The sequence below is a fragment of the Sebastes umbrosus genome, chromosome 20, assembly GCF_015220745.1.
Source record: "Sebastes umbrosus isolate fSebUmb1 chromosome 20, fSebUmb1.pri, whole genome shotgun sequence".
Taxonomy (NCBI): domain Eukaryota; kingdom Metazoa; phylum Chordata; class Actinopteri; order Perciformes; family Sebastidae; genus Sebastes; species Sebastes umbrosus.
In genome coordinates this window covers 4243151-4378797 of record NC_051288.1, presented here as the reverse complement: position 1 = coordinate 4378797, position 135647 = coordinate 4243151, and the positions used below count along the sequence as shown (strand labels likewise).

At 40.0% G+C, this 135647-nt stretch overlaps 2 protein-coding genes across 3 annotated transcripts; both read left to right on the top strand.

Moving 5' to 3' along the window:
• Window positions 1-34687: 34687 nt before the first annotated feature.
• pemt (phosphatidylethanolamine N-methyltransferase) lies at window positions 34688-111458 on the top strand. The gene is made up of 7 exons (XM_037755341.1): window positions 34688-35122; window positions 39219-39326; window positions 76347-76462; window positions 87591-87736; window positions 94732-94843; window positions 106658-106732; window positions 110503-111458. Exons 1-7 carry the CDS (start codon window positions 35018-35020, stop codon window positions 110555-110557), a joined length of 717 nt encoding a protein of 238 aa, XP_037611269.1. The 5' UTR covers window positions 34688-35017; the 3' UTR covers window positions 110558-111458.
• A 10028-nt stretch (window positions 111459-121486) lies between these two features.
• On the top strand, window positions 121487-123487 carry LOC119479574 (dexamethasone-induced Ras-related protein 1-like). Of its 2 annotated transcripts, none has more exons than XM_037755340.1 (2): window positions 121487-121925; window positions 122477-123487. In XM_037755340.1, exons 1-2 carry the CDS (start codon window positions 121655-121657, stop codon window positions 122875-122877), a joined length of 672 nt encoding a protein of 223 aa, XP_037611268.1. In that variant the 5' UTR covers window positions 121487-121654; the 3' UTR covers window positions 122878-123487. The 2 variants fall into 2 exon arrangements, with proteins under 2 accessions (XP_037611268.1, XP_037611267.1); XM_037755339.1 differs by having other exon boundaries at window positions 121513-121925; window positions 122403-123487.
• Window positions 123488-135647: the final 12160 nt, after the last annotated feature.

Sequence of the window (135647 nt, the reverse complement as noted above, 5' to 3'; positions counted from 1 at the left end):
GACACGTTAAATGTTAATAAACTTTGAATAAACAAGCGATAATGCTCTGTGCAGCAGCGGGGACGGGGTTTAAGGGCTCTGCAGACTGAGTCGAGCATGTCGTCAGCAGCGGGCATTTACAGGCTCCGGCTCATTGACTGCAGTTCACTTTTGCTGCTTGATGCTGGATATACTAACGTTACAACCAAACTCTTATTATAGTAAGCTAAATTGAACCTAAAACGAAAATAAGCAGTGAAAAATATTCTTAGTAAACCTAAACTAAATAAAAACTATATCCTTTAAGAAAAACTAAACTGAAACAACATTATCTGGTTAAAAACTAATACAAATAAAATAAAAATGAACGGAAATTCATTTCAGTTTAATTTTTTTTTAGCTCTAATATATCACTACCGAAAAAAGGAGACAGCATGAATTTCCAGCAACTCTTGTGACAATGAAACAGACTTGACCTTCCAGGAGATGGCGCTATGCCGCAATTGTTTCACTAAAGTCGCGCAAAGATTAAACATTAAACATTATGGCCATTCCCATACACAGTTCTCCAACCATGTATTTCTTATGTGTATGTCGCTACGTACTTCCGAGACATTATACCTGGCCCTAACAAAAAAAAACTTGTCATTTCAGAGAGAGAGCGTTCCTATTGGCTGTTCATTCAACGGAGTTACTGTTACTGTAACCGTACCGTTTTAGGAAAAATAACTTTTTCTAATCATATTTGCTCCAATTCTACGCACTGCAATTTTAATCTAGTAGGTTGGGTTAACTCACACAACATATTTTAATCATGCTTTCTGCATGCTCGAAACTTTCGACTTCTATGCTCCCAATATGAACCCCTTACTGGGTCAGAAAGTGCCACTTTGTGTCTGCTTTGGAACAGACGGCAAATATTATGACAGCAGCTGTGTAAAAAATATAACTGCTGAAGCTGCAAAACAGCTTGAATTTCAGACTTGGCAGATGGTTGATTGTTAAGGTAATATATCAGGTGCCGCCACCCCCCTTAAACTGACCGTAAAACAACACCAGATCTGGTGGAAATTCTGGCCAATTCTAAAACGAATAGTCTCATTCGACTCATTTTAGGGATAAAGTCTGGCATATAGAGAGACAGACAAAAGGCGTCCATGAGTTTGTGTCACTGTGACTAAATCCCACCCAAAACCCTACTAGGACATCTCATGTGAGTAGGAGATTGACTCTTTGTATGAAGTTGTACAGAGCACAGACACACACTCACACTCACACACACAGTGTGGATGTCACTGTGCTCTCCAGTAACCTGAGTCAGTGAGGGATTACCCTGTGAGAACACAGTAAACCTGTTAACCTAGAAAACAACACTGCAGTGATTCATGTATCCATCACTTGGCTGAATATAAAGCACATTTTTCCCTGTAGAGTTTCCAGCAGTCTCGTTTTGTCTCGTTTTGAAAGATCGACGAGTACGGAACACTCAAACAAGGAAGCGATCCCTTCCCTCCATCCGTTTGCTGTCAGTCTGCATCTGCTGCACTTTTGAATATAAAGAATACCAACCTGGCTGGCTCATCGTCCCAGACGGTAGACAGGGTTTATTTTTTTAAATTGTGGAACAAGCTGATCTTCTTTAAACCATCAACCAACTACATACCAAATACATACATAATAATAATTCTACCATAAACCTGCAGTAGGCCATGAGGGGCCGTACAAAGACATTATTCATTCTTGCACTCACACACACATACATTCTCCTGTCACATACATATACTGTATTTCCGCTTGCATATGTTATCCTTGTTTTAATTTCTTTAACGCATTAACGCAACTTGCGATTTTTAGGTTGTAGCGGGCTCAGTTTTAAAGCTAGAAGATATACTGGCATCATATGAAACTATAAAACCTAAAGAATCCATTGGTACCAGCCATGTCATACTAGCTTATCGTGAATGAGGTTAAATAACGCTCCAAACTTACGCTAAATTTTGTCGAGGAAAAACTGGCATGGCTATTTTCAAAGGGGTCCCTTGACCTCTGACCTCAAGATATGTGAATGACATACCCACTTTATGATAGTCACATGCCGTTTGGGGGCAAGTCATAGTCAAGTCAGCACACTGACACACTGACAGCTGTTGTTGCCTGTTGGGCTGCAGTTTGCCATGTTATGATTTGAGCATATTTTTCATGCTAAATGCAGTACCTGTGAGGGTTTCTGGACAATATGTGTCATTGTTTTGTGTTGTTAATTGATTTACTATAATAACTATATAAATACATTTGCATAAAGCAAGCGTATTTGCACACTCCCATGTTGATAAGAGTATTAAATACTTGACAAATCTCACTTTAAGGTACATTTTGAACAAATAAAAAAATTGCGATTTATTGCGATTAACTATGAACAATCATGATTAATCGCGATTAAATACCTTAATCTACGGACAGCCCTAATTATACTACATTTCTGCCAATAGAGCCCCCTAAATGTTACACACTGTTCCTTTAAATCACTTTAATTTGTGTCTTTCCTTCTGATCTGACTGTAAATTATGTCACTGGCATACAATCACTGAGTCAGAAATCCTTCTGAATAAGCAAAACCTGATTCCCAAAGCAGTCTCTGACAAAACAGCATGACTTAACTCCTTAAAGCCAAACATCACAGTCCTCAGCGGAGTCGTCGCTATGGCCACCGCTTCCATGACGACGGGGGTATATATCGCTAAAGCAGCACGGTGCGAGCTCATTAAGGATGCAGACTAAAAATGTGAGCATGAGCTACTTACAATTCATGTTATGTCAAACTGTGTGCATCTGCACTGACCTCTTTCTCTTTCTGACTCGCTCTTTCCGTTGAACACTGTACCTCGTTTATAGCTCTCGGAAGTATGGTAGGAAGTGATGGGGAGGATATGGGGGGCGGCTAACTAACTAACTAACTCTCCCTCTCTGTGCTCATTATCTCTCTATTTCTGCATCAACCATTTCTTGCAACAGACTGTCAGTTCCAGATGTCTTTTCCTCTCATGGACAAATCATGAATAATGCTTTTCCAATCATGTACTTGCATACAAATGAGGCTACTCTTTTCTCATCATCTGTAATGAGTTGCCTGTGTTAATGTCATACAGACTGACTGATCCTATAGCTTGACTGCATGGGGAATGGACGGATGTGACCTTTCCTGTATAGGTCTAATGTCCTCATGCCCTGTAAGAACCTCCACATGCTGTAATTCCCTCTATTATGGCTCAGTCAGCCAAGATTGACTCTCTGGGGATCACACGGTAACAGAAGCAAACACTGCTTATGAGCTGGATCCTTAATCCCACTACTGTACGTGCTGTTCTCTCTTTCTGTGATGGTGAGACAAGACAACATCACATCCACCTGCACACCAGAATGTTGTGGCTTAATGTTTCTCTGCTTGTTTAGTGTAAATGCACAAACTCTCTTCCTCTAGTGTTGCATTCTATTTTATAGAGAGGCATAGGGGACCTTATTTTGGAAAAAATATGTACAGTAGTCAACGGAGAGAGACAAATAATTTTTTGATCCCGTTTGAATTGCGGCATGAATCACACATATGATGTTTGTCAATTTAAAACATAATTTTGCAAGTCAAGAAAAGTCTCAGTTTGTCATCATTTAGTTTTGTGTGAAGCTGCTCAGTGAACTACATCTCTTGTCTCGCACAATATACATCACTTAGCTATGTTCCACGCACAAATGTAGTTGTCCATGAGGGGAAAATGGCGGCAGAGGGTAGAGCAGGTCGTCCACCAATCGGAAGTTCGGTGGTTCGATCCCCGGCTCCTCCGGTCACATGTCGATGTTAACCCCAAAAGTTGGCACCTTGCATGGCCATTGCCTCTGCAATCAGTGTATGAATGTGTGTGTGTGAATGCTGACATGCAGTGTAAAGCGCATTGAGTGGTCGGAAGACTAGAAAAGCGCTGTATAAATGCAAGTCCATCTTACCTGATGTGTTTTATCCAGCGACTCCTGGTCGTTTTATCAGCCGGGAAGAGAAAGAACGAGCGAGACCCGTTGCTGGTGTGAGTACATCCCAGTATGAAACACATAATAATCATAGCTTCAGAGAGAGAGAGACGTCTCTACGCGAGTTTTGGGTGTGTCGTCTTTCTAATGACGTGTTTTCACAGTCTGATACTTCAACAGTTTAACAACAAACTGAGACTTTCTTGACTTGCAAAATTATTTTTTTAAATCGACAAACATCACGTGTGATTCATGGAGGAATTCAAACGGGATCAAAAAAATATTTGTCTCTCGCTGTTGACTGTCATTTATATTTTTTCTGAAATAAGGTCGGGACTTTGCCTCTCTATTCTTTTCTGCTCTAATCTATCTATCTATCTATCTATCTATCTATCTCTGTGTAACTACATGACATTGAACTTTCTCTAACCATAACCAAGTATTTTGTAGTTTGCTAAACTTATTGACTTAAAGCGAGCCTATGTAACTTTTTCCGAAACGTGTCCAGTGTTGACACAACTGGTCATGACAGGATAAGGACATATTGAATTTGCTTTTATTTCCCCATGATTTTCACGACTCAGTTGCTTTAAAGATGCCATCATTAGGTGATCTGAATGAGCTAAGATGTAGTTTAACTGCAGCACAAGTAGAGAAGAGTCATAAAGTAATGTCAGTGACACAGCAGTGCTAACATTAGTTACCATAAACTACGGCTCATACCATACAAGTATGGCTGCAGCAGCAAAAGCCCTGGGTTATTTTGTCCTATATGTATGTTTGAGAACTTGAGGCATCAAGCTGCTGTATTTTTGCCAATATAACATAAATTTTTCCTGATAAAGTTTCAGGCCTTCAAAACTCTCTTTTGAAGCCTGCATTGTGTATCAGAACAAAAACTCCCCTGCTTGTCCACCTCCTCACTTTTTCAACTGCTCAGTGACGGCAGCACCACAAAAGAGCTCTTGAGAAAAGCAGGTGACAAAGCAGTATTTTTGAGGAAGAAATGTCAATGAAATAAAGGAAAAGCCAATGAAAGAATAGTCACTGATTATAAGAGTTTCCGGGGGCATTTGCTAGGCCTACAACCTATACAGCAAGACAAAGACGACAGTGCAATAACAAGAAAATGACAAGTGTAGTATTGATTCTGGATCTTCAACTACCAGAATGAAGACGTCAAACTGAGCGAGCACGTGCTAGAAACCAAGCTATCATAGCCGCGTTGATGCCAAGAGATAGAAATACACGTGCACACAGATCATCACAGACAGTATTATTGCATCCCACCCACACACGACATAAATATCCAAACAAATAATATTCACAACAAAATACACCCACACAGTGAATGAGTTCATTATTTTCCCCCGATTAATATGGTTGATGAAGGAAAACAGACTAATAGAGATGTGATTTTTTAAATATTGTATATGAGAAATAACTTCTGGTGACCAATTGCAGCACTGAATACAAGAAAGCAGAAAGTGCAAAACCTATAATGGTGTTTCTGTTTGTGAAGTAAGACATTCGTGCCGAACCGTCACGGTACGGGGGTCACGATCCAGTAGATTGATGCACTTAATGCGGAACCAAAGTCACAAGCACCAGTTCCGCCCAGAAACTTTTAGCCGTACACTGTTGGTAACGTGCTGAGGCTAGCACAACAAGCTGACTGGTGTGTGTGTCAGTAACACTATGGTGAGTGCAAATGAAACGCCGGAGCTGGAAGACTCGCCTGCGGTGTGCCAGCGTTGCTCCACCTTTTGAAGGGTGTGTGAATGCAAACACATGGAACATGCATGTTCCTTATTTTTATGATGAAAATGCTATCTCAGTCCCCAGCAAGAGGATTGTGTCTGTCTTTGACACTTGCACTACTGTTGCTCAAAATAAATGAAAAGAAACAGATCTGTATGCATTTGGTTTTTGTCCCGCCGTACCAAACTTGCACCAAACCGTGACTCCTAAACCCGGGTATGAACCGAACTGTGACTCCTGTGTATACTGCTACGCCCAGTAGCATTAACTCATCCGCCGCCTAACATGACTGCTGTTAAAATGAGGAAGTTTGTGACCCGGCTGCCATGTTGAAAACGGTCGAGCCGTAACCAAAGCAGCGTCCACTGGCCAGAGCAAACTTTCTCATTTCACAGCTTAACAGTACACTAATTTTCTATAAACCTTTGAGGTGAGAAATAAGCATTACAGTTACAGAATCTAGTTTGAAAGTTTGATTGGAGATTGCAAGTTTCGCAAGCAGTGATTGAGAGCTGCTGTGGAGACTCGGCTCTGATTGTTTTTTTCCTTTTGTGCACTATGAAATCTTGCAAAAATGCCGTTAGGAGCACAGGACGACACGGAGGAGCATGCTTTTTTTTTCGTTATCTGTTTCGTGCACTCCTCTCAGGATATAGTGAATAAGAATAACTTTTCATCATCATATTTGCTCAAAGTTTACCGACTGCATTTTTAAGGGAGAGACACAAGACGACCAGACGAGGGTAAGACACAGAGACAACAGGCCATGGCCGAGCCAGAGGACTGTTTGTCTCATAAAGACAGAAATAGATATCATTAGATTCCCTTCCTGTCTGTGCCAATGTTTGTTTTCCCTCCTTGCTCGTGCCTGCAGTAAATTATTTCATTGGAAAAGTACATTAATCCAGAAATGGAAATGCAATCATATGGAACATGGAGAAATGAACGAATCCCCGGTTCTCCAAAAATTAATCATAAATGCCCAATAAAATCTGTAATACTTTGATCAGCTTATTTTAAATCATCTCTGATGTTTAATTATTGCTCATGGCATTGCTTTTCAAAGGTTTATGGGACATTTTTGTCAAGTGGATAATTTACAATAGTGTATAAGCTACTTAAGATATAGTATGCATGGAGAGCAAGGACATAACCGTCAATTGAATATGCTCATTTCTCATTGAAATAGCAAACCTTGCTCCACTTTAAGTTCTTTCTCTGTTGGCTCTCTTCAGTGTCACACTATAAAGCATGAACAATCTGTAGAAGTGACGGTCGTATCCTGTGACTCATATGGATTCATTTATTCATAAAGAATTCCGTCGTCATGGGTTAAGGTTAAGGTTGCTGTTATTGTACCTTGGCATAGGTAGAAAAAAAGAGTGCATCAACTGGAAGTGACCTAAATTAAACACAGCCACAATGTTTTGTGGCCAACAAGCTTAAGTGAGGTGTGTGGGGTCTTTCTTTACTCTTGCCCTTCAGCTGTGCATACAGTATGTGGTATAATCAATCAGTATCAGCTGGCTAGATGAAAGCTGCTGGTTTCCTGTATTTATGATCAAGGCCGGCTCTAGCCTGAGGTGAAATTCGGATTTCAGGGATTCGTCTCGGTGAAAGATCTTGTGACCCCCCTGTCGCTACCGGCCAGTCATGACAGCAAGTTGTGTAGTGTGAAAAGTACAGCGATCTGACTCTGAAAGTCGTGTAGTGTGAACTTGGCTTCAGTCTACTGTCTGTGACTATATAGTTCTCATTGTTCCATGTGACTAGATCAATAGTATGTTTGGCATGGCTTGTCTGGGATCTTCTGGCTTATCATGGGCTTCTTATTGTTGGAAGGCCCGTGTACCAGACAGTTGGGGGCTTTTTCTAACCATCTCCTCAATCTGCTTGTTCATCCCGGGCCAAAATAGGATGTCACAGGCTCTCTGTTTGCACTTTTCCATGCCCATGTGACATGCATGTATTCGGGACAACATCTCTGCATGCAATGAGGTACGGGATGATGATTTTCTCACACTTGAATATGGTGTCATTCATCTGCGAAAGTTTATCTCAATGGTTCCAGTATATTCGACACATTCTCCTCTCCTCAGGCCACCCTTCCTTGATTGTCTTTCTCAGTAACATGAGCTTCTTCTGGTTTAGTGTCACTGATGGGCAAGATGCTAAGTACAGTGTGTACGTACCTGCTTGTCCATAACTCCTCTGAAGCTGTCATCCTCGTCAGACAGTGACTTCTTGGAGAGAGACAGGAATGTCCTTGCCTGGTCTGTGGACGATAGTGAAGTCATACCTCTGTAGCCTTGGCGGTGCTGCTGTGAGTGGTTTTCACATAATGGACTCAAGTGGCTTGTGGTCGCTTTCTACAATGACATGACATGTCGTTTGAAAATCGTTTTAACTCTGACACCATATCTTGTTTTGTACACTGTGTACAAGTATTACTCCAGATGACAACGTGTTATAGCTCAAAGTATTTATTCAACTCTCTGAGACCCACAACAGACGTGTTTTTGTCTTTGTTAGGGGGGTACAGGCGGTCTTTAAAGGGAGATAGCAGGTCAACAGTAGATGTCACATAGAAGTGGTGTACATCATCTGAAAGATGGGCACCATTGAATTAATTTAAGATGCAGCTCAGAACTGTGTGTCAAGTTGTTCTCGTCATAAATGATGAATGAATGAATTAAAATACATTGTTAAAGTGTATAAGGATTTAGAACATTATGATAAAAGTATATGATGGTCATCCCCATGCTCTATTATGTCTCATAAGTTGTTGCAGCAATTTAGAAAAAGCCATGCTGTGATTTGTTATCAAAATGTTTTGACATTTGGAGATTTCTGCAAGAATTGCATTTTTTTGGCGAGTGGATGGCGAGCACTTCTGTTCTGGAAACTGATCAGAAAACCCCCTTATTGTCAATCTAGCTAGGAAAGCCATCCATCCTCTGAATGCTCTAGGTCTCTAGTTTGTGGCTGTAAAGTTTCATGAGGTTGTGATTATCCTAGAGGTCACCACAGGTCATTTTATACAGTGAGGTGAAGATTAAAAAAATGGTCTCACTACATTGAAATGGCTTCTATGGGGACTAACATCATCACACATAAATACAGTTGGGCTCATTGGATCCACAAGAGTCTCAGCTTTACAGTGATACCCAATTTATGTAATTCCAAGACTGTTTAGGGACGCCAGTATGCAGAAATATTCAAACACACCATTTTAGAATAGGCGAAAATAACACATTTATACTGCATGAAAAAACTGCATGTGATTATCATAAAGTGGGCATGTCTGTAAAGGGGAGACTCGTGGTACCCATAGAACCTATTTCCATTCACATATCTTAAGGTCAGAGGTCAAGGGACCCATGAAACAAGGGCCATGCAAGTTTTTCCCCGCCAAAATGTTGCCTAACTTTGTAGCTTTATTTAGCCTCCTTCCCGACATGTTAGTATGACACACTGAGGCTACGCAGACCATCTCTCTATCTGCCTGTACTATGCACCAATCACAATCAAGCATTGTTAATCAGCATCCAATAGGGATGTTTTGATATTCTCTCATAGTTCTAACATTGCTGTTGAACAAGTCTTACCAATATATTCTATGTGAATATACCATGCAGTGGGACAGAGAGACTTTTATTCTGCATTGAGCATGAATGAGCAGATGGTGGAGGGCTTTGCGGTGCCCCAAGAAGACTGGTGAGAACAACAACACACACACACAAAAGCATCAACGTTGCTAAGCAATGTAGCGTTGTTCCGTTCTTGGTCTGATTATGTCTCAAACTCATCAAAAGCAGACAGTTAACGAGGTCAGAGACAGAAATGTTATGCATAAATGTTATAAAACACTTTATTTTGAGCTCCGGTTTATTGCATTTCCGCGCCTCCGTCTTATCTAACATATCAGATTACAGTTTCCTGTATTGTAGCAATATTTACACCTCTTTATCAAGTGAAGTGGCCTGGAATACATTCACACTTATACATAAGCATATACAGGTGCATATAAGAAAGAGTTAGTTAATATGCACTGCGGATAATATTCAGTTTTGTTTGGTGATATACAGTGTAATGTACGAAACGTTTCCTCTGTTACTTCATGGTGCTACAGTTATTTTGTGAATGTTGTATTTTGATTACAGTGGGGACAGTTGCAGAAAAAGTGGGACCTAATCATGACTAACGTGGTATAGATGTGGTATTTCTTTCTTTTTCCCTGTTGCCTGGAAAGTCTCTTGTATCATCTGCACTCACCCTATGTTTACGTTCCACAAAACTCTTTTTTATGGAATATCTTGGACCCTGTCAGAGCTCAAGAGAAACCTCAAAGTCATAATGCATAATCACTCTCCCTCAATAACTGTCGACCATCTTTCTTGCCCAGATCACTCCTCCCTTACTGTACCTCTCCGAATATGCTAATCACAAATGGTGTGCGTCAGTCTCCTTAAGGATCCTATAAGATAAATATTATTCACAGTGTCACAAAGGATGAACAGGACGGCCTTAGCATAGTTTTTGAAAACCATGAATTGAGGGCACTGCATAGAGATTCGTTTGTTTAACCCGATCTTATGGAAATAGCACGACATGGCGAGGACATTTACACGTGTCATGAGAATGTATTTTAGCCTTTTTCTGTGTCATTTCCAACCTTTAATTGTTTATTTTCACTTACTTGAGCTGCAAAATCTGCTGCTCATTTGCATTTTTTTCTCATTTGTCTCTGGGAATAATGTTTGGAATACAGGGGATTTAAAAAAAAAAATTATTGTTACAAAATCTAGTGAAGATTGGATATCAGACATACCATTTACTGTGCAAACACTCAGGAGTTCACTAGTTTAAATGTTATCTGTTTATTTTACTTACTTACATACATAAACAGCTGATCATTTGCATTTTCCCCTTCACTTCTGAACTGTGTGACAAGTTGTTTTCGTCATAAATCAGAATGAAAGAATTAAAATAAATTGTTAAAGTGTATACAAATTTAGAGCATTATGATAGAAGTATCTGATGGTCACCCCCATGCTCTATTATGTCTCATAAGTTGTTGCAGTAATTTAAAAAAAGCCATGCTGTGATCTTTTATCAAAACTTTTTGACATTTGGAGATTTGTAAGAATTGCATTTTTTGGCGAGCGGATGGCGAGCACTTCTGTTCTGGAAACGGCTCAGAAACCCCCTTATTGTCAATCTAGCTAAGAAAGCCATCCATCTTCTGAATACCGTAGGTCCCTAGTTTGTGGCTGTAAAGTTTCATGAGGCTGTGATTATCCTAGAGGTCACCACAGGTCATTTTATACAGTGAGGTGAAGATTAAAAAAAAAAAAATGGTCTCACTACAATGAAATGTCTCCTATGGGGACTAACATCATCACACATAAATACAGTTGGGCTCATTGGATCCACAAGAGTCTCAGCTTTACAGTGATACCCAATTTATGTAATTCCAAGACTGTTTAGGGACCCCAGTATGCAGAAATATTCAAACACACCATTTTTAGAATAGGCGAAAATAACACATTTATACTGCATGAAAAAAACTGCATGTGATTATCATAAAGTGGGCATGTCTGTAAAGGGGAGACTCGTGGTACCCATAGAACCTATTTCCATTCACATATCTTAAGGTCAGTGGTCAAGGGACCCCTGTGACAAGGGCCATGCAAGTTTTTCCCCGCCAAAATGTTGCCTTACTTTGGAGCTTTATTTAGCCTCCTTCCCGACATGTTAGTATGACACACTGAGGCTGAGCAGACCATCTCTCTATCTGCCTGTACTATGCACCAATCACAATCAAGCATTGTTAATCAGCATCCAATAGGGATGTTTTGATATTCTCTCATAGTTCTAACATTGCTGTTGAACAAGTCTTACCAATATATTCTATGTGAATATACCATGCAGTGGGACAGAGAGACTTTTATTCTGCATTGAGCATGAATGAGCAGATGGTGGAGGGCTTTGCGGTGCCCCAAGAAGACTGGTGAGAACAACAACACACACACACAAAAGCATCAACGTTGCTAAGCAATGTAGCGTTGTTCCGTTCTTGGTCTGATTATGTCTCAAACTCATCAAAAGCAGACAGTTAACGAGGTCAGAGACAGAAATGTTATGCATAAATGTTATAAAACACTTTATTTTGAGCTCCGGTTTATTGCATTTCCGCGCCTCCGTCTTATCTAACATATCAGATTACAGTTTCCTGTATTGTAGCAATATTTACACCTCTTTATCAAGTGAAGTGGCCTGGAATACATTCACACTTATACATAAGCATATACAGGTGCATATAAGAAAGAGTTAGTTAATATGCACTGCGGATAATATTCAGTTTTGTTTGGTGATATACATTGTAATGTACGATTGTGGCTACTGCAAACGTTTCCTCTGTTCCTTCATGGTGCGACAATTATTTTGTGAATGTTGCATTTTGATTACAGTGGGGACAGTTGCAGAAAAAATGGGACCTAATCATGACTAACGCGGTATAGATGTGGTATTTCTTTCTTTTTCCCTGTTGCCTGGAAAGTCTCTTGTATCATCTGCACTCACCCTATGTTTACGTTCCACAAAATCCTTTTTTTATGGAATATCTTGGACCATGTCAGAGCTCAAGAGAAACCTCAGTCATAATGCACAATCACTCTCCCTCAATAACTGTCGACCGTCTTTCTTGCCCAGATCACTCCTCCCTTACTGTACCTCTCCGAATATGCCAATCACAAATGGTGTGCGTCAGTCTCCTTAAGGATCCTATAAGATAAATATTATTCACGGTGTCACAATGGATGAACAGGACGGCCTTTGTTTTGTTGTTTTTGAAAACCATGAATTGAGGGCACTGCGTAGAGATTCGTTTGTTTAACCCGATCTTATGGAAATAGCACGACATGGCAAGGACATTCCACGTGTCATGAGAATGTAATATAGCCTTTTCCTGTGTCATTTCAAACATTTAATTGTTTATTTTCACTTACTTGAGCTGCAAAATCTGCTGCTCATTTGCATTTTTTTCTCATTTGTCTCTGGGAATAATGTTTGGAATAAAGGGGATTTTTAAAAACATTATTGTTACAAAAATCTAGTGAAGATTGGATATCAGACATACCATTTACAAACTCTCAGGAGTTCAGTAGGTTAAATGTTAACTGTTTATTTTACTTACTTACATACATAAACAGCTGATCATTTGCATTTTCCCCCTTACTTTCTATTACTTGAAGCCTTTTCTGAGTTGTACTCATTTTAAAAGAACCCTGGTACTAGACCAGTGGTTCCCAAACAGGGGTCCAGGTCCCCCTTAGGGGTGCGCCAAAGATCACAGAGGGTGCGCCAGCATTTGTCTGCTCTGAGGTTGACAAAATTAGATTTGCACATGTATAACTAAAATAAGAACACACTTGCTTGATAATTTTTTGCTACTTAGTAGGCCAAATTGTGTTTAAACCCATTATTTCTGCACAATTGCAAATGAATATCAGGCTCCACTAATATTATGAGTATTATAATATTAGTATAATTAGATTCCAGTAGTGGCTGCGAAGGATTGTTTCAGACTTGTGTAATCCAAACTTTTCCAATAACTCCAGAGCGTTGTAAAGTCCAAAAGTCAAGATTTGTTGAAAAAAAGATGGATGTAATCATTTCCAAAATTCACAACATGTTTTTATCTAACAAAATAATCTGCTTCAATCCATATTTGTTGCCGTTTAGCCTTTCAAAAACAACATTTTCACTGAGGTCAAAAACTGTTCCGCCCGCCGCACACAGAGAAGAAATTAAGATTTAATAATAAAAAAAAGACTAACTAATTTAATACACTGAATCTCTTTACTCAAATTGAGGATTTTGTTTGAGGATTTGTAATTTCTTTTAGGGTGATGACGTCATGAAAATCTCGGGGGTGGGTCTCAGCTTTTCATAGCCACAAGGAAAATAGGTTGGGAACCACTGCTGTAAGCAGCAGTAAACATAACTTTTGTGAGCGTGGCACATGAACTCTTGGTAAATATTGTAAATCAATGCTCCTTGTTAAAAATGAGCATTGTATCATTCATGTAAAACGTCATGTAAAGTTAAGTGTTAATAGTGTAGTGTGTACAGCTCAACTGACTAGAGTATGTCATGTGTTTGTCTGTTTATATTTCCAGTCAAATTACAAAAAACAAAACAGTGTGATATAATAAATGTAAATTTCTTATAGCTTTAAGTGTATTTAGGGCCTTCTTATCACACAGTGTTTATTGTTTTTCCCTCCTGCAGAAAGAAAACAGATTGATTCACTTGTTGTGTCTCTCTGTCCGACTTCACAGCAGGACAGATATGCTGCGCTGCTGCCTCTGTGGATTATGGTAAGAAACAGTAATTGTTGGCTCTGGTCCAAAGCACATGCAGCTTCAAGATAGTCAGACATTGCAAACATCGACATGATGTATGATGAACAAAATGAGATCCTGGTTGCAAAGGAAATGAGAGATGAGCTCACAGGGTCTGGTTATTGCAAATGTTCGCCTCGGCAATGAAAATAATGAAATTGAAGATGTTACATAAATTCAATAGCCGACACACCATGAGGCACGAATAGAAATGTACTAAACCCAGAAAAAAAAGTTTGGAAATTTGTGTTTGGTGGATTATTTCTCTGTTGTTACAATGCTAATTGGCATTGTATTTTACATCGTTGGAAAGCCTGTTTATTTACCTTCACAATGGTGTCCAACTTTTAAGGATCATGCATTTGTGGGATGAGCAGCACAGCTGATTATGTGGGTAGCACACACGAAAAATTTGCCAAAATGCTCCGTCAATGGTAAACAGTGTATTCTCCTGTTGGTGTTGACTCTTGTTTTGAGTTGTTTGGTGGATTGGATGATTGAACTCTCTATCAGTAACAAGGAACAAACAAGACATATTGGCTATTTTACACTTTATTCACTTAAAACACCGTCAGGAGCCTCAGTATTAGTGGAAGATCCATACGCGGCCACAACAGCCTGGCACCTCCTCCTCATGCTGGTCACCAACCTGGTCACACATTGCTGTGGGATGGCGTTCCATTCCTCAACCAGGATTCGTTGCAGGTCTTTAATGCATTAACACAATCTATCTTTTGGAGGTGTAGAGGGCTCAGTTTTTTTTAAGCTGGCTGGCATCATATGAAACTAAAAAAGCTATCCATTGGTACCAACCATGTCATACTAGCTTGTCGCAAAGGAGGTTAAATAACGCTCCAAACTTACGCTAAATCTTGGCGAGGAAAAACTGGCATTGCCATTTTCAAAGGGGTCCCTTGACCTCTGACCTCAAGATATGTGAATGAAAATGGGTTCTTTGGGTACCCACGAGTCTCCCCTTTACATGCCCACTTTATGATAATCACATGCAGTTTGGGGCAAGTCATAGTCAAGTCAGCACACTGACACACTGACAGCTGTTGTTACCTGTTGGGCTGCAGTTTGCCATGTTATGATTTGAGCTTATATTTTTTATGCTAAATGCAGTACCTGTGAGGGTTTCTGGACAATATTTGTCATTGTTTGGTGTCGTTAATTGATTTCCATTAATGAATATATACATACATTTGCATAAAGGAAGCATATTTGCCCACTACTATGTTGATAAGAGTATTAAATACTTTGCAAATCTCCCTTTAAGATACATTTTGAACAGATAAATTTTTTTTGATTAATTTGCATTTAATCACGATTAAATATTCTAATCGATTGACAGCCCTAATAATTAGTAATTTAAAAATATGATCAGCAGCCTAATTGAATAACATAAAAGTCAAACTGAAATTTGAATTCTCCTCATTTTGTGTGTAAGTAAATGTAAACCATACTGATACTTCAGCTGTTACAAACTGGAGTCAGTCTCTGAGCTCCATGCCTGTGTGTGGGCAGCGGTTCACTGACAGTTGAGACCCAGTCTTGCTACGGTAGGTGACGTGCTTTCAACCTCCGTGGCTTATAAAAAGCACTTTGAAGTGCCTTGTTGTTGCAGGTACCATAAAAATAAACTTGCTTCGCCTCGTCTTACTGACTGGAGCACGTCATAGGCCTGTATAGCCTACAAACGTAGAAACAAGATACTATCTCCCCTTTTTATGCCTCTGCACCGCTGTCTACTGTGGCCGAAGGCATTATGTTTTCAGGTTGTCCGTCTGTCCATCCGTCCATTCATCTGTATCATTCTCATAAACGCAATATCTCAGGAATTGGAGGGAAATTTCTTCAAATTTTCAAACGTTGGACTCAAAGATGAACTAATTAGATTTTGTTGGTCAAAGGTCAAGGTCCCTGTGAATAAACAAAGCACCAAAAATATACCAATTTCTTTAGCAAATAAGACATTTATTTTCACTTTGACTTTACATTTACCATCCATGATTTATGATCAAACAGATTTTGCATAAAATTGAAGCACTTGACGACAGTGATAGCCTCGTTGAATGTACTTTAGAAACTTTGCAATTAATGAGAGTGCATCATTAAGCATCAGAGACGCACCATTCACCTGCAGATGTGGGCGTTCTCACCAACACTGTGATTCACTGTGTTATGCAACAGGAACTCAACAGTGATGGCAGGAGTATCATCCTGTGTCTCTTCAAGGTCTGACGTACAGTAATGTTTGTCTTTACCTTGTGATTCAGACCTCTTTTAAGCCATTGAGACATGATGGGATGTGTCTCATGTCGGGTTATGTAAAAGAATTTTCTTTTCTCTTGCTTCTCCGAATCCTTGTATTTATCTAAGACTCAAATTGTTGTACCTATTGTCCAGTGAGAGTTGATCACCTAGTGGGTGCTCTGCCAGAGCACCACTTCAACTATGTGTCTGATAAGGACGAATAGAGGAACAGTGACAATAAGAAGGTCAAACACTGAAGGTCAAGTGTTGTTGGTAGAGATGATAGATGAGGTGACTGGTGAGGACACAAAGTGGTTCAAATTGAATGCAGCTCAGACCGCTACCAAAGAACGTACTGTATGTTGATAAGAAGTGAAAGCTAATCGGTTGTTTTTTATGCAACATCAGCGCCCAGCAGCAGAGCTACGCTTCTGCCATGTTGGACTGAAAGCGACCATCGGACGCCAGTAAAACGTCCGCCTACAAAGTGCTGTACAAGTACATATTTAATGTCTCAACCGAAATGTCCTCTGTTGAACCATAAAACTATTATAAATATGCATTATATTATAACTATTTACTTACTTACTTATTTATTTATTAAACTGTTTTGCCCGGCCGCTTCCCTGAGGAGCATAAAGTGAGCGATGGACATAAATGGAAGTTAGAAAAATCCAGCCCATAAATTTTGAGAGCAATCTCAAACTTTTTCATGTCCAGGATCCAAAAAATGGATGTCCAATAGACCACAGACCATGGATGTATAAGAGGTTGTGTCCTTTGCTTTTGCCCTGTGTGTTAGTAAATAGCCTATAAATACATTAAATTCTGTTGATGTCATGCTACTAGCACTACTAGCTACTGGCCGATAGCCGGTTGTTTGGGAACAGAGACTTCAATACATCCACTACGGTACAAGCTTTAAATGAGGGCTATTTAAGAGCTCGTACTGGGAAGTTGATTTACCTAAAAAAAATTATCCTCTAAATTACAGATGTCTCTTTATATACTGTACATCCATGACCACAGACTCATTGGTGTTTTCAGTCCAAAATGTCTCTTCTTTTTGTCTCTTTTGCTTCTATACTCTTTGCCGCTTCCTTTCGGAAACCAGCACAGGGAGATGTTGAGCAAAGTTAAATGTGACAAAAAAAATCCACTTAAAATATGTTCCTTTCCTGTAATGACACCTATTCACAACCTATTCACACGGAACTACAATTACCTGGAAACAGTGTGTGAGTTAACAATCCATCCCCCAGCTTCTGTTTCATTCAGGTTTTTACAAAGAATAAACAAAGTCTGTCTCACTCAAATCTGCTGACTAAATCCCAAAGATTATCCCTTGATATGAAAAGTGACACAACATACAGGAGCTCAAATTTTGTATGCTTAAGACTCTTTTGGAAGGATTTCAATGTTCCCTTTGTTAATTTTTTGAAGAGGTATTCACGCTGAGAAGCTGAATCAGTCTTTTGAATTTTAATCCAAAAACTCCCACGCATTTCCTCAAGAGCCAATATCATTTTCCTCCCAGAAAGGTAGCAAAACAGCAAGGGACTATAAAGCCACAGATGACCACTGTGTAGAATATGGTCGGTAATGTGCTGTGGTGGTTGTTACTTTACAATAACACAGACATGGCTAACCCTAACTCTAACCCTCTGCAAACATTGCATTGACATGATTATTTTTTTAATTATAGTCCCATCTGTTTTATACTATAAACTATTGCATTGAGTGAGCCTGTTACTTTAAAGTTGAAATGAAATCAAAAATGCCTTTTTAACCCTTTTAGATCACCTCCCCAGGTGAATTTGTGCACCTATTTAACAATATATGCAAACAAAATTAAAGAAATATATATTTCTTTGTATTTTTATATCAAAATCCTTTTGCCCTTTCTTCCTGTAAAACAAAATATGACACATGTGCTTATGTAAGATAGTACCAACCAATATCATGACATCCATCCATCAATCAATCTGCAACTTTTAGCGACGTGCTAGATTCTAAACTGGCCCACTTTTTAGTGGTCCAATCAAATGCGGAGGATTTTATTTATATCTCTCTCGTAACTGTGCAAAACTCAAATATTCCGTTTCACTGAAATGATAAGACAAATATGCTCTAACACCAGAACTTTAAAGCTACAATCCTTAAGATTTCCATGAAATTGAACCAAGTTTTAGATACAATTTACATTCTGTGACCTCTCTTTACAGAAGTTTCCATTGCTAGTGGCGGAGTCCGTCATTGCTGTGCTGGATTCAGGAAACAATGCAATGTATACAATGTTTGTTATCTCATCTCATTGACATCAGCCTCACTGTTTACTGTTCACTCTCCTACAGCTGGATCAGAGCTCTATTGCTCAAACACAGCTGTGGCGACTAAGAACAGCCAAATGAGCAAGGACTGAAATCCTATTGATTATAACTTTGAAGGACTACTCCACTGAAAATCGATGTTTTGAACAGTCCCCGCTTTTGGGTTTTTCTGAATAATTTGTAGCTGGCTCTTTTACAGAGCATGCCAGTTTGGATTCACATCCATTATAATTAATTCCAACAGTGACCCAGTTGGACAGAGAAAAACTAAAAAATGACCCAAATATCCAGTAAAATGCCTCAACAACCACTTCTGCAGCATAATTCCTCTCTCCACTGTTCATCAGTATGCTCAGTCACATTTTTTGCCCTCAAACTCAAGCTACAAATCTAATATATAATGTTACACAGTTTGCACGTCAAACAGATAAATGCAAGTGCAAGCATGCTACGCTCAGAGCTAGTGATATAGAATAAAAAGTGAGAATGACTGCTTATGGTGGGTGGGAGGGGATGTGGTCGGGTCAAACAAACACATGACTGTCAACCAGGAGACCAGTGTTCGTGTCTCAAAGTGTTTTTGAGGTATTTTGAAGTTAGTGACGTTTGTGACATATTTGTACTCCGGTTGTTTCCTTACATATTTTACTTAGTTTACATATTTATTTTAAGCCCAACCATGATGTTTTTCTTAAACCTAACTAAGTGGTTTTGTTGCTCTAAACCCAACTGTGGCCTTTACCGAAGTTTAGTTGTGTGACACGCAAAAAGAAGCTATTGAGATCAGGTTAATTATATACATTGTGAGCTGACCATGGAATACATGATGAAATGTAAACTAAATTGAATCTTTAATGGACCACAATTACAATGTTACTCTTTGATAAGATAATGTATACTGCATGAGTACAAAACAATTTTAAATGTGAAAAAAAAGAAACAGCCATAACTATGACATGAAATGAAATCCAGCTCTTTGTTCTCCTGTCCAATCGCACTGTGAGTGTTTTGCTACATTCTGTATGTGACTCTTAGTAATAAGTTATACACTGTGCAAGAGCACAATGCAACTCTGTATGGCTCCTTTCCCCTGAAGAAATGTGGCCCTTCAGTCAACAGGAGTGTCTGCCACTCCTCCCGTCATGCACACAACACACATATTCACTAAACCACTACTGACGTAGATAAGCAGCATACATTTTACTTTCAGCAGTCATATGTTTAAAAACTAGTTCCACAGGGAGGAGCAGCACTGTGGTTACAGTTTGTTTGTATGTGGATTCCTGCCCTGGATCAGTCTTGGTTGGACAGAGTTAAAGGTGTGTCTGTGTATGTGTGTGTGTGTGTGTGTGTGTGTGTGTGTGTGTGCGCGTGTGTGTGACCATGGGGTGTTGATTTATGCCCAGTTCATTCTCAGGCACATGGGAGCCAGTGAGTGTATTTTGTAATGTGTGCTAGAAAAAGAGAGGAGGGAGGTATAGCGGGAGGAAGAGACCTGCGTTAGTGAAGTCACTGCTGGGAAAAGAAGTCAGTATTTGAATGTCTCAGTGAAAAAGTCAGCGAGTCAATGTAAAAATCATTAAGTGAGCAACTGAATCAAGAAGTGAGTGAGCAAGAGCCATTGGACTTTTTTTTCCCAAGTTATTGGGCCTCACGCAGCAACATTCTCTTAAATTTCTCTTATATTTTCTCTTAAAAATAAGGAAAGTCAACTCTAGATGTACCAAACGTTCCCCTAAACACTATATAAGGACAGGTATTATAGGTAAGACCCCCTAATGAATATATAAGGGCAGGTATTTGCATAGGTAAAGCCTCTAAACATTATATAAGGGCAGGTATTTCCAAGAAATCAATGGGTACTAACGAAATAAGAACAAATCTTGGCTACGAACAAAAATGAGAGTGAATGTGTTCGTATATTGCTTCCTGCATGAGGGCTATTGAGAGTGTAAAGGGAAATAAAGGCACGATAAGAAGGGAAATGCATATTATATGTGTTTGTGCAGCCAACTCCTCCAGCAAAGAACAGCGGGCCAACTGATCGAACGCCGCCGATCTATGCTCGCTGTGACTCATCCACTTCCTCAGGCTGGCAGCCAAAATTAAAGGCCATTTTGCGAACCAGCCTCCGTCACTGCTGCAGAGGCCTCTCGTTGACAGACTCATAAAATTACTATGATCAAATTAGAAAAAAACTGACTGACGGACTGAAGAGAGTCTCCCACAGAGAGGTGACGCATGTCTCTCGGCGACAAGGAAAAGATGAGGAAGTTGATGCCTCTTCTTCTGTCACTTCTTCATCTTAATGGGAGAATATATTCCATGTTATGTAACTGTAAGGTCTCACTTTTAATATATTCATTGGGAGACTGTAAATGTTAAATGTCAAGGCTTTCTTAAGCTGGTGTCATTATTTTTAAGAGGACTGCAGTGGTAATAACTGCACTCCAGAATCTATTTATAATTCATTTATGGCTGATTCATGCTTTATTAAATATGTAAAAGACTGCTACATTAACTTGACTTGTTTGATGGAAATGCTCATTTCAGCGTCTATGACTGACGCATGCAGGAGTTGTTTTTCCTATATGTTAATGATCCCACATTCTTGTCATTTCCCATCAGTCTGCTGCTACGATCACGCAGCACTCATCAGCTGTATTGATCCACGGTGACAGGGAAACTCTTTGTTTACATACAGAGCTCAATCGCAGCTCGCCTCATTAACGCCGTAATGACGGTGGAGGGAGGGGGTGAGGATGGAGCAGAGGAGAGGAGAGAGTTTATGGAAGGAAAGATGGAAAGAGGTTAGGAGGGGGGGAGGAATCAGGAAGCGAGAGAAGTGAACTTGTGTGATGAATTATAGCCCGGGGTTTTTAGAACGACGGGGAAGGTGGAGGAAATAGATGAAGAAAGGTGTCAGTATGCTTCAAATGAATGAGGTCATAGGTCGTCCCACCACGTCTAAAGTAAAAAATGGTATACCTTTTTCTAAAAGGCCACCATTAGAAGGCGGAGAAAAAAGCCCGCTGTCTTAGAAAAGGACAAGATGTGAAGAATCGTACAAATGGGGATAATGGTATACACTTTCTGACAATGTCCTCTCTATGGTGCTGGACATAACTGACACACAAAAGGTGACAGAGCAGCGTAAAGTGGCCATGATTATTGCTTCTATATTAAAGCTAGGGTTGGTAATGCTGAGAAACTAGCAAGAGTATGCTAGATTTAAAAAAAATTATCCAACTAAAAAATCCAGCCCAGTGTTACCAACTGTTTTCCAAGGAAAGTAGCTAGCAGCACTGACTTCAAAAATTCCTATAACTAGTCAGTCAATATTAGCATAGGTAATGCCACTAAACATTATATAAGGGCAGGTATTAGCATAGGTAGTGCCCCCTAAACATTATATAAGGGCAGGTATTATAGGTAACTACCCCCTAAACACTATATAAAGGCAGGTATTAGCATATGTAACGCACTCTAAACATTATATAAGGACAGGTATTATAGGTAACTACCCCTAAACACTATATAAGGGGAAGGTATTAGCATAGGTAATGCTCCCTAAACACTATTTAAGGCCAGGTATTATAGGTAACGCTCCCTAAACACTATATAAGGGCAGGTATTAGCATAGGTAACGCCCCCTAAACACTATATAAGGGCAGGTATTAGCATAGGTAACGCCCCCTAAACACTATATAAGGGCAGGTATTAGCATAGGTAATGCTCCCTAAACATTATATAAGGGAAGGTATTATCGGTAACGCCCCCTAGACACTATATAAGGCGAAGGTATTAGCATAGGTAACGCTCCTTAAACACTATAAAGGGAATGTTTTAGCATAGGTAACGCTCCCTAAACACTATATAAGGTGAAGTTATTAGCATAGGTAACACCCCCTAAACACAATTTAAATACAGTGAATTTATCAGAGAGAGAAAGAAGCAGTAACATTGTATATTGTTCAATGTAATAGAAAGAAATAATAGTGACAGCAAGCCAAAAATAACTAAAATCAGACATAACATAATACAATTTAATCTATTTACCTTCAAATCTATCTTGGAATAATGTACATCGTTTTTTGGAGAGGCGGACCATTCTGCAATTTCTATTTTTATTACTGTCCTTTGTATATTTTAATCATGTCTTTAATATCTTTTTTTGTTATCATTTTAATGATCATGTCTTGTTTATGGAAATGACTGTTTTGTTGTCGTGTTGATGCGGGTTGCCATGCACCGGTCACTGTGACTCCCATGTGTATTTTCCTGTTGTTTACAGTTTTACGGGAAGAGGTAAACTCTTCAAAATAAATAAATAAATATATTTAGCCGTCACTACATCAATGCGGCAGCAGGTAGTACCTTAATGAAGCGTTTTCTGTTTGTTTACTCGCCAACAGGAAAGAGGACACGTGCACAGCACGTACGTCCGCCCCTCTGCACTAAAACAACAACATCCGTTACTACGCATCATAAACTCGATTTGCGTAACCCAATGACGCCCTGGATTACAAGAAACCCCTGAATACATATACACTATCATTACAATCTTGTTGGCAAATATTACGTTGGCAAATATGACTGTAAATTACAGTCAGTAGTATGCAGGGATCAATGTGTTCTTTGCCTTAATTGGCGTAAGAGCTCTTTGCGTAAATTACGGCTGGGGTGACAACATAGTGGAAAAAATCCGTGGACAGTACCAAATATTGATGAGTTTGGGGATTACACATCATCATCTGTGCTAATTCAGTTAAACTGACGGCAGCAGTGGCCGTTTATAGAGACATAAATGAGGGGATGCTCTCCATTGCTTCCTTTGATGAATTTGCTTTGCTTATCAATATCCTGTCCTGCGTTATTTGATTCTTCATTATTGAGATGTATTACAGTGTGTACAGTACAGTGAACTGCCCAACAGGGACCGGCTCGACCAGCAAAAGCTCATAATGGTGTGAGCTGAGAGGTTCTTTGTTTTTGTAATAGCAGGGGTGAGCAGTAGAAAAGATCCAAAAGGAGACAGAACTCAAGTTGAATCATTTATTTATAAATTATTCAGTAAACGTGGCACCAGGCAGGATGACTAAAAAGATAGAAACAAGGCCTAACAAAAAAATTATAAAAGGTATAAAATTATAGAAAAAACTATGTAAAAGTCAAACAGACACTACACACTAGAATTCAACACAAATACATACAAAGGTATACGACCCACAGCAAAATTGTATCTAAGTGATTTTAATTACATGCAAAACAAAATAACTAACATAAGATATAAAGCATGCAACTCAAAACACAGCAACCCAAAATATACAGTATAACTGCTAGGGCTGTCAATTCAAAATTTAATCGCGATTAATCGCATGATTGTCCTGAGTTAATCGTGATTAATTGCAAATTAGTCACACATTTTTTATCTGTTCAAAATGTGACAAAACATGGGAGTGGGCAAAAATGCTTGCATTATGCAAATGTACAGTGCCGTGAAAAAGTATTTGCCCCCTTTCTGATTTCTTACTTTTTTGCATATTTGTCACACTTAAATGTTTCAGATCATTAAACAAATTTTAATATTAGACAAAGATAACCCAAGTAAACACAAAATGCAGTTTTTAAATGATGATTTCATTTATTAGGGGAAAAAAGATATCCAAACCTGCCTGGCCCTATGTGAAAAAGTAATTGCCCCCTAAACCTAATAACTGGTTGCGCCACCCTTGGCGGCAATAACTGCAATCAAGCGTTTGCGATAACTGACAATGAGTCTTTCACATCGCTTCGGAGGAATTTTGGCCCATTCGTCTTTGCAGAATTGTTTTAATTCAGCCACACTGGAGGGTTTTCAAGCATGAGCGGCCTGTTTAAGGTCATGCCACAGCATCTCAATCGGATTTAAGTCCGGACTTTGACTAGGCCACTCCAAAACCTTCATTTTGGGTTTTTTAACCCAGAGGTGGACTTGCTGGTGTGCTTCGGATCATTGTCCTGCTGCATAACCCAAGTGCGCTTGAGCTTGAGGTCACGAACTGATGGCCGGACATTCTTCTTCAGGATTTTCTGGTAGAAACCAGAATTCATGGTTCCATCAATTATGGCAAGTCATCCAGGTCCTGAAGCAGCAAAGCAGCCCCAGACCATCACACTACCACCACCATGTTTGACTGTTGGTATGATGTTCTTTTTATGAAATGCTGTGTTAGTTTTACGCCAGATGTAACGGGACGCACACCTTCCAAAAAGGTCAACTTTTGTCTCATCAGTCCACAGAATATTTCTCCAAAAGTCTTGGGGATCATCAAGATGGTTTTTGGCAAAAGCGAGATGAGCCTTTGTGTTCTTTTTGGTCAGCAGTGGTTTTCGCCTTGGAACTCTCCCATGGATGCCATTTTTGCCCAGTCTCTTTCTTATTGTTGAATCGTGAACACTGACCTTAATTGAGGCAAGTGAGGCCTGCAGTTCTTTAGATGTTGTTCTGGGTTCTTTTGTGACCTCCTGGATGAGTCGGCGATGCACTCTTGGAGTAATTTTGGTAGGCCGGCCATTCCTGGGAAGGTTCACCACTGTTCCAAGCTTTCTCCATTTGTGGATAATGGCTCTCACTGTGGTTTGCTGGAGTCCCAAAGCCTTAGAAATGGCTTTGTAACCCTTTCCAGACTGATAGATGTCAATGAATTTGTTTCTCATCTGTTCTTGAATATCTTTCGTTCGCGGCATGATGTGCTGCTTTTTGAGATCTTTTAGCCTACTTAACTTTGTCAGACGGGTTCTATTTAACTGTTATCTTGATTGAACAGTGATTGGCTAGTGAAATTGAACTCAGCTTTCTAAAACATGTCGTTGATCACAGTTAATTCATGATTTAACAAGGGGGGGCAATTACTTTTTCACATAGGGCCAGGTAGGTTTGGATAGCTTTTTTCCCTTAATAAATTAAATCATTATTTAAAAACTGCATTTTGAGTTTACTTGGGTTATCTTTGTCTTACATTAAAATTTGTTTAATGATCTGAAACATTTAAGTGTGTCAAATATGCAAAAAAATAAGAAATCAGGAAGGGGGCAAATACTTTTTCACGGCACTGTATGTACATATTTATTACTGGAAATCAACACAACAACACAAAACAATGACAAATATTATCCAGAAACCCTCACATGTACTGCATTTAGCATAAAAAGATATGCTCAAATCATAACATGGCAAACTGCAGCCCAACAGGCAACAACAGCTGTCAGTGTGTCAGTGTGCTGACTTGACTATGACTTGCACCAAACTGCATGTGATTATCATAAAGTGGGCATGTCTGTAAAGGGGAGACTCGTGGGTACCCATAGAACACATTTACATTCACATATCTTCAGGTCATAGGTCAAGAGATTCCGTTGAAAATGACCATGACAGTTTTTCCTCGCCACAATTTTGCGCAAGTTTGGAGCGTTATTTATCCTCCTTCGTGACAAGCTAGTATGACATGGTTGGTACCTTAGGTTTACTCATTAAATCTACTTGGTAATCTTGAGAAACCAGAAAGAGTATGCTAGATTTTAAAAATGATCCAACCGAAAAACCCAGCTTTTACCAACTCTTATCCAATGAAAGTAGCTACATGTAGCAGCACTAGCTCTAAAAGTCGCCAAGTCGGCAACACTGACACTCCCCCAAAATTTTGCGCAAGTTTGGAGTGTTTCAACCTAAAAATCCCAAGTTGCTTTAATGCGTTAAAGAAATTAGTGGCATTAAAACAAAGTTGCACTAACATGTTATTATCACATTAACTCTGAAAGCCCTAGATATAATGTATGCAACTCAAAACACAGCAACCCTCAAATATATAACTGCAATAAAATGATTAAACACAACCATCTCATAGCCTGACAATGGCGCTGGGATAAGAGACCCGAAATAAGATGTAGCGCAGCTCAGATTAGTTTTCATAACTGGTTGCAGATGGAAGGATGGATGGATGGATGATTGAATGGGTTGATGAATGGATGCATGAGTGGATCATTGGTAGCAGGGTAAATGGAGGGATGGATGGATGGATAGGTAGCTTGAAAATTGATTTGTGATGCTAAATATGGCTCATGATTGGAAGGGTTCATTTCCTTTCTACTACACAGTTGGGTTCTGTGCAGAGTGGAAACCTGACATAATTTTTTGTAGGCCAAGCTGATCTGGGGGCAGAAAGAATCTCATGTTCCATGTCAAACATCTGGCAGAGGCAAAGACTCACACTGGCATTTGATAGCCTAAATTGGACTGAAGCCTAAGGGAAACCAACACAGCTGGGTTTGTCACTACGAGGGAACCCTTTTACATTACAAAATAGTTATTTAATCCATGGTTAAAATAAAGGTATTGACCAAAAACAGCTAAAAGAGAGTGAATACTGGACTTACATTCATCAGGTGACTAGAGACATGACTCCAAATAGCATGGTGCTCCATGTCTGCTGGTTGTGTAATTAAGCAGCTGGTTGTTATATCAATTTAAAAGGTGAATGCTGTGTTTGTAACGTCCCCTGCCCCAAGGGGCTCCAAAAAAACAGCAGTTATTGCTTAAAAATAGAAAGTCTGTTCCCACAGCCAGAGTTTAGTACAGCTTCATCTTTTGTTCAGGCTAAAGATATCCAGTGGAAAATTACATTAACACCCTCAGAACATTCTCCTGTCTGCTGCTAGTACTGGCAAGTACAGCATCTTTGTTCTTTGTGGGTCTCTTGAGTTTCATTAACCTGCTGACTGTACGACATAAAGACTAAAATTCACACTGGAGAATGACAAGAAGGAAAAGTCAGAGCACAGATGAGGACATTGCATGTGCTTTCATTAAAGTCCTCAGCACGCACACACTAAACAAATGAGGAAGTCAAGTGAGAACACTGAACCTAATGGATCCTCTGACCATGAATGATTCGGTCATCAGATGATTATGCCACTTTTTTTTGTCGCCTCCTATTCTCATATGCATCCCTCGCTCATTTTCCTGTCCTCTTCACCCACATTGTGACTGTTGAATTAACTGAAATGATCAGCAATCCAAAGCAGTTTTAATATGAACTCACAGCCCAGTCTCACCAAATGGCACATGAATAACACGGTAATTTCTAGGTAATTTCACATGCAATTACAACGCCTTTGTTGCTTTTTGTGTGTCATGTGTACGGCAGTCTGTATTGACTGCAATGCAAATAGAGTGCTACAGGAATGAGTCCTAAAACCTGGAAATGAGTAAGCATTTTAGCACTTCCAAATATTTTATTTTGACAAACTTAGCTTAGAGGTGAGCTGTGAACACAAGATCAACTGTTCCAGTCTTGGAGTGGCTCTAGGCATTGGTTCCTAACCTTGGTAGCTTGTGGCCCTTTAAGGTGAAGCAGTGTTTCCTCACCAATCCTCTTCATAGGTTACAAGTTTTGTGTTTGTAAGTTGCAAGCAATTCATTCATTTGGAGTTGTGTTTCTGGTCACTTGATGAAAGCAAATGCAACATTCACTCCTTTTAGCTCCGATTTTGGTCTCCACCAAACCCCAAAGGAAATATTCTACTTATCCTACTTCCCATTTGATTTATTACCTCAGTAAACATCGTAAACATGAGTTTATGGTCTCCTCCGCTAGTTTCAAGTCTTCATCAATACAGCATGATGTTCATTTAGTAAATTATGGTCCCATTTAGAATCAAATAGACCATAAAGCAGGGTATGTTTAAGGGCGTGGCTACCTTTTGATTTACAGGCAGCTACCACAGCGCTGTCCGGTCTGGGAGCTGTCCGTGTTTTCGTCTTACAACTTTAACCCTTTCACAGTGTATTTTCAGTTCATAAAAAGTTAATTGTAACATTTTGGTCGCCTAAAAATGTCTTATTCAGCGTTCAGTTGTATTTAGCTCCACCCTCTTGTGGCACTTCTGGTTGCAAAGAACCAAGATGGCGACGGCAAAAAACCAAGATGGGGACTGCCAAAATGACAAACTTGAGACTTCAAAACGGCAGTCCACAAACCAATGGGTGACGTCATGGTGACTACGTCCACTTTTTATATAGGCATACAGTCTATGGAAAATATTGATTAATGTAGCTTTACAGACACTGACTGATAAGCATCTAGGTGCAAACAGTTGAAAGCTGACATCGCCATATGATGAATCAGTTGTACCATGAGTTCTTATACGCGTTCCTCATAACTATCGTTAAAATGACTAATATATTTGATAGATAGTATATTGAAAGTATTCCAACATGTAATGCCAGTACATCATTCAGTATGTCAAGATGTTTTTTAAAAGAAAAATATTTATTTATTAAAAGAAAGTTCGGATTGTTTGAAATGTTCTCTGTTCACTTGCAACACTGCATAGCACAGCATTGGCAGTACCGGCTGTGAGGGCTCAACATGTGTGAGAATGTGTATCTGTATGTGCACCATATGAGTGTCGTGACCAATTACCATTCACCTTTCTGTCTCTCACATGCGTTCACATGCGTGTGTTCATGAGAGCTTGTGGTTTTGAATAACTTCAGGCTTATTTTTTCATCTGTCTCTGATGATTCAAGGCTAGGGACAGAGGGATTGTGGGAAAGCAAGCGTATAGAGCCTTCCATTGGTTGTTTTTTCTCTCTGCCTCAGCCTGGGTCTGACTGTAAACAGGACAGGAAGCTGGAGGAAATGATTTCACAATGAGCTGCTGTTTTGATAGACAGCGTTTACGTGTGCTGAACACCATGTGCATTTGCACGTGTGTGTGTGTGTCCTTCTGGCTGTCTGTGTATGTGTAATGTGGGTTTGTGTTTTAATTAGGGGTGTCAGTCGCTTCAAATATTTCATCATGATTAATCGCATGATTATCCATAGGGGAATCCGATTGTCCCACACTTAAAAATAAATAGCGATTGTCTGCATTTCGTTGTACCCATCAAAAGCCAATAGAGGGTTGTTTGACCGCTGCTCTTTGGCCACCATCCGTGCCAATGTCATCATCCAAAATGGCATCTGATAAACATTCTCTCCCTACACCAAACACTTAACGACGAACAAAGTAAAGAATACAGAGATGCAGAATTGAAAGATAGTTTGTGGTAGGTGATTGCAGAACAGCTTGGAATCGGGGATGGTTGCAAAACAGAGGATGTATGAAAGATTAGACGGTAGTGAATGTGCTCTAGGCAGCTAAATGATAGCTTCTTGGTAATGTCGGTCATTCATTAGCCCTGTTTGGGACTAGTGTTATCCATTGCACACATGTAGTTAATTAAGTTTTGTGTCGTATTGTGGATTTTCGGAAACAAATAGAATAATAAAACGCATCGGACTCATTGTGCAAGTTTTCTGTGCGTGACGTTTTTTATCGGATAACGGATAAAAAAGATATATATATATATATATATATATATGGATTTGGTGTGCAAAAGTACGGAGTCGGTAGAAAATGTTTATTAAATTCATGCCCTCAAGTTAGTAACTCGTTCCCTCGACATAGGTAACTCCTTCCTTCGAATTACTTCATAGTGCACTTCTTCCAAACATTCAGGGACCGTCTACAAAGTGCAACGTCGAAAAGAGATGCTATAAAAATATTTCATGACTTCACTATTATACAGTGTAGTACCATATAAATTACTTCACACATCAATGGTCTCCTCATAGTTGTACTACAATACTTAGTTTGGAAAAATATTGCTTTTTGCATAATTTGGGTGAATTTTTAATAGGAAAAATATTCAAAAAAATTCTCCTAAGGGTCTAGGGGGGCTCCGTGCAAAAGCCTTAACACAATGACAGAATGTACTATCTTGGTCATGGGTTGCATACACTTTCTGTAATAAAACATCTAAAAGCAGAAATCCTATCAGATGGGGACCCTGATAAAAAAAATCTCAGATCAAATGGGGATGTAATTTGTGTCCGTTTAGGGGTCCTTGATGTAAAAACGTTTGGAAGCACTGGTGTACAACTAAACAGCTCTTACATCATAGTTAACCCATGATTTGCAAACTCCACCTGGAATGCAGCAATCAAGTTGGATTGAGTAACAGATGTTTACTTGCGACAGCACCTTGACAACAGTGTTTCTATTGCAGAGAGAAAGGTTGGCATGAGAGACCAAGTCTTTTATCACCCTCTGCTTTGTTTAGTCCTCCTTTTTCTATTTCAACAATATACCAATAGTGTGTGCAATTACATTCTATGATGGCCCTCTGTGTGTGTGTGTGTGTGTGTGTGTGTGTGTGTGCGCGTTTGATTGTGTGATTGAAAACACAACACACATGGTCTTCCTGTTTAATCCACGGAAAAGTAAACACAGTCAGCGGGCTGTGTGAATGTTTAACCGTATGTGTAAATGGGTTCGTCTGTGTGTAAACTGAACACACACTGTATGTAACGGGCAGGTGTTGCAAAACATTTGATTAGACGGTATATGTGTGTGTGTGTGTGTGTGTCTTTGTGTAGGTAACTAACAAATGTAATAGTCACCTTTTGATCCTGCCTGGACAAACACACACATAAAGGAGTGATTCAGATCTCTTTTTTAAAAATATGGGTTTGTATTCTTCTTTTTTTTTTTGACCTATCACTATCACCCTAGAGCTGCGTGTACAAATCATTCATTTGTAAAAAAAAAAAAAAAAAACTGTGTCAAAAATTCAGCTCAGAGAGTGATGCAAGCAGTTACTGCTGCTGCGTGATCAACAATGACTTCCTTTGTCAACTGTCATGTAACATACATCCTTATGCTGGTCTTTCTTTCATGTGTCCTTGTTTTCCTATCTCTGCTCGTCCTGCATATTCCATTCATGACATCTAAATGTAATGCGATAGTTATTTTCTTCCAATAGGGAGACTGAGGGAAGAGATGATGTTACTGACGTCAAATGAAGTACATTCATGCCAGCACCTAACCTCCAGTAAAACAGCAAAACTAAGGTGTTTGTTCGGATTAAAGAAACAACATACAACATGTTAATCAGTGCAACGTATCCTCATACAGCGGTTTGTATGATATCTTACGAAAAGTTATTCCTCAATTTTTGTGCGTTTTCCTATGACCGTCCGGCAACACATGGCGCACATGTCAATTTCAACCACAGTCTTTTCAAAATAAACTTCCGTTTAGGAAACAAAACCAAAACTACTTAGTTAGGTATAAGAAAAGATCAACTTGGTAAGGTTTAAGCTGCAAATCTACTTAGTTAGGTTTAGGAAACAATCGACTGGGTTAGGTTTAGGCAACAAACTTAGTTAGGTGTAGGAAAAGGTCGTGGCTAAACTTAAGTACGGAAGTTAAGTGACGAATAAATCAACGTCGACTTCTGGTTTCACACGGGGTACAAACAGCGGTCTCCTGGGTCAAAGTCCGATGTATTTTGACCCACCCATCCACCGAAACCTCCTCCCTGCATGGAGTTTTTGTCGCTCTTTTCACGATTACATGGACTACACGTAAATTGATTTTGTGGGATATATATGAATTACAGTGTATTACTCAGGCTACATATTTACCATACAGATATGAAAGCAGTATTAATCTTCTCCTGAAAAGAAAGCAATGAGGTGTATTTCCCCGAACTTTCTGTTGAATTTCCCTCAGGATCAATAAAAACATCATGGTTGGGCTTAAAATAAGTACGTAAACTAAGTAAAAACTTACATAAACACAACAAATGAAAAAGGAAACATGCATGACGATATTTTCTATGTTGAAGAAATAAAATATATTAAATAAAATTATTTTGTGCCTACTATTTTACGTATATTCTAGCAATGCATGCGGCTATAAAATGCAGCTTTCTCTTAATGTTCTAATGCAAATTCAAACAACTTTCTCTGGTTTGAGGGAGCTACATAACAGTTAAAGTTAAAAATACTTTGGACGGCAATGTCGTCTATTATCCACTAACATGATATCCAGTTTGCCGCCTGCCTGTTTCCATGTGAATGCAGCATAACCACCTGTAGAGCTGAAGGCAACTGCAGAGCTGGTGATAATTATACCCTGTTCACATACTACACTATCCATTGTTAAAGGTATACATACGATATTTATACTTTAAATGTCCCCGAGCGCACATGTCTGACTCTGCAATTACACAACCATTTCCTCCCATCATATTGTCATCCGTTTGCTCTTAGTATTTAATCTTCACAATTGATGTAATACCATTTAAAACAATTTCATACCGATGTACTTTCAGGGACATACAGTATATAAATGTGAATGAAAAGAGTCAAGAGAGGCTTATAGAGAGCAGCCTCTGTCAATGCAAAGGGCTTGGACACAATAATAGAGACGGTGAGTATAGGCTACTGGCTCTGTTTGCAGCGTGAACAACACAATCCCCTATGGTCTACACTAAACAACATACACACTCTGAGGGGTTCAAGTGAGCTTTTTGTGGGAAATGAAAGGGATTGCGGAAAGGATAAAACTTGACTTTTTTAGTGTTCACATTCACATTGAATTCTGTTTGGGTTTATATTCCTTATGTTGTTTGCATCTGGGGTGGCAGGAGCTGAAGCAGCAGGATAAAGTGAGAAGATGAAGGAGCAAAGAGGAAGGGGAGTGTGGAGGAGAGAGTCTCAATTACAGCCGTAATCTTCTCCTGCTGGCTGGATGTCATGCTCGCTTTACATGATCGCGTTCTCGCCTCTGACAGCTCGCGGGCTGATGAACAGACATCGGCTTCACGCGCCTCCTCTATGTCTCCCACCACATGGGGCATCTTCTACTTAACAGATCGACTCCAAACAAACAGCAGGGGGGTCGGAGGAGGAAAGGAGAGAGGAGGGGAGGAGAGGAGTGGAAAAGAAAAAAATGGACCGAAGGGAGAAACACAAAAACAAGATGGTGAAAGAGTAGAAGGGAAATAATAATATAGGAGATAAAGAGAGAAAGTGAAGAAAAGATCAGAAGAGAGGAAAATTGGTGGCAAGATGAAGGGGAGAAGAAAGGATTAAGGTGTCAAAATAGAAGAGGAGAGAAGGATTTGAGCAGAAATAGGAATGAAGAGGACATGTAAACAACGGGAGGAGAACAGAGGATGAACAAGAAGAGGGAAACAGAGAGCAGGGAATAATGGTGATGATGGAGGAAGGACATATTTTTAACAATTGAGACACTCAAGAGAATGAGAAATGAGCAAAGGAAAAGGAATACACTAATGTGAGAAGAGAAGAAAAATAGAGGAGAAAAGGAGGAAAGAAGGAAAAAGAAGAGGAGAATTGAAAGACGAGGAAAAAGAGGAAAGGAGTGAAGAGAAAATGGGAAGAGAAGAGAAAATGAGAAAAAGAGGGACAAGAAGAGAAGAGGAGGGAAAAGAAGAGAAGAAATGTGTAAAGAAGAGAAGAGAGGGAGGAGAAGAGAAGGAAAAATTAGGGAAAAGAGAAGATAAACTAGAATAGATGAAAAGGCAGGGAGAGGACATATTTTAACATGAATTTATTTTATGTCTGTTTTTCATGTTTATGTATTTATATATATATATACATATATATATGTATATATATATATATACACCTGTATGTGTATATATGTGTATGTATATATACAAATATATATATATATACATATGCATTATTAACATTACAGATGTAAACTGACCCTTTTAAAGCATTTAAAAACAACAACTAATTCAGAGTTCATGTCTAGTATTTTATCCCTGTATTAAAAGACCTGTCAATCCTCTTGGGAATTGGTGTTAATGCTGCCCTTTGATTTGATTTACATTTATTTACACTACATAACAGATTGAGTCTCTAGTTTTGTTTTTATGCCAATAAATGTGATGATTGATAAGACGTCTCATAAATATAATGCTGGGAGTTTTCTCCCCCACACATGCCATCTGAAAAGCCTTAATATTGTCAGCCAGCAGATGTCAATGTAGAGCAACAGACTGTTCATTTACTACAAAGGAGGAAGAAAATGCAGGAACAAAACAAATCCCACAGATTATCATCATGTGGAGCAGCAGGTCCAAAAATTGAAGCTTTTAATTCATTTCAGAATATGGGCTGCTGTGGGTGAGAAATACCAGTCAATAGTTTCTATCCAGTACAAGCGAAGTATGAACTACATTTCCCAGAACGCATTGCGCAGGGTTAGAGGATATCAGGACTTGTGTAGTTCTCCTCCAGCCTCTGCGCCCTTCTTTGACTGAAAGATAAGAACTTTGCACTCAATATTGTGCAATAATTGTTATCTTTCACGCACATAGATGAGGGCTGGTGATCTGCCAGAGTCCACTCAGTGTGGATGAGCGACTCAGCCGCCGGTCAGGACAATAATCCGGCTGGAAACAACAAGCACTCTGTGCCGCTGGACTGCTGCGGAGGACTCAACAACCTCGACTATTCAAAGGTAAAACTCAAACGATCAAGTACGAAGCCGATCCGCTTCTCTAACCTTCATATGAATCGGTGTAAGCACACAGACGAGCAGCGAAGGTCCCAGTTTGACCGACTGAACCAGTCTGCCTCTTTGCTGAGCTAGTGACAGCCGGAAAACAGGAGGGACAGTCGCCTTTTTTTCAAAATAAAAGCATGATTTTCTGCAAACCCACAGTAAACAAATGTTGACTCCAAGCAACACAATGCAAACTCAAACAAAGCACAGTATAAAAGTAACTTGCAACTAATTAAATAATAGAATGTATTTTTACAACATAAATACTATTTCTAAACTCTTATTTAAGGTATTATATAAGTATTATATAATAATTATCATATAAGGTCCCATATCGTGCTCATTTTCAGGTTCATACTTGTATTTTGTGTTTCTACTATAACATGTTTACATGCTGTAATGTTCAAAAAAACCTTTATTTTCCTCATACTGTCAGCCTGAAAATGCCTGAATTTAGCCTCTGTCTTAAACGCTCCGTTTTAGGCATTTTGACGGAATTGCAACAGAATTGCGTTGCTAGGCAACAGCTTGGGTCGATGTGTACTTCCTGTCAGCTGATGACATTCATATACACTGCAACCAGGAATAAACTGGGACACATTTAGAATGTTTTATTTTAAATTGTGTTAAGGGTCTAAATATTGCTTATTCGTGACATCACGAATGGGCAGAAATCCTGACTGCTTGTTTCAAACACAGAGTTTCTGAATTCGGACTATGTGTATTTCCCAGTGGATTGAGTGTTTTGATACTTTCACAGTATTTATATAGGACTTGAGCCTGCTTTATAATAAAAAACATGAAAATCTCACTTTTTTATAATATGGGACCTTTAAGTAGCCTGCCATTGGTTTGGTTTTGTGGCAAGAAGGTAACACGCAAATTGCGAAACTCTCGTGAGATGGTTAAGGTTAGGTATTGACCTTGAATAGTTAAGGTAAGACATTAGGCCAGTTCGAGATGAGCCAGGCCTGCGCAGAATCGATCACCGGTGATCGGCGCACAATGCATACAGGTTAGATTTGTGTCTGACTTGCTCTGACGTCATGCACACGTGGGCAACAATAAGCTCACAAGATCGAGGCGGCCACATTTTTTAGAGCCAGGCGCCGCAGTTGCTCTCCCCCGACTGAAAGACCCAAGGCATGATGGGAAGTGCCTGGCTGTCGCCTGATCAAAGAGCTGATTGGCTCTTAGTTTTGACATCAAACACCACGTGTTGAAGAAAGTCCAAACTTTCTGTGTAATTGTAATGTTTAACGCTAGATTGTAGGATATTAGTCTCATGTTGTGCAATGAAAGATCTGTTAACAAATATATCTGGTGTGGTTGATAATAATAATAATGAAGGTTAATTATACAAAACGATCAAAACGAGTGCTCATTACAAAGTGCTTTACCAGGCAGACCTAAAAATGTAATCCAATGCCAGATACACGCACATTTCCACATATATTTACAAACAAATGTAAATAAAGCCAAACCTGGTCTGCAAACTATAAGTAGCCTAGAGATGGGATCTAACAGGATGTCACTTTTCCTGTGACTTTCTGTAAATTCTTTGAAGGCTGCTGAAAATGGCTGGAAACTTGACCGGTGTGCTGCTGCGCCCTGATCTCATCTACTTTCCAGGCGAGGCGCAGTTCATCTCGAACAAGCCTGTAGACTTCGAATGGTGAAGGCTAGGATAGGTCGTCGGGCAGCGAGTCTCGCAAGAGTTTTTACAAGTTTCCGCAATTTGGGGGTTACCATTTAAAAAAAAAAAAAAAAAAAAATACCATATGCCCTACCTATTTTTCAAACCATTCTGTGCATATTGTTTTTTATTTATTCTCATTTATTTCCAGTCAGGTGATGTCATGTTGTTGACAATAACAAACCCGGCCTGCAGTAGTTTACCATGAAAAGTCCCTGTTTCAATCAATCACTTGCAAGCTACTTAAGGTCAAGGTCAGAGCAGTCATTAGTTACGCAACTGGTTAACCCTGACCTGCTGCCTCTGTCAGCCTGTATCACTGGAAACTGATTAGAAAGAAAACAAGATCTGAGATCAGTATCCCTCCACAGTGAACAACAGAAGCAGCTTGTGATGGGCTTGTAATTGGCATACACAATTTCAACAAGACAGGCCCTCAGCACTACCCTCGAGACAAAACCTCTAAGAACAGGAACATTTTTTATGTTGTTGTTTTCAACGCTTTTATCTAGTAGAGTGTGATGGACATCACACTCTATAAGGGCTGCTAACCGGGCTTTAGGCATTATGTCATGTAAGGGATAATGTACAGCGAGACAGCCATTCGCGTCAGGGTCTTGCATCGCTCTGAAGGTTTTTTTTCACAACAATGACCTGCTAGCTGTACATTATGTCGCTTATTACACGGCTACTTACTTAAAGGTCCCATATTGTAAAAAGTGAGATTTTCATGTGTTTTATATCATAAAACAGGTTTAAGTGCTTTACTATTAATACTGTTAAAATATCAAAACGCTCAATATACGGAGAAATATATATAGCCCATATTCGGAAATTGTGCGTTTGAAACAAGCCGTTAGGATCTCTGTCCATTTGTGATGTCACAAATATACAATATATAGATCTTTACACGGTTTTATACGTAAACGTTCTAAATGTGTCCCAGTTTATTTCCTTTTGCAGTGTGTGTGAATTACATCAGCTGACAGGAAGTAAACATGAACCCAAACTGTTGCCTAGCAACGCAGTTCCATTTTAATTCCGTTGAAATGCACTAAAACGGAGCGTTCCAGACAGAGGGTAAATACAGGTATATTCAGGCAGACAGTATGAGGAAAATAAAGTTTTTTTTTAACATTACAGCATGTAAACATGTTCTAGTAGAAACACAAAATACAAGTATGAACCTGAAAATGAGCATAATATGGGACCTTTAAGGAATCAATAATTTGACATAAAAAACAATCCGCCAGAGTGCGACATCAGAACTGCGCCCTTAGCAATGGTCTGTTATACATAGCAACGGTCTGCGATAAAGAAATAACAGACCGTAGAACGCCGTGATTGACCAATCAGTATCGAGTATTCAACAAAGCCACGTAATAAATTCTGCTATCAACTCTTTTCGTTTGTTCATTCTGATGATAACACATTAGCACGAGGAAATCTTAACTTATTATTCAAGTGGACATAGGGCCTGTCAAACTGCGAAGAACTATGGCTGTATTGCCCTTGTGGCCCCTTGTGGCTCTTCATCTCTGGCGTCAGCAAGCATAAGATGGAAAACCATACACAACAGCACTCCAATATGCGTCAGAGAAGGAATACCAATCTATGCTGCCACACCTCATATCAGTCATTAGAATAAATTTTTACGCCAATGTGCCATGCTTAATTTTCAGGAAAGCCCGGGGTCGCCCGTCGTCCGTTTTCCCTCTTCATTCACAATGAAAATATTGTACGAAAGCCTGCTGCTGTGATTTGATACAGCAGTACAAGAATAGTTTTATTACGCAGTAATAGGTGAAGACAGACATTAAGACGAGAACACGAAGGTCAAATTAGAGCAAAAGTTATTTTAGACCAAAACTAACAGACGGTGTGTGTCTTTTCAAGGTGTAAAATAACTTCAAATAATTTAATAAATAGCTGCTTACATGTCAAGAAAATGCAGATGTATCTGCTGAAAATGAGCCTACTTCTCACTTGATTTATTACCTCAGTAAACATTGTAAACATGAGTTTATGGTCTCAATCGCTAGTTTCAAGTCTTATTCAATACACCATGATCCGCGAGTAAACGCACTGACGCACATGCAGCGTTGTCTCGTAGAGTGTTGTCTGGTTGTGGTTCTGACTGTGACAGCAATATTGAATATCACTAATGGAACAAATATTTAAAAAAAAAATCTATTTTGGGGTGCACATTTTGCCACTGATGGCAACCAAGGCCAATAATTGGTTGCCAATTTCTCAAAATGGTTGCCAATGGCAATTTGGCAACACACTGTGTCAAGCCTTGATTTATGTTTTTTACATGTTTGCGTGTATTTTTCACATGGCTGTTTCTTTCAGATGGACTTGACGCTGATGGAAGGACTTCTAAAACACGTCAACTTTCACGACTCCAGCTTTTGTATCGCTGTGATCGCCATCGTTTTCAACCCTCTCTTCTGGAATGTGGTAAGAGATACTGTAGATATTGTAGCCACTAAATATGTCATGTATTAACTCTTGTATTCTTAATCTGTGTAGAAAAAAAACTTTGTCTGGTTAAGCTCACTGAGGTCTGGTGCAACAAAATTGGGAAATCAAGACGTGGAAATCATGACCGTTTGCTGTTTGATTGGCTGAAAAGTCTAAGTTTTCCAGAAACCGTTCTCCTGATTGGATATTTGTTGGATCTAAGCAAATTCTCTATAGCGTAATTGTATTGGTTTGAAGTATATAGGCAGCTTAGTGTGTCTTCACTCTTTTCTACCAAAGTCTGGTGCTTTGTAATTCAATTCAAGTTATTTTTTTTGGAAGCCACAAACAATAGCAAAACTCCTGCTGTTCATGGCTGTGAGTAATCAGCTGGCACCAAGCATAACAAGCTGATCAGCGAGTGAATCACTGAATCACGTTTACATGCATAAAATATTTTGGTTTTTGCCCTTATTCTAAAAAAGACAATATTCCTATGAAGCTGTTTACATGGCTAATGAGAATGAATATTCCACGAATATTCCTGTTTACATGCAGCCGTGCATACTCCGATTAAGGTAACCGGTGGAGGACTTGTTGGACTGTGCGAACACGGCCTCCTCTTTCATTCTTTCAACCACCTTCTTGAAAAGGTTATATCTTATTATTATGATTATATATATGCTATATATCCAAAAAACCTGTTGATATCCAAGTCTTTCATAATGTTTTAAAGTAGGTGTGTTTCTCCTTCTGACCAGAAATGTGGGCTTTTCTTTTGGACACGTGTCTCTGCAAACTGTCAGCTAGATGGTTTATGTACAACGCACAGAGTTGGCCCAAAGCAGGCAAGAGGCTGTGTGTCGCAAACTGCCATAAAAAATGCATATTCCAAATGCTCCTGTAACCTGAATAACATCAGCATATCCCACATGTCTTAATTGGAAAATGCTCCTTTCGAAATGAGGCCTAATTCAGAATAACCAAACACGATATGCTGTTTACATGACCCATATCACATTGGAACATTGTCATATTTGGAATAGTAGTGGAATAATATTATTGTGCATGTTAACATAGTCACTGTTTGTGTTCATAACTCACTTCTTAACTAAAAAAAAGGAGCAGTGGTGCTTTTGGCTTAGTCAGGTGCACACAATTGAGTTATTGGTGGGAAGCCGGTGAGGGATCTTGTCCTTTTTGCTGCTGCATTACTAACTCCCACTGGTTGCTTGGGGCACCTAATGGATAGGGGAAGGTTGAAGAGGAAAGTTTGAAGTTCCACTTGAGTTACTACTTAATCTATGGCTGTCAATTGATACAAATATTTAATCGCAATTAATCGCATGCTTGTCCATAGTTAATCGTGATTAATCGCAAATTAATCGCACATTTTTTATCTGTTGAAATGTACCTTAAAGGGAGATTTGTCAAGTATTTAATACTCTTATTAACAGGGGAGTTGCCAAATATGCTGCTTTATGCAAATGCTTCACAGGTACTGCATTTAGCATAACAAATATGCAAACTGCAGCCCAACAGGCAACAACAGCTGTCAGTGTGTCAGTGTGCTGACTTGACTATGAATTGCCCAAAACTGCATGTGATTATCATAAAGTGGGCATGTCTGTTAAGGGGAGACTCGTGAGTACCCATAGAACCCATTTTCATTCACATTTCCTGAGGTCAGAGGTCAAGGGACCCCTTTGAAAATGGCCATGCAAGTTTTTCCTCGCCAATATTTAGCGTAAGTTTGGAGCGTTATTTACCCTCTTTTATCAACAAACTAGTATGACATGGTTGGTACCAATGGATTCCTTAAATTGTTCTAGTTTCATATGATACCAGTATCATCTAGCTTTAAAACTGAGCCCGCTACAACCTAAAAATCGCAAGTTGCGTTAATGCATTAAAGAAATTAGTGGCATTAAAACTTATTTGCGTAAATGTGTTATTTTCGCATTAACTTTGATAGGCCCCAAAAAACACAACAAAAATGACATTGTACATTTCTTACCCCCCAGACAGTACTCCAGACAAAACTGGGAACATGAGTGTTACAAGCTATAGCTTTGAAAATTGTGTATCTGTCCACAGATACGCCGTCATTGACTGTCGATCAATCTTCGTCAAATCAAGGCAAACTGTCCCGACAGCGTCCCTGAGCCTGATAAAAGGGCCCCTTCTGTCTATCACAGAGGGTAATATTTTACACACGAGATGGTTACATATCACATATCTTATCTTAATTAGTCAGGATCACGATTAGGGCAATCAAGACTGATTACAGTTCATATCTAATAGACTACTCATTACATCATTTTGCATCCCAGTATCAGGCCATAAATAATGTTGCATGTTGATTGCAACTCACTGAAAAAGAAGTCAGCCCTGAAGGATCCCTTTTACACAAAGACGCAGAGAAAGAAAATGTTCTCTTTTATTATCAATCAGATAGGCTTGAGATAAGTGCTATGCAGACTTGACTCACACACTCCAAGTTGCATCTTCCTCAGCTATGGGGGTTTACTGAGTGAATCTTGCCAACACTTCAGCTATGTTTTTGAGCTTGACACAATACTGCAATTAACTTGAAGTAGAAAAAAAAAAAATCCTCTCTACCTGTATTCCTCACCCACGTTCTTTATGTGGCACTTTGCTTTCATACACGGTCAAAGAGCACCATTAATTATAATGTAGTTGTTGCGCATAATTATGAATGTTTAAAGAGTACCTGTTATGCTCATTTTTAGGTTGATAATGGTATTTTGGATTTTCTACGAGAACAGTGGCTCCCAACCTTTTTTCCTTAGGGGACCCCATTTCTATGATTGAGTAAACTGACGAGCCCTGATTATGTGACATATTTTATGCATATTTCATATTATATTCAATGCATAACAATGACAGTACATAACTGTACTGATAAATTGTACAATTAACCAAAATAGTGAACTCAATAATTACAGGAGGTTTGTATAAAGGATGAATTTTGAGCAGAGATGAGTTTTCATGTGTTTAAGAATCTTTAATACAATTCTTTTTATTATACATTTTTCTTAAAAAATTTTTTTTTAACAATAAAACATACTTAATAGACGTCTTTTTTGACAAATTTTGTTATTTCCTAATGCTTGGCCGTTGTTCCATTAGCTCTTTGGTTGTTTTAACTAGGTAGGATGAGGCTGTTTAGCAGATTGGGAAGGCTCTGTGAATATAACTTGTGTTCGAGTCGTCACCGTGCCCTTATGCTGTTTATGTCCTAAATAATAATCCAAACTTTAATAACAACAGTTCATCTAGTTTTGGTCACAGAAATGAATGAAATGCTGATCTGTTGTCTTACACCCCTTAAAATCAAGAAGGCCTCGCGACCCCCTCCGTGAAGCTTTGGCAACCTTTATTGGGGGTCGTGACCCCGAGGTTGGGAACCAGTGAACTAGAACATGTTTACATGCTTTGATGTTCAAAAAAAACACTTTACTTTTCTCATACCGGCTGTGCTGCAGCACCTCTTTTCACCCTCTGTCTGTCTGAAACGCTCTGTTTCAGCTCCTGCCCCACTCTGTTGTGATTGGTCAACCAAACCAAACTCTTCAGACTCCGCTCCAGCTCCGCTCTAACTAACTTCGTTTGAACGCATGCCAAGCTAGGCAGGTATTATGCAAATGTGTTACTTGGTGACATCACCACGTTACGGAAGACAAAGCGGGACTTCAAGCGAGGCGTTTCAGGCAGTTCAGGAGCAGTTTGACTTGAATTTTAGGCTTTGTAACTTTGCAGACCTTTAAAGGTCCCATATCGTGCTAATTTTCAGGATCATACTTGTATTTTGTGTTTCTACTAGAACATGTTTACATGCTGTAATGCTCAAAAAAAACTTTATTTTCCTCATACAGTCTGCCTGAATATACCTGTATTTACCCTCTGTCTTAAACGCTCTGTTTTAGTGCATTTCAACGGAATTGCGACAGAATTGCGTTGCTATGCAGGAGTGTGGGTCCATGTTTACTTCCTGTCAGCTGATGTTATTTACATCCTTTGCAACGGGAAATAAACTGGGACACATTTAGAATGTTTATGTTTAAAACCGTGTAATGGTCTAAATATTGTACATTTGTGACATCACAAATGGACAGAAATCCTAACAGCTTGTTTCAAACGCACAATTTCTGAATACAGGCTGTGTATATTTCTCTGTATATTGAGCGTTTTGATAGTTTAACAGTATTTAAATAGCACTTAAACCTGCTTTATAATATACAAGACATGAAAATCTCACTTTTTACAATATGGGACCTTTAACATGCACAAAAAATAAAATAACACTAAAGGAAAGGGGAAAAGCACAAAAGCATAACAGGCTTTTTTCTAGCAAAAAATGCGACTAAGAAAAAAAGCGAAATATATAACAAAATACAAATTCAAAAGCGATATACTGCAGCTGAATAATTCCATCAGTCTTCTTTTACTTGGTTATGATGTTTAACTACACGTTATAATGATCTCTTGTCATCCAGATTTGATCAAATTGCTATAGGCTTTAGGATCATTTGGCTAAAATTGCCGTAATTTACTCGCTGCTTTTGAAATTAGTTTCACTGCAGGTCCATGCGTTTCACATTAACATTGCCATTTCACTAACCTGTAATGGTGGCTCATTTCATCATTGACTCATCACACCTGCGCAGCGCGGCAGCCCACACGTCCATCATACAGTAGCTTTTTCCCTCACAAAAGAGAAGCCAATTATTTGCATTACAGTAAATGTCGCGGAGATGCTCTCCGCCCCGCATATGATCCCAAATCACCCTTTTTCTTCATTTTGCTGGAAGATAATCTGTAAGTGGCTGTAATGGGGGTTATTGAGGCAAACAGCATTAGGACTGATGGAACTTATTTACACTAGAGAGGCAGGTGAAAAAAGATCTTTTCATCTTATCTGTTTTGAGCTATAACGCCGTATTCTCACAAAGGATGGTGTTTCATTTGGTTTTATTGGACTACCATCTCTAAAAGGGTGAAGAAAGAAACAGTATGTGATTCACGTTTTTGTGCCTAAATCATATTATTTCTGTCACATGGCTCAGACAACCGCTGATATATATAATTTGTACATTTGTCCCTGCACGCCTCGTCCAAGGAACGTGTTTACATTTATGGCGATGACATATGGATGAAAGGTAGCAGTGAAGCACGCTTCTCACCATCATCTGTTGCAGGTCACTCTGTCACCTTGTTTCAAGGCACACTGTGTGCTGCATGTGCCGTGCCGGTCCCGTGCTCCTGATTAGTGCTGGAGGTGTAGCGTGTCAGTGCTCAAAAATATACTGAAATGTTTCAACTTGAATAAAAGGATCACGTTGACTCGGGCTGTTTTTTTTTTCATAGTTTCTTCTGGCTTCCTGGCAAATGTTAAGTCCAAATTCCACTCTCCTTTTAGCTCTGTTTTGGTCTTCATCCAAAATCTTGCCAGTCAGTTCAACTGCAAATTTAATTTAATTTAATATTTTATTCATTTTTATTTGATTCCCATATTTTAATTTGTGCACTATTTTCTGTTTATGTCTAAAGGTCTTTTACACACTGGGGGCATTTTTTTGAATTCACAGGTCGGTAGATATTTTTTCCAACTGTTGTTTTTGTCATGAGTACTTTAACACAGAATGTTCCAACATCCAAAGTCTCTTAATTGCATCCACATTTCCCTCACTTGCATCGAGGAAACAACGCAAGGAGAGAGGAAACAAGGAAATAATGTCTTTAGAGAAATGAAACGTCCTTTCCCTCTAAAGCATCGAGTGAAGCGACAGCTGATCACAGCTGGATCAGCTGTATAGACTTTTGATGTGCCTGAATTGTATTATTACTAATTAAGACGCTGCCTTTTGTTGTTCAGACCTACAATTAACACAGATTTTACCTAGATGGTGAATTGGAAGACTAGTAAAATATAAAACTTTTAATCTGTTATCTGTCTTCACTCCGGTATGAAACTCCAGTGATCAGTCCGGTCTGCTGCAGCGTCCAATCAGTAACTGATATCCAATAAGGGGGCGTGTCGGTCGGTAAAAGACTTCTGTGAATCCTCGCACATGGCTCCTCAGAGATCCCTCCTATCCTCACTCCCACGAGCAGAAATAAGAATTTTGAGACTTGGGATGCACCCTATATTGTACAACAACACGGAGGCTCTGTAGTCCGAACCAAGATGGCAGACTTTGATTACTCCTTTCAACCTTGACAAAGGCAGCGCAGACCAGATGCACTCCTTCTGTTGTTACCTTGCACAATACTTTCCACAATTACTGCATAACTGTTTACCAGAGGGAACTCAAATTCACGCAGAGCATGTTGCTAGAAGGAAGGTAAAATAGCTTACAGTAGTTTAGTCTATACAGCAGTTTACCTCAGACAGACTGCCAGATGCTGCTCTGGGTCAACAGGATCCATGTGGTTGGTTCTCTGCGTGAATCTATTCAAACCTTTCATTGAACAAGTGTTGCAGATGTTGCAAATTTGCATCGCTGCTGGTATGAATGGTTTTGATTCAAAAGTGTCTGGTGCTGTCTAATCTTTTCAGTCTCATTTTCCTCCTCCACTCCCCTCCCTTCCCTTCCCTGATCTTCCCCGAGACTCTGTGAGAGAAGACAGTAGCCAATAGCAGTGTGAGGTGCATGCTGCCCTTTTAGTGGGTGTACTTGTAATACAGTAAGAGATGGTTGGTATGACCGCGGACTCTGCGGACATTGTGACCATAAAAGTCTGAGCTGAAGATGCACGGTGCAGTATGAACCGACCCAGCAGTCTGACCAAGTGATTAAAGTGTGGTACAACATGTATGCAGCTCTTTTAAGAGGCGGCCTTTTATTAGGTCACATTAAGCAGTTCATCGTGTTCCAGGATGGTTTTAGTACACTCATCCAAACCACTACATTTCTTATAAAGGGGATTTAATAACTTGCTTTGAACAGTTCTGCTATCCTACCAAATTAGTTTTGGTCCCGGGACTGGAGTTTTTATGAGCCCAGCTACTGGAATAATGACATTAATAATGTACTTTCTGAAAGTACATGAACATTCGGGTGGGAGTTTCCAGGGATGACCGTCACTGTCTTGCTGATTGGTGAAACACACACACACACACACACACACAGGAACTACTCTACTATTTTTAGTACTTTGATAACATTAAAAGTAAAGTTTGGCTTCGCTGTCGGCTTCCCGATACAGACAGAATGGCAGTGCTGCGAATGAGAGAAAAATAAAGTTGTTTTCAGATTGTTTCACGGCGGTTTACGTTCTGAAGCACAAATAAATAACCATCAAACACTCAACTCTGTGATTTACTGTGGAGACAGATGCTCTTAGTTTCATTTTCCTCCACTGCATTTCATTCATTACATCCAATATGAGTCAGTAAATATATGCAGCAGTATAAATGTTGTCACAGTGAGACAAAACCTAACATTAATTTTTTTTTTCAACTTTTTTTTGTAGATGAAATGTGTATGACTGCCCCTTATATCGTTTTTTTGGCTTCTAAGCTTCAATGAGAAATATTCGAAGCTATTCGAAGCTTCGAGGTGCGGAACGGGTCAGCAGGCTGACTTCTATCTCCTTCTCCATCTCCCCCGTTTCAGTGCCTGAGACAGCGCTGCTGCGGCACTACTGTACACATGCACGCCTTTACGCACAACAAACAGCGATATCTATCTGAGAATAACAAATAATAATAATTAATGTTGAATATGAATAATGAATAATGTAATGGGATTATTCCTTATAGTTTGGGATTTATACTTTATTATTACATACTTATATGAAAAAAAAAAAAAGCGAAGCATTCGAATACCGATTTGGACGTTGATTACCACGCAGCATCCGGGTCAGCTCTAGAAACGGGTGGACACACTGAACTGCAGGCTGCAGAGTGTGTGTACTGCTGCGATCACAACCAGTCCCATGTCATGTTGCTTTTTCATACGTCAGCGGACTAATTTGCCTAAACTTCGCAGGTCTTTAGACCGCTATTGGAAACGCAGACAACAATGGGCTGAAGGAACATTTTATTAACTTAAATTACCTGGAACTTCTTGGCGGAAACGCAGCTTATGAATCTCAATTTAAGAGCCGGTACCAGTGAGAGAGCTAACTACTCATGGAGACTCAAACGTCAGTATCCTCGTCAAGGGGAAGTCTCTCCCTCCTTAGTATCTCACTTACGTGTTTTAAACGCACATGCACTATATGTGCAGTCAAGTAACAGAGGCAGGGACACCGCAGCTGCTCGATAATAATGGAGGTATACTTTGCATGTGCACTGAACACAGTGTTCCTACTGGAGCACAGACACAGCAAGGCCTGTTCCTTGAATCTGTGTTGTGTGTGGGCACAGATCAGGACGTTAACCTTTTATCTTTTATCGCACTGGCACGAGCGCTGTCCGTGAAGGAAACAATGACCTCACACACACACACACAGACAAACGTGACGTCTGCCCAAGATATCAAAAGCTGTGACTTATCAGAAGACCTATAGAAATAAAATCTTTATTTTTTTCTGTTGCGAAGGCAGATCAGTCATATAATAATCTTTAATCTCTTCTTTAATGATTTGGCTTTGATCTGTGACCATTTTGGACTGAAAACGCCAATGAGTCTGTGGTCATGGATGTATAACGAGAACTCAGTAAATCAGAAGATTATTTTTTTTTAGGTAAAACAACTTCCCAGTACCAACAATTACATAGCCCTCATTTAAATAACTATGTCCTAAACGTTGTAAAATTAACTATTAGCTGAATCGGTATAATGACCGTGCATCAGACCCACGGGACTGCACCGTCCTGCACGTTCATATGAGATATCCGGTTCTACCAGCTTCCTGCTAGCTGTATGTGGCTGTAATAATGGATATATTGGCTGTAATTCATCACTTTTATTATCTTCTAATACATCCATGGGCTGTATGCTGTAAGCCTGTACCGTGGTGGATGTATTAACATCTCTGTTCCCAAACAACTGGCTATCAGCCAGTAGCTAGTAGTGCTAGTAGCATTACATAAACAGAATTCAATGTAGTTTTAGCAAAGAATTTACATTGATTGTAGGCTATTAACTAATAAATCCATGGTCTGTGGTCTATTGGACATCTATTTTGGAGCTCCTTGACATGAAAAAGTTTGAGATTACTCTCAAAATTTGTGGGCTGGATTTTCCAAACTTACATTTGTGTCCATCGCTCACTTTATGCTCCTCTGGGAAGCAGCCGGGCACAAAAGTTAAATAAATAAATATAATAATATAAATATAAATATTATATAAATATATAATATTAAATATAATATAAGTAAATAAACTCCTCTTGCGTTACTTTTGGACGGACCAGAGACGGCGTGTCAATATACGCTCGTTACATGCATAGTGTCCTTTCAAAATAAACTTCCATTTCACAGGAAGTTATGTTTAGGCAACACAACCACTTAGGTAGGGTTAGGAAACGGTCATGGTGAACGGTCGTACCTTCACTGATTAGCGACTCACGGGACAGACGATACTGACGAGTCACTTATCTAATATCTGACGTGACAAAATAAGTAAACTTTACTTTTAGTTTCACACGGGACATGAACACCGGTCTCCTGGTTGAAAGTCTGGACCCTAACCCTTCATTTTACGGCTGTAGCAACTGAAATTCAGCCAGCGCAAACCCCAGCACCGGGGCTCGGACCACCCGCAGGATCAGCAAACTTCTGGACAGTCCCAACCCAATTTAACCCCTGCCTACCACCGTCCAAACTAACCCATAGATGGTGTAATTCTCTTGTCTTGATTACCTATTGCATAAAACGCACCATTTCCTATGTGCCAAAGAGATTTCCCACCACTGCCTCATGCACAGCCACATAAGCTGGAGTGGGACAGAATAAGCAGTCAAATGCAGCACTCCTCCTTCAGCCCCGGACTCATTGTCCAGGTTGAAAATAAGTCCTGCTCATACATAAGTGTTTCATAGCGTATGAGTTGTCCTCAGTCATTTTCACTGCACTCCCCTGCAGTTTCCTCCTTCCAGTGTGCCCTGCTGCTCTCACCACCAATGGTTTTGTCGCGGGGAAGTGAATCACATTGTAGTCATTTTCTCTTTTTTCCTGCATGACTAGGTCTTCATGCCCCCCTCTCGCCACTCCCCTATGATCCCCAGGTCTGTTCTCGCCCACATATCCGTTAGTGTCTATCCCTCTCTCTGTCCTTGGTGATGGGCCTGTTCCTCTGCCTTTCTCTCTTAAAATCACAATCAAACAACCTCATTCAGAGCTAACATCCTCTGATCCACATGAACAAACTGTGCTACGTTAATGTTAACCCTAACCCTGACCCCCAGAACAAATCACCAAAGCAATGACGGCTCATCAACGGGATTGGGAATGTGTCCGTTTCACTGAGTATTGAAAACTGCTCTTACAAATGTGACTCAACACAAAGCACATTTTTTGCCTTGGGATGATGGTGTGAATTTGACCGCTGGAGTGTTTCTGCCTCCGCTGAGGTAGAAGGTGGGCACAGATGGGCAGGGAGTCATATGAGGTCACTGGACTCCATGTGCCGAGAAGAATGATGAAGGTGTAAATTGTCCTGCACTAACAGGTGCCAAAAAACCTTTTTGAGCAGACCTTAACTCATCACTTTTGAAGAGAGTCGCCAATATTTCTCAGTGAGCGTGCTCTCATGTGGCTGTGGCTCTTTGGACTGTATATGTTTAGTGACAGTGAAAATTTTCACGGTAAATCTTCCACGATAACAATTTTGATAAAGTTTGTTATTTTATAATCTCTTTTCCTCTACCTACAAAAACACTGGACAAACAGCCAAAATGTTGTAGGCTTGGCCATAGCCTACTCCGTTGTAGCCTACTCTGTCGTAGTCAACTCCACTGAAGCCCACTCCACCGTAGCCCACTCATCGTAGCCCACTCCACCGTAGCCCACTCTGTCGTAGCCCACTCCGTCGTAGCCCACTCCGTCGTAGCCTACTCCATCATAGCCTATTCTGCCGTAGCCTACTCAACCGTAGCCTACTCTGTCGTAGCCTACTCTGTCGTAGCCTACTCCGTCGTAGCCTACTCCATCGTAGCCTATTCTGCCGTAGCCTACTCCATCGTAGCCTACTCCGCCGTGGCCTACTCCGTCATAGCCTATTCTGCCGTAGCCTACTCCATCGTAGCCTACTCCGCCGTCGCCTACTCCGTCATAGCCAATTCTGCCGTAGCCTACTTTATCGTAGCCTACTCCGCTGTAGCCTACTCCGTCATAGCCTATTCTGCCGTAGCCTACTCCATCGTAGCCTATTCTGTCGTAGCCTACTCCATCGTAGCCTACTCCGCCGTCGCCTACTCCGTCATAGCCAATTCTGCCGTAGCCTACTTAATCGTAGCTTACTCCGCTGTAGCCTACTCCGTCATAGCCTATTCTGTTGTAGCCTACTCCATCGTAGCCTACTCCGCCGTTGCCTACTCCATCGTAGCCTACTCCGCCGTTGCCTACTCCGTCATAGCCTATTCTGCCGTAGCCTACTTTATCGTAGCCTACTCCGCTGTAGCCTACTCCGTCATAGCCTATTCTGCCGTAGCCTACTTTATCGTAGCCTACTCCGCTGTAGCCTACTCCGTCATAGCCTATTCTGCCGTAGCCTACTTTATCTTAGCCTACTCCGCTGTAGCCTACTCCGTCATAGCCTATTCTGCCGTAGCCTACGCCATCGTAGCCTATTCTGCCGTAGCCTACTCCATCGTAGCCTATTCTGCCGTAGCCTACTCCATCGTAGCCTACTCCGCCGTCGCCTACTCCGTCATAGCCAATTCTGCCGTAGCCTACTTTATCGTAGCCTACTCCGCAGTAGCCTACTCCGTCATAGCCTATTCTGCCGTAGCCTACTCCATCGTAGCCTATTCTGTCGTAGCCTACTCCATCGTAGCCTACTCCGCCGTCGCCTACTCCGTCATAGCCAATTCTGCCGTAGCCTACTTTATCGTAGCCTACTCCGCTGTAGCCTACTCCGTCATAGCCTATTCTGTCGTAGCCTACTCCATCGTAGCCTACTCCGCCGTTGCCTACTCCATCGTAGCCTACTCCGCCGTTGCCTACTCCGTCATAGCCTATTCTGCCGTAGCCTACTTTATCGTAGCCTACTCCGCTGTAGCCTACTCCGTCATAGCCTATTCTGCCGTAGCCTACTTTATCGTAGCCTACTCCGCTGTAGCCTACTCCGTCATAGCCTATTCTGCCGTAGCCTACTTTATCTTAGCCTACTCCGCTGTAGCCTACTCCGTCATAGCCTATTCTGCCGTAGCCTACGCCATCGTAGCCTATTCTGCCGTAGCCTACTCCATCGTAGCCTATTCTGCCGTAGCCTACTCCGCCTACCAGAGGTAGTTTTCTGCTTCTGTTGTTCTTTTCACTTTCCTCTGCTAACCTAGAAACCATTGTGTGTGTTTGCTCTGCTGTACTTTCTTCCAATTGGCGAAACATATGTGGCCCTTCACTGTATATACACAATGTCCATTTCTTGCTAAATCATTCTATATTGATTATCTAGATTGTAGGCAGATTTATAAACACAATTTTTTAGCTTGAGTTTTTAACTCGCTGTAAAGAGTCTGTTCTGCATGATAACCTTGTGATTAGTTTATCAGGGTGCATCAAATCTTCATTTTGCTTTTGAAACTGATGCGTTTTTAATCTTTATCTCAATGATTACAACATGACTCATCAGCTGGTTACATAATCCTCTGTCTGTGTGCAGAGGATTGCACTGAGATGCTCCGATTATTACCTTTTACTTGATGAATTGCTCTTACAATTTTGCAGTCTTGAAAGTGTTGTGAAAAATGACAGCCTTTTATTGAGTTTAGAGACAGACTGTGCCTGTACTATGTCCTTAATTAAAAGTTCAAAATCATGAATAATTCCCAATTTACTATTAGTCATGTGACAGCTGCAACCCATAGGCACTTTAAACTCATAAACTGCGTTCCATATTAGAAACAGTGAACCATTAACTAAAAGTGTGAATGAGGTTTTTCTTCTCAGGCATTGGGCAGCTCCGTGCACATCACTACATTTTCTAGAACTTCTCTGCTGCTTCTGCACCTTAAAGGTACCCTGTGGAGTTTTTGACCACTAGCAGTGCTATGGAGCAATGTTTTTAGGTTGTCTAGAAGGTAACCCCCAAATTGCCAAAACTTTAAAAACTTGGAAAAACCTTTGCAAGACTCGCTGCCCGACAACCTATCCTAACCTTAACCATTCAAGATCAACCATCTCGTGAGAGTTTTACAATTTGTGCTTTGCCTCCTAGACATGAACATGTTTTTATGAGTATAGGTCCCCATCTGGTAGTAACCTGTGCACAAGGACGCACGGGCATGCAAGTTGACACAATACACATTTCTGCCAATTGTTTCTGATCTACAGGTGTCTTAATACGTCAAGAAAGTAGCATCGTGCCAGCAAAATGAAAGGATGAAACAGACTCTTAGTTAGCAAACATGAGTGTAAACAATGCAAGTTTCGAATTTTCTCCAAAATTTTGCAAGTGTTTTTCTGAGGAAGGAAATGAATTCAACGCATATATTTTGGCCTCGAGGATATACACAGTGTGGCTTGGTGGATATAAACAGACTTTGTTTGCGGGAGTCAACGGAGTACCTTTAACCTTTGTCAATCAACATATTCAATACTGCAACCCTAGTTTACAGCTGGAAGCCAGTACAAAGTAAATACTAGGGCTGTCAAAGTTAACGCGATAATAACACGTTAATGCAAATACATTTTTAATTTTACATCTTAAAAATATGACGGGCCGCCATCGGGCCCAGCCGCTATTCAATCTTTCAGAGGTTATAGTAGCCTTAAGGAATCCATTGGTACCAACCATGTCATATCATCTTGTTGTGAAGGAGGCTAAATAACGCTTCAAACGTACACTACATTTTGGCGAGGAAAAACTGTCATGGCCATTTTCAAAGGAGTCCCTTGACCTCTGACCTCAAGATATCTGAAAGAATCACATGCAGTTTTGGTCAAGTCAGCACACTGACACACTGACAGCTGTTGTTGCTTGTTGGGTTTGAGTTTGCCATTCTATGATTTGAGCATATTGTTTTATGCTAAATGCAGTACCTGTGAGGGTTTCTGGACAATATGTGTTTTTGTTTTGTGTTGTTAATTGATTTCCAATAATAAATATATACATACCTAAATGAGATTAGATCGGGTCTGGGGCTGCATGATATACGTAGATGTCACGCTGACACTGAGGCCGCTGGGAGGAGAGTGGTCAGCCTGTTCCTTTTCGTTTTCTATCACGGCCTTAGGCTGACATCACAGCTGGAATCACGTGGACGTACGTCAGGCTTTAGATAACAGAATGTGGGAACTAACTGTGCAACTACAAGAAAGCTGTGCGAGCCATTTTCTGCTGACCTTCAAAATAAGCCTTGAATAAATTGTTGGAAAAGTGCATTGTTAAGTACAGTTTGAAACAAATAGGTTTTAAGAGACGGACTGCAAAATGGAGAGCATTTGACATGATGTCTTTTCTTGCTTTGACCAGTAATTGCTAACCAGGGATACACTTCTGCAGTTGCCAGGAGGTACTTGGAAAGGTTGCTCAACTGGTTTTAAAAAACAGAAATTACAATTTGATTGAAAAAATATGTCTGCATATAGTCAGCAATAACAACTAAAAACTACATTTTGTGATTACAGACTTTTACACACCGGGGTGACAAATAAACAACACGAAAATGTGAAATACTCGCCTCCAAATATTTTGCATCAAAACTATTCAGGTAGCGATGTGAATATGCAACAGTTGCGACACTTTTTCAATGAAAGGTTTGAATAGATTCGCGCAGTAACATGTGTAAATTTGATTATAAATGTAGTTATAGAAATATTCTGGTTAGTTGTTGTGTCTTTATAGCAGCTATAGTGGCTCACTCTAACAAGCTGCGGCCTTGCTCGGCTCACGATTGGCTCAGGCGGGTGTTTGGGTGGGTGGGACCTTGATACCGCGGCTCCAGCCCCCGATCCCTACTGCTATTATAGAAGTATCAATTATAGCCGCTTTAAAGTATTGCATAAATGATAAAAAAAAAGTTCAAAGTAACGGATAAATGGTTGAAGGAGTTAGCTAAAAGTAATAGCTTCTGCGACTCTAAGCGGTAGCAGCACGATTGCAAACCCGACCAAACCGAACGTAAACATTCACCGCTTAATTTTATGAAGAAATGATTGTAACAATATCCACTTGGTTAGTGTTAACATTAGGACTGTCAATCGATTAAAATATTTAATCGCGATTAATCGCATGATTGTCCATAGTTAATCACGATTGATTGAAAATGTACCTTAAAGGGAGATTTGTCAGATATTTAATACTCTTATCAACACGGCAGTGGGCAAATATGCTTCTTTGTGCAAATGTATGTATATTTGTATTACTGGAAATCAGTTAACAACACAAAACAATGACAGATATTGTCCAGAAACCCTCACAGGTACTGCATTTAGCATAGAAAATATGTTCAAATCATAACATGGTAAACTGCAGCCCAACAGGCAACAACAGCTGTCAGTGTGTCAGTGTGCTGACTTGACTATGTCTTGCCTCCTTCACGACAATCTAGTATGACATGGTTGGTACCGATGGATTCATTAGTTTTTTTCTAGCTTCATATGATCCCACTTCACTCCAGCTTTAACATTGAGCATTCTACAACCTAAAAATTGCAAGTTGCGTCAATGCGTTGAACAAATTAGTGGCGTTAAAACAAATTTGCGTCAACGCATTATTATTGCATTAACTTTGACAGCCCTGATTAAGATACATGCCGTTCAAAATCAATTCAAATGAATATTTTGCTTTCAAGCCCTAATTACCGCTTAGACAACAACCAAGCATTTGCAATTACAGAAATCGTGAGCAGCACCCCATGAAATTACAGGTGAGTCAGCAGGTTACTGACAGCAGACGCCGGCTTACACTCACACAAAAGTATGAATATATAACATCATCGATGTAAGGCTCCATCATTGTGCTGCAGCTCTCAGGGGTCAGGAGTCCTGATTCGGCCTTGGACGGAGCAATAGCGCCTGAATGAGTCATCTGTGTTTAGACGGGCAGAAAAAGGGACTTAATGGAGAGAAGCAGAGCGAAATGGTAAAGCGGTAGGTGTTTCATTTCATCAGGAGTGCCTTTAGAAATTAGAGAGGAGAGAATGGTAAGATGAAATAAAAAAGAAACCCAAGGTCAAAGGGAGTATATAAAGCGTGGAAAGTGCAATGCGAGGTCAATGTGACCTCCGGTGTATCTCTGATTATTTACAAACTAAACTGTAAATGTTGGGAAAAGGAGAAAATAAAAGCAAACTGTGCGGAGGAAGCAGAGGAACCTTGTGCAGCTTATAAAAACTGAGGAGAAACAAACTGAGGGGACACAGGAGCAGAAATGAAAATTACGTCAAGACTCGAGAAGGACAAGGCTAGGAAAAAACGCAATCAGTAGCTGAATAGATATTTTAGTTCAGAGTAAAGGTGAACAATACAAGAGAAAGACATGTGAGAGTAAGAGTGAAAGGAGGTGTGATAAGTTGGTGATAGGATGTGTCATTGGTCTGCCACCTCTCCTTATCATTTTCTGAAATACAACTCATGTTGGGAAAGCCATTATTTCCTGACATGTGGCGGTGATGTCAGTAAATTTGTTTTTTACTTTTCATTTCATTCAACCTTTATTCATACTCGAGAGGTCATTTAGGGGCATTCACAGTGACATCACAGGAAAGAAAAGGAAAACAAAGCAGCAACAATGACTGCTAGAATGTGGTTGGTTGAGTGAAGATACTGGCATCATATGAAAAAAGAAAACCTAATGAATCCATTGGTACCAACCATGTCATACTAGCTTGTCACAAAGGAGGATAAATAACGCTCCAAATTTACCCTAAATTTTAGCGAGGAAAAACTTTCATGGCCATTTTCAAAGGGGTCCCCTTGACCTCTGACCTCAAGATATGTGAATGTAAATGGGTTCTATGGGTACCCACGAGTCTCCCCTTTACAGACATGCCCACTTTATGATAATCACATGCAGTTTGGGGCAAGTCATAGTCAAGTCAGCACACTGACACACTGACGGCCTGTTGGGCTGCAGTTTGCCATGTTATGATTTGAGCATATTTGTTATGCTAAATGCAGTACCTGTGAGGGTTTCTGGACAATATCTGTCATTGTTTTGTGTTGTTAATTGATTTCCAATAATAAATGTATACATACATTTGTATAAAGCAGCATATTTGCCCACTGCCATGTTGATAATGGTATTAAATACTTGACAAATCTCTCTTTAAGATACATTTTGAACAGATGAACAAATGTTTGATTAATTTGCGATTAATCATGTTTAAATATTTTAATCGATTGACAGTCTTAAAAAATAGTAAAAGCCATTCAAACTTTTCGATTAGGAAAAATAATTTGATAGAAACAAAGTACAATATGTACAAAAGCCCTAGAATTTTGCAATTAGGGTAGATAATTTGACAGATTATTAAATGAAAAATGAAATACAGTTATGTAACAACAATTATAGTTACAATTACCTTTACATTTGTACAAGTACAAGTTGGGAGATTTAAGAACAAATGTTGTAAAATGTCCGAAAGGTATAAGTGAATTGATTTTAAGGAGGTGCTGTATTTTGTTCCTATAGTCAGGTGCAATAAAATTAAAAGCAGTTTTTCCAAGTTCAGACCTTCTGTAGCACGTGGAACCTGAAGCAGGAGAGTAGAGCGTGTCTGATAAAACCCGTCTGAGTGAAAGAGCAATTCTGAGAGGTAATATGGTAATTATCCACTGAGAGCTTTATAGATGGAAAGATACCAGTGAGCAATGCGTCTCACTTGGAGAGAAGACCACCCAACCCTATCATCTAAAAATACAATAATGTGTACTATAGACAGTTGAGGCACTTCATTGACCCCTTTTTGCTCTGTGCTCCAATAACAGTTGAGCAAGCTTGGAACCCGGCAGAACCTTGGTTAAATTTCCCCTTTTTTGTTGGGTTAAAACTTAAATATGCTATTTCTGTTCAAAGTAGGGATGCACCGATACCACTTTTTTTCAGGCCGAGTACAAGTACTTACATTTGGGTACCGAGTACCGATACGAGTACTTCTCTGTGCGAAAAGACCCTCGTTAACAGCCAGCTGGAGGGTGTGAGCGACACACGGCAGGCTGGGGAGTCCTGCATAGGAGGCGGTGCGCCGCGACCGGCTCTAGGTCGGCTTGGAAAGGCTCGGGGTTAAAGGGGTTACAGCGCTCCCCACCCAGACCTCGCCACACCGTGACGAGGCTCCCTGTGCGGACTGTCGACCGGGACGGACTGTCCCCAGTGCGCCCCAACCGTGTCGTGCCGTGGCCCGGGTAAAAGGTGCCAGCGGTCTGTGGCGATGTCTGCAACCCACCCGACCCGTCTTGAAACACGGACCAAGGAGTCTAACGCACGCGCGAGTCAGAGGGTGCAAGCAAACCCTGTGTCGCATTGAAAGTGAGGGCCGGCGTGTGACGGCTGAGGTAGGATCCCGGCCCAGTGGGGCCGGGTGCACCACTGGCCCGTCTCACCCGCACCGTTGGGGAGGTGGAGTGTGAGGACCCTAAAGATGGTGACGAGAGGTTAACGTCGCGCTGCTGTAAAGTGGTATCGGTGCCGTTGTATTGGAGCCGTTTTGCGAGTTCGAGTACGAGTACATGAGCACAATATCGGACCCAATACCCGATACTGGCATCGGTATCGGTGCATCCTTAGTTCAAAGTTAACATCACTATGCAAGTCACATTACATTAGTGTCACAATCTTCACAGACACATCATACAGTATATAGTCAAAGTTACTACGAGGAACTTTGATTTGGTGTTGATTTTGGCGGTCCCTGTGGACAAAAGTGAGTAGTGTTTCCAAGCACCAGACTCCCTTTAGAAAACCTCTCATTTTACTGCAGCAGGATCTGGAGTTCTGAGCTGAAGGAGTTTCTAGTGAACCTGCATGAGTTTGCCTGATTCCGTTCCTCTGTTTGTATTATCTCCGCTTTGTGCCGCCCCGAAGTATGTTGAAGTATGTTTCTTGTCGTCAAGCTTGACCGGCAATAAGGGGGGGCGGGACTTAGGATCGGTTCATTTTTAAAACAAAAGAAAAATGATACTTACTCTTAGATTTGTGGTGTAAAAGTGCAGAAAATCATATAGTACATTTCTATTGATGGTATCTTGAGATAGTAACTCTTTTTTGGGCTTTACAGTGTTAAAGTGAATCTTGAGACTTACTTTTCTGACCATATTTACATGCAGGATGAAGATATACAGTATGTAGAGGCTACTGTGGATTTATTTTGAAATGAAACCCTTCAGTTCACATGCTGCCACAGTAGTTTCTGGCAGGATGAAATTCAACAATCAACACTCAGTCAGATTATTTTTATGGTCTGACGCATGAGTGTTGCGCACATGGGGGCATAAAGGGTTTGTCTTAGAACACAAACTTAATGGCAGTTATATTTAGGATAATTAGCGGCAAGACTGTGTCAGCTGAGGACTGTGCATTAAAGTGTCAGAGTTTGAATGCTGCCGCTGTGTGTGTGTGTGTGTGTGTGTGTGTGTGTGTGTGTGTGTGTGTGTGTGTGTGTGTGTGTGTGTGTGTGTGTGTGTGTGTGTGCGTGCGTGCGTGCGTGCGTGCGTGCGTGCGTGCGTGCGTGCGTGCGTGCGTGCGTGCGTGCGTGCGTGCGTGCGTGCGTGCGTGCGTGGATTGGGGGGGAGCCAGCTGTAGCGGTTGTTTAGACCTCGAGTGACAACATTTGTGTAAAGTCAGGCTTTTGGCCAATGCTGAGCTCTTTAAGGTTCGGTTTAGGGTTCAGAAGTGACTGTTATTACTTGACGCTCCTCAGATGTACTGTGTAGTAAGACAATTGAGACTTTATTTGGTGAAGGCACACCCATATAAACCTCTCTAAAATCACACAAACCCCTTTATTGACTTTTAGCGTGAGGTTATGCAGACAAAGAAGTTTTTATTTAATTTCTTACATTAATGCCAGCCAGACAGAATGAAGATCAATGAGTAATTCTTATCAGCCCTTTAATCCATGACAGTTGGCAGCATGCTGACGTCCTTCCTTCACTCTGGTGACTCTTTACAGACATCTGAAGATAACTGGAATCTGTTCCACCTGCAGTCTACGAGCCGTTGCTCACTCTCGAGTCACATTTACGCACACGGCAGATCCACTGGTTAACCCTCTGAGACCCGCGATCCCAACCAACGTTACTGTCATTCAGAGGCTGTAGCAGTCTCAGTTTTAACTAGAGCGAAGGTACAAATATCTTATGAAACTAGAAAACCTAAATTAGGAATCCATCGCTACCGACCATGTCATGCTGTCATGTTGGGGGGGACAGTAAATAACGCCCCAAAGGCTAAATGTTTTGCCAGGAAAAACTGTCATGGTGATATTCAAAGGGGTCCCTTGACCTCTGACCTCAAGGTATGTGAATGAAAATGGGTTCTATGGTTACCCACGAGTCTCCCCTTTACAGACATGCCCACTTTATGATAATCACATGCAGTTTTTGGCCTGCAGTTTAAATGAGACTCTTGTGGATCCAATGAGCCCAACTGTATTCATGTGTGATGATGTTAGTCCCCATAGTAGCCATTTCATTATAGTTAGACCATTTTTTGAAATTTGACCTCACTGTATAAAATGACCTGTGGTGACCTCTAGGATAATCACAGCCTCATGAAACTTTAAAGCCACAAACTAGAGACCTAGAGCATTCAGAGGATGGATGGCTTTCCTAGCTAGATTGACGATAAGGGGGATTCTGAGCAGTTTACACAACAGAAGCGCTCGCCATCCAATCGCCGAAAAATGCAATTCTTGCAGAAATCTCTAAATGTCAAAAGTTTTTAAATACCAAATCACAGCATGGCTTTTTCTCTGGTGTTTCTCAAGGTCTTGGTGTCTTAATGTGGTATTTTGGAAAGATTATTGATGATTTTTATCAACTCTGGATTGATAAAAATCCCCACTGCCTACCCCCCTACTTCCTGCTGCTGTTGCAGTTGGTGATAAAACTAGACCGCAACAGCGTGTGGTATTGTTTTCACCTTGTGGCCCAATTAGGCGTCGCGGCGGCAGCTGTGATCCCATCGCAAGAAGGTCTCTAGTTTATTCTACTTTCATTTTATTTATGGCCCTTTGGTGGTATTTAAAGGCAGTAAGGCACTCTATGGATCATTGTGATGAGAATACAAATCGTGAACTGTTTTCCGTGTGAATTCAACTCAAAAAGAGTCATCATCTGCTCTTGGCAGTAGGGATGTGACGGTGAGGAAGTTTTCCAACCGGTTAATAAACTCATGACAACACCGGTGTTACCGATTACACTGGACATTTTACAAGCTCAATAAATGCAGAGCGCTTACTTTGGTCTTTAACGTTGGATGGCTGTGTGTCCGGCCTCTCCGGTCGAACTTTCACTGCAAGGCTGCAGGTTCCCACCTGGCGCCGCGCACACCTGCTGTGACCGCTTCGTCGATTGCCTCATTAACATTATGGTTCCCTTATAGCAGGGGTCTGCAACATGCAACTCTTTAGCTCCTCTCCAGTGGCTCCCTGTGGATTCTTAAAAAAATTTGTGAAAATGAATAACTGTTTTTTTGTTTAGATTTTCATTTTTATTTATCATTGTTGTAGGTCTATGGTACGACGGTACGATGGAGTATTAGGACCACATTGAGGAAAAAAAATAAATCACAGATTTCGAGAATAAAGTCATATATTACGAGAATAAAGTCATATATTACGAGAATAAAGTCATAATATTACGAGAATAAAGTCATAGGTTTATGAGAAAAAAAGTGGTAGTATTATGAGAATAAAGTCAATATTATAACGTAGTAATTTGACGTGTTATTTTCTTTTTTTCTTGTAAAGTTATGACTTTATTCGCGTAATATTATGACTATTTTTCTGTAACGTTATGACTTTATTCTCGTAACATTATGACTAATTTCTTGTAAAGTTATGACTTTATTCTCGTAATATTATGACTAATTTCTTTTAATATTATGACTTTATTCTCGAAATCTCCGATTTTTTTCCCCTGCATTCATATTTCATATTTTCTTATCAGCTCTCTGTACGTCCTCGCAGACAATAATAAGTTTCCTCTGAGGGGAAACTCCCCTTTCATGACAGAGAGGGCCCTGTGTTTAAAGGGTATAACAGCAGTGAATGTGATTGACTATTTAATCCATTCATTACACTCTTGATCTTGTGTTTTTAGTTTTAAAAAAGAGACACGCACAAAAAAACAACTCCAATAGTGTATTTTTCTTCCTTTAGTTTCATCTGCAATCAGATGATCCTGATTCCTGTTTCTTTTTTTTTATACTTTTTTCAGCAACTGTACAAACAAGATCTCCCCTCTCACTGTGCCCTCACAAGCAGAGGTCAGCCTCAGTTGAACAAATAGATGCCACACGGTGCACACATTATCAACCTGCCCGAATGTGGCGATAAAGCCGATATTGAGCAAAACAACATATTAAACGTTACCTGATCTTCACCCTACATATTGAGTTAGTCTGAGTCATCACGTCTGTGCCGCCCAGTGACCTACATCTACGGGAACAAGATACTCGTCAGCTCATCCTGTCCACGTCATCTGCTACAGCAGCTGATAGTCTCATAGATCATCTGGCCATAAGTATTTATTATTTGTCCAATTGCCCTATTTTTTTTTTGCAATGCTGCAATATATATGCCAGTTCTAAAATAAAACCCACGATGTAATAAACCATAGTTTTCCCCATTTGTGGTTTCTGATGTTCTTTTTTATCTGTTAAAAATGTACCTTAAAGGGAGTTTTGGCAAGTATTTAATACTCTTATCAACATGGGAGTGGGAAAATATGCTGACTTTATACAAATGAATGTATATATTTATTATTGTAAATCAATTAATAACACAAAACAATGCCAAATATTGTCCAGAAACCCTCACAGGTACTGCATTTAGCATAAGAAATATGCTCAAATCATAACATGGCAAACTGCAGCCCAACAGGCAACAACAGCTGTCAGTGTGTCAGTGTGCTGACTTGACTATGACTTGAAAAAGTGGTATCGGTGCATCCCTACTTTGAACAGAAATAGCATATTTAAGTATAACCCAACAAACAAGGGGAAATTTAACCAAGGTTCTGCCGGGTTCCAAGCTTGCTCAACTTATTGGAGTTAAGTGCCTCAACTGTCTATGGTACACATTATTGTATTTTTAGATGATAGGGTTGGGTGGTCTTCTCTCCAAGTGAGACGCATTGCTCACTGGTATCTTTCCATCTATAAAGCTCTTAGTGGATAATTACCATATTACCTCTCAGAATTGCTCTTTCACTCAGACGGGTTTTATCAGACACGCTCTACTCTCCTGCTTCAGGTTCCACGTGCTACAGAAGGTCTGAACTTGGAAAAACTGCTTTTAATTTTATTGCACCTGACTATAGGAACAAAATACAGCACCTCCTTAAAATCAATTCACTTATACCTTTCGGACATTTTACAACATTTGTTCTTAAATCTCCCAACTTGTACTTGTACAAATGTAAAGGTAATTGTAACTATAATTGTTGTTACATAACTGTATTTCATTTTACATTTTAATCTGTCAAATTATCTACCCTAATTGCAAAATTCTAGGGCTTTTGTACATATTGTACTTTACTTTGTTTCTATCAAATTATTTTTCCTAATCGAGGAGTTTGAATGGCTTTTACTATCAATCGATTAAAACATTTAAACATGATTAATCGCAAATTAATCAAACATTTGTTTATCTGTTCAAAATGTGTCTTAAAGAGAGATTTGTCAAGTTTTTTAATACCATTATCAACATGGGAGTGGGCAAATATGCTTGCTTTATACAAATGTATGTATATTTTTATTATTGGAAATCAATTAACAACACAAAACAATGACAGATATTGTCCAGAAACCCTCACAGGTACTACATTTAGCATAAAACAATATGCTCAAATCATAACATGGTAACCTGCAGCCCAACAGGCAACAACAGCTGTCAGTGTGTCAGTGTGCTGACTTGACTATGACTTGCCCAAAAAGTGCATGTGATTATCATAGAGCATGTCTGTAAAGGGGAGACTCGTGGGTACCCATAGAACCCATTTTCATTCACATACAGTATCTTGAGGTCAGAGGTCGAGGGACCCGTGTGACAAGGGCCATGCAAGCTTTTCCCTGCCAAAATGTTGTCTAACTTTGGAGGGTTATTTAGCCTCCTTCCCGACAAGTTAGTATGACACACTGAGGCAGCGCAGACCATCTCTCTATCTGCCTGTGCTATGCACCAATCACAATCAAGCGTTGTTAATCAACATCCAATAGGGATGTTTTGATATCATCCTCCCCAAAATTTAGCGTAAATTTGGAGCATTATTTAGCCTCTCTCACAACAAGCTAGTATGACATGGTTGGTACCGATGGATTCCTTACATAACTCTAGCTTAAAAACTGAGCCCGCTACAACCTAAAAATCTCAATTTTTATTAATGCGTGAAAGAAATTAGTGGCGTTAAAACAAATTTGTGTTAACGTGTTATTATCACGTTTTACAGAGTTTATGCATAAATAGTAAGCTTATATTATGTGACTAATAATTAGCAGTATTTACTTGAAGCAAATGTCACCTGTAGTCTTGGTAGCTGTGGTTGTTAATTTCTCCCCGATTTTGGATCAGATTCCCGCTGGAACATGTGCGGTTGTGAAGTTTTGTTTTGAAAGCAGTTATTGTGGCGATGTTCACTGTAGAAGTGCAGCTATAGCCTTTGTTACAGTGGCTCCCCGGCAGCAGGCAGAGCAGATGCAGAAGACCGGAAACACTGACCAATCAGAGCAGACTGGGGTTTTTTTACGGGACGGGGGCCTTAAAGAGACAGGCGCTAAAACGGAGCGTTTCAGACAGATGGTGAATACAGGTGTATGCAGGCAGACAGTATGAGAAAAATAGTGTTTTTTTTAAAACATTAAAGCATGTAAACATGCTCTAGCAGCCACCCAAAATAAAAGTATGAACCTGAAAATGAGCATGATATGTCTCCTTTAATGCAGCTTGACCTCGTTGACTGTGATATTGAAGATAACAGAAAGATAACAGTATGATCAATGTTGTTATCTGGTTCAGTCAGGTAAGAGACATTCAGATAGATATTCATGACTTCAGTGAAGAACATCAGTTCATTTCATTAATCAAACATTTCATGTTTTTATTCATTGGACTCAATTACACTGATTGCAGCTGTGATCTGACCTCAGATGTACCCACGGGTTGTAGGCTAATGTTTGTATGTGTGTATGTGTGTGTGTGTGAGTCATACCCGTGGGCATTAGGAACTATGTCAAGTTTTTTTTTTTTTTTCCCACATTGGTTATCACTAAGAAATCTGTTGCTCGTTAAACACATTTCATACTTCACTATTGTGAAGTATGAAATGTGTTTAACGAGCATGTGCGGATGTGCTGTTCATGTTGAAGGACATAAGTTGTAGAAGCTTTACATGATTATTATTTTTCAAAAAAATTGGCTTCAAATTAGTCCCCGAGGATTTGACTGTTCTGAAATGTTCTTAAAGGCAGACGGCGTGTTCTGGGGAAGTTTCAACATGTTCTTTAAGCGAAAAAGAACACAAACAAAAGAAACACAAAAACGAACATGTGTTGGCTTACTGCCTGCCAATTTATAAAAAACTAAAAACAATAGAACATTAATTTACCATCATTTTTCCAAATAGCCGCCTCAATTATTTACCTCTACTCCAGAGAATCAGGCCTTTATTTGAACCAGGTATTCATTAGCGAGAGTCCTGTATTCCTAATTTGTCCTGTTTTGTAAGTGTATTATATTTAGGGCTGTCAGTCGATTAAAATATTTAATCGCAATTAACTGCATGATTGGCATAGTTAATCATGATTAAGTGCAAATTAATTAAAGTGTAATTAATCACTTTACTATCAGCTGTTTGTTCATGTTCCGTGTTCACAACATTCAGTGTCATTTTCACTGTACAAACATAGTACCTTTAAGCCTAACCATGTAGTTCTTACCTAAATTTAACTTTAGTGGTTTTGTTACATTGTTACGTTACATTTTTAAGCTATTACATTATTATTTGAACACAAACCATGAGCTTTTTTCTAACCATAACCAAGTAGTTTTGTTGCCTAAACCTAACCAATTGTTTCACAACGCTAACCACTTGCCATTGCGTTTCTGCAAGCGTGAGACAGGGCTGATATGAAACGGATTTATGAAACAAAGTTTTGGTTCAGAAACGCCATTGCGTGTGTGTTGCTCTTTCAAAAAGAAAAGGCGGGAAACAGTCCTTTATGCAAATGAGCCCGTCAAGCGTGACGCGTCCGGAAACACGAAACTTGGACCAAGCTGTCAAACTAGACAATCTAGTTTTAAAATGAAACAAGATTCAGCAGTGGCATAGCCTTATTTCTCCCTTAAATATTCTCTGAAGTAGATTTTGGTGGATTGTTTAGACAGAATGACAGAAAGTGTTCAACAGGCCGCCACGTTGTTTCTTGTTTGAAACGACGAGCAGAAAACCAGGGACCAGATGCATTAATTGATGGGGCACGTCACCTTTTGAATGACCAGTTAAGTGGAGCAGCGAGTCCCCTAGTGTCCTCGCCGGACCTGGTGGACATGTACCGCTGAATTTAACATTATAGACATGATTATAGTCACATAACTGTGTCCATGAACAACCAAGCCACAGTCTGGACTGTCAACCCCTATGGTTGCTATAGAGTACATTTTCAGCATTTTTCCAAGCTGATTTCCTTTTATGTATCTTTGTTTGGTCTAGTTCAATTTGATGTCCCCGGAGAAATTGCTACAGGGAGAGCATTTGGGTCCATAATCTTGACTAATCTGCCTGTATTCATTTTGCGATTTCGCAGCCTGAAACAATTTCAACTGAATCATTTTTAGTGACATAATCAGGGTGATATAATAGGTTTGACCTTCTGCTCCTGCCTGGAGATGGAATGGATACAGTCATAACAGAGATCATAATCTCGTTAGGCTTTAACTGACACCAAAGGGATTATTTAAGGGCAGAATCAAACAATGGTTATTGGAGCAAGATGACGTACTTACTGCTTTTTTTACCAAACCAGTAAAATAGAATCAACCTTCAGATTGATGTGCCTATAAAATTTGTATTTCTTGTGTACAAGTGAACATTGTGGTATGATGGAATGATGATGTTTACCATGGTCACCATGGTCACCATTGTGTTGGCATGCTAACATTTGCTAATTAGCACTGACTAAACGTACATCTGATGGGGATGTCATTCGTTTTGCAGGTATTTGGTCATAGACCAAACTATTGGACACATTGAAACTGAAATGATCTGACGATGGTGCTAATTGAGAAGTCAGTTCATCCAAAAGGGGAACATGATTGTCCGTGCTGCTATTCTATCTTTCAAAGATTGTAGCGGGCTAAGTCTCTTAAAACTAGTGAATACTACTGGTTATACAGGTTAGATTGTCAGGAACAATGCTAAATAAGGCTCCAAAGTTACGCTAAATTTCGACGAGGAAAAACTGGCATGGCCGTTTTAAAGGTCCCATATTGTAAAAAGTGAGATTTACAAGTCTTTTTTAGTATAAAGCAGGTTTAAGTGCCATATAAATACTGTTAAACTATCATAACGCTCAATATACGGAGAAAGACACACAGCCCGTATTTAGAAATTGTGCTTTTGAAACAAGCCGTTAGGATTTCTGACCAATTGTGATGCCATAAATATACAATATTTAGACCATTACACGGTTTTAAACGTAAACATTCTAAATGTGTCCCAGTTTATCTCCTGTTGCAGTGTATGTAAATAACATCAGCTGACAGGAAATAAACATGGACCCAAACGGTTGCCTAGCAACGCAATTCTGTTGCAATTTCGTTGAAATGCACTAAAACGGAGCGTTTCAGGCAGAGGGCAAATACAGGTATATTCAGGCAGACAGTATGAGGAAAATAAAGTTTTTTTTTTAACATTACAGCCTGTAAACATGTTCTAGTAGAAACACAAAATACAAGTAAGAACCTGAAAATGAGCACGATATGGGACCTTTAAAAGGGGTCCCTGGACCTCTGACCTCAAGATATGTGAATGAAAACACTGAGATGAACAGAGTGAAAATTGTATCTTATAAGATGACAGAACTGCATAGTTTGTAATTGAAAAAAGGTAATAAATCACAATATATCTATTACTAGGGCTGTCAAAGTTCACGCGTTGACACAAATTCGTTTTAACGCCAGCCATTTCTTTAACGCATTAACGCAACTTGTGATTTTTAGGTTGTAGCGGGCTCAGTTTCAAGGCCAAAGTGAAGAAACTGGTATCATATGAAACTAAAAAACATAAGGAATCCATTGTTGTCATACTAGCTTGTCGGGAAGGAGATTAAATAACGCTCCAAACTTACTCCCAAACACAGACACGACCACTTTATGATAATCACATGCAGTTTGGAGCAAGTCATAGTCAAGTCAGCACACTGACAAACTGACAGCTGTTGTTGCCTGTTGGGCTTCAGTTTGCCATGTTATGATTTGAGCATATTTTTTTATGCTAAATGCAGTACCTGTGAGGGTTTCTGGACAATATTTGTCATTGTTTTGTGTTGTTAATTGATTTACAATAATAAATGTATACATATATTTGCATAAAGCAAGCATATTAAAGTATTAAATACTTGACAAATCTCCCTTTAAGGTAGATTTTGAACAGATAAAAATGTGCATTTACCATGGACAATCATACGATTAATCTTAAATAGATATATCGCAATATGTCTTTTCTCAGCATATCACAAAATGTTTAAAATCGCAATAAGATCATATTGTGACTTAATAATTCTGATAATATCATATCGAAGGGCCTCTGGTGATTCCCACCCCTATCCTCTGGCATCATGAATGTTTGTACAAAGCAACTCATCCAATAGTTGATGAGACATATCACAAAAATAAAACTGTCAACCTCATGGTAAAGCTTTGACCTGGCTGGAGGCGCAAGAGGTAAAAGTCAGGAGATCACTAGTTAGTAGGCTTCATCCTTTGGGGACTATGAATGTCTGTGCAAAATTTTAAAAAAATCATGGTAATCCATCCAATATTTGTTGAGTTTTCAGTCCGGACCAATCGACTGGCAGACAACTGTGCCATCCTGAGAGCCACACTGCTAGCGTGGGGGCTTTGTTTTGTTGGAAGAACATGTGCTCCCAGTATCTGCTGTTGACAAAATGTCCATAAATCCCCAGACAAATTAAATACTAAATCAGTGTTTTCTGAATTGAAGAGGGTTTAATCAGGGTGTCGCCGATGTGCATGTGATCCGATCATGTTCTTGTTCTCTTTCTCCTCCAGGACAGCACACATCCTCGCATTAATGCAATTGTTGGCTGTGCGTGTGTCTGCATTCGTGCCTGGTGGCAAGTCGTGGAACACAGCTGTACATTGATATAACGGACCCACCTGCAGCTTTTGATCAGGCTGATATAGTCACAGTCCAAGCTGGAGACTTTTACTGAACGTTACTTAAACTCAAGGTACACTGAAGTACCCTTTTCACCGACACATTCTCACTCCCAACTCGTCAAATACCACCGCTTGGTCAGGGCCCCTCGGCATCGGAGACCGACGCACGGGCTACCCCTTTTGCGTTACTTTTGGACGGACCAGGGACGGCGTGTAGAAATACGTTACATACTCGTTACATGCATAGTGTCCTTTCAAAATAAACTCCCGCTTTCACAGAAAGTTAGGTTTAGGCAACACAACCACTTAGGTAGGGTTAGAAAACGGTCGTGGTTGGTGTAAACTTCGAGCAACTCACGTGACTCACGGGGCTGACGATACTAATGACTCACGTAACTAATGACTCACGTGACTAACGACTCACGGGACTGACGACTTACGTGAGTCACAGGGCTGACGATACTGACGAGTCACGTGACTAACGACTTACGAGACTCACGGGACTGATGACACAAGCGAATCACGGGACTCAAGGAACTGACCAAACCGACGAGTCACATGACTAAAGACTGACGTGACAAAATATGCCAACGTTACTTTTGGTTTTACACGGGACACGAACACCGGTCTCCTGGATGAAAGTCCTGTGTTTGTTTGACCCTTCTTGCCCGCCCTGAACGGACTCTCACGCTATTAATACTACGTCACTTTCTCCGTCTGTTGAATAACGCCGCGGGTGGGTTTACATTGGAGTTAGTTGAAAGCCTGGTTCGTTACATACTTTTGCTAAAGGTTGCCTCCATGCGTTGGTTTCCAATGCCGACGGAGTGAGACCGGGTTGTTTTCAGACATTGTATGAAGTTCAGTGAGTGTATTCTTGGCGTGTGGATAAGGGTGTGATGAAGTGAGGATGAAGGTGCTTTTAGCTTTATTTTCCCGTTTTTGCTGCTTAAATGTTCTCCCATTAAGGAACATCAGAAGTCAGAAGTCCCTTCCCCGTCAGATGTCTTCCTAATGTGCTGCATTCAAGCCCATTCAAGTGCTTCCATCTCAGAGTTAAGTGGGCTGATGGGGGGATGCAGGAGGAGCCGATTACCTAAGCTTTGATTGAATTTGTCCTGGAGAGCTGCTAGTTCTGCCAAGCTGGCGCCACTCCCTGTACTCTCCTCATCCCCGGCTTCATTGATGATTTGATAACGACATCAGTAGTCCGTCTGCAGAACACCTAAGTATTTTTAGTGTCCTCGCTCACCGAGTGGTTCATCACGTCGGACGACAGTTGGGAGCTCGCAGTCCCATCGCCGCTTCAGACTAGAATGTAAAGGCTAATGTGGATAGTTCGTGCTTTTTGTGTTTCCCAAAATATAATAAGACGTGTTTCAAATGTATTTCTCGAAATAAACCTCTTGAGAACGAAACGTTTCACTGAAAGCACTTAAGTGTGCCTTCTTGAGCTTACGACAGCCAGTGTGAAAAATTTTAGGTTAAAACTATGGTTGGTAGTCTTCTTAAAAAATATTTTTTTGTTATATTCGTTGAAATTGTCATTACATCCCGACAGCAATCAATAAATTAACATAGTTAATCGCAATTAACCATGGACAATCGTGATTGTGCAAATTAATTGCAAATTAATCGCAAATGAATTGTGATCGATTGACAGCCCTAGTTTAAAACTGTTTAAAACTGTTTAAAACTGTTTAAAACTGTGATCGTATTCCAGGAGGAAATATGTTTCCCTCGAAACCTATTTGAGAATGCAGTTTAGCTGTATGGTAACATAATTTATGGGAGACGGGGCTGCTTCAGTCTGCGTCAGCTGTTCAGGCTGGTATTCAATCAGTGTCGCCCTCCTCAAGAAACACCTGTGCAATCATGCTCTATGAATAAGCAAAGGGATGATGATGAGGTATATATGTATATATTACGTCTCACATTTAAAATGCTACAACATTAAAATGCATTCCGTCATCTTATCATCCCTGCACAAGGTTGTTCTACCTGCGAGGCTAATTCCTTACCATTATTCCCCCCCATTGTTATTGCTAACGTTCTGTTTCTCTCTGGCTCGCTGTGTTCCAGTGTCTCCTACAGAGCACAGACTCCAATGTAATCAACATTTGGACGTAGCCTCAGTGTGAGTCAGAGAAGAGCTTAAAATTGTTGTGCTTTAATTACACAGCCATCTTCTTCCCTTGGCATGGAGACGGAGAGGAAATAGGGATGAAAGAGACATTAGGGAAGAGGCGGCTGGCACAGCTGCAATGAAAACGCAGTGGGTGGGGGGGGGGGCAGAGGAACATGGAAAAGGACACTGACGATGTCCGTTATTCTAAAGATCCAAAGGCAGCCACTAAAGTACCCATGGGTTAATCTCTTCATCAAAGTAAAACGCTTTGTTTTTTACTTTTAAAACAAAGCTTCATCAACTACCTCCGATTGCACTTGAGCGCGGAGCTTAACCTCCCATCATTGCCACAGGCTGCTTAGTGACTAACAGTCAAACTCTGCATTTGAGTAGGTGTAGTTCTGCAGTCGCTAAAGCCCTCCTATTAACCACCAACACCTTTTTTTCCCTTTTATACAGTTTGTTTCCTCTCACCTTTATTCATTTCCATCTATCTATCCTCTCCTGAACATAGAAAAGGTGTTGCCATGGCAACATTTGTGTCCTTTTCTTTCGCTGTGTTTTAGAGTCCATCTACGCACTTCTTCAGCCCACAGTCTGACAGTATGTAACTTGGAGTTCGCTTGTCAGTCCAGCAGCAACTCTTTCTGTCAGTAAAGAGATGGGTTCGCCATATGGATAGACGGGTCAAACGCTTTTTATGTTGCATAAACGATAGTTGAATAGTTTCTATTTTAAGCGTGAGGTCAACAGTGGTCACTCAGTTCCTGTGCGATGTGCACGGTGCAACTCGGAGAGCTGGAAACTGTAAACAAATATCAATTAGGAGCTCCAGCTGGAGAATACAGCAGCCTGGTTAGCGCTTATGTACCAGCTGTCTTATAGGGATGTACACAAATAAGAACATTATGAGCAGATGATTCCCTCTGAGCAGACACAAACAGTATCTGGTTGACAATTTGCCACACGTTCAATATTCAGCGAGGTCCATCTTCAATGATTTTTCATCGGTTTTGATCATATTTGCTATGCAGTGCAGGATGAAGCTTGAATGATGCACCGTAGATGTTATTTTTACCTTAAGATGCAGTATTAAAGGGGAACACCACCTAAATTAAGAATTCCAATATGTTATTTCCACGACCTAGTAAAGGTCAATAAATATTTGTGAACATGAACTAGTCTCTCTCAAAGCCAGAAACCAGAGAAGTAAGTCTTGAACTTGTGATGTCATAGGGTATAAAGTCTGAAGCTGTTCCATAGACAATGAATGGGAGGCTGATTTTGTTTGTTTTCTTTTTTAAACCCAAATGAGTTTTTCTGTATTGTAGTGTTGTCAGATCTGAAACAGAAAATGTTCCCATATACTCAGAACATTTCCCTGGGTGCTCTCAGCGTCATCTCTTAACATCTTTCTCCATTCATTGTCAATGGAGCGGTTCCGCAATTTATACCCGATGACATCACACGTTTGAGTTTTAGCTCTACATCATAGGAATAACATGTATGAATTTTGAAATTGGGCGTAGTTAGCCTTTAAGGCCTGGCGCCTGGGATGTCTTGAAACTTAAGAGCTGAAGTTAAGGACCGTCTCAAAAGTGCATGCAAAATGACACGAGAGGTTTTTAGATTTTTTTTTTGTTTGGTCAATTGTTATTTTTTCACAGACAAACCAACTTTATTTTCATTTTGACCTCCTCCCATTGCATACACATCCTTTAAAAAAAATGCAATATGACCCAATGAGCTACCTGAGCTAACTCGTATAATGGCCTGTTTTTGTCAATGGCTAAGTATCTTAAAGGTGCAGTGTGTAGGATTTGGCGGCATCTAGCAGTGAGGTTGCATATTGCAACCAACTGAAACTTCTCGTGTGCCAAGCATGTAGGAGAACTACGGTGGCCGACACAAAAACGTGAAATGTGAAAACGTGAATGGCCGTCTCCAGAGCCAGTGTTTGGTTCATCTGTTCTGGTTTACTGTACAAACATGGTGGCCGTCACCCAAAACGAAAACACAACGATTCTTATTTTCAGATGATTATACAGTAAAGAAAACATACTTATTACCTCCGCCAAGGCCGAAGGCCTAGGAAGAAGGTTATGTTTTCACCGGCATTGGTTTGTTTGTTTGTTTGTCTGTTACCAGGATTACTCCAAAAGTCTGTGATGGATTTGAATTAAATTTTTTAGAGGGGTGGGGTGTGGCACAATGAACAATCCATTAGATTTTGGTGGCGATCCGGATTCAGGAATATTTTTAAGAATTCCGATCAGCCTGAGCATTAAAACCACAGGGTATGACACATGCGCAGTGTAGCTGATGACGCGTTGATGATGCATGACCACGCCTTCTTCCTTCAGAGAGAGAGCGCGGAGGGGGGGGGGGAGTGACGACTGCAGATCCAGCGCTTTTCACATTAAACTCGGTGAAATTACAGTTGAGGTCGACCAAAGCTCACTTGATGATTGTTGGAAAGAGTAACGACGACGGTTTAGGTGTAGTAGGTTAGTTTTATTTTTTTCCCGTGCAGTTTAAATTAAGTGTTTTTACGATGCCCCGCTACGTACAGCTGATCTCAACATAAACAAAAATAACCATTTTGTGCCATTCTAGTTAATACTATATTCCATTTCTGCCAACAGATTCCCCCAATACTACACACACACACTGTTCCTTTAAGATTGGTTTAAAATACAAATCATGGTTTATTATTTTATTAATTTAGGTACATGGTGAAAATATTCTCTTATTTCATATATTTTGTATGCAGCTAAACTTAAACATATATGTATGAGTATAAATAGCAGTAGAAAACAGATTAACACAGAAAATGAAGCAGACGATTTCCAACCACTTCTGGTGTAGACCCTGGAAGTGATTGTGTGGTCCAAATCCACAAATCCAATCACTTGTAAATCATCATGTGGCACTTTAAGATCCGATTTGAAAAGCAAATAAGGGAAACAAATCTCATGAAGTGCAAAAAAAAAGAGCAGATCCATCAAGAACTCTGCTCAAAATAAACATGTTAAACATCAGTAAGCAATAACCTTTATATCCAGCACTCTGATGGAAGGCCCTTGATAGGGCCCTTATGTTCATATAACACAAGAATCATGATTGAAAACATGTTTATGTGGAGCTTGTTTTCTTGATGGAGTCCTGCTTTCACTCAGTTTTTTACTAATTTTGGAGGCATAATGCCTCGCTGAAACAGACAAAAAAACTCAATGGTACTTTCAGACATGCTTGCTGTCTGAACACGGTGTCCCCAATGGATTCTGAGCTGTCTAGATCGAAATATATTTCAATTATAGCATCTCATTCTGTTTGCTGTCCCTATTTTACTCTGTGTTTCGCTAATCAATGCTACCACTGATGATAGAGCAATGCTTAAAATGATGAAGACATCATTACACCAACCACTACATTAAACACTAACTTTTCCCTAAAAGCTGAGGGACGATGGAGATGGAGGTGATTACAGGCTCAGGAAGAAAAAGTGCTTTAATAATGTTAAAGCTATTACCGTTCATGAAATGTTGGAATACATTGTTTCTGACATTTTCAAGTAGTGGGAAAGGAACGGAAATGAATGCCTGAATCACAAACTCCTCCGTCATTGTGAGGGAAAAAAAAAAACATTAGAAAAGTCCACAACCATCTCGGGGGCCAAGGTTTCAAAAGAATAGATCAAGCACTTTTAGTCAAAGCATCAAAACAACCATCTTTTGGAGGTAAGTGAAAGTAAGCAGTCACGTAAGCAGTGAATAATGGCATACTGGCTCTTTACTCATTGTGAGGTTTGAGAAAGAAAGCGTAGAGGCAACAACAAAATGATGTCAATCTAACAACAAAAGACTTTAAAGAGATAGTTCAGATTTTTTGAAGTGGGGTTGTATGAGGTACTTATCCATGGTCAGTGTATTATATACAGTAGAAGCAGCAAGGAAGCAAAGAAATGTACTGCTGTGGACGGAGGGCAGCAGCAAAACGTATTTTAGCCACCTGAAAAAAAATCAGTGTCAGTTTAAGTGTGTGCTATATTTAGAATATCGCCACCACCTTACCTTGCTGTCAGACAGCCCTTTCCGACAGGCAACTGAAACCATCATATCCATTTATGCTCTCTTTACAGCCACAAGACTCCTTTGACAAAAACAGTAATTTTACCTCGCAGAACACGGGAGTTGCTGCTCTACCGCTGCCTCGATCGGTTGGTTTGTTTGAGTTATTGTGTGACTTTTGTGTTTTAATGTTTAATTCAGATTCACCAAAGTCACAGAATCACGCAAACAAGCTAAGTATGTTTATATACTATATATATTATACACTGGAATTTTAATTCCTGTTTAAGTTTTGACCAATTTATTGCTGCAATAAAAAGGTTTGCAACTGAATGTAATTCCTGTTAATATTGAAGATTTTTAACCAAGTTGTTGGTTTCCGATGTATTTATTTGTTTACAAAATTAGGAAAGTGATGTTTAAGTCAAGCCTGATGTTTCTTTTACACATAAAGGAATGATCATCTTCCACACAGTGAGGCATACAGCTTATTAATTAAACACAGGTATTGGATCAGTACTCGGTATCGGCCGATACCCAAAACATCAGGTATCGTTATCGATATCGGGACTGAAAAAGTTGTATCGGTGCATCCCTAAACCGTACAAAACAAAGATGTTTCCTTTAGTCTGTAGAATATATGTAGGCCATGACATCTCTACAGCACCACAATATTTAATCTAAAATGGTATTTTGACACATAATTTACACCTCCAACAAATATTGTGATTTCCTCCTCATCCTGCGATTTGAAAATTGTAGTAGGCCATATTGTGATCTTGATGAAATTTTGATTAATTGTGCAACCCTAATTTACTTTATAAGTTACTTTATAAGGGGTAAATGCAGATTTATACCTGAAGTAACTAAATCATCATTACAAACTTTGCCACAAAGTCATTTTAGGTTGCCAGCCAATGAGTTTTTCAATCCATCCATATACTGACATTGTGACTTTTTGCCAGTGCAGTTTGTTTCCTGTCATTTGTTTTCCGGACTGGTCCCTTCTGAGGAGACTAACCCCCGCGCAATTTCGATAACTACTTGATGGGATATTTAAGGATAACACCATCATCCCATGACCTCTGTTTTCTGTCTCTCTCTGTCATTTGCCAGGTGGCGAGATGGGAGCATCGTACACGGACGCTCTCCGGGCTCTTTGGTAGCCCCTACATGGGCTGTTACTGCATGGGCTTCGCCATCGTTCTGCTCAACGTGTACCGCAGTCACAGGTGAACAAGCACACACTTTTCTGCTCATTCCGCTCAATTCAGGTCATGTTTTTATGCTCTTCATTTCCATCCAGATTAGCTCAGTTTTGATCAATTCAAATGTTATTCAAATGTTTTGATTAACACATAATTTTTATGATTCACTATAACACTTTAGCTTGAATTATGGGGAGACGACTGGTAGCCTCAAGGTGCAATCATATTGAATGTAGAGCAGTGTTTGGCGCCCGCTCCAACCCGTTGACTCACAACATAAAATGCAGATTAAAGTCCTGTGTTATACAACTTTTCTCTCAGTAACCCAGTTTTGTTTCCAGTTTCCTGTTGATGCTAAACACCGCACCCAGCTGAGCAACTTTTATCAACCTTTCTGTTCAGTTTCTAGCATGCAGGACTCACTCTTTTTCCTCTTTCAACCTGTGTTTATTATATTTTTTCCTCTTCTTCCACCTCTGTGTCCTCTTTTCCTCTCTCCACTGCTGCTCTTTTCTTCCTCCCTCCCATCCTAATCCCACGGTTCTATACGTGCCAGTGTCACCCCACGCCTGCCATCATACAGCACCCAGTGCAAGTACACACTCCCACAACTCCCACTGTGGATCAAAATGGTGACAAAGCACCCTCTACATTCTACAAAACCACACTTAGACAGTATGCCAGTGCCAGAAGATTATTGTTTTTTTTCCCCCTCTCTAAAAGGATGTCTGTTGCCAGGCAACAACGCTTTTGGAACAAGCTGCTTCGAAGCGATAAATTGTCTTGCCAGTTTTCTCTTGTGCTTCTGAAGAGAATATTTATCAAAGCACACAGTGCAACATGAGGAACTAAAAATAGTAGTAGTACAAAGCAATTCATTTACTCAGATGTGTTAGGAACAGGAGTTGTGAATGAGGCGAACAATGGCTACAATTGTTGTGGAAATAACCCTTTGAAATAAGCTGCATGGCGTTTAAAATGCGTTTTAGTTTCACTATTGCAATGTAATGGTTGAGGAATAGCAATAATTGCTTGGACAATATACTCAGGAAAAGAGAAAAAGTTAAAGAAGAAAGAGAAGAAGAAGAGAAAGATGCTCAAAACAAATACAAAACACAAGTACCTCTTGACTAGACTGATGCATAACACCATCAATGAAGATGGGTAGTCGCACTGAGCCTTGAGCAACTGCAACCGTCCCAGCTGTGCTGGCATGGTGCAAATGGTTTTCCACAGGAAAGCTTGGCAAGGTAAAAGATGTTAACCTTCGTGATGCGCTGAGTTGCACAAACAGCAGTAAGAGCCTTTTGTTCTATACAGCTCTTAATCCAAAAGCTCGCTGTGGGTGTTATTTTACCCTTCCTCACATTCTCATGGGTTTTGTAGCATTTTGGGTCCAGTCTAGAAGGTAACACAAATTGTGAAACTCTTGCAAGACTGTTAAGGTATTAACCTTGAATAGTTAAGGATAGGCATTGACCTTGAATGGTTAAGGTTAGGCATTGACCTCTAATGGGTAAGGTTAGGCATTGACCTCGAATGGGTAAGGTTAGGCATTGACCTTGAATGGTTAAGGTTAGGCATTGACCTTGAATAGTTAAGGTTAGGCATTGACCTCTAATGGTTAAGGTTAGGCATTGACCTTGAAGAGTTAAGGTTAGGCATTGACCTCTAATGGTTAAGGTTAGGCATTAAACACGAATAGTCAAGGCTAGGCATTGACCTTGAATGATTAAGGTTAGGCATTGACCTCAGATGGTTAAGGTAACACATTGACCTTGAATAGTTAAGGTTAGGGACTGACCTTGAATGATTGAGGTTTTTGAGATGTTTTTGAATGTTTTTTTTTTAGTTAGATGTTTGAAATAAGGTCTGTGGTCAACACAAGCTTCAGAGATTTTAAAGTTTTGTTCTACGATATAAAATATGTCAGTAAATATCCCACTCGTGAATTTAGAAGCTTTTACATCTCTTAAAAAAGGCGGTTGCTAACAAGTGACTAAATGAGACTACAAAACGTCTACACGTCGACCACTAGTCTGCCTTTATCTCAGTGGTGGTGATATTATTGAAGTCACGTGACCGTGGTGTAGTTTGTTTATAGCGTAACATTAGCTTTTTACTTCTGGCGATTGCATTCACGCTTCAAAAATCATAAAAGTGGTGTGAATTTATGAAAATGATCTTGCTGAACAAAACGTGAAAGTATCATAAACATTTGTTTGCCACAGAGCTAATTTACTGAATAATCCAAAATCCAATGGAAAAATCCCATTGGCTTTTTGTCGAGAGAACCTGTGCGATGCTAACTTCCTGGTTGGCCTACAAAAATATGTCATCCCTGCACCGCTCTGTACAGAAAGGGAAAGCCCTTCTGGAACCAGCAGCTCCTCCCACTTTGCAACTCTACAAGACCGCTAACAAAGCACATAGCATTTCCTGTAATTCCTTCACAATAAAAGCCTCCCAGTTGTTGGCTGGCGAACGACTTTAATGTGAAGCGTGAGCAGAAAATGTACATTTACATTACTACCGGTCAACAGTGGGGCTGATCTGTTACAAACTAGAAAAGTACTGAGAGATAGAATAGAATCGAATAGAATATATCTTTATTGTCATTGTACAAGTACAACGAAATTTAAATGCAAACCTTAAAAAGTGCAAGAAAAATGAACTCAGCAATACTGTACTTAAAAAAAAGAAGACTCAATAGCAGTCGGCTCTGCTACCATACAACACCTACAGCGGTCCTCTGGAAAAAACATATTAGTTTCCAAACCCAACTAACGGACAGACTGATTGACCAGCAGACTAATTAACTTACAGCTTCATTGCTATGCTGCTTATCTGTCTACCTAATTGACTTACTTATTATACATTGAGTGATTCACAGGCGTGCTGATTAGCTGACTGACAGCCACTTCTTTTTATAGCTCCGCTACAGATTCATAGTCTTCTCGACACGTAGTGGATACAGAGTGTGCATTGTTATCTTCTAAGCACACTGCTGTTACGCCCTCCGCTGACTGTTCAATAATAATAATGAAACCTTCAGGGAAAGCTCCAAGGGCTTCAAGTCAATTTTTTAATTAACTGTGTGTGTGTTTAATTGCCACTCTTGCTATTAACACGAAACCTAATGAGACGGGAGGATTGGGGTTTCCACATTTAGAAGTGTTAAATGTAAAAATGTTACTGCCTGTGTTTATGCTCAGGAAATATAAAAAGCTAAAAAAAGAACGTATCAAAAGCCAAATTTAGAAACATAATTAGTGTTTGGAAACTGTGCGCACTGCAAGCATGCCAATTACCACCTATGCACTAGAAAAGCAAACTGGATGCTTGTTTTTTGTACCCCCTTAACACCTGGCATTTAAATGTGTTTTGGGTGATCAGATGCAATCAGATAGTGCTTGATCACATGAGAGTACAGGTTTAAATGCACCCAAAATGCATTAATTACAATCTGGATATGTGACGCATTTTAATGCGAGATGTAAAGGGGGTCTGTGTATATACTGTAATCCACATCCACGGTGTGGTCACGCACACCATTTTCTTTTTTCTGTCTTTTTCTTGTTTTACAGTTAAATACAACGCCCAGGAAGATTAGTAACTGCTATGGCACAGGCTAATGGGTATCAAATTAAAGGACCCCTGATTGTACCATGTAAAAAGATAGAAGCACATGTGCGTAGCTGTTTGCATTAAAGTATCCCAGTGTCTTAAAGCTAGGGTTGGTAATGTTCTCAAAATTATTTTTGTTATATTTGTTGAATTCTCATTACATCCCGACAGCACTCAATAAATCAAATGCTCTGACAAAAAAAGGACAATCCAGTATATCTTTGGCTGTAGCATACTGTAATAAGGCCGTCCAATCATTTAATTTGGCCTGATTTAAATGATTTGACGTACTACCTGCCTGTTTAACTTACCTGCCTACCTGCAAACACTCTGCCTGTACACTCCTTGTGCATCACCAGAGTCTTCCAAAAGCTTTTTGCTTGACAGCTGTGAGTACTAACAATCGACTGTATATAAAGATGGACGACATGACAGCTCCCTTAAAGTGAAGCCAAAACATCTGGATTGCCCCCTGGTGGCTGGCTGCAATATAAGTCATAAATCTCAAAAGGCAGCTCCCGTATTCGGGATATTTTGACTTCACTTCTGGGAGGATGTCCATCTTTATATACAGTCTATGGTACTAACAATAGCCATGTTCGTTGTTTACATTGATTATCATATGTGAACGTTCATAATGATAATTTTGGGGAAGTGGCTTTAAAGGGAGGCCTGAAGGAACAGACTGTCAGTGTTGGCGACTTGGCGACTTTCTTGCTAGATTTGGGGACTTTTGGAGCTAATGCTGCTAGCTAATTTCAATGGAAAAGAGATGGCAACACTGGGCTGGGTTTTTCGGTTGGCTAATATTTTAAATATAGCGTATTTTTGTTAGTTTGTCATCATTACAGACCCTATGAACTAAGCTTTAAGAGTCTCAGTCATGCAGCTCTGTGAGGCTGTACGAAGACACAGCAGTTTTTTTTTGTTGTTTTTTTTTAGTAAAATAATAACATCCAGTTCTCTTTATCCATCCATGATGGTTACGCACAGCTCTTTGCCGCTGCATTTGGAGTTTACGATGGTTCAACTTTTTCAACTTGTCGCCGTGGCTCTATGTGTTACCATGGCAACCATAGAATCCATTGCAAGGGAGTAAAAAGGTCGTTTGTGCCTTTCAATTGCATCAGTACTAGAAAGAATTTTTCAGGCATCTGCTTTTGTCCGAATATAATAAAAAAAGAAATACATGCACTGTGGCGGAGGTCACAGTATGGTTGTGTTGTAAACTGCGGTGCCAGAGGAGAAAATAGGTCAAGCTACTGTATTAGTTTGGAATGTCAGAAGTGATGGTATTTACAAATGTGTGTGTGGGCACTCGGCAATAACTAACCTACTACACGTCGACTGCAAGCGGAAGTATATCATGTTTTAAACTTTGACACTTTTCTTCGTCATTGAAATAGAAAAAGGAATAAAACATACAAAAGATAAAGTTTGCTACTCAAGTAGAAGTAGTGCTATTAAGCTTATTTCAGAGTTGAACTGGAGACCCACATAATCGTGAACCAGGAAGTATAAAAGCGACAAACGCAGCGTAGGGAGGAGGTCGTGGTGGAAGGTTGGGTCAAAAAACACCGGACTTTCACCCAGGAGACCGCCGTTTGTATCCTGTGTGAAACTAGAAGACAACGTTGATTTTTTTTCACATAACTTCGGTAGTTATTTTAACCCAAACATTTACTTATTTGTCACGTAAATTCTTTACTTAAGTAACGCCATTTTCATCGTTATTTTAACCTAAATGTTGACTCATTTGTCACCGAATTTCTGTACTCAAGTAGCGCCACTTCGGTAGTTTATTTTTTTAACCCAAACCACAATCTTTTCCTAAACCTAACCAAGTAGTTTTGTAGCCTAAACCGAACCAAGTTGTTTCCTGTGAAGACAGAAGTTGTTTTTGAAAAGACTGTATGCATGTAACAAGCGGAAACCGACACGTCACTGGACATTTTTCATGTGTTGCTGGACATTCTTAGGAAAACTCACAAAAAATTTGATTTCCTAAGATATCATACGTACCGTTCTATGAGGATACGTTGGTCACATTAAACGATGGATTTGGAAAACAATGGATTTGGACAACTGCATACCCAATGTTTTCATGTCTGAATGTATAGAAACAACCACACCGGATCAGAACACTGAAGTGTGGTTATGTGAAATCACCAGCCTTGTTTTTCTATGCTCTGCTGTAAAGCAGCTCATTATGAAAGGGACTTTGTCTGACTCCCACACCAAACCTTCCCTCTCTGACCCTCACGTACTTCCTCCTCCTCCTCATCCTCTTGTCGTCTTTCTCTATGATCACACTTTCCATTTCATATTCTGAAAAAATTGCAGATGTATGGCTTTGACAGTCGTGGGTCTTTTCATTCCCTGCTATCTGTTACCATCATCCTTGAATGCACAGACACTAAAGGCACAAATATCACAAAAATATGCTACATTATACCATCAAACCATTCAGTAAAATGCAACGACATAAAGCATGCATCAATGACCATATTGCTAGTTTCCAAAAAAAGGTTTTCTTTTATTTCTAGAAACTACAGAGTGCGCTACATCAGCAGTCACTTGTCACCAGTCGTAACAGTGCATCACAGCGGTCAGTCCCTCATACCCACTAACCCCCTTCCCACGTCTCCATCCACCCAGACCTCCTTTCCTTTCCCATCTCTATTCCAATCCAAATCCCAGCAGTGTGCCGCGCCAGGCCACCTCACTTCATAGAGAGCCCAGCGGTCGCTCTTTGTGTGTGACGTGGCGTAACAACAAGCCGCATCACATTACACTTCCTGCTTCCTTTGACAAAGAGAAAACACCATAAGACTCACATGACCGACCCCGTAACCCAGTTTTCTCTTATATACCCCAAACTTTGTTTTGGTTTGGGAGCCATTTTTGTCTACAGGAAGTACACCACATTCGGACCGCACAGGGTATGTTAATGCACATACACGACTGCACTGTGTGCGTGTTCCATTATAATTTACGAACCCTTTCAACATTGCAAATACTAAACTTTTAAACTCCTAGTTACGTTTAAAGACTGCGGGACAGCCTTAACAAAATTTAGAAAAACGTAAAATGCAAAATGAAGAGCCTACAGAAGGCCAACAAAAATATGCAATAACTAGCATTATTGGTCTTTAAGCTGCAGTTTCTCCAAATTTGAAGAACTTAAATTATCATCCAAAAATAATGAAAGGAACAAAACACCAAACACAGTTTTCAAAAAGCTCTCCCTAACTGCTCCAGTATATTAATTTTGAAGATTTAGTTGACAATTTATTATGCAGAAGTGTATGCAATTCCCCAAAAAATCATTTGGGTAAATATATCAAATCAATGGGGTCTCAATTAGCCAGAATGGGGCATTAATGTTGGAGCTACAATGTGGGATTCCTGCTGGTAAAATAGGTGTGTTTTTATATAAATGATCTTGCATTCTTGCATATTGTAGTATGAACTAAAGGTTAGGCCCGTAAATCACGTTTTTCTGCAACATAAATATTTAGCATTTTAAGTGAGTTTTGCGACAACGTAGTCAGGGGTATATAGTGCTCCACGTGTCCGTCCTTCCGTCCGTCCGTCCGTCCTTCCGTCTGTTCACGTGTCACACTTTTGTTTCCGGAGCAGAAATCGAAAACTATTGAACTTAGGAACTTCAAATTTGGTATGATGGTTGACAGTGTGGTCTTGTTGTTCCTTTTCGGGGTGAGAAGTCCAGGGTGCCCACAATTTTTTAAATTTGGCCAAAAACTGGGACTTTTTCAACTTCAATTTCGTTTCCAGAGTAGAACTCGCAAACTACTTAACTTAGGAACTTCAAATTTGGTATGATGGTTGACAGTGTGGTCTAGTTGTGCCTTTTGGGGGTTAGAAGTCCAGAGTGCCCAAAATTTCTGAAATCTTTCCAAAAGGGCAAAACATTTAGCCCTACTTTAGGAGGGGTCAAGCAGTGAGCAGGGGTATGCGAACCATGCTCACTTTTGCTTTGTTCAGTCTCTCTTTCAAACTCAAACCAACGTTGGTGATTGTTGGAACAGTGGAAAGACAGTTTAGATGAGTTTTATTTTGTTTCTGTCGAGTTTGAATGAAGTGTGTTTTACGACGATTAGCGAGGTACAATGACTGTTTCTGTCAATGGAGTCTGGTGGCTTTGAGGAGAGCATAGTAATTGTGTGTTTTGTTCATTAATAAATTACAGTAATCGTCCAAATCCCTGTTGATTTTGTTAATTATATTTATATTCACTTCAACGTGCATCAGATAGCATCGCGCTGGAAAAGGGACAAAAATTTGCGTGTCTACCCGGGTGTCATGTTTCCATCACTGCCGATCGGAGCTGGGGCCGATAAATGACCCGAGTCATTTGTCCCGGGAATCAATGCTGATTGCAACCCTTCTGACTAAAGGCAAGTGTTAGTGGGTGTTAGTGGTTTGTCCAGTGGAAGAGGGGCTACATAGTATAGATGTGGGGACTTGGCAGCTGAGGCATTAGTGAAGACGATGATAACTTTACCTACTTTTCTTCACATTTTTACATTGAATTACCTTCCAGTTTGCCTTCATTTCAGTGTGTTTGGATAGTCTTTAAAACCATGAGCTTTTGTAAAAATGCTCCCACTTCTTCCAAACTATGCAGCAGTGCTGGAACAAGGCCGAGATACTTATTTGGTACCACCATATTTCAAGTAGCGCTGTTCTGAACTGCTAAACAAAACTGAACTGACTCACCAAGGTTTAAATCAATTGTTACATCTTAATACAAATTTATCCTCTTTGTCAGCGCTCTGTAAGTACCATCTGTTATACACAGGCAACGCTATAAACCAAACTGAGAACCTTTTACAGCCAGACCCTCACCCTTCCAGAAACTCTTCACCACAAACATCGTAAGATATCAGAGCGGATAGAAAATGAAAATGCTTTTACTTGAAGACCACACAACCCTCAAATCATCAGTCAGTGCCGGCTACATTTGAGTGTGACGTCAGGGAAAGTTAAAAGCACTCTCGCTAACAAGGAGTACACGCACACACACACACAGTTGATGCATTAGAACAGATTGTGTTGGGAAAGGAAGTGCTTGATCGTGTCTGTAATGACTGCTGCTTCTGCGGGCTACCAGGATATTTGATGCACCGAGACTTCCTGTGTAAAGCCAATTAAAGGTGCCACAGTTCAAATTAAGATGAAGCCACACACATTGGCTCTGAGGTGCAAAAACAAACATAAGTGGACCCAATGAGTGAGTCAACAAATGACTGGAAGTCTCTTTTTGACCCTCACGAACGAAATGAAAGTGTGACTCCACTCTCTACTATCATTAAACAGTTTATGAACAGTAAGTGGTCATTGACGACTCCCCTGTGGATGTACTTCCATGCATTGATGTCATGATATCTCAGAGTCTGTTGATCCCAGAGTGACGGCGTTCAAGCCTGATGAAACCTGGGGAGATGTTGCATCTTTGCACTGATGGCCCGTGACTGGTGGTTTAAAAATAGACTTGAATTTCAATCTCTCACACTTCTGCACTTCCACTGGGGCTGGATATCGTTTAAAGAATAACTATGCCAGTACCAATACCAGTACCCTTAAAGTGATACCGATGCCAATAGAGTACTTCATTCAATACCCATCATGTGAATGGAAGTTGTGTGGCTAGCTCACTGAGCTGTTCATTCCCTTTGCTCCCCAGCTCAAAGTCGCTCCACTCAAATCGCTCCAAAAATGAAACCTGCTGCGTTGTATTTTAATTAGGGCTGTAAGCTACGAAATATCATATTTTTGACATTTAAAGCTCTTATTGAGGTTTTTGGATGAAGCTTCAAATGTCATATTTTATGATGACATCACCCTGAAAAACAATCCTCGAACAAAATTCTGACATCGTATTAAACAAGCCAATCTTTTTTATTAAATCAATTTTCTTTAATGAATGTACCTTGTAAGTTTTGTTTGATTGTTGCTAGACCGCCCGTTAATAGGCTACAGGTGTGTCCTTTGTGTGCGGCGAGTGGAAGTGCAAAGCGCAGTGAAAATGTAATTTTTTAAAGGCTAAACGCCAACAAATTTGTGTTGAAGCAGAATATTTTGGTAGAACATGTTGTGAATTTTGGAAATTATTAAATCTATTTTTTGGACTTGATAACGCTCTGGAGTTATTGGAAATGTTTGGATCACATTGAAACAATCCTACGCAGCCGCCGTGCGCGATACACAGATACAAAATCTGAGTCGGGCTCGCTCAGACATGCTTGGAACTCATAGTGTAAGCACTACCGGAGCAATATTGAAGCGGGATGGAGCAGGAGATAATTTTTTTACAATCCACTCAGGCTTCATCCAAAATCCTTGCACTCGCTTTCCCTGCTTGCTCTCGCTCAACTCTGCTCACATTCTCTGAAAAATAGTTGGATTTTTTTCTAGATCTGGGCACGACAAGGATCGATTGCAGGTATCGTTTGACTGGACATGTTTTGATACTATTTGGTACTGAGTTATTTCGGTCGATAAAGGTATCGAGTACCGATACCCAGCCTGGATATCAAGTCCATGTATAATGACACAATGGTCAATTAACATTTGGATTTACTTCATTATTCAGTCTGACATCACATTCTTGTCAGGCGTTTTCTGTCTTGGCAGAGGGGACATAATATTTCCCTAAGCAATATTAGCTGATGAAGTATCCGCCCAGCTGACTTCATTTTTGGCCATGCTAGCCGTGTGGCTTCACAGTCTGGGTCAGTGGGTGAGTCCACCAGTTTGTGTACAAACAGTCATGGTCCCCAGAGGATTAATGAATGAATTTGGTGATCCTCTGATTGTTCCTCTAGCACCATGAGGTTGACATTTTTGGTTTGGATTTTTGGTTATTGTAATTGGAAAACTGGAAACTTTAAAATACAATGCACAGAGTAAATCCAGATGACTCTTCTCGCTCTTCTTCTCTGACTGATCAATTATTACAAACGGCCAAATTCACGATTATCTAGTTTGTGATGTTCATGGAGAGTTCAGAGTATTTCAATTGGGTGTGATTTACAGTGTACACAATGCTTTAGTAAAAACATTACAATGCTTCAAAAAGAAGTTTGCATCTAGAAGGGATTTTTCTGATTCACACAAATTCTGCTACAATAAAATCTCTGACTTGGTTAGACTCCGTTTGGAGAAGGTATTCTATTCCATTTATTATTTGATCTTATATCAGCATGGCCATGACACGTGATGTTCCTCAGCGTTACTTAACTTCAGCAATGAATACATTCTGATGGAAGTAGGTCAACACAACAGTCTTCTTATATAATTCAGAGTCCAAGGCTTCTCTACATTTCTTTCATTGTACACATTTTATCTCTCACTCACTTTTTACCAGGTGAATCCACAGTAAAGGTCTTTCGGTATGCTGCGGTCCATGCCATTTGCACTACTGCTGTAATCAAACAAAGAGAGTGTGCAGTATTACACTGGTTAAATAAAGGTTGTCGTGATTTGTTTTTCTCTGCAGTATGACGGTGGCGATGAAGGCCCAGGCCAAGTGGGAGGTGATGGACAGGACTGATGTTTTCTACGCTGGAGTAGCCCTCATCGTGCTGGGCACTGTGCTGGTGGTTGGCAGCTTTCTGGCTTTGGGATTCACTGGAACCTTCTTGGGTGGGTAGCAAACACAGTGTCAAATATTAAAGGGGCAGTCCAGTGATTTTACATGTCGAGGTATTTGTTTTTTTGTCACAAGAAGTAGTACTCAATCTATGAAAACAGTTGTTTAACGGTGCTATTGATAACATGGATAACATTCAGCCACGACATTTCACATTCACCCTCCCTCGTTCCATTGCATTTACTTCACAACAAGTCGTTGCCAGGCACTTACTGTACCTCCATTTATCCTTTTTTTCCACACCAACTGACAACCCAGAGATATCACGTGATACCAACATCATTTTTCTATTAGCTCACAAGCCTTGTTAAAAGTGGGAACCAAATGTCAGATATCTTCCACGGAGATAAACAAAACATTAATTTTGGACCCTCCACATTTTTTTAAATGATTAATTCACAATCATAATATTTTTTTTCAGGAAAACCATACTTTTATTCTAAAAGCTAGGTGGGTATATTATTATATATTTTTTAAATAATCATGTACATAAAAATGTTAGCAATAAGACTTTTAATGACAGAGTAATCCCAGCTACAGGTTTTGTGTGGCGTTATAAAGACTTGAAAGAGAGTTGCATCATGGAAAGTGTAGGATGAAGCTTGACCCACATTTGAGTCAGTATATCTGGGCCTCTGCTGCTTCGATTTTTTCTGTTGTAAACCATCTTCTGCAAATCCCCCAACACTAAATTGGCGTAGTACTTTTCAAAAGAACCTGAAAACGTATTTTCTCAATCACCTCCTTACTAAGAGGGATGGAACCCTACATGGACACACTTTTTTCGGTCAAAGTTAGAACAGTTTTGGTTATTTCAATTAAGAAATTTCTGTTTTTCTTTTGTTCTCAGTGCTCTTCTCATTGGTTTGAAGTGGGCGAGGCTCAGAATTTGGCAATATTCAAATCAAAATCGAATGAGTTGGTGGGTTGTTTGGTCAGTCTCACATCCAATCTGATCAAACCACACCCACACAGTCCTGATGAAGCAAATTACATTTGTGAGTGTAAAACTCTCAATTAATACCCAAAGACGCTTCAATTTTGATGGTTGTTGTTGCTTCTTTAGTCATGAATGAATTTAGTCATAAATATTTAATGTTATAGAAATTTTTTTAGGGTCTTTAAGTCACTTAAAGTCACAAACATAATGTAAACGTATGTGGACTTTGGTCCAGACTGAAATATCTCAACAACTATTTGATGGATTGGTTTGGGACAGAGGTACAGGAGGATATTCATGGTTCCCAGAGAATGTATTGTAATGACTTTGTCGATCCCCTGACTTTCCCTCCACCATGAGGTAAAAATTTATGGTTTTGCGTGAAAATATTTCAACAACTATCACATGGTTTGGTATCAAATTGGATGCATTCTTAGTATAGTAACGCGCTTAACTAAAATGGTGTACATGGTAGGGCAGTCAATCGATTAAAATATTTAATCGCGATTAATCGCAAATGAATCGCACATTTTTTTATCTGATCAAAATGTACCTTAAAGGGAGACTTGTCAAGTATTTAATACTCTTATCAACATGGGAGTGGGCAAATATGCAAACATACGCATATATTTATTATTGGAAATCAGTTTACAACACAAAACAATGACAAATATTGTCCAGAAACCCTCACAGGTACTGCATTTAACATAAGAAATATTTAAAATCACAACATGGTAAACTGCAGCCCAACAGGCAACAACAGCTGTCAGTGTGTCAGTGTGCTGACTTGACTATGACTTGCCCTAAACTGCATGCGATTGTCATAAAGTGGGCATGTCTGTAAAGGGGAGACTCGTGGGTACCCATACAATAGAATAGAATAGAATTTAATAAGTTAGCATACATACCGTAAGCAACACACCAAATCTTTAGTTATGGGGATCATTTTTAAGTTGGGGATACAGGAGAAATTTACATGCACACACGTGCTGTTTCCTAACGAGGACATATAAATGCAGTTACATAGGAAAGACACGTGACTTCAGACACATTTGTGCCAATTTATAGAGCCCGGCTCATTTCCATGCATGTAAACAAACGCGTTCGTGTCCTTGCATGCACCACGCACAAATTATCTTCGCATTTGCCTCCGAAGCAAACATGTTTATTGTCATTTGTCGTGTTGTTGAATACATCCAGACATCGATTCAAATGAACACGAATATGACAGTACATTAGGACCATTTGGCAAGTTCTGGTTTCTAGGTCGGTCATTGCAGTGAGTCATCTCCAAGATTCCAGGCAGAGTCTCAGCTCCTGCACCATCTTTGTCCATCGCTGTTCGGAAATGCCCTCAGTCCATCACTCCGTATACCCAGTCAACAGAGGGGAGGCAGCAGGGGCAGCAGGAGGGTGTGTGTGTGTTAGTGTGTGTGAGTGTGCATGAACAGGCGTTTTATTTTGCATGCAGATCATGCGAAGTGATCACAACAGACTCTGCTGGCAAGGTTTGAAACGTTAAAGTTTATCTAGCAATGTTTTTCTCCGAGGAAAAGTGTGACTAATGAGAAGAGACCAGGCCCAGCCAGTAGCAGCCAATAGACAAGTTTCCCAGGCACATGTGAACAACGTGAATGAGTAACAGTAGTGCAGAAAACTGGGGAGAGGAGAAGTTGTTGCTGCCTGTTGTATAAGTGATGCATAGAACATGTTCAATATCTCCAGAAGGAAATTTGACTTTGTAGCTCATAGTAGATCATTTCATCCATCCAGTGTTTTATGAGAATGCAGTCTCTCTTTAGTACTCACACTGAGATTCTCTATGAAATGGCTGTATAAACTGTATCAGGATGCCCCAGACCATTTTAAAATGATAACTGCATATCCACTTCATACACATTAAATGCATGTTTTTGTGTGTGTGTATGTGTGTGATTAAAGCTGCAGTGGGTAGAAATAGAGCAAATATGATTTAAAAAAGTTATTTATATAAAACGGTCACTATATCCTGACAGTAGTGCATGAGACCGGTAATCGGAAAAAAATCATGTTCCTCCGGTGTCCTCCGGTTCTCCTAGTGGCTTCTGCAAGATTTCACAGACCGAAGGAAAACAACCAATCAGAGCTGAGCTGGAGCCTTGTCGTCTATGAGTCAGCTGCCAATCATTCGCGAACTCCGATCAAACGGTCAAACTAGGCAGCGCTGATCAAATATGAATCCATATTCTGTTTCTGTAATGCCTATTTCTCTCCTCAGATGTTTCTTAGAATCATCTTGTAGTGCGCGGTTTAGCTGTAAAATGAGAACGTTTGTGACCCGGCAGCCATGTTGAGATTAAGTTGAGGAATTACCAAGCACCGCCCACCAGCCAGAGCACAGCCAATAGGTACGCTCTCTCTCTCTCTGAAATGACCTGTGATTGTTTAAAGTCTTCCATCACAGGCTAGATTTTTTAAAGCCTGAAAACAGAGCCATGAGGAGGTGCAGAAGTCTAGCTTTTTTACTGAGAGGTTATTATGACATTTTTTCCCAATGATGCCAAAAACATTCGGCATACAGCAGGTTTAAAGGCCTTTACGGACCTTTGTTCTGATTAATTCATACGTCAATATATTTTTTTCATCCAATCCTTCCGTTCTTACCTTTCACAATAAGAGCCCTGGACATATAATATTCGCAGGCGAGTATTTGGCATTTTCATGTTGTTTATTCGTCATGCCCCAGGTGTGTAAAGGCTTGTGCACGATAGAATACAACAACGCGGAGACTCTGAACCAAAATGGCAAACAAAGGCAGCGCATACCAGATCCACTCCTTCTTTTCTTATCTTTAACAATAAAAGCCCTAGACATATACACCGCGTAACCGTTTACAGGAGGGAAATTCACTCAGAGCATTTTGTCATGTCACAGTAGCAATAGCACATGTGTAAATGATATAATTAATGAAAGCTGAATTTCATTTAGCTCATTAATTTTTGGGAAAATCACAGGATAAAGCCCTTTTCAGTATGTTTCCAATATGGCGATCTAGGAATTACTTTACATATTTATTTACTTATTTGACCATTGAACTAATTTGAAGTTACTCTGGATAAGGGTGTGTATATGTGGGGATGATTGTTATGCCTCATCATGATCTACCTGTAACCTGTTTTCTTTCCAATTCCTCTTACCGTGGACACCCACAAACATATATACACACACACACACTACAGGAAATAGCCTGTGGCTGTGTGTACGTAATTTGATGTGTCTTATTCGCTCTATATTAAGCCTCTGGAGTCACTGTGACCTGATGATTCAAACTGATGGCACAGAGTCAGAAACAAAGATCCAGACACAATGAAATTACACGGAGAGTGTTCACTCATTGTTCCGCTTGCTTGCCCAGGATGTAAACTCCGATCACAGACCCACTTCTCTAACCTCTGGGCTACCACAGTGCTCTCACTACTCTTCAGCAAATCCAGGTTGCCCATTTTCATAACCGCAATGGAACAACAGTGACGCGGGAACATGCACTTAAAAAAAAAAAGGTTATGCTTGGTTTTCAAATGAATGGGTTACTGGTAGTCGCTTTGGAGGTCAAAAATGAGGTTAGCGTATTGTTCTGAAGGCCAGTTTTCAATTCAAAACCAAACACATTTGTTTATATAATCTCTTTTTTCTATCCTGCCCCACTGGTGGTTTAAGCATACATAATGCAATTTGTTATACAACTTGGGCATTAACAGCTTCTCTTTGACAGAAAAACAAGGCCAGCAGCACCACATGCGTAATTCAACAGGTCATTGTTACCTACTGTGTGTGCGCGTGCGCGTGCGGGTGCGTGTGTGCATGTACGAGGGAGGCTTAAGGGAAATATTTGAATGTATGTGTGTGCATAATACCTGGGGAACTTATTACGTATTGAAGAATAGTAAGTGCTCAGGTTATATAGAACGGTGTCCTACAGTACGTCAGCTGACCCCAATGTTTGATATCTTCATTTTTGCGAAGATATCAGTATACATATACTTGGTGTTTGTTTTAACTTTTGTACTTATGATGTTAAACATTTTAATTACCCAAAAGGACAAATTTTAAATTCTATTTATTGTCATACATTGATGGAGCTCCCTACACGAGTTTACCCCAGGGTGCATGTTTTTTCTAGTATAATAACCATCATTTATAAATGGTAAGTAAATAGATAGTTAATTCAACTTTAGTTAACGGTTATTTTACTGTTAACAAAAAAAAAACATATTTAACAATCTTTAAGAATTATTAGTAATGCTGTCATTTTTGTTATTTTATCATTAGTTTGTGCAATATGAAATAATTAGTTTATAAATGATATATTGTATGATGGCTGATAAGAGACAATAACAATTACATTCTGATTATATTAGTAAATTAGTAAAACAGTTTATTGTTACACACATTATAACATATTTGTTGATGATTACTAAATGATTTGTAAACCTGTGAAATTGTTTGTATAACATCTATTAAATGTTACATAAATAGATGTACCAGAAACAGATTATTAACGATTAACAAAGTGTTACAAATATCTGGTCCATCTATCTATGTAATGTTTATAGATGTATAGATATGTTTGTGAACAATTTCTTAAAGATTACAAATCATTTGGTAATCATTAACAAATATTTAATAATATATTTTTTTAAATAATTGACTTTGTTTGCAGTTTGAGCTGTCAGCAGTTTTCTAGAAGTCTCTTTCGTAACGATGGTCTTTTGGGTAAAAGACCACTGTGAGAAATTGGCAACAAGGCTAAGTGGCAGCACTATATCCAGCTTTCTTAAAGGTCCCATATTGTAAAAATTGAGATTTTCAGGTCTTTTATATTATAAAGCAGGTTTAAGTGCTATGTAAATACTGTTAAACTATCAAAACACTCAATATACGGAGAAATACACACAGCCCGTATTCAGAAATTGCGCATTTGAAACAAGCCGTCAGGATTTCTGTCCATTTGCGATGTCACAAATATACAATATTTAAACCATTACACGGTTTTAAATGTAAACATTCTAAATGTGTCCCAGTTTATTTCCTGTTGCAGTGTATGTAAATATCATCAGCTAACAGGAAGTAAACATGGACCCAAACTGTTGCCTAGCAACACAATTCCGTTGCAATTCCATTGAAATGCACTAAAACGTAGCGTTTCAGACAGAGGGTAAATACAGGTATATTTAGACAGACAGTATGAGGAATATAAAGTGTTTTTGAACATTACAGCATATAAACATGTTCTATTAGAAACACAAAATACAAGTATGAACCTGAAAATGAGCACCACGTAAGTTGACAGCGGGTCTCTTAGCAACATTTTCATGAGAAACACCTACCCAGAGGCTTAAGCCTTTCACACTGTTTCAACAAATACAATGTCCAACAACTGTTTTATCCTCTTTTTGAAAAATACACAGAATATCGTCATAATTAATATTTCCTCACACAATAGGAGAAGAATTGAATTTCCATTTTAATATTTTCTGACAAGTGTTACTCAATAGTCAATCTTTCACTCTTTCACATGAGGTCATATCCATGTGGTCACATTTGTTGACATCAGTAGCAGCCAGGTGACGGAGGGGCAGCCAGACAGCGTGGCGTTAACAAGGCTGTGTGGTGCCAGAGTGAGGCTCTGCCTGGCAGTGAATCCTCAGTCCGACTTCAGGGTCTGCCGCTTTGTCAGAAACTTGTCAAAAATGATTGTAGCGTGACAAACGGACCAAAGTCCGAGTTCAAAACGAGACGTCGAGGTTGTAACCATGGCAACAGTTTGAAACAGCCCACCAGGTTTGACACTGAGTCCCTGTCAAACCTGAACTAGTTGATAAACTGGTGCCTGGAGACAAATTACACCTTTAGAGATGTTTCCTGCTAATTGCTAAGTGCATGCTGGGATATACTCCAGCCTCCTGCATCACTGAACAGGAAAAAGCGAGTATAAAAAATGTACAGTTGTTAAATGGAGTGTTAAATAGATCTCAACTAAACCTGTATCTGTCTGCATTGATTTTCCAGGTGATTACTTTGGCATCCTGATGGATGAGAAGGTGACAGGCTTTCCCTTCAACATCATCGAGAACCCGATGTACTGGGGCAGCACCGCCAACTACCTCGGCTTGGCACTCATGTAAGTGTGTGTGTGTGTGTGTGCGTGCGTGCGTGCGTGCGTGCGTGCGTGCGTGCGTGCGTGCGTGCCTGGAAAGGAGGAGAGGTCACTTCCATGAATGTATCTGAGGTCAGCTAGAGTGTAATTTGAACTTAATGCCTCTGCAGAGGTCTGGAGCTGAGATTGACTCTAATAAATCACAACAAGTTATTTTTACCAGGTTCGCCATTAACCGTTACCCGAGGGGTTGTTAACACATAAACACATAAGATTAAATTAAAGGAAAATGGCTCGACGGCTGGCTGCTAAGTACGTCAACTGGCGTTCTAAATACAGTGAGGGCATGCAGAAAGATAATAAGCTGCGACCTGCAAATGTTGTTTTCTCCCAAGTTGCAAATCACTTCCCTCATGAAAAAGGTGGGGATGTAAAAAAACTCGTGCCTCGTCTCTATGACAACCGTGACCACATCTCTCGGAGCCCGGCGTGCGTAGTTGCTAGGCGAGCGCTCAAGGGTTGACGAGCCAGTCGCCAATAAAAAGCTGTTAGCCCCCCATTTTCCCTCACAGAGCTACGTGGACTCCATTCCTAATTTTACCGCCTCTATGGCCATTTCACTTGTTTGTGACTAATTTCGTTTTCTATTTTCTCTCTGCTTTGGATTTAATCCACTTTCAGCCCAGCGTCTTCTGCACTGCGAGCTTCCAATGATCGCCTAATTTCACTACCTCCTCTTCTCTCTCTGCATCTCTCTCTCACCTTTGTCCCTCCACTTACCTCCATCTTTCTCTCCCCCTCTATACTAGTACAAACTTGCTAATGTCTTTGTGTATGTATGTCTTCACTGCTTCATATTTGTTGGTGTTTTTAGTTTCAGTCAATTAAAATATTTAATCGCATATTAATTGTCCATAGTTAATCATGATTAATCGCATATTAATCACACAATCTGTTCAAAATGTACCTTTAAAAGGGAGATTTGTCAAGTATTTAATACTCTTATCAACATGGGAGTGGGCTTTTTGCAAACATATGCATATATTTATTATTGGAAATCAGTTGACAACACAAAACAATGACAAATATTGTCCAGAAACCCTCACAGGTACTGCATTTAGCATAAGAAATATTTCAAATCACAACATGGTAAACTGCAGCCCAACAGGCAACAACAGCTGTCAGTGTGTCAGTGTGCTGACTTGACTATGACTTGACCCCAAACTGCATGTGATTATCATAAAGTGGGCATGTCTGTAAAGTGGAGACTTTAGTCATGAGGCGTCCCAGATGCGGAGTTGGTTGTCGTCTCCTATGACACACTACACAACATAAAGCAATCGATTGTTCCTCGCAACACTCATTGTTGTTCCCGATCTGGCCGACACCTTACAATGGCCGTGTCGGACTATAATCTGGCTGATATCGTGTAGTCTGAACCAACCATTACTGTACTCGCTTGTTCCTGAGCTTTTGACCGTATAACGGGGTCAGCTGATGGAGTTTGCTCAGTTGTCATGGAGGAGTTTCTCATCCACGTTGACTTGAAGGGATAGTTTGAGTGTTTTGAAGTGGGGTTGTATGAGGTGCTTATCCATAGTCAGTGTACTTACAGTAGATGACTGTCGGCACGCCCTGGAGGAACTGACAGGAGTACCGACACCAGAGCAAAGTAATACAGTGCTGTGGACGGGGACGGCAGAAAAACTTATTTTAGCCACCTAAAAGAATGGCTCACCTAAAAAAAATCTATATCCGTTTAAGTGGACGCTATATTTAGAATATTTTGACTGCTTTATCTTGCCGTCAGACAACCCTTTTCTCACTCCTTTCGGACGGGGAACTGAACTGAAAGTGAAACTTATGTCTTATCTCTCCAAAGCCAGCCACTCCGAAAAAAGTACAGATACGTTTCACTTTCAGTTCAGTTCGCGGTAAGAAAATATTCTAAATATAGCGTACACTTTATACATTTCTGTACCTGCCATTTTTTTTTGTTTACTCTCATCTGTTATTAATATGCACTTCAGATATGTTGTGAAGAATTAGAACGCAAAAGCCACCAAGGACGTGCTCCACTGTGACTGTGAGAGTACTTCAGTGATCCTGAAGGACCTCATCGGATGTCATATTCTCAGACACACACAAAGAACATAAGGAGGAAGGAAAACTCACACCCCATTCACTCGCAGAAGGCCCTCGCTGTGATAGACAATCTCACCCACAAATTAGGCCACTTACCGGCCTCTCCGTGTGACCTGGAAACAGAGATTAGCCGACACACGCTGCACTTAGACTAATACATGAACACGATCTGGACACGTGCCGCTAAATGACTAAGATGGAAGCTCAAATTGCTGCATGATGCAAATTAAAGAGCAAAAACTACATGAGTAGTAGCAAAAGTACTGTATTCTGTGGGGTGCATAACGTATTTTGGCTGCACTCCTCCCTTTGAGTTGAAACATTCAGACATGTGGTTAAATTCCAATCAGTAGTATCAGATCAAGAATGACAAGGGGTAACATCTGCTCCCTATTTACATCTGTATATCTCTGTAAAAAACACAGTGGAACAGTCCTTTACTTGAATTCACAGTAAGACAATTAAGCATTCATACATTTATCTCACAACCCATCAATATACATGATACAGCGTCAATATTTTAGCCACTAGCAGTATGGATGACAGTGTCGGACTACTACCGAGGCGTTCTGACTTCATTATATGCTGAAATGTGACTTTAAGCAGGGAACGTATTAAATTTATAATCCATAAGATTTAATTCGGGGCTGTCGCAGTGAAGGAATTTCCCTGCTTTGATAATGATTGGCTCAATGTCACTTTTCCGCCGCATAATATTTATGTTCTGTGTGAAAGAACTCAACAAGGACAAAAGCCCCCGGTGTGTAAAGGCCTTAACAACAAAAACGGCTTTATAAAGATTATTCAATTATGGAATTCAAATATAGTACATTGAATGGCTGTTATTGAAAAATGCTGTCCATAAATAGTATCAAAACTGGGGTGTGATGCGATGAAAGTCATATGGATTATAGCTTCAAGCAGTGTAGCATATGTTCAAACAAGCTCTTTAGCTATTTCATCCCCCCCGCCCTGTCCTCCTCTTGCACTTTTTCTCACGCTTTGAGAAAACCCTTCCAGGCAACTCACTCACGTTCTTTCCCAGAGCGATTGACAGTGTGGTGAATGCTGCCCTTCAGTTCTAGTACATCATGGACCATCATGTGCTGTGCTTGTGCAAAGGAGCGGTATCTTAGAGCGAGAGAGAGAACAACGATCCTCTGACTTTCAAAAGGTCGCTCTCTGCTCCGGGCCAAATCTCGTCTCTCTGCGCTCCCCTCTCTTACCTGCCTTGTTGCTATTCGGCTGCAGCTCACACAATACAGTGTGTATATGTGGAGAGTGCAACAACAGCAGAGGGTAGCAATGAAACGGTCAAATACATGTCACGACACATAACTTCATGGACAAAGCATATATTCATGGCTATATTTGCTACACCGTGATCACGGCATGGCTCCTGTGATAGAAGTATGATTTTTTTTTGTTCCACAGTAACAAGAGAACGATATAACACCAGTAGATGTCTGGTTTTGCTCGAGGTATACACTTTAGGTCAGGTCATGTGGCACAGACCTTCTGTATTGCTTTTATCCTGCACATTTGATCAGTTGTTGTTCAGGTTTTCTATTACATTATCTCTTACATTGTTTCTTTGCCTTTCTGTGCAAATTGTGTTTCCCTCATAATTAAATGTGCTATTTAGAGTTTTGCGTGCTTGCATACTTTAAAGGGGACATATCGTGCTCATTTTCAGGTTCAAGTTTGTATTTTGGGTTTCTAATAGAACATGTTTACATGCTTTATTGTTCAAAAAACACATTATTTTCTTCATACTGTCTGCCTGAATATACCTGTATTCATGCTCTGTCTGAAACGTTCCGTTTTAGCACATTTCAACGGAATCGCAACGGAATCACAACGGAATTGCAACGGAATTGCAACGGAACTGCGTTGCTAGGAAACAGCCTGGGTCCATGTTTACATCCTGTCAGCTGATGTCATTTACATACACTGCAACAGGAAATAAACTGGGACACATTCAGTATGTTTACGTTTAAAACTGTGAAATAATCGAAATATTGTAGATTTGTGACATCACAAATGGACAGATATCCTAACCGCTTGTTTCAAACGCACAGTTTCTGAATACGGGCTATGTGTATTTCTCCATGGATTGAGTGTTTTGATACTTTCACAGTATCGATATATCACTTAAACCTGCTTTATAATATAAAAGACATGGAAATCTCACTTTTTACAATGTGGGATCTTTAAGTCGTCACTCGGTAAGACTAAAAGTTTACAGCCAAGATAGCAGCTCACGCTAACGTCGACATGCCATCATGCTCATAATGACAGTGCGATCATATTGATGTGTAGCATGTATAATGTTTACCATGTTAGTTTAGCATGCTAACGTTTGTTAATTAGAAAATGTTGCAAATTAGCAAATGTTGCTATTTAGCAAATGTTACAAACAAAACACAAAGTACCGGCGAGGCTGATGGTCTTTAGTTTTGCAGGTATTTGGTCATAAACCAATGGTCATTGTTGTTGTTGTTGTTGGTCAAGTATTGGACAAATTTTGAGCTGATGATGTGCTAGATGGAAAGTAGGGGTACGATATAACCGGTATTAACAATAACCTTGATATTTTATAAATGAAATATTGATATAATGTTAATAATACACATATGATAATATTGTGTAAATAAACCAGCACCTCTTTAATGGTTAAAGACTCTCTCCACCTCCCTACACTCCGTTTTTTTTGTGTAATTTATTTGCCGAAAAAGAGACAAAACACACAATAAACAAAGTAAAGTATGAATTTGACTGATTTTCTATAGATACTGCGATAATATCGTTATTGTGAATTGGCCGCGATAACCATGTAGTGAAAATCTAATATTGTCACTTGCCACTCGACAAGTGGCTTAATCAGAAATGCATGCTTCATCATCTCCAAATCATACAGTAGTTCAGAGCTGCATTCAACAGTTTGAGCATTGTCTGCAGAAGATTGCTGTCGTGTTATAACCATTGCTCAAAATGAACTTAGCCACCAGCCAAATGCTGGTAAAATATGCAATTGGCCAGTAGATTTGCTTTACTCACCAGCTAATAAATATTAGTAATCTATTGAGTGGCTGGTCAAATTTGAACACTCACTAGCCGTTTGGCCAGTGGATAAAAATGTTTATTTTACACCCTAGTTACAAGTAAACATCCAAAAATAATGTTCCAATTTCTCAGTTAATAGACTAATGTCTTCAGATCTTTTAGCCAGCACTGTCGTGGTGTCTATCCCAAAGCTTTTTGGGGAATCACAGCAAGGGAAAGGACTTTTATACCTGAAGTTGATACTCAACAAAGCTCTTGGCGTGGTGCCGTTTTAGGGCAATGCAACCATTCCCTGGGAGGAGGCAATGCCTTAAAGTATAATGTCTGCAGAATACAATGAAGATTACAGGATTGGCTATGGCCTGCAAGATTGACACTGGTATGCATCTCTGGCTATTTTAAGGCCCTGTCCACACGTATACCGATATTTTTAAAAATGGATGTTTTCCTCTAAGTTTTGGCGTCTCGTCCACACGCAAACACAGTTTGGGGTCACAAAAACTGATATTTTTGAAAACGCCTTCTAAAGTGCCTGACGTTTTGTTAGCACTGCTCGGACTAACTACTACTTTACATTTGAAAAATGTTCCAATCACAGGAGGTCAAAGCAGGGAACACATTAAACATGTGGACGCCGAATGGTGATTTAACGTGCTTTTGGGATGATTGACGGCAAGGTTTGTAGAACTCATAAGGGCTATGGACATAAACCTGAAACACCTCCCTTTCATCATTTACATGTAGACAGGGCCTAAGGCATACATCACATAAATAACATGCCAAATCTCTATATTGGATCCATCATGCTGGTGCTTCCCTCACCGCTATTCTCCATTCTGTCCACATAATGAAGACATCATGTTTTCTGTTTTTCAATCACATCTTATTTCCATTTGATTCACCAAAGGTCAGATGGGATCGCAGCGGGGTCTCCAGAGGACTGAGGGTGGGATAGGATGAAATGAGAAAAGATGAAAGATGCATGCGTCCTGTGTATACGTATTTTATGAATGATAGAGTTTTTCATTGAACTCAGGGTTCTACGTCGGATTCCTTTCTCCTTTTCCTGAAAAATAGGTCAGTGGAGCAGTTCTCATTCTCCAACTCCTTCACGCACAAATGATCGTCACACCTGATTGCTTGTTGTTTGTGCGTCCTATGTTGATTGCATCGCTTGTCCCAGAGGGCAGAGGGCAGGTATTATATATGTATATTGTTAAGAATGACACGGGTGACAGTGAATCACAGCACGCTCGCACTTAAAGCTCATGCATGCTATCCGTCTGCTGCTTGTCACCGAGTGAGTGTTTATGTGGGAGGTATAAGGGCTTTGAATAAATGCTATTAACCCAGTTTCACTGGGGGAACCTCTCTCGCTCAGACGGAAATCTATCCCTTCGAGTTTATATAAGATGATAATGGGGATAAATAGGCAATGTACACATCAACAGTCAAAGCTAGAGTCATGTATGCCTCCACGTCAGTGGGCGATTTGAAAAGGGATGCGTCTGCCTGAGTCTAGTCTGTCTGACTCGTTGATCCTTTATCTGAGGTTTGTGCAAATAACAATCTTTGGCCCTGACCATGGCTTTGAAATATCAGACCTAACTGTGCAGTGTATTGATAAATCCACGGCGCTGTCCGTGGTGCTGAAGTAGCAGACGGATTTGCAGTTACAGTCCAGCGAGTACCGGATTTTATTTTCGTTTTTTTTGGACAGATTGTTGTTGGGATGTAGAGAGAATTTCAACAAATTAACAAAAGACATATTTAAACAGCACTACCAACCCTAGCTTTAAGCAATAATTTGGTCATTTCATCTGCAATTGTGTATACATTTGCCATACTGTGATATCAATATAGGAAAAACTCTGTTATTAATATCTTGATATTGACTTCAGCCATAGCGCCTCGCCCTACTTACAACAATGGCAGTGACTATAGCTGCCGAGGGCTGCAAGGATTGTGACATCTGTAGATGTGTTCTCACATTTCTGAAGCTGGGAAGTAAACTTGTCAATTGCCTGTGTTTTGCTACAGTCCCTTCATGACCACTATCTTGTGAATGTGTGTCAGTATATGGATCAGTGTGTGCACTCCTCCCACAAGCTCTAGTAATGTCATTCATCAAGAACACCACAGAGATGAGCATATGACCTATATATTCCCTCAAGCCATGTAACCAAGGTCTCGCCTCCAGTGGGCATGCCGTATATGCATTTTCAGTACGTTTTTGCGCTTTTGTTATCAAATTTGCACACTTCCACTACACTAACATATGCACAGGGGCCATTTCCACACATTGTTACCCTGTCTTGTGCACAAAAAAGATAATGTAACACTGACTGCCTGAGCAAATTAATATTGATTTAATTATTTATTTTTTTGCCTCCGTCTGCTCGATGTCCTTGTCCAAACGCTACCACGCTGCTAGAATAGGAGATCTGCAGCCTTATTCATACAGACAGCACATGGAAACACACATTACATAGTCATGTACATAGATTCAGATAACAGCATGCAGGCATTTGCGGAAAAAATATCACTACTCTAATATCAGCGTTTATTTATTCCAGCCCAGTCACACAGCAGTTGGTGAAATAGTCGCAGAACTTAGTGTATTGATTCGTGTACATAGACATGAATTTCAAAAAAAAATTGTGATGGTCAGCACAAAACCAATTCGTATGTAATCCATGTAATTGTGAACTGTGAAGTGCAGAGAGTGGCGAACGCCACGTTGGGAGGAGGTCGGGGTGGATGGGTGGGTCAAAAAACACAGGGATTCTCCCAGGAGATGGTGTCCCGTGTGAAACCACAGATAACTTAGTGTCAGATAACTTCCGTACTTAAATTACGGCACTTCCGGAGTTATTTTAACCCAAACAACGATCTTTTCCTGAAGCTAACTAAGTAGTTTTTGTCACGTAACTTCCATACTAAAGTTATAACACTTCTGGAGTTATTTTAACCCAAACTGCAACTGTAGTTTTGTTGTCTAAGCCTAACCAAGTCGATCTATTCCTAAACCTAACTAAGTAGTTTGATTTTGAAAAGACTGGACAGAAATTGACACATACGACATGTGTTGCTGGACATTTCTAGGAAAACGCACGGTAAAGACGTTTTTGAAAGGTCGTGCTGAGCGTCACGATAAAAAGGGAAATTCGTGTCTGTGTACACGAATCAAATAGATTAAATTTCGTGACAGTTTCACAAACTGCTGTGAGACTGTGTTGTTTATTCAGATGCTCATTAACTTGCACCAAACCAACAGCTGTTCTCTCTCTAATAACGAATCATGTAACTGTGAAACTTCATGAATAGGCAAATGTACAAAAAGATTTGTGTCGTGAATTATGCTCTAGTTCTTTTTCCCGTAGCTGGTCAAGGACAAAATGAATCAGAGGAAGAAAAGAAAAAAAATGTCATTCAGTTCTAGTTCAAGGGAACACTGTCTTACTCTGATAATTGGAAATGATGTACCAGATTGACAAAAGCAAGTCAGCTGACGGTCTGACTTTTGGTTTTGTCATTTGTGATTATGACGGTTTGTAATATAGGTCAGTGGTAAATGGAGATCTACTGACTCATCATGCTGTAGTCCTATTTTCTGTGGCTCCTGTGATCCTGTAAAAAGGTCAAAGACAGTTAAATGAATTGTAGGAAGTAATCATTGGAAACCACAGGTAGTGTCAAACCCTTCGTCACTTCACATGTCTTGACCTGGTTTATGGTTATCCCCCAGCAACGAAAGCAAAAATATTGGGTGTATTCCAACTGTGAACATAAAGTCACTGTGAATTTGATTTGGGCTAAAGTTGTAGACCAACTAACAAAGTCGAAATTAAAGGCTCAGTTCATTCAAATTACAAAAAAATATATTTTTCTCCCGACCCTTAGTGGTATCGTCCATGCAGCGTTAACAAAAACTATGACTAGGTATGTTCGTCAACTTCCTTTTTTTCCATGACTAAGACGAGACGGCACCATCATTAAACACCAACTGTGACTATATCAACATGCATCTACATCTCATACACCGTTCATAGCTATACCTACAAAAAGTAAATGCACTGTAATTCGTATATATATATCCCACAAAATCAATTTGTATGTAATCCACATAATTGTGGACAAGGAAGTATAAAGAGTGGCTAAATCGAACTAAGTATTTTTTTTTGCCTAAACCTAATCAAAGACGATATTTTCCTAAACCTAAGTAGTTTTTTTCCCTAAACCTAATCAAAGACGATATTTTCCTAAACCTAAGTAGTTTTTTTGTCTAAACCTAACCAAGACGATATTTTCCTAAACCTAACTAAGTACTTTTATTGCCTAAACCTAACCAAGACGATATTTTCCTAAACCTAACTAAGTTCTTTTCTTGCCTAAACCTAACCAAGTTGTTTCCTGTGAAGACGGAAGTTCATTTTGAAAAGACTGGGGCGGAAATTGATACTGGACATTCATAGGAAAACGCACAAAAAATTAGGAAAACCTTTTTGTAAGATATTGCACAAACCGTGCAACAACATGCAATTTTGTTGACAAAAAAAACAGGACTAAAATTTAGTTTAAAAAATAAAAAGTTAATGACAACAGCAGGGATTGGGAGAAAGAAATGAGGTGATATTTTGGCTAGACTAGATTGACTGAAATGTTCAGTGTAAACTGTTGACTAAAAAACAATTTAAATGTCAACAGTTTTTATTGACTTAAACTACACCAAAATAGTTGCCCTTTTCTTTGACGAAGATAAGACTAAAATGCACAGACACTTAGTCAATTAAAACTTGACCCAGTAAAACAGGATGAAGTTGACCAAATATGATAAAACTGTGTCCCAACTATAGCACTAAGCTCAGCTTTGTGTTATGTGCTAATTAGCATTTTTCATTTTTAGCTGAATGTCACAATTCCCCTGAGTTGATTGGAGGGTTATTCAGATCACCGGTTGCAGGGTGTTGGAGACTGGCTCTTAATTAAGAATTGAGAGCAGCTTGTTGCATTTCCCCTCTTGGCCAATCAGGGTGTGACGACACCCTTTCTGTAGGGCTTAAGAGAGGAAGGGAATCGCACATCTGAAGCATTTCGATTCTTCCTTGAACCACATTTCAGCAGATAGTGTCAGCCAGAAACTAAGTCTTTAGGCCCTTTTGAATATTCTTTGCTGTCTAACCTTCTCTGGTTGAGGGTGATTATAAGCATTCTAGCTGGAGAGAATATTAAAGGAGATACATCATGCTAATTTTCAGGTTCATACTTGTATTTTGGGTTTCTGCTGGAACATGTTTACATGCTGTAATGTTCAAAAAACACATTATTTTTCTATCTGTCTGAATAAAGCTGTATTCACCCTCAAAGCAAAAGTTGGGTTGTGTCTGGGTGTTGAGATTATGCTTCTAACTTTACTTTTAATGACATGGTTGGTAATGGTGAGGTTCAGTCTGGCGAGAAATGAAACCAGACCACTTGGTGTGCCTGAGTGTATATTGAAAATGCGTTATGTGTCCACAGTGTTTTGAGATAATAGCTTATTGTTACTCACACTAGTGCTCTACATGAGAGGGCTTTTAGTCTAGCACTCATAAGCTTTTTTTTGTTATATAAATATTCCCCCTGCTTTACCACCATTATGTGCGCCTCTGAATGAAAGTGAGCCTACAGGATTTGTTATGATGTTTTTTTTTTTCTGTCTTGATAAAATAAATCTGTGTCACTGGGCCACTTTCAGGTATCAGGTATATTTAGGTCAGTGTGTTGTGTGTGTTTATGTTTGTCCACAAGGATGAACTACAAAGGTAAACCATTTTTTTAAACCTAGTTTAAAGTTTATTATTTATGAAACAATAATTAAAATAGTTTTTTTGTAATTGTAGTTTACTTTACTGTTTTATATTTACTTTATTTATCATCATCAAACAGTCACTTATAAAATAAAATCCAGTTTCACTTTTGTACGACTGCATATTAGGGCCATTGTAGGTTTAAAAAAATAATAATTATGGAGCTGGGGGAGGGGGTTAATACTCTGAGAAACTTCCGAGATTAAAGTTGTAAATTTACGAGAAAAAAAACTTGGATATTCTGATATAAAATTGGCAAATTTCCAGGAAAAAAATCATATATTTGTGAGATTATATAGTCATACATTTAAGAGAAAAAACTCACAAAATTGCAAGATTATAAAGTTTTGAATTTACAACAACAACAAAAAAGAAATTGTGAGATTATAAAGCCACAAATGTAAGGAAACAAACAATAGAGTGGCAAATTTACAAGAAAAAAAATCCCAAATTTGCAAGATCATAAAGTCATAAATTTACCAGAAAAAAACTTGGTTATGTGGGGGGCTTGAGCTCAAACAGCAAAAGAGGTGTCAAATTTCAGACTCTATAATATTCTGTGGCATATCGGGCACAAAGATAATCATTTCTATTTCAATCTCAAGTTCTGCTGTCTTTGTTCTGTCACACTCTTTTTGTACCGACCTCTCTCGCTCCCTATCATTACACACTTCACATCTAAGAAGTGCTTCTCATGTCCAGTACATATTGTGTTGTACATAATATATAACCTAACCCGTCTGTCTCGCTCTTTTGTTCTCTCCCTCTCCGTCTCCAGTGGTGCCAGTCCTGTTGGGCTCGTCCTGACTGCCGTAGTCGCCGTGGTTTACAAGGTGGCGATAAGATTTGAGGGGTAAGTCTTTCTTTGTCTCAGGCCAATGTTCACATACTGTATGTCAATAAAATACATTTGACTAATCTTTTCATGTGTACGGCCGGGAGTGCGCCCCAAACATGCGCCAAGCACAGAGTGAAATCGGACCATTCGGGTCATAGTCAGGCATGGTCACGGGTGCACACGTGTGAATGCCTCACTATCTGTCAATTTAGATCATTTAGATTTTCAGCACAAGTAGGTCCAAAACATTAATTAGTCCTCCACCTCTCGCTCGTCCACGGCGATTACGAGTTAAGCCACAGACCTATAACACAGCGACCTACTTCTGAACATCTGTCTGCACAGACACATACGTGCAGAAATACACACACGCCACATAGACACAGAAATACACAAAATAGGCGCCACTACCGGTCACAAGGCCAGTCACAAATGAGGCAGAGCTCGGCATGGAAGCAGCTGCTATGTGCACTTACTCATCGAGCGTTGCGTGTGTGTGTGCGTGTGTCCTCTCATCTTCAGAGCAGGCGTACAGGTGTTTGTTTGTGTGTTAACTGTGCAGCGGCCCTTTGCATTGTGGGACACCAGTCGCATAGCATCGTGATATGATTTACGAGTCATATGTGCACAACAATGGTACACAGATGCACACGGTTGTACCCAAACACACCGCACTTTGTCACGACTAAAGGCTGGCCCACACTAAAAGATGATTTTTCTAATCTTAATAGATATTGAATATGTGAGAGACCCCACACATTACGACATGTTATGTTAAATTTAACAGTTCTGTTCCTATAGTGTGTAGTGAGCGACGATTTGGCCAAAACAGCACACCACACACTAACAGATTCCATTCACGAACAACAAGACAAAAAGCGTAAACCTCGCAAAATCTCTCGCAATCAAACGTGACTTTAAACAAATATGGCCGATGACGGGCAGGGAGAATTAGTGAGGTTAGTTTTTGCACTACTTTGTACTGAGAATTCACAAAGGATGGATGGATGAAGTCATGGCGACATGTTAAATAAACACTTGTGTTGTTGCCACAAATCAACAAGTTGGTCCTCCATCTCTGAGCGCCATCTTACTACTACTTTATGCTCTGTGTTTTGTATTAGCTCATTTTGCATCGTTCTTTCCCACATGACTGCGTCATCGTCTGTCCTCGGGGTTTCCCACACACAACAGGATATCCGATTGTAAATATTGAACATGTTTAATTTGAGATCAGTGCGGCCAGGATGGACTTCTGAGCCCATCGGGACATGTAGGGATACACAGATACCGATACCGGATCAGATATCGGGCTGATACGGACTCAAACAGTTGGATCGGATATCGGGGCAGATCTATTAAATTATATTATTATATACTATATACATTATATATTGGAATTGGAATTCCTGTTAATTTGTTGCAGCATTAAAAAGTTTTACTGTAATTCCTTTTAATTTTGAAGGTTTTTCCATGTATGATTTATTATTTTAATAATAAATAACAATTCACTAAATTTAGAAATGTATGTTTTTATTTGTTACATTTTGTTTTACAAAGTTAGGGAAGCAATGTTTAAGTCGAGCCTGATGTTGCCTTACCCATAAAAGTCACTTCCACACAGTGAGGCATACAGTTTATTAATTAAACACTGCATGGTATCGGATCGGAACTCGGTATCGGCCGATACCCAAACCTTAGGTATCGCTATCGGTATCAGGACTGAAAAAGTGGGATCGGGGCATTCCTAGGGGGGATGTAAAAAATACTCTTAACACACCTCACACCACAAGAATATCTGGAAAGATAATCTTTAACATCATCAAAAAATCGTGGCTTTGCTGACGATTGTCGGGAGGGAGGCATCGGCTTGATTCTGGTGTAGTGTGTACCCGGCATTACTATATTGAGAGCCCCATAATTAGAACACAAACAACATGTTTAACTGAGTAGAAGCAGCAAAAAAAAGAAAAATGGCAGACTGATGAGGCCACAACTGACTGACCTACTTTATCACGTACATGAACCGTAACACAGAAACACCATAAACACACATTCCCTACCTCTTCGAGCTCCTGAAGGTTATTTTTAGTTATTTATATGATGTCTCTCTCAGAACGGGGCTCATTTGCCCAACAGGTTAAATGCAAGTGTCATGTTCGACTTGTAAAGGAAAAGAGATGTTAGCCCCGGCGGTGTCGGAAGCATGCATTTCTGCAAATGTCACACATTAACACGCGCCCTGAGCGAGAGCGCAGGTGTGCATGTCGCTGCGGCAATTTCCGGCCAGCACCAGTCCACATTCAGCCCGAGCCCGTGAATTGCAGGTAAGGCAGGTGCCAGATTTTAACCACACACTGCGACTGGGAAAAGATTCATACGCTATATTTATCGTTTGCCTTCAGGCATAGATTCTGAATGATCTCATTTAGTGAAGCGTAGAAAGGTGGGCGGTTGGATATACGGCCTCACGCAGCAGCTGAAAGGGGTGTGAAGCAGCAATGGGATGGATGCAGTAACTACACTGTGAATGGAAATAGATGTCAAGTGAGTTGGGATAATGCCTCTCAGCTTTCTCAGCTCATCATCTTCTATGATGCAAAGTGAGATGCAGCAATGAAAGCTGACACTAAATAATGATTTTGAGTCCCATCCCATATTATTAAATCCCCAAAATAAACTTGGCAGCTGTACTTCGAAGCTTGATACTCTGGTTCCAATGTCTCAATTCAGAAATCTAGTCAGAATCCAGATTTATTTTTAGCTGTGATGATTTTTTAACTTGTTTAACTGACTATTACTGTATTAAATTACTTTTATTATTATTATTTTTTATTAGGGCTGTCAAAGTTAACGCGATAGTAACGCGTCAACAAAATTCCTTTTAACAACACTAATTTCTTTAACGAATTAACTCAACGGCTTTTGTCTGGTGACGGTTTGGCATGTGCAAATATGGAAAAAGAAAAGAAATTCTTTGAGACATTTACTGTGGAAAATTACAAAATCGCAGCAAGTGAAGCCTGGTTTGTGCACTAGGCTCGGATGCCTTTTGCAGAGAGGATTTTCTCTGGTGACACATTAAGTGGTCAGACTCAAGAAACAGATGCAGCACAGCGCCAACTTGTCATGAAAGGACTTCTCCCTGGCTGTGCAAAATGACAAAGGACTGTTGATTGAGTCGAGAGCAGCAAAAAATAACCATGGAAAAAGACTTGGTGTGTCATCATGCCCCTATTTCCCTCTTATGCATTTGAAATGTTTTAGATTTTTGCTGTAAAGGTCCACATTGTGATTTCTTTGAGCATTTATTTTGAGGTTTATTCACATAAGCTTACATAAAGATGCTAAATAATAATATATATTCAATGTATATACCAATTTTTTTGCCTTTCTAATTGAATAAGAATATGAATAAAGACTGTATAGTTAACCACACCACCATGGCACTGTTCAAGAGCTCCTCTCAGTTGTCACCTATCACCTATTAGGGATGTTATTTTCCATATACTCTCAATTACCCACAAGGAACAGAGCTGCTGTTTTTGTGGTGCAGCTGTTTGTTTGATATGGGGGTTCATGGTGGTGTAAAACTGCGAGTGCATTCATGTGCAACAGAGTGGAGGAACACGTGGAGACAAGAGACATCTTCCTATCATTCACAAACGATCCGCTCCGGCTCCCTCACGGTTCATCACACACACGGCGGTCCTGGCACAGAGTGGTACGGCGTTCCTTTCTCTGATTTATTGTCCCATTACTTGTTTGTTCTGCTGTATTTACAGACCATTCACTGAGCAGATCTACCAGGAGAGGAGTCAGCGCCGCAAGCTTGAATAATCACCTCCCCCTGCTCCTGGTTTGGCTGAGGACTCCCCGTCCTGTCACGAGGACAGACAGACAGACTGAACGACAGACAGATTTAACAACACCGTTGATCATTAATCCACCTCTGGTGTGGATCCAAAGGCTATGTTCACACTACAGCTGCAAAGGTTCCATTATTGATTTGGTTTTATGCTCTTCTCATGAATGTGGACGCTACATGGAGCCATTTTTTAAATGTAATTTTGGACCACATGGTTATGGCATACTTTGGGCTAAGGATGGCAAGTTAAAGTAATTTATATTCTGAGAAACATTTTTTTTTCTTCTTTTTGTTGAGAATTAGATGAGAAGATTGATACCACTCATGTCTGCGAGGTAAGTATGGAGCCAGAACCGTGAAGTCACCCATTGGTTTGTGGACTTCCGTTTTGAAGCCTTGAGTTCGGCATTTTTTGCCGTCGCCATCTTGGTTTTTTTTTGCAACCAGAAGTGACACGAGAGGGTGGAGCTAAGAACAACCGAACGCTGAATAAGACATTTTTAGGCGACCAAACTGTTACAATTAACTTTCAGGAACTGAAAACACCGACCTGTCAATCACAAGGTAGCCGAGGCCCGACAGGGCTAAGTACCATTAACAGCTGACACTAGCTAGCCAGCTTGGTTAGCAAGGTGCATCCATAATTCACGTTAACTTTGATATTAATTGGGATGCTAATTTTGGCTTTCGAAAAACACTTGTTTGTGTACTTACTGGAAAAAATGAACAGTATCCTTAGAGTGTCTTTTAGTACAACCGAACGCTGAACGGTAGCGTCCTGTCAATCACAGGGGTAGCCACGCCCTAAAGCATCCCCTGCTTTATGGTCTATTTTACTCTAAATGGGACCATAATTTACTAAATGAACATCATGCTGTATTGAAGAAGACTTGAAACTAGTGATTGAGACCATAAACTCATGTTTACAATGTTTACTGAGGTAATAAATCAAGTGAGAAGTAGGCTCATTTTCTCATAGACTTCTATACAATCAGACTTCTTTTTGCAACCATCCAATCTTAATACTAAGCTAGGTTTACCTCCTCCCAACTCGAGCTCCATACTTGAACCAGTGGTATCAATCATCTCATCCAACTCTTGGCAAGAAAGCAAATAAAGGTATTTCCCAAAAATTTGAAATTATTCCTTTAAAGCTGTACTAGGTTAGATTTGTACTGTATGTGCAGTAAAAACACCCCCACCGCCATCAACAGCCTAAATCATGCAGAACAGAAAACAGAAACTCATCCCCCTTAACTCAGGTATTGTCACTAGACTCCCTGCACAATCCCAGCACCTGCACCTGACACGCCTCAATGGAATGAAGTCATATTTGATGGTAAACATTTACACCTGTGTTTGACAAGTCCACTGTGAAAAAACACGTATTGTATTAATGACCTATCTGATGTTGATAACATTCCTTGTGTTATTTGTGTTCCTCTCCAGATGCATGAATTACTTTGTCAACACTTTTTTTACCTACAGGCACTGTGCTATTCTTGACATTTCAAGATATTAGTAAGATATAGAGAGGCGAAGTCCCTTCTCTTCCGGTGGAACCCATGGGACCTTATTTCGGAAAAAATATGAACGGTAGTCAACGACGAGAATGAAATATATATTTTTTAAATTGCACCATGAATCACACATAAGATGTTTGTCAATTTAAAAGATAATTTAGCAAGCCAAGAAAGTCTCAGTTTGTCGTATGGGTTGTTGTAGTTAGCTTTGTGTGAAACCACTCAGTGAACTACATCTCTCATCTCACACAATATACGTCATCAGCTCTAGCTAGCTAACTTAGCTCTGTTCCAGTCACAGATGAAACGTTATCTTACCTGATGTGTTTTATCCAGCGATTCCTGGTCTTTTTTTCAGCCGGGGAGCAAAAGAGCGAGCGAGACCTGTTGCTAGTGTGAATACATCCCAGTAGGAAACACACAGGCATCGTAGCCTCAGCGAGAGAGAGACGTCACTTACGCAACTTTTGGGTGTGTCGTCTTTCTAATTATGTATTTTAAGTCAAACTGCGAATTTCTTGACTTGCAAAATTTTTTTAAATTGACAAACATCATATGTGTAATTTATGGTGCAATTAAAAAAAAAAATGATTTGTCTCCCGCTGTTCATATTTCTTCCAAAATACGGTCCCATGGTGGTCCACCAGAAGGGGGCGGGACTTTGCCTCTCTATTAGCAAAGACCTAAATGCAGGGAAGCAGCTAGAATATATCCCAAAATGTTTCTTTAGTTGATCACTGCCACAAGTTCTCAATTAATTCTCTTTCAAATTCATATAAAAACCCTACATGATGACTATGTTTAATGAAAATACTGTGCTCGATTTGATGGTGTGACTGTTTTGTACGTTAAGTGACATCATCCTGAATCAACTGGTGTGAGTGAAACTTTCAATGTCCTTCAAGGCACAATGAAAAAATTCAAAAGAGTTAAGGGTCATGAAAACTTAAGCTCAGCAATTGTGTTCAGAGTAACATATTGTATTTCTACGTAACCAAATGAAAGATAGCATTCAACACTGCCATTGTCGTTGTGACTGTTATTCAGTGTGAATAATGAACCCATTTTAAATGTCAGAGGAGCTATATACTAATAACAGGCTTTACACTCTACCTATGCAAACCATTCCGAACTGAACAACACACACTGCCATGCTGATGTACTCTCTGTTGATGGTGTATTTATGTAATAAAAGAGTGAGCTCTCTCTTTGTGTCTCACGACTACTAATTGATGCACTTAAAGGCAGCACTTTTTGCATATGGACCTCTTACAGACACATGTGGGAACATCACGCATAATTATTCTGTCTTTGAATGATTCAGGATTATTAGGAGAGTGCTGTTTCTCTTTATGATCGCAGCAAGCAGTGCTAATGCAGCTCCTGTGATAAATGACACATTGGATTTGGTTTGTGATTAAGTAGCAACTAAATACATACTGGCTAGTACCTACCTATCTATGTAGGGTACAGAGTAGCCTGGATTCTTACATTTAAGTCATAATCCAAAGAAAATAGGTCAGCTATTTTACTTTAAAAGGAATAGCCGGGGGTCCCTGAGTGTTTTGAAGTGGGGTTGTATGAGGTACTTATCCATAGTAGGTGGTCGCCATGCCCCCCAGTTTGGCGAAGCAGACAGGAGTACCAGCGCGGAAGTAAAGCAATGTAGTGATGTGGATGGGGCCAGAAGTAAAGCATGTTTTAGCCACCTAAAAAAAAGCAATATCAGGTTAAGTGTACGCTATATTTAGAATATTCTCTTTGCTTTATTTTGCTGTCCAACAGCCATTTCTGGCAGGGAACTGAAGCCGTTGTATCCATCTAGGCAGCAGTAGACCAGCAACTCCAATGTTCTGCAAGGTAAAATTACAGTTTTTTCAATGGAGTCTGGTTGCTCTGGCGAGAGCATAGATAACAACTTCAGTTCCCCATCGGAAACATAGACAGTATAGCTGTCTCACGGCAAAATAAACCGGCAAAACTATTCTGTGTGTTTGTGGGACCCATCAACCTCCCCTCCCGCCTACCCCGTGTGTCTCTTTCGCTCTTTAAACTACATCACTCCATCCTTGATAGTGCGTCTCACGCCGACGGCCGTGACAATTTGGTCGGTATTTGACGCCCTGGGAACGAGAACGTTCTGTCTCACCACAAGGTCCAATTGTTATCTGTTCTGGAGCTTTCAAGCGTGTTTTTGTCATTATTCTAGCAATGTGTCACTCTTTGCCTCAATGTGAATGCGGCACTTTTTTTTTTCGTTTCACTTTTCTTTCCACTATACACCGTCAGACGTTGGCCTTCTCGGCACTGATCATGTAAAATGAACCCTGAGTGAGCAAGAAGAGCAGCAATTCCAGCAAGTGGTTTCTAACATTCCTCTCTTCTTTTTTTCCTGCAGCGAGTAGTTATTTGCGTCAGAGACGAGAGCAACAGCAGAGAGCCTGAAACACACTTCTATCAACTGAGTGATTTCAGAGACAAGTACCCCTCTTCGCTCAAAAGCTGCAGGCAGATGTATCACCCAACATCAAACCATACCAACCATGCATTGATATATGAGAGAGAAACATGAGTCTAAATGCCTTTCAGTTGAGGTAAAGTCAAGGTGAGGTCACGTTAGGTTACATACAGTAGGTTTTCTCTGTGTAAACATCACAAGCAAAAATCAACAAAGAAATTAACATCACAGGTTCTGACTCAGTGGCAGTAGTGGAAATCTTTGCCTAGTAAAATACTTCTAGAGACACAGCACTGTATGTCCATTAATTACAAAACACGTATAAAGGAAATGGTATAATAATTTGTCAAATACATGGATTAGGGCTGCAAATCGATTAAAACATTTAATTGTGATTAATCGCAAATTAATCACGTTTTTTATCTGTTCAAAATGTACCTTAAAGGGAGATTTGTCAAGTATTTAATACTCTTATCAACATGGGAGTGGGCAAATATGCTTGCTTGATGCAAATGTATGTATGTATTGTATGGGAAATCAGTTAACAACACAAAACAATGCCAAATATTGTCCAGAAACCCTCACAGGTACTGCATTTAGCATAAAAAATATGCTCAAATCTTGCCCCAAACTGCATGTGATTATCATAAAGTGGGCATGTCTGTAAAGGGGAGACTCGTGGGTACCCATAGAACCCATTTTCATTCACAGATCTTGATGCAGAGGTCAAGGCACCCCTTTGAAAATGGCCATGACAGTTTTCTTTTTCTTTGTTCTTTTACAATTCTGTACTGACTGAACAAATCATGCTAAGTAGTCAGCTTTAGAGGTGCTGGACAGAGCCAGACTGGCTGTTTCCTCCCTATAATGCCTTTTTATACTTGTAAAGTAGGTCAGAGTCACTGTGAAACAACTGCCTTGGCTACATTTTGTTCCTTTGTCTCAAGAACAGAAGTCTGTTATATGAAAATTCTCTACAACAGAACACCTGGTTCCTCAAGTTTCATCTGTCCTTGTAACTGTCTGGAGAAAAAAAACCTGTACTCCAAACACCTGGCTTTTCATTGGAGTTTTCGCCGCGTAGGTGTCGGCGCTATCACATCACTGTCAAACAATATCTAGTGCTACAAAAACACCAGCTGCAGCCTAAAAGTAGCCAAGTTAACCCCACATTATACTTCAATTAAAATATATCTAAAAAATAAGATTGATTTTAGAAGACGTGCCCACACACAAAGTCACATCAATCAAGAGCCAGACAGTGGAATGGGTGCAAACTTATAAATATGTTGGAACAATTATTGACTCAAAGTTCAACTTTGAAGCTAATTGGGAAGCCGTGTGCAAAAAGGGGCACCATGCAGCGTCTGTTTTGCTTGAGGAAACTGACCTATTTTCACACCGACAAAACCACGATGACCTTATTTTATCGTGCTTTTATTGAATCAATCTTGTCCTTTTCTTTGGTGTCACGGTTTGGAAACGTATCTTTAAAGAACAGAACTTCTCTGAATCAGATTGTGAAATGGTCTAGTTAGGCTGATTGGTGAGTCACAGCTGAACTCAGGGTCCCTGTACACCAGACAGTTACAACGGATACCCGGCTCCATGTTTTAATGATGACTCCAAACCCTTTGCACAGTGAATTTAGCTTCTTCCTTCTGGATGAAGGTTTAGTGTTCCAAGGTATAGGACAAAGTGGTATTAAAAACAGCTTTTATCCAGTGAAAAAATATAAAATAAGCTATTTACAAAAACATCAACCAGCACTGACAATTGAGTTCCTCAATAACTCCATACTTTTCCAGTTAGAAACAGGCAAAATAATAAAAAATCCAAAATGCAATCTGTGAGTTCACTGAATGTTACCTTCTCTGTAACCAAACCAAGACAAGACTGCCTTCACCAAAATGTAACGTAACGTAAATTCGTGAGCCTGGTTGATAGCTCAGAGCTTTTGCCCTTTTCTATCCATAGGCCATCATTGGAGGGAGGAGGAGCCCAGTTGGTGCTGAGGCAGCATGGCCAGTGCCCGGCCAGTTGAGAAGTTTTTTTTGTTTTTTTTTTCTTATAACAAAATAAAATGAAATGAAATATGTATAAAAAAAATGGGGAAAAAAACGGATAAAATAAATCAATAAAGAAAAATAAAGAAAACTTTAAAAAAGCCAACATAACTAGCCAAAGATCAATATCATGTGACTGTGTACAGTGTGTGTGCGCCTGAGAGGGGTGTGGGTGGCTGGCTGTCAGTCAGATAGATAGAAGATGGAAGTTAAAGAATGATGGATAAAAGGATGGTGTGGTTGTATGTGGTGTGTGGACTGTAACTGGAGTTAAATGTAATCATGGGTTAATGTTGGTGGTGGTGGGGGTTGATAGTTATGGTGGTTTGTTTTCGAGTATTATGTAGAAAGGTGTTCTGCTGGCCCATTGTCCTTCATGGATTAACTGTGTCATGGCAGGGTTGCGCATGGCTCTCTGTACAGTATATATCTCTGAGTGAGGATGTTGTTCTTTCCTGGATGGTTTTAATTCCGGACATGCTGTGGATGTAGAGGGTGCTAATATAGTGTGACTGCCTTCACCAGGCTAAGATGATCCCCTTTTAAACTAATAGCCCCTAACCCTGGGCATATTACTTACATAGAAAAATTTGCAATGAACAACATTCTTCAGCAGAGAAGACATTTATAGCCCCTTTAACCTAGCCATATTTTACATATAAATTCGCTCATCAAACTCATGAATGGGGACATGATGACAGGATGGACAGGCAGCGTTTCATCGACTAGTGAGTGAGAATAATGTTTGTGTGAATATATGCGTCTAGAAAACAGCAGAACAGTCAAGTGTGCACCCTTGGTTGCACTACTGACAAACAGTTCAGGGGAGAGGGATATGTCGCGATGTGTTTTAACTTCTGAGTGAATCAGCAAGGGAGCGGAGAAATGTTTGGTGTGTGTGTGTGTGTGTGTGTGTGCGTATGCGTGTGTGTGTGTGTGTGTGTGTGTACGCTGCCTGCAGCCAGCGACGCAGCAGAGAAATGTTGGTGTGTGCGCTGCCCTCAGTTAGTGACGCCTACTCCGTCACACACAGATTTGGTGTCAAATTTAACCATTTTTTACCACCCGAGAACTGAAAAAAAACAATAATCCCTCCAAAATACCACATTAAGACACCAAGACCTTGAGGAACACCATAGAAAAAGCCATGCTGTGATTTGGGATCAAAAACTTTTTGACATTTGGAGATTTCTGCAAGAATTAAATTGTTCGGTGATTGTATAGCGAGCACTTCTGTTCTGGAAACTGCTCAGAAACCCCCTTATTGTCAATCTAGCTAGGAAAACCATACATCTTCTGAATGCTCTAGGTCTCTAGTTTGTGGCTGTAAAGTTTCATGAGGCTGTGATTATCCTAGAGGTCACCACAGGTCATTTTATACGGTGAGGTCTAATTTCAACTGGATCCACAAGAGTCTCAGCATTACAGTTATACACAATTTACATAATTCAAGACTGTTCAGGGACCCCAGGATGCAGAAATATTCAAACACATCATCTTTAGAATAGGCAAAAATAACATACTGCATTCATAAAACTGCATGGCTTTGTCCAAAACTGCATGTGATTACCATAAAGTGAGCATGGGTCTGTAAAGGGGAGACTCGTGGGTACCCATGGAACCCATTGTCATTCATATATCTTGAGGTCAGAGGTCAAGAGGACTCCTTTGAAAATGGCCATGCCAGTTTTTTTCTCGCTAGAATTTAGCCCATCTTTGGAGCGTTATTTAACCTCCTTCCTTTATCTACACTCTAAAGCTGAACCTGCTCCAGCCTCAGCCCGAGTCTACGCTATTTGCTTTACAATATTTCATGCCTGTTTCTGTGCTGACTTCGCAATTGATTTCCCATTGATGCCTGATCTGTATCTCTGCACTCTGCACTCTGTCTTTTATAAGCTGTCCGTCAGAAGTCGTATTTGCTCGCCGTCGGCACCGTTTGTTTTTCCACTCTCCTCTGCGACTCCCGCTCCGCTGCTGTACTACACTACACAGACAGTCCTCCCTCGCAGTGGCGTTATCTATCAGCCAACTTAACATGACCTGACTGTTTTCACACGCCTCCTCTTCCTCATTACTGTTGCTCACACAGCGGGGGGAAAAAATACACTTGTAATATTTTTTCTGTGTCTTATGTACCTGTGATGGAGCGAAGGAGGAAGAGCTGATTGATGGCTGTGGGGAACTCTTCAGATGGTTTTCAAGTGCTTTTTCTTTTTTGCCTCCCCCCAACACCTCTTTGTTGCATCTATTTATATCTGTAATGAGCACCTTGTCCATTTTGTGTTATGAACTGCTTATGTCTTTTCTCTCTATCAGGAGGTTACATGCTGGAGAAAACCTATTCTTACACACAAGAACACATAATTCCTCTCACTCTGCAGGTTCCCCCAAGACAGGCACATACTTGAAACTGCCATGACTCATTAAACAATGTGTCCACACAGGTGGCCAGGTCAGGGGGTTACGGTGGGTCAGCGTGCAGATATTGTTTATCTTAGCAGGGTGCCTCTGGGAAAAGAAAACATTGAAGTTGGCCGTGAGCGGGCCGACGGCCGAGCAGCGTTGTGCCGCTGACTCTGTGACGCACAATCTGTAGTTTGTTAACCTGATCTGACACCGACACCTCCGATACACTTACTGATTACCCCGGAGTGTAAAGGCTCAGCGGCCTGTCAAACTTACCAGGAGAAGAATGAAATTAGAAAACCTAAGGAAACCACTGGTATCAACCATACGGGAAGGAGGTTAAATAACGCTCTCAACGTACGCTAAATTTTGGAGAGGAAAAACTGGCATGGCCATTTTCAAAGGGGTCCCTTGACCTCTGACCTCAAGATATGTGAATGAAAATGGGTTCTATGGGTACCCACGAGTCTCCCCTTTACAGACATGCCCACTTTATGATAATCACATGCAGTTTGGGGCAAGTCATAGTCAAGTCAGCACACTGACACACTGACAGCTGTTGTTGTTGCCTGTTGGGCTGCAGCTTGCCATGTTATGATTTGAGCATATTTTTATGCTAAATGCAGTACCTGTGAGGGTTTCTGGACAATATTTGTCATTGTTTTGTGTTGGTAATTGATTTCCAATAATAAATATATATGCATACATTTGCACAAAGCAAGTATATTTACCCACCAGCAGCACCAGTCAAATCTCAAACAAACGAAAACGATGTAGAAAACATGATGTAAATATCGCATGTTATGTTTACTCCATGTATTAATATGATGAAGGTTTAGAGTCTCCATTGCTCCACTTTTCGTCTCTTCGGTGGAGCGGAAGCCCAAGTGATGTTTGAGACATGATTTATGTAGAAAGTCAGTTTTTTATTGCACTTTGTCACACTTTCCAGCCTCCCTTTTCATCTCACTTCTGCACAGTTACAACTCCCCTCCACACCAGAGTCCCTGCAGACTAAACTGCATTTTCACATTTTCATCATTTGGTGCCACAAAGTTAATAAGTTGTTCTTCACACCCGACTGAATGAGCCACATTAAAGCAGCAAACAATCAAGTTTTCACTTTACAGAGACTCCATTCAGTTTTATGAAGCGCTACTGAAAAATAAGGAAAAACAGCTCTGTTCCCACCTCCATTCACACATCTTTTTCTTTTGTAATGACCGTTGTTCATTACAGATACATGTTTTTCTTTGCATTAGCCACCTGTGATAAATAAAAAATAAATCTCTTGAATATAATTATTCTGTTGGATAAATTATTTATATTCAAAACTTAAAAAACTAATCTGAATCTCTAAGTCTGCTAAATAATACATTGCGAAGACAGTTTCTTTTGGAAAAAATAATTGCTACAAACCACCAAAATGTAGCACAGCACAGCATGAAATGGAAAAACATCTGCTCCAGTGAAGACTGGGACTATATCAAATAATAAACACGCTCTACCTCTTATTTATTTATTTATTTTTCCCTTTAGTCTAAGTGTCTTCTTAATTTTTTCACTTTTTTTTGTTGAGGTTTTAAAGTCATTTCATCACATTGTCGTGTTTCTTATGTGCATTTAAAAACAAAAATCTCTCAAACGCAGTCCACACTAAACAAAGAGATGGCAGACTGCTTATATTCTGATCCATGCACACAGACACAAAGCTCCTCCACTGTGTGTGTATTTTTCCTTCCAGGTAAATTTATGCCTTTCATGTGGAGATAAAAAATTGAACTCTTAGTGCCCCCTTTTGGTCACTTCGGTAACTGCAGCGTCTCAATCCTCAACTACTCCACTTACTTCTTTCTGCCTGGTGACACGAAGCTGCAGCAGTTCCTGAGAATGTGAATGCATTCATTCATTCATTCATGAATGCAACTTTATATACAATAGCAGTGAATGCACAACTGTAGCCTAATCTTAAAGTGCAAATATGTGTTCAGTGTATTATTTTTTGCAAGCATGAGAATAAACTACTGCTTGTTATAATAAAAAAAAAAAACACTTTAAAGGCCACTTGTTGATCCACGATCAGTGATGACATGGAGTAAAACTGTCTTGCAACATATTTGCTCTGTCTGGAAGAACTCACATCCGCTGTTGAGGTTTTATATTATGAGAAAAATGTCCAAGGGTCACCCTGTTTTGTTGTTTTTGTGCCAAACCGGGTTAAATGCCGGATGATGAAGTCAATTATTCACTTGGTGCAACTCCGTGGGAGTTATTATTTGTCCCTTAAACTTGTACAATGTGGTTTCTTTGGAGGAGTCTGCTGCTCACTGTTTCCCAGTCTAGTCTTCAGTAGAAATGTCAGACTGACGCACCAGTGGGAGATTGGTCCGCTTCTCCCAGCTCTCAATGAAGTTCCTCCTCACTGAGCTGTGACGTGGAGGAGGAGGAGGAGCAGCGCGCAGAGGCGCATAAATACAGGACTCCAGTCCTCAGACACAAAACACACAGCAGAGCAAACAGCAACCATCTCCACTGACTGACTGCTCCACCGCTCTTTTTACGCACTCTATCTCGATCCAAGGGAGAAAAAAAAAGCAGTCCAAGTATATCAACATGATTAAGAAGATGTCTCCCTCCGAGAGCGATTTCGACATCCCAGCCAAGAACTGTTACAGGATGGTGATTCTGGGATCCACCAAAGTCGGTAAAACGGCCATCGTGTCCCGTTTCCTGAACGGGAGGTTCGAGGAGCAGTACACGCCGACCATCGAGGACTTTCACAGGAAACTGTACAGCATCAAGGGAGACGTTTACCAGCTGGACATACTGGACACATCAGGGAACCACCCATTCCCAGCCATGAGGAGACTGTCCATACTCACAGGTAATTATCCACAGCTTGATGAATAGTTCTAGGGAATTAGATGGTGTAAAAAAAGTGCGTTTTTTAAATGCTGCAAAGAGCACTGCATCCATGCGTAAAGGCGCACTTTGGCCATGCATAAAGGCGCACTTTACGCATGGTCAAAGAGCACTTTGGCCATGCGTAAAGGCGCACTTTTTTGTGATTTGTGCCTATTTTTAATTTTTTTTTAACTTGAAGAAACCTCCGATTTATACTATGGAAGCTCATTTCTGCCAGGAAAAGAAAAAAAAAACATGATTAAATTAGAAATTATAATAAATGAAAAAAGTCATGGTAAATCAAAACTGTCAATATTATGAGATACCATGCATAAAGGCACACTTTACGCATGGATGCAGTGTGCACCAGTAGGCTTAGAAAACAAACACATGTTGCATCTCTTTGCTCTTTGTCTAGAAGTTAACCCAAACATCCCTCTCTCTCTGTTCCTCCCAGGTGACGTGTTCATCCTCGTCTTCAGCCTGGACAACCGCGACTCCTTCCAGGAGGTGCAGCGGCTCAAGCGGCAGATCTTCGAGACCAAGTCGTGCCTCAAGAACAAGATCAAGGAGCACATCGACGTGCCCCTGGTCATCTGCGGCAACAAGGGCGACCGGGAGTTCTACCGGGAGGTGCAGCAGGAGGAGATAGAGCAGCTGGTGGCCGGCGAAGACGAGAAGTGCGCCTACTTCGAGATCTCCGCCAAGCGCAACGAGAACGTGGACAAGATGTTCCAGACTCTGTTCACCATGGCCAAGCTGCCACACGAGATGAGCCCCGACCTGCACCGCAAAGTGTCCGTGCAGTACTGCGACATGCTGCACAGGAAGTCCATGAAGAACAAGAAGATGAAGGAAATCGGGGAGGCGTTCGGCATTGTGACGCCGTGCGCGCGGAGACCCAGCGTGCACAGCGACCTCATGTACATTAAGGAGAAGGCCATAGGAGGCGGCCAGGGCAAGGACAAAGAGAGATGCTCAATTAGTTAAAAGAAAAGAACGCGAAGTATAAACTCGACACGAAATCTTTGAAATGAGAAGGAGCCTGGTGCGTCAAGCTTTGAGAGGCGACCCGTGCTGCCGGCTGCCTCCAACTGACACGGGGAGGTGTGGAGACGCCGCGGGGCCGCCGCCACCGCCGTGCGCTCTGACGCAGCGCCGTCTCCACTCTGGAGACACACTGACTGAAACTGGACACGCTGAGTCCGCTCGAGCTGCCAAAAAAAAAAAAAGAAGACATTTGAGAATGTTTTGCTTGTTCTGTCAACCAGAACTCAATGTGTGAAGTGGCTTAAGACTCGCGCAAAATGTGTTTTGTTGACGTCATGCCTTTTTACAGATGCCAGAGGTGGAGAGAGAAAAGAGACTCTTTAGACCTCAGAAGGGGCAATGTTGTTGGGGGGGGGGAAACAATGTTGTTTACATCTATTTTATAACGGCTACTTGAATGTTTCATTGCAATCTCTTTTTTAAATGTGAATGTATATTTATTGCAAAGAAGTCAAAGAAAATCTTAATTTAATAAAAACAAACTAAAACATATTTTTTGGATTGTTTCTCGTTCCTTCTGTCTTAACTTCACTCTACACTGTTCTTTACACAGCACCTGCTATATTCACTTCATTTCTAACCCCATGCAGTCAACACAACACACACACACTGCTGCAACCTTGCACTTGTGCAGAATAAGCATCAGTGGGCCAAATAACAGACACCTCTCAGCATCCATGTGTCTCATTGCTGTAATGCAACTATCCCAAATGTGCAGCTATATACTGCAGAATATAACACAAACACCCTCAGATCAGACCGCTTCAGATCTGTATGTGCACCTGGTTCCAAACAGACGTATAACATTCATCAAATAAAGAAAATACAGCACAGAAAAACAGGCTTAATTGTTCCGAGAAAGCATGCAGGCTTTCGTGGTTGTTTGAACAGGGTCCGATGATGTTTGAAATGAAACCATAATATTGGTACCACCAGGGGTTAGAAATCCAATCTGTTTGCACAACTGTGACTCCACGTTTAGTAAAACAACCCAAATCCAAAGCCTTTAAGGGATAGTTTGGGTGTTTTAAAGTGGGGTTTTATGAGATGCATAGTTAGTGTAGTACCTACAGTAGAAGGTGGTTGGAATGCCCCCAGTTTGGAGAAACAGACAGGAGTACGGGCACAGAAAATAAAGCAATGTACTGCTGCGGACGGGGCCGGCAGCAAAACGTATTTTAGCCACGTAAAAAATAAAATCAATATCAGTGTATACTATATTTAGAATATTTTCTCCGCTTTACTTCACGGTGAGACAGCTATACAGCCTATGTTTCCAACAGGGAACTGAAGCCGTTATATATGATCTCACCAAAGCAACCAGACTCCATTGGAAAAAAACCCCTGTAATTTTACCTTACATAACACACCCGCCCCATCCCCCTGTGTTCTGTGAGGTAAAATTACAGTTTTTTTCAATGGAGTCTGGTTGCTTTGGTGAGAGCACAGATGGATATGACTTCAGTTCGCTGTTGGAAACATAGGCTGTTTGGCTGTCTAACATTTAGCTATGTTTCCGACCGGGGAACTGAAGCCGTTATCTATGCTCTTGCCAAAGCAACCAGACTCCATTGAAAAAAACTGTGATTTTACATTACAGAACACGGTTAGTTTGTTTTGGATTCACCAAAGTCAAAGTAGCTCAAACAAACTAACTGATCAGGGCAGCGGTAGACCAACAACGCCTGTGATCTACAAGGTAGAATTGCACTTTTTTTCAATGGAGTCTGGTGGCTTTGGCGAGAGCATAGATGGATACAACGACTGTATAGCTGTCTCACACTTAAACTGATATTGATTTTTTTAGGTGTCTAAAATATGTTTTGCCACCACCCACATCCTCAGCAGTACATTGCTCTGCTTCTGTACTGGTACTCCTGTCTGTTTCTCTAAAGTGAGAGCGTGTCAACCGTCATCTACTGTAGGTAATACACTGACTATGGATAAGTACCTCATACAATCCCACTTCAAAACATCCAAATTATCCCTTCAATGAATTCACCTGAATGAAGTGGACCTGTCCATCAAAATGACTGAAGAAGTGCCCATGAGCACAAAATTTAACTGTAAATTCTGAATACGCGTTAATATGCGTTAATATTCATATGCACACACATTTAAAAAAAAAAAAAAAAAAAACTAGCATGAATTGGCAGATTCTGCCTCTTTAACACTAAAATTATCATTTTTATGAGTCCACTCATGTAACTTAAAGAATATCTTTGGTATTTTTCAACCTGGACCCTATTTTCCCATGTTTTTGTGTCTGAGTAACTAATGGGGACAACTGTTTCTGAAACTGGTCCAGTATTGAGGGAGAATGCTGTAGACAGCAGTTGTTCACAGCCTGCAATATGGTGCTATTGGGGCAAGCAGGCACCGTGACAGGCTCACTTTCCCTCGCAGCTCGTTTTGCGGCTGCCGTCTACAGCGTTCTCCCTCAATACTGGACCAATTTCAGAAATTGTTGTCCTCATTAGTCACTTGGACACAAAAACATGGGAGCATAGGGAAAATACCAAAGTTCCCCTTTAAAATGAAAAACAACTACTGTTTCATATCTAAACAGCATATCTATCTGTTCTCACCTGTGATTGCTATATGAGCTTCAAAGTTAAGATTAATTGGGTACATTCAAGGAAATAAAGTCTATGATTCCCTTAGGAAATTTGGCATCGTCGATAAACTCTGCTGTACGAGTCAGTGTCATAAGTTCACAGCAGAGATCCAGGTTGAAAAGGATCAACAAGTGGAGACAAATAAGCCCCTTCAGGAGAAAAACAGCACCCTGCAGGACAAAGTGAGGGAGTTCAAAGTGACTCACGTAATCAGAAAAGAAAACAACAGCCTTCAGAAGCAGCTGGAGAAAGAGATTCAGTCCAAAGCTGAATCTCTTTCAGAGGACCAGGAGGTCATAAAGCAGCTGATGGCTGAGAAAGAGACTGTGGAGGAGATCCAGACCCTGAAGGAAAACGATTCCCAGAAAGAGAAATCAGATTTCAAAGACCTGGAGGACCTGAAATACAAACAGACCTCCTCTACCTCCAGACTGAAGAGGAGGTCAGGCCCCGAATTAACCTCATCAAGCCCAAAGAAGAGCAGAAGGATGAGACTAGGGAGCAGAACCAGGACTTCCTCATTAAATTTAACCACATTTGTGACTAATGCTATATAAAATATATATATATATATATATATATATATATACAATACTGGTATTTGCATGTCATTTCAATCATCATCCATGCAGTGCATGCCGACATCTGATAAGGTAAAAGAGAGGCTATGATTTGAATCATTCCTAATGTAGTTGGCTAGAGTGTTTTAATTTCTCACAATCTAAATAATGTTACAACACCTACATTATATTAATGTTTTATATTGTACACGGTCCATTACAAATACATTAAAAAAAAAAATACAATTCTGGAGGAAACACTAAATCGCTTAATTTGGGGGGGTAATTTCTTCCCATTAAAATTGTGACATATAAAAAGTTCCTCAACTTTTAAGCAACGAAAGGTTAAAAGGAGACAAAAGGCTGTTTGTCAGTGGTTTCAAAAATAACCCAAATAGTCTGAGCTCCCTTGATACAGCTCCTGTTTTGTGGTTAGTTAGGGAGCTTATCATTGTGTTTTTGTTTGATGAGTTGTTGTTTTTTATAATGTGGGCTTTTTATTTATTATTTTGGCCTTGGAGACCTTGACGCCTTTTTTTGCTACTATTTCTGATACATATTAGATGGTTTCTCTGTTAATAATTTTCATATAAATAAGCAGCTTTTTCTTGTTGTTTTGGACCTGTTTTTGCAAAGGTTGGTTATATGTTACTTCCTGTGTTCATCTAAAGTTAAGGTCGTAAGCAAGGGCTCGTCCGAGATATGGCTGTTTAGTTTGGAAAGTTTTGTGAATAATCCTACTTTGAAACTATTTGATAGTTGTAGGACAGATGACCTATTATTGCACATTACGATATTCTTGTGTCCAAGTCTTTGGCTAAGCGGGAGTTAAAGTCTATCATTCTGAATGTTTTTTTAGCTGAAGGTGTGTTTCTCCCACCCCCCTTGGTGCCCCCATATTCAAACAAACCACAGCAAAAGTGCCATCTTGCACGTGCTTCTGTAGCCTTTCGCCGCCTCCAAGGTGAACTAGAAACACGGTGTCCAGTTCTTTCTCCCTCTCTGTGACGCGTTCACCCCCTCGTTATCAGCAATATTCCTGTGTACTGTATCCCGTCAATTCACGCACATGCACAGAACATCCTGCATTACCCTGCGTATGTGTGAGAGAGAAAGTGTGTGTAGGAGTCAGGGACACACAGCAGCGTACTGTTACACTGCCCTCCTCCTAATCAGTAATACCATGTGCTCTCCCCCTTGTTGCATTCATTATAAAGATACATAATTATGGTCTTTATTATCATGCATCGTTGTGTCTATTAGCTGAAGAGAAACATTTGTTTTTGTCCTTAAGAAACGTGTGCATTGATCTCCAATCTCGGAGACACTCCAACAAAAACACAGAAATATATTTAATAAGGTCACAATGTTCGAGGTTTACACACAGAAAATCATTGTGGACCAGTCAGAGCATACATTTATCATCAACACACACACATCACCATTTGTACCAGCATCACAGGGAATAGAGGAATGCCAGTGTTACAGCGTGGATAAGAACAGGGTGTACCAAATAATGCAGCAGCAGAACAATGAGAGGATTAGTATGCATTCTTCTTCGGAATGGCTAAGTAAATATCGTTATCTGAAAATATTTCAATATCTATGGCGCAGATGAGGGACGGCCTGACAAAGTCTCTGCTACATTATGCTTGTATCGAAGGAAATGCAAAGTAAAGGCCACATTCTGCACTGCTGTTATTGTTTTATACAGACACCACAATAAAACACTGTGACATGAGCAAAATTTTAGTTTTCATCACATGCAGGTCAGATAGTCAGATTTAACCAAACATATTCTATACAGGCTGTTCCCATACAGCGTGTGTAGCTATGCATACGAATTATGCCCTCTAATTCATATATATCCTATGAAATCAATTTGAATGTTGATAAAGTGATAAACTTGGTGTACAGAGGAGGTTGGGTTGGATGGGTGGGTCAAAAAACGCTAGACTTTTGCCCAAGAAACTGTTGATTTATTTTTGTCATGTAACTTCCATACTTAAATTACGTCCCTTCTGGTGTTTTTTTAACCCAAATCACAATCTTTTTCTAAACCTAACGAGGTAGTTTTGTTCCCTAAACCTAACTTAGTCGATCTTTTCCTAAACCTGACTAGGTAGTTTTGTTCCCTAAACCTAACTAAGTTGATTTTTTCCTAATCCTGACTAGGTCGTTTTGTTCCTTAAACCTAACTAAGTTGATCATTTCCTAAACCTAACTAAGTAGTTTTGTTGCCTAAACCTAACCAAGTCGATCTTTTCCTAAACCTAACTGGGTAGTTTTGTTCCCTAAACCTAACTAAGTCGACCTTTTCCTAAACCTAACTAAGTCGATCTTTTCCTAAACCTAACTATGTAGTTTTGTTCCTTAAACCTAACTAAGTTGATCGTTTCCTAAACCTAACTAAGTAGTTTTGTTGCATAAACCTAACCGAGTCAATCTTTTCCTAAACCTAACTAATTAGTTTTGTTGCATAAACCTAACCAAGTTGATCGTTTCCTAAACCTAACTAAGGAGTTTTGTTGCCTAAACTTAACCAACTTTTTTCCTGTGAAGACAGAAGTTTATTTTAAATGACTGGAGAGGACATTCACACATGCATCACGTGTTGCTGCACATTCGTAGGAAAACACAAAAAAAATGAGGAATAACTTTTTGTAAGATATCAACGGAGTTTGCATCCCGTGTGAAACGTGTGGTTGTCTTCGTGTTCAAAACCTTAAGTCTCACTTTCATTTTTCAAACGTAGTATGTGTAGCAGACCCCTACTGACCCACATTTATGAAGCTTATAACGACTTATAATGCACATTTAATGAGCTGATAACAGTCGAATTGGGTGGTTTAACAGGCCTCAATAGCCCGCTATTTTTCTCTGCTTGAGGCTAGCAGCTCAAGGCTGCATTGCTACTGGCATGACACACCCAAATCTCTGACGGGACTGTCGGCAAACAAGTTGCATTGTGGGTGATGTAGGCACCTGGTTTCGACAGGGAAGATTGAAATAAAAAAGACCATATATCTGCTTCTGCAGGATTGATTTTAGTCCTTTTTTTAAACTGTCTATCGTGAGTCTCACAATTTTATATAAGAGTACACTGCTATATTGGTGGAATACAGTGAGCTTTAGGCACTTCCATCAGGAATTCCTTTATCACATCGGCCATCACTGCAGGAGGTGCTGTGTGTTGTGTTCTGCTTATTGCTTACTGTATTGTAGACAATATGCTGTCTGGCATTAGGTGGGTTTGAATTAAATAAAGCTATAGTTAATACTGACTTTAATAAAAAAGTTAATACAGACACACACACACACACACACACACCACCCTAAGGTCCTTATCAGGCAACAAGTGAAAACACCTGTGGGGGTAGACCATGTGTATGCAGGGTCTTTGAACTATCCAGCATTTTATAGACTTTTGGTGCCTTCAAATGTTTACCGCGTTCAGGAGAAGAGTCCATATGAATGCCCCCCTCTTGTGGTATTCACGACCTCGTAAGTGGAAAGACATCCCTTGATTTTCACTGCTTAAACTGAAGTTACCTCCACTTCTTAGAAATGTAATGTCACTGTAAAACCAAGAGCTGTGATAAAATGTTCCAAGCTACTTGCACTTTAATGAAATGCCAACTTTCAGCCTGACGTACATCATTGAAGGCACACAGGGTGAGAGAATGGAGACATAATTGCTATATGGGGGCAAATGATACAGTGAAGGTGCGTAGGATCCTTCTTATGCAACCTGATGTCGTAACTGATCTTCAGCGCGTTACAGCGAGGTTGGGGACATATAGAGCTGAGATGGCCTTATGCACGCAGTGCTGCTGTCACAGTTATTCTGGGAGAGGTAGAAGTGGAAACTACATGCTACACTGCAGCCTGGCAATCTGAGGAGTCATATCTGAGAGCTATACCAGCAACGCTTTGTGCATCACAGGAGTTATTTGGGATTACTTTACCCTAGGTGTTCTCCCTTTCCAGCAACCAATCTAGTGGACATCCTTCATTTCTAGGTCAACAAGTCCTGTTTATCTCTGAACAGTCCGGTCTGTTTTCATTGGTACGTCATTATTTGTCCCATATTTTATTTATTTAGTCTGGTTATGAAGGGGCGTTACAGAATGTTTGTCTGTCTGACGTTTGGTGCTGGGCAGATAGTGTACAATGCAATACAGGCATGTAACAATAAGTAGAAGCAGACACAACAGTTTGACTACTATCATTTTAACTGAAGGACCACTGTGAGATGAGTTTGAAATCTATAAAAAGAGCTATAGTAAGTGGACCTTAAGTTAAAGGTGCATTGTGTAGGATTTAGCAGCATCTAGCGGTGAGGCTGCAGATTGCAACCAACTGAAGCTTTTTCTGTGTGCCAAGCGTGTAGGAGAACTACGGTGGCAGACGTGAAAATGTGAATGGCCCTATCTAGATCCAGCGTTTGGTTTATCCGTTCTGGGCTACTGTAGAAACATGACGGCCAACTCTGTGAAGAGGACCCGCTCTGTATGTAGATATAAACGGCTCATTCTAAGGTAGCGAAAACACGATTCTTAATTTCAGGTGATTATACACTAAAGGAATAAATCCCCCTAAATGCTACACACTGGCCCTTTAAGATTACCATCGTCAAACTATTGTTGTCAAGGTTAATAGCAGTGAACCCACGCAGAAGTACCTTAAACTTGCATTCTTTGCAATAGCCAGCAGGGGGCGACTCCTCTGGTTGCAAAAAAGAAGTCTGATTGTATAGAAGTCTATGAGAAAATGAGCTATACTTCTCACTTGATTTATTACCTCAGTAAACATTGTAAACATGAGTTTATGGTCTCAATCACTAGTTTCAAGTCTTCTTCAATACAGCATGATGTTCATTTAGTAAATTACTTCTGGTTCCAAAAAACCAAGATGGCAACGGCCAAAATGCTTCAAAATGGCAATCCACAAACCAATGGGTGACGTCACGGTGACTATGTCCTATAATATCTATAATTATTATATAAGAATGAACTTTTACACTCATGACATGAATACTATGACTGCACTGTAGTATCTTTTCCAAAAAATCTGTTTGGAAAATCGTTAAGGAATATATTTAGCTATGCCGACTTTTTCATCTCAGCCAACCATAAAAACATTATTGCAATATTTTGCCTTTTTCCTTTCTGAAATTTCCAGTCTTTTTTTTTTTTAATTTTGCATAAGGTGGATGGAAATGTAACACTTTTTTTTGTGGCAGAATTACTTATCTTTTTCCTTTATGGCAAGAAAACAGGAATATCAGATTGTTTACATTGCATTATTCCTGCACCAACCACAATATTTATTCATATGCTTTATTTGCTTTAACATAACGGAATAAACGAATCATCCATGAAACAGAATTACATTCTGGTTGAATTTCTGCTATGATGAGCGTAGAAATCGGCCTGTGCATCATTGTTGAATGACAAGGCAAAATGCAAAATGACTTCACCGAGCAATTAAAACAGCAGCTGTTTGTTTAGTGATGATCCCTGTAAATGCCTCTCTCATTGCTGGATGAAGAGCTCACTGCTGTGGACAAATTAATCGAAAATAAAACATTTGAAAATGATTTACGTTATTTTCCAAGTAGCTTTCATTCAATTTGAAAAACGTAACTTCAACCTCTCAATTTGTCTTATTTCAGTGACACCAATAGTGACATCACTATCCAGCATGCTCCTCTAAGATGGGAACCTTGCTCTCTTGTACTCAATGGCATCCTCCTCAAATTAAATCTTCCAATAACCGATGAGTTAACTGGAAAACTATACAACCCCAATTTGTCACTGAGACATGATTTAATAAAAAGTAATCCAGGATGTTTGGTTACCTCTGAACCCTCAGTGTTATGAGTGATCTTACGTAACAAGTAGCTATGAATGAACTCCCCTACAGACTGGGTCGGCATGGACATTTTTGTAAGAAATGAGCATCTGCATCATCTTGTCCTTCTGATATTTGCAGCTTTTGTGGCAGAGGAAGGAAAGAGAGACCTTTGTGTTCAGTCTGCCAGGCTGTGGACACTTATTACACAACACAGGGCTGATTGCTGCTACACCAAACTGCTGCCTCTTCAAAAAATGATTTACTGATACGGGGATGATGAGTAGCTTGGTCTCTGGCAGCATCAGTCTTAATCCGTAATGTATTTATATATTTCAGCAGAACACCACAGCAGATGCAGAGATGGCTCAGACACTGGCTGAGATCAAACTGATAGGACAGGCCTTGATTAAATAGTAACATAACATACTGCACATGCAGTTGCCAGTTTATTAGGTCCACCTAGTGCAGCTAAAACTAATGCAGTTTAATACAACAGCCCCAGGTCCACACAAAAAAATGTCATGGTTCATGTCCGATGCCAACGAGCACCAATACAGGAAGTGATGTATAGTGAGGCTAATATATACATACACACTTTTTGATATTTTACAATATTTTTCTTCTACTCTATATTTATGTTTCTTGTACCTAATTTTATAGTAATTTTTTTATATTTTTATTATATTTTTCTTCTTTTCTATATTTATGTTTCTTATACATATTTTTTATAGTATTTTTTCATATTTATTATATTTTGAAACCAGCAAGAGTACGCTCAATTATACAAATTATCCAGCCTCCACAATTATCATTATGAATGTAAACAACAAACAGTGCTATTCTTAGTACTCACAGCTGTCTAGCTAGCAGCTTGTGGAAGACTCCAGGCTTATTATAGTCCCGTGACAGCCACAGATAACAGATTTCTATTTTCTTTTTTGTCAGAGTATTTGATTTATTGATTGCTGTTGGGGTGTAATGAGAATTTCAACTACTATAAAAAAAATGTTTCTAAAATATTTCCCAACCCTGCCTTTAAAGTCGTCTCAAAGTCGTCCGTTAGAGACTGCACAGAATGAAAACATACCACCTTTTAGCCATGGTTTTGTACACTATACTGTCCACTTAGTCATATTGTAAAAATGTTTTTTCCCCAAAAATCTGATGTAATTTTCACAGCAACTCATGAACCTTGGGTTGTAAATTTCCACATCTATCAATGCTTTTCATCTTTCTATTGATTCAGAGTTAAATACACAAACAGTTTGCTGACTTTGCATCTCACTTCTCATGCTCAATATGTCAGAGATGCTCTCCAGACTAAACCTTGCACGCCCAAAGCAGCAGTTAGTATTAACTCACTGGTTAAATTGCAAACAGGAAGGGTGCCCTGCAGGAGTCAATGCCACCTCGTTGTGTCATGTATATGCATAGGAACTGAATGCATGTGATCCTATTTTGTATGTATAGGTCAAGTTACATCCTAACCAGGTTCAACCTACACTTCGATGCACGTGAGCGGGTATTGTTGTAGTGGGTGTGTGTTGATTCGTTTCTACCAAACTATGGCTACTGATTGATTGGTTGCATCCCAGCAGCAGCCATCCACATCCTCCTCCTCCTTAGCACATGATCAGATTGACTCTAGTTAGGATGTAACTGAGCCACAGGAAGTCATCTAGAGTTAAAAAGTAACATTTGTGTGTCTTAAGTTTGCCAATTTTCTTAAATACGGAAGCCTGGAACTGCCACGGTTGCAATAATTTTATATTCTCCACTATTTTGAAATCACAAGTTAAAGGTAGGGATCGTAGTGCTGTTTAAATACATTTTTTGTTATATTTGTTGAAATTCTCATTACATCCCGACAGCAATCAATAAATCAAATGCTCTGACTATGTGCTCGCACTCTGCCCTTGCACTCATTGCACTTCCACAGTCTGCTAGCTTGACAGCTATGAGTACTAACAATAGCCATGTTCGTTTTTATGTTCATAATGATAATTTTGGGGGAGTGGCTTTGGGGGGAGGCCTGAAAGGACAGACTATCAGTGTCGCGGACTTGGCTACTTTCTCGCTAGATTTAGGGAGTTTTGGACCTAGTGCTGCTAGCTACTGTAATTGGAAAACAGTTGGCAACACTGGGCTGAGTTTTTCGGTTGGATCATTTTAAAAATCTAGTGTACTCTTGCTTGCTTCTCAGCATTACTGACCCTAGCTTTAATTATCTCGTAATTTCAAGATAACAGGATAAATATCTTGTTTTTGCAAAATGACTAAGCAGTTTTCCTCATTCTCTCGAAAAAAATACCTTTTGTTTTCTGGAGATAACCTGCCACCAAGAAAACAACTTTATAATTCGTGAACAGATCGTGAATAAATCGTGAACCTGAGATAACAGGATCAAATTTAAAAAAATATTGCAATCACAGCCGTTTTCGTCTTCTGTACAATCATGTACTTTATTAGGCCTGAAGTTGCAGTGTGTAGGTTGCAGTTTGCAACCAACTGAAAATGATCCCATGTGCCAAGCGTGTAGGAGAACTACGGTGGCCGACGCAAAACGTGAAAACGTGAATGGCCCTCACTAGAGCCAGTGTTTCCATGAAAAAGATACGTTCCATATTTAGTTATAAACGGCTCATTTTAAGGTAACGAAAACACAACGATTCCTATTGTCAGGGGATTATACACTAAAGGAAACATACTTATTAATATAATATTCCATTTCTGCCAATAGATCCCCCTAAATTCTACACACTGTTCCTTTAATAATTATTACCACCAAATAATACACTAAAGCAGTCAGGTTGGAAACCCATAGGTTTATGCATATTTCTCCTTGTTGCATTTAGTATTGCTTGAAATATGACCAATGCATTTTGACTGTAGCTGAAGTCATATCTTAAAACCTCTGCTACCGGGACAGAAAATGCCTAATTTTCTGGAAAAACACAAGTGAACATGTAAAGTGGAAAAGCAGAAGTACGCACTGAGCATGACCTCTGAATGATTGTTTTTTTCCTTTCTTTTCTTTGTCCCTCAATCACACAGAGAGAAACCTTAACACAAGCAGTGGAACAAAACACACACACCAACACATGTACACACACACACACAAAAAACACATGTTAAAATTGTTCACAAATCTAATTGTAGTGCATCAGCAGCTGCGCTTGTCTGTCCTTTGCTATATGTGTGTGTGCCCACATGACTGCTGCGTGTTTGTCTGTCTCAGTCCAGACTCGAAACAATGCCTGGCATCTAAATTTAACATTTTGCTGCTGCTGATACGTAGATGGCACTTTGGCTGCTTCGATTTGAGCAGATTGGGAATCACAATGCCAGTCAGCGTGAGTTCAGGACGCTTTGTTCAGTTTTTGTTTGTGCTTTAACATCTTCACATGGTCTCATAAAGAGTCTCCTCACAGCACATGGATTTGCAGTTTCTAGGCTTACATATATGTCCTATTTGCGCTGCACAAATGTAATAGTAATGAGTCAAGTCTATAAATACTATACTATATATACTTGAAATTCCAAGTATTGCACACTTTGTGAAATCACAGATGCCCGTGTTTATATATATCCTTTTTTGCATAAAATTTATGTGCA

What these genes read in the sequence shown, in the direction of transcription:
- LOC119479574 (XM_037755339.1), top strand. Translation starts at nt 121,655, where the DNA reads ATGATTAAGAAGATGTCTCCCTCCGAGAGCGATTTCGACATCCCAGCC. An exon ending in GAGACTGTCCATACTCACAG is followed by an intron (nt 121,926 to 122,402) that starts GTAATTATCCAC and finishes TGTTCCTCCCAG; the next exon opens with GTGACGTGTTCATCCTCGTC.
- pemt (XM_037755341.1), top strand. Translation starts at nt 35,018, where the DNA reads ATGAGCGACTCAGCCGCCGGTCAGGACAATAATCCGGCTGGAAACAAC. An exon ending in ACAACCTCGACTATTCAAAG is followed by an intron (nt 35,123 to 39,218) that starts GTAAAACTCAAA and finishes TGTTTCTTTCAG; the next exon opens with ATGGACTTGACGCTGATGGA. An exon ending in AACGTGTACCGCAGTCACAG is followed by an intron (nt 76,463 to 87,590) that starts GTGAACAAGCAC and finishes TTTTCTCTGCAG; the next exon opens with TATGACGGTGGCGATGAAGG.